At 35.8% G+C, this 144179-nt stretch overlaps 6 protein-coding genes and 1 pseudogene across 6 annotated transcripts; 3 read left to right on the plus strand and 4 right to left on the minus strand.

The window, feature by feature from the left end:
* Nucleotides 1-4265: 4265 nt before the first annotated feature.
* Nucleotides 4266-11284, minus strand: LOC128224380 (transmembrane protease serine 9-like). The gene is made up of 5 exons (XM_052934203.1): nt 11167-11284; nt 10257-10433; nt 8762-8874; nt 5963-6084; nt 4266-4880 (listed from the first exon to the last, which is right to left on the minus strand). Exons 1-5 carry the CDS (start codon nt 11282-11284, stop codon nt 4556-4558), a joined length of 855 nt encoding a protein of 284 aa, XP_052790163.1. The 3' UTR covers nt 4266-4555.
* A 792-nt stretch (nt 11285-12076) lies between these two features.
* On the minus strand, nt 12077-14955 carry LOC128224382 (uncharacterized). The gene is made up of 4 exons (XM_052934205.1): nt 14947-14955; nt 14041-14215; nt 13319-13403; nt 12077-12575 (listed from the first exon to the last, which is right to left on the minus strand). Exons 1-4 carry the CDS (start codon nt 14953-14955, stop codon nt 12077-12079), a joined length of 768 nt encoding a protein of 255 aa, XP_052790165.1.
* A 1217-nt stretch (nt 14956-16172) lies between these two features.
* Nucleotides 16173-50641, minus strand: LOC128224384 (uncharacterized). Its single transcript, XM_052934208.1, has 4 exons — nt 50579-50641; nt 17977-18197; nt 17266-17342; nt 16173-16675 (listed from the first exon to the last, which is right to left on the minus strand). Exons 1-4 carry the CDS (start codon nt 50639-50641, stop codon nt 16173-16175), a joined length of 864 nt encoding a protein of 287 aa, XP_052790168.1.
* A 7192-nt stretch (nt 50642-57833) lies between these two features.
* On the plus strand, nt 57834-89953 carry LOC128224385 (mucin-2-like; annotated as a pseudogene).
* Nucleotides 89954-97572: 7619 nt separating this feature from the next.
* Nucleotides 97573-100661, minus strand: LOC128224452 (complement C1q-like protein 4). The gene is made up of 3 exons (XM_052934291.1): nt 100306-100661; nt 99213-99406; nt 97573-98324 (listed from the first exon to the last, which is right to left on the minus strand). The coding sequence occupies exons 1-3, from the start codon at nt 100481-100483 to the stop codon at nt 98109-98111; spliced, it is 588 nt and encodes a 195-aa protein (XP_052790251.1). The 5' UTR covers nt 100484-100661; the 3' UTR covers nt 97573-98108.
* A 3784-nt stretch (nt 100662-104445) lies between these two features.
* On the plus strand, nt 104446-108067 carry LOC128224861 (uncharacterized). The gene is made up of 5 exons (XM_052934943.1): nt 104446-104519; nt 104756-104810; nt 105814-105971; nt 106953-107120; nt 107865-108067. Exons 2-5 carry the CDS (start codon nt 104758-104760, stop codon nt 107921-107923), a joined length of 438 nt encoding a protein of 145 aa, XP_052790903.1. The 5' UTR covers nt 104446-104519; nt 104756-104757; the 3' UTR covers nt 107924-108067.
* Nucleotides 108068-139829: 31762 nt separating this feature from the next.
* LOC128224390 (uncharacterized) lies at nt 139830-143816 on the plus strand. The gene is made up of 2 exons (XM_052934215.1): nt 139830-139835; nt 141492-143816. Exons 1-2 carry the CDS (start codon nt 139830-139832, stop codon nt 143814-143816), a joined length of 2331 nt encoding a protein of 776 aa, XP_052790175.1.
* The last annotated feature ends 363 nt before the right edge of the window (nt 143817-144179 follow it).

Here is a 144179-nt window from a genome sequence, read left to right on the forward strand (position 1 = left end):
TGACGGCGTGTTGTTTAACGATATATCTATTAGTTCTTCATTTTTTCCATTTGCGTTCGAATAGTTGAGACTAAGCTGCATCCGTCTGCCTTAGTGCAGCCATGGTCGAACTCAAAGCCTCATTTGTCATGGGTCTGTCGTCGTCTCAGAATGAAATCCACAGCATCTGCACCATCCTGGCTCTGCTCGACCTGCATATAGTCAAGCAGTAGCCCTGCTTCATGTTGCCCGTCAGTCATGGTAAAATGAATGTTTATATACGTGTATCATTCCTTCAAATTATTTTGATGGGTTAGTTCATTGTCACGAACACGTCGATTGATGCGGTAGAAGCGCATCTGGAGTATCATTCCTTCAAATTATTTTGATGGGTTAGTTCATTGTCACGAACACGTCGATTGATGCGGTAGAAGCGCATCTGGAGCGCAATGATCGCCGTGGCGGCACCATAGAATCGTTGTTTGCTTCATGTTGCCCGTCAGTCATGGTAAAATGAATGTTTATATACGTGTATCATTCCTTCAAATTATTTTGATGGGTTAGTTCATTGTCACGAACACGTCGATTGATGCGGTAGAAGCGCATCTGGAGCGCAATGATCGCCGTGGCGGCACCATAGAATCGTTGTTATAACGCAGAAGGAAATATAGAACTCATTGTTAGCGCCGAAGACGCGCCGTATAAGCGCGATAGAGACGCAGTGTCATCTAAGAGAACGCCGTACGATCGACGTGCAAGCGCCACCGATAACCATTGCGTTAACACTACGACCTCTGTGTGCGTCCGCGGCGATCCTGTGGGGACCTAACTGCGCGGCTACAGCGACCTCACCACGATCCCATTGCGCTCTTATAAGAACGCCGAGCGACGGCGTTTGTTGTGGGCATGCTCTAAGTGCGCGCCGTTGCTTGGCGTTCTATGCGATCCCACTGAATTCACTGGTGATGCCACTGCGTTGCCTCGGCGATGCTTGAGATTCCACTGCGTGTAGATCGGCGTACTTGATTTTCTTGGACGCCGTGGGAACCCTTGCCTTGTGTGACAGGCTCTTAACATGACTTTCACATGCTAAATATAAACTCAATCAACTCCAAAACCAGTATGCGCTAATTTTAAACGGGGCAGCGACAAAGTATTATTTTAATAATTTAAATTGATATATTATCGGCCACCCACTAGCTCGATGTGACAATTCTAGGCTGGTCTTGTAAAAAATTATATATCTGCCGGATTTGGACCATCTGGTGTCTAGCCAATTAAAAATAGTGTTAAAGCAATATGCATTAATATTTCGTTATGACAGCGTTTCATCGTTCAACAAAATTTCGTCAAGTTTAAATTTTAGCCATTATAAATGTGATACATTAGTTCAATGATTCAACGCGCTGTACATATGGTTATATGTTATTATCGTATTATTTCTAAACTTTATTAGAGCCTTTGCATAACAATCATTTATTCTATAAAATTGCCTTTATAATAAACAACCATATTTTTAAGGTATGAACCGAACAGAAGCCGTGCGTGTGCAATACAACTGGCTAATCCGTCTATCATGTCCTTAACGAGGGACATGTGCTAATCTCTGACACGCGTTGTATAATGCATTTACACCTTTCATGGTATGACAATATTGTGTATTGTCATAAACCTGTTATGAAGAGTTCCTTGACAAAATATAATAAGTATAATAATAATTAATAAACTACTGAAATATTCCGAAGACTATTTTACAAATGAAATATAACTTACAAGATACACGAATCTTTATTTAAAGTCGTCATGATCGTTAAAATAGAATGTCATTAAATAGCCAGCAATATGTATTATTTCAAAGTCGTCATAACTTTGCCCTTTCGTTTTTTTCTAAAATGGTATACATATTGTATTTCATATCAAAACAACTGATAAAATCCATTTCCATTTCCACACCTATCTGGTTTTGTAAAGCAAGTTCGTAATAAATGTCTACGTGTCATATTATCTTATATCACGCCACCCTTACTTAATTCAGTTCTCAGGTCACCAGGCAAAAGTAATTCGGTCATTTGGGTCAATGTCACGAGAGGTCTTGAATTGATGTCTTCTCGGTTTTTGAAGTGCGTAAACATCTTGATTACTGAGCCACTGTTTTATGTAAGATATCGTAAATATCCCGGGATATGGTTTATCAATCGCGTGAAATAGTTTTTGTGGATCGGCGTAGGCGGCTGGATTCTTTTCCTTGAAATAATAGTTCCATAAAATGTCATCCTTTTCAACAGTACCCATCATGAACGATCTTAGAAACACTGACACAGTGTTACAACGAATGCTCTTCTTTTATAGGACGGCTCTTCTATAAAAAACGTTGATGAGTGTTGACTAAAATGCTAAGATAGCTCACCCCGCATTAACATAGATTTCTAATTATACGCGAGTTGTTTCTCTTGGATATGTTTATGCGAGGAGGGGTAACAAACTATACAACGGTTGCAACTCTTTTCGCTTTAAATCAAATTTTCACACGCAGTTACTTCCCCTATCCCAAAAGGTAAGCTCACCTCCTAAAAGGTATGCACTCCTCTCAAAAGGTATGATTCCCCCCCCCCCTGAATTCTACTACTCACCCGTAACGGCTCTCGACAAAAGTATAGTCCCCATCTTCATATGACACACTAAGCCGAGAACCCATAGTTCACAGGTACGTCACTCTTGTATACACCTATGTACTCCATTGTACGAGTTATTTTCCATAGACCATGTATTGTGTTTTACGGTAGCAAAAAGCAAAGATTGCTCATCCTACTAGGAAAAGCAAAGATCGCTCCCCCGTCCGAGCCAAATCTTAGTTTTTATAAAGATCGCTCCACCTATATTTATACTACTACTATTCTGATGCGATAAATAATACACTACTACTAAATATTGTACCATAGACACATGCAGCCGCATATTTGTTTTTATTTTAGGCTATGCTTGTGGGAATAATTATCACATTAAAGGCGCTGCAGATTACGTTTGCTTGACGTCCGAACCAATATGGGGCGTCTACGACGACGCTGCACAACCTCTTTCGGCTAAAATGTATGGCACTGAATATCAGTTCGCTCACCAATCATACGTTGACGGCGGAGCACATTTCTTTGGCAAACATCTTCACGACCATGGCGCTTCTTGCGTAGTTTGTCAAACTTAGCGACGATCATCCGTCATGATCCCCGGCAGAAACCGGTGCTACCCAGGGTGAACACAGGAATACGCTGCGATTGAATATGATATAACAATTTTCGCCATTTACTTAATAAATATGTGTAAGGCTGAATGTCTAAACAAAACAAATATGGATTAACATTGGCCTAAACACCTTTTTTCCAAGTTTCAGAGTTTGTTACACGAATATGATTGATTCAGAACCGACTTTAGAGGTCAGTCTTATTCGCTTTTTGACGGCTTGTTTCTATGATAGAATGAAGACCACGCTTCGTTGATATGATTTGATCAGTGGTGGAGTATTTAGAGTACATATGTTAATTGCTGTGTGAAGTTCCAAGGAAACTCGTTAAACTTAGTCAGAGACTTCGTAAAGATATTGAGTTGAGCATAGAACAACGAATTTATATTCGATCATTTGTTTTCGCCTAATGTTTTGTACGAAAAGCATTTATCTTCAACAAAACGTTTAATGAATTGGATCGCCATTACCCTTATCAATGGCAAGATGTCTTCATTTCCAAACAAATCTTCATTCAAACAAATGAAATATTTTGTTAAATTCAAGATATCATTTTGAAATACCATACTGTTTTTACAGTGAGTTGGTCAATATTGATCTAAGAGAAGTAACTACAATTTAAAGTAAGTTATTTAAGTTGATGTTTACTCCTAGCTTGTACTATGCGATACGCATTGCTGGCAACATTAAGATGCGTTAATAATAAAAACAATTCCCATGCTATCACACAAGTTAATTGATTAATGTAAAATTAAAGTTAATTATATATGTTGACAGTATGTCAGCAAATTACAAATATCAACAATATTTCATTTTAAGTGGGAATATCCTGTTTTGATGATAAAGGATTTAAAATGAATCAACAACAACATACGACTCGAGACTATAATATTACTAATAACGTTTTTTTAATGCACGTATACGTACATTTTATGATAGTGGCTTGAAGAGAGATCTGAATATTGGATTTCCTCCTACTTAACTTCTAAACCAATGATAGTTTATGCATTTAAAAAAAACAGCAACACCATCTTGAAAATAGCAAAATTGACAGAGAAAGCAGCCATATCTATTTATTATAGAGCAATGAATAAAATGGTTTGACGAATCAACTTTTTCATGCATGAGCCATGAGCCATATGTTTCTAGTAAATGTAACACTACATTTTTAATCGCACAGGTTGGTCTAATTTCTCTCCCTTTTCTTTTTCTTTTGACCATTCTTGTTCTTGTTTTTTTTCTTGCCTTTACCCTTACCCTTCTTTTTGAGATTCTTTTTTCCATTCCCGTTCTTGCCGCCAACATTCACATCCTTTTTCTCATCATCATCCACGACATTTTCTACCCCGCTGGTTCATTATCTTCAACATGGTCCGCCCCATCTACATCGTTTTCAACAAGATCCGCCTCTTCAGTTTTGTTTCGATCATTCTCTCTTTCTAACTCAGCCTCCTTTTCTTCGTCCTCAGCGCTGCCCAATCGATTACAGCGATCAAGGATTGGAAGAGCCCATTCGGTGATTGATGGGTGATGCAGATCAAGGAAGATGCTAAATTGGAGATGGTCTTGACAGTCGTACGTCATCTGGGCGAGTCCAAATGCGCTGTAGCGAAAGTTGCTCAGTTCGGCCATGTACGCACCACCAATATCACCTCTACAGGAATCGCTGTTATGATATAAATAATATTTACGTATGATGATGAACTGGCGCCAGTGATTAATCATTTCATTATCTGCTTTAAAACTCGAACATCATCAATGCAGGAACGATTTAATGAATGTATTTTATTGTTAAATAAATTCAAGGAAATCATAGATTAATTAAACGACAGCTAAAACTCATGAAACAGTGGAGAATATATTTGACAAATTCATTGTCTTAAAAACACATTTTAGAGGAGGTATTTATGTAAGTAAATGTAAGATGAAAGTTCATTTTAAAAGATAGATTATCAACATAATGAAATTTATTGATTGGTTGAATTAGTTGATTGAGACTTCGACTGTACATTATTACTAACAATAAGAGCTCTATTAACAAAGTCCCAACGGCTGAGCAAAGGCCTAAGCAGCATTTTATTGAAGCTTAAACACTATTTTATTAAAGCTTACTGATTGGCTACTGGTAATTATCAACGGCCTAAGCAGCATTCTATTAAAGCTTACTGATTGGTAACTTGTTTCTTAGCAACGGCCTGAGCAGTATCCAGCTTTCAAGATATTAAGCTTGAAATTAGGTGACGGGTAACCTAGCAACGGCACAATACTCTGTTGTTTAAAATCCCGCGGCCAACGCAGCATTTTGTGTATTACGGATTAGTTTCTGGTTAATGAAGTCATAAACGTAAAGCAATTACAAATCCTTTTAAGTAACACCCTTATTCAAAATCAATGCATAAACATGAATAACCAACATAGATTTTGAGTGATTGACGTTAAACTACTTTCTAGATAATGCATTATTTTTTTTTTCTTCTGATAACACGATTGTAACGGTGTATTCAATGGCTGGACACGCAAAACTATTAAATGATTGGTGAGTGCTAAAACACTTATTGCGATTTACTATCGCCACACAATGTTGAAATACTTATATATATATTTCAAATTAAACTCGGTATCCTTCATCAGAACCATTGACTTCGGCATTTAATTATCTTTTCTAGATATTAAAACATTTGTTTTAATTCTGGTAAATCTTATTTGGGACTAAGAGTGCATCTTAGTGTTATCCCTAAAAATATTTACCCTTCCTTCCTTATATTTCCGACGCAGAAGTATCTGTCAGTATCCAGGTGTGGGTAGCGACGTCCACATTTGACGTCTGATTGGATTTCACGTCGGTTCTGCTTCTGTTTTCGCCAGGGTATCTGTATGATATAACAACTCATCTCAATGCAACTCAACTTAAATTGAGTTGACTTGTAAGGTTTTACAATTAAATAATGGAAGATAAAACAGTGGACCGGTGTGATGTTACAACTTAATTTAAGATGAGTTGCGTTGAGTGGTATTACAATTATATAATGTAAACTAAAGAGAAGAGTCCAAGAGTAACTATATACGTATTTATAGAAACGAGAATCGAAGCCCTAACAGACTATTTAACGAGACACGACGTCATAAGATTATAAACACATAGTTGTTCTTTTCAGTGTAAGATCGTGATATCTATTTACCGAGTGAGGACCCAAAAGTTATATTTTACGAACGGCGTAGACCTGAGTTTAATAATCACTCTTGGTATTAACAAGGTGAAAGGTATGAGGATTTTTCTCTTAATCAAAGCATTTTAATTTTCTAGTATAGGTCTCAAATTGATACTAAAAGATATTACTTGCATTGTATTAAGACTTAAAGCTGCACTCTCACAGATATGCCAATTTTACAACTGTTTTTATTTTTTGTCTTGGAAAGAGCAAATTTTTGCGTAAATATCTGTAAACCAATGATATGAGATTGCTGACAAAAAAAATCACATCTCAGATTTTCATATTTACATTCGAAAATTAATGTTTTATGGCTTAAACCGTTACTAACGGGTTAAGAAAAATGCATAAAATATCAATTTTTGAACTTAAGTATTAAAATCTGCGATCTATTTTTTGTCAGCAGTCTTATATAACTGGTTTCCATGGATTTTCGCAAAAATTGGCTAGTTCCAAGACAAAAAATAAAAACTAGTTGTCAAAACGTTCAATCTGTGAGAGTGCAGGTTTAAACGCGCACATTTGTATGCGCAAGTAACAGCATTTCGTAAATGACGTCTTTGATAGTATGTCATATCCTTAGGCCTAAAAAAATGTTTGGTTAGAAAAGCATCCTTTTCAAAAATAGGTAGGGTAGGTAGTTTTTTATGTAAGGTTTATATAAGAATGTCATTTTCATCATAGCAGAGTGATTTAAAAGTTATCTTCTGTATAAACATTTAAGGTTTTAAACTACATATTAAAACAAATTGAAAAATATATATATATGTTTTTTTTTTTCAAACTGACTATAAAAACGGTAGGGTCGGCGCCTATTCCGTAGGTAGGGTTGGGTTATCCGAACCAAATGTATTTTTTAGGCCTTATTGCGGAAATGATTGTTTTGAGATGCAGAACGGGTTAAAATTTCAAAACGTTGAAAAATATCAAATTGATATTTTCACTGTTTGAAACAATTCTCTATAATCAATTCATGTTACGGTTACTGACTTGGAACGGTTAGAGTTGAAATAGATCACTGCGGACTTAGATCGGTTTTCTATGTCTTAAAATGATTAAGTTATAGTCAGTTATAGCAAACAAAATTAATATATATCATTGGTACCTACACATTTATTCCTTGCCATATTTAATACACTATGGAGATCTTTTGAAAATTAGAATAAAAACAAGAGCTGTCAGTAGACAGCGTGCTCGACTATTCTCAGTGATTGACAATATAAAATAATTTGTTAAAGTGTAGTTGATAACAGGAATTTGTAAATAGAAGAGAGTGTAAATAAAAAAGGCTTGTTAAATGGTCAATCGTAAAAACATTATAATAAGATAATAGAAAGTAAGGCATATTGTATCATTAGAAAAACATGAACAAGCATACATAAAACAATAACGGAACAGGGCTCCGTAGGACAAATATCTGTGATAAAAAAGTGAAAATAAAAACAAGAATTAGTATTCATAGGTAAATGGGGTTATGTTGAGAATTTTTTGGGTGTAAATTATCCAACACCTGGAAAATGCATAAGAAGTTTGAAACTGTGAGTCTTTATCAATCAATCTGAACATGCTAACAATGAGTTAAAAAATGCTTGATACAGTTACGCAAATTTTAACTTAAATTTTGAGTCGATGATTTGAGTAATGTTGTCAAAATGCTTGATAGAGTTACATCCTCCTTTGTACATGTTGCGGCGTGATGTTGAACAAGCGTGCGAAGTTTCAAAGCCAGATGTCAATGGACTTTGAAAATATTTGAGGTGGTACGCAAACTGTAACGTAAATTTAAAGTCGAAAAAGGGGCATAATTATATAAAAATGCTTGATAGAGTTACCTCCTCCTGTGTACAGGAGGGAGGGGCATGATGGTGAACAAGCGTGAACGGTTTCAAAGCAAGATGTCAATGGACTTTGAAAATATTTGAGGTGGTACGCAAACTTTAACATAAATTCTAAGTAGAAAAAGGGGCATAGTTTTGTCTAAATGCTTGATGGAGTTACCTCCTCCTGTGTACAGGTCGGGGGCATGATGGTGAGCAAGTGTGCAAAGTTTCAAAGCCATATGTCAATAAACTTTGAAAATATTTGAGGTGGTATGCTAACTTTAATATAAGTGGTTATGCCGACGCCGACACCGACGCCGACGTCGACGCTTGGGCGACTAGGATAGCTCTCCTTATTCTTCGAATAGACGAGCTAAAACATGAATAAAGAAATGAACTTAAGCATTTACAATATTTGTTCTCGAAATTAGTCACATTTATTTATCATTTTGATCATTGTGTATTCATATCTGTATTTAGATTGAACATTTAAGCCTTTTAAATAGAATTAAATTGACCTGTCGGGTATGCGAATCTGGGGAGAGACCCCAGCCTACTGTGAATCCATATGCCTCACCAGCCATTACTTTCAAAGACTCCAATCTTCCTTCTGATAAGTTGTACACTTTCCCTGAAATGGAATTGAACATGGTAATGTGAATGTTATGACCCGTATGCCGAAATGGACATTAGGTTCAATGACGATAGTCTCTATTAATATATACATAGACCTTTACTAAAATGAGTTTAAGATTCAAAGCAAGATTTAACCCCAATGAACCTGAATGTAAGCACGCGTTTTAATTAAGTAATAACCGCCGATGTTTTGTTTTATCAGACAGAGTAGTAAACACAAACTTGCTTCCCTTTTGTATAAAACTGGTCAAGTCCTCGGATTAGTTAAAATAAGTAAATGAGTTATGCATTATGCATTATTTACCCGAAAATTTATATTAACCAATGAAATAATTTGACTGTGCACTAACTAGCCTAAAGAAAACCATTGAAACTTTATTCAAGTTTCTTACTTTTGGCTGCAGTTGTACAATTTTCCTCAGAATAATTGCAAATATTAAGATAAACAAGGTTTTCCTAAGATGGCCCTTCCCAAGAACCTGGCCCCTTCAGCAATAGATTGCACTTCTTCGAGTGGGCGATTTAAAGATTGTAGGATAAAGGTTCTAGGTTGTTCAAAATTTCGTAAGATGTTAGGGACAAGCCCATAAGTCTAAAACATAACATCATGTTTAATGGCACAATGATTTAATTCCATTGGCTTGATGTTCTACATGTCTTTCCATGTAGCGTTGTGTCTCATGTTTGGTGTAGGGTAAGCTCTTATCCTAATTTCATTAAACATGATGTTGTGTTCAAGACTTATGGGCTTGTCACTGTAAATCCATTGGCTTAATGTACAACAGGTCTTACCAGTTAACGTTGTATCTCATGCTTGGTGTAGGGTAATACATCATTCTCATATCATTAAACATGATGTTATGTTCAAGACTTAGGGGCTTGTCCCTGTAATTTCATTGGCTTGTTGTACTGCAGGTCTTATCAGGTAGCGTTTTGTATTATGCTTGGTGTAATGTAAGCTATCCTACTAATATCATTAAACATGATGTTATGTTCAAGACTTATGGGCTTGTCCCTGTAATTCTATTGGCTTGTTGTACTACAGGTCTTACCAAGTAGCGTTGTGTCTCATGCTTGATGTAGGGTACGCTCTTATCCTTATATCATTAAACATGATGTTATGTTCAAGACTTATATGCTTGTCCCTGTAATTCTATTGGCTTGTTTTACTACAGGTCTTACCAGGTAACGTTGTGGCTAATGCTTGGTGTATGGTAAGCTATCATCCTCATACCATTAAACATGATGTTATGTTCAAGACTTATATGCTTGTCCCTGTAATTCTATTGGCTTGTTGTACTACAGGTCTTACCAAGTAGCGTTGTATATTATGCTTGGTGTCTATATATAGAAGGTTAGTAACTAAAGCAAACTTACTATAGGGAAAGCATATCGGTTTGATGAACTTGTTCAGAGGTGGTTGTGTGCTATTGTCCTCGCCAAAATCGAGGATGGCCACATCATAATCTCGAATGTCATGCTCGTTAGGGACACCAGTGTAGTTAGGGTGAATGATGACGTCCTTGACAACCGGCATCACCTGCTCGTCATCACCTTGATACAAGGTAACTTAACTAGCCAACCCATGGCCACGCCCCCTGACACAGAAACAGTTTGACTGTTTAACATACCTATATTGTTCTATGCAATCGTGACCCATATAGTGTTCATATCCTTGAATTTGTGATCAGAAATAGTTTGACTGTTTTACCCACCTATATTGGTTATAGGTGGGTAAAACAGTCAAATCACATGGCCATGGGTTGGCTGGTTAAGTGCCCAGAGCAAGACGTGTGGGGGCGTTCTTCTGTGTGCACGATATTTCATGACGTCAGCAAGATGCGTGTCTGATGTCAACGAAACAGGACACGTGATTCCCTACACAGAAAACATGGTAAGGATAATAATATTGTGATAACATAGACGAATTGGGTTGTTTTTATCTTTTACTACAAAGTAAAAAACGGAAGACATCTATAACGATATAAATAATATTAGATGGCGATGTCACGATGTTCTCATGGGTAGCTTTGCGCTTCTACGAAGCTCCATGGCGTTAAACCGCGTTCATAGTATTTGACGATTGTTTGCGCTTTCAATGCGCATCTAATGCGTACATCAAATTGTCAAGGTGCGCGCAATGCATGTGCACTGCCCTGACGGCATGTTGTTTAACGATATATCTCCTTATAAGTACTTCATTTTTCCATTTGCGTTCGAATTGTTGAGACTAAGCTGCATCTGTCTGCCTTCGTCAAGCCATGGTCGAACCCAAAGCCTCATTTGCCATAGGGGTGTCCTCCGTCGTCGTCTCGGAATGAAATCCAAGCTTCTTCACCATCCTGGATCTGCTGGACCTGCATATAGTCAAGCAGTAGCCCTGCTTGCTGTTGCCCGTCAGTCATGGTATAATGAATGTTTTTTATATATATTATTTCTTTAAACTATTTTGATGGGTTAGTTCATTGTCATGCAAACGTCGATTGACGCGGTAGGAGCGCGTAAGGAGCGCAATGATCGCCTATGCGTCTCCATAGAATCGTTGTTAGAACGCAGTAGGAAAAATAAAATTCATTGTTAGCGCCTAAGACGCGCCGTAATATAAGCGCGATAGAGAACGTCGAACGATCGACGTGCAAGCACCACCGATAACCATTGCATTCGCACTGCGACCTCTGTATGTTCCTGCGGCGATCCTGTGGCGTTAACCCACCCAAATATAAACACTGTACTGAGTGTATGTTATAAAATGTTTTAATATATGATATGTATTGAAAATATACATTCATAATAGATATATTTGTGAATTTTATGAGTTTTTTCATCTACTTAGACATGGTTAAGAGAGGTATTTATCAATGTTGGCATATTTTTTTATGTTGTATAAACGTCAATAAAGAATCTAGACCCTGAACAGTCTTTACTCCTTTCCCGAAGATGAGAATAGTTTTGCATTTTTACGTAACAAAGCGAGTTTCAACGAATTAGCTAACGACAGTGTACTTTCGTTATCAAACACTCTTAATATCTTAATATAAACACAGTATAAGTTAAAGTTTACAAATCAAGCTAAAATGTACACGCTACATATGACCTGATTTCAGTACTAGCTTCCCTATAAAACCTAAATAGGAAAATGATAACATAACAATTGGCAGTTTATTGTACATTCAAAGTGAAGTAGTGTTTTAATACTTTTATTTGCTGCAAACAACACATTTTAATTCACGATAATCAACATACGGCGGACAAGGAAGAGACCCACAGATGGCCTCAACGAGATACATCAACTTTCCGTTGTTGTCAACTTGGTCTCCAATTTCGTATTCTGCGTCAGCATCTAGGCAGGCGTAATTGGTCGATGACTTGTGGTCACTATATCCTGACAAGTCAGAGACTAGATAGCCAGCGTATTCCTTTGTCCACCCAGGGTAGCACTGGTTTCTCCCGGGGATCATAACAGATGATCGTCGGTAAGTTTGACAAACTGCGCAAGGAGCGTCATGATCGTGAAGATGTTTGCCAAAGAAATGTGCTCCGCCGTCAACGAATGATTGATGAGCGAACTGATATTCAGTGCCATACATTTTAGCCGAAATTGGTTGTGCAGTGTCATCATAAGCGCCCCATATTGGTTCGGACGTCAGGCAAACGTAATCGGCAGCACCTTCTTGATTGTAATAATTCCCAGCAGCGTAACGTGAATTGAAATAATAGAAACACAGCTGTATTTAACGACCTGTTCCATAGTTTAGAGCTATTATCGTGAACTAAGAAGCGTGTGGATAATTACTAAATGCAGGGTCGTGACATTATGTTTCAAAACATTTATTCTTCACCCATGATTCTAATTACTATAATTATCCAACACCTTCGCTTTGCGCTTGTTATTTTTATTGCTATCTTCTCGATAGTCGTTGAAGAAAAGGGGAAGTAACAAGGTGAACGCAGACGTCATCGGATAGATTCTAGAGTAATAGACTGGTTACGGTAGTATAGTCTGGTATCGTAAAAAGAACTATGCGCCGCGATAACGCTGGTTACATTAAGCTGTAAACAGAATTATGTACTTTGCCAGTAACTCGCGTATTCTTCTCAGTAAAAAGTGGCTCTATCAGGGGGGACAATAAAGGTTGATGCAATTTTAAGCCACTATTAACTTATTATGTTTAACTCTTGTGCACAAATATAAAAATATAAGCGATATGTTTGTGCCTTTTATCTAGTGAATTTGTGGCCATCTAACTTTTTTGTTTTTATCTGCACACATATCTAATGCATTTTTGTTTTGACCATTTAAGTCAAATAGTTTAAACGAAGGATTCCGTGTTTTTTTGACATTGACCTTTAATGTGCCCCTTTATGTTAGATGTAGTACAAATCTTGCTACTTGACTTATCCCTATGGTTTCTGGTTCTTAAGTAAGGGAGTTTATTCGTAAACCTGTGTACACTAGATCAGTTCCATTTGTCGGGCATGTAGTTCGCCCCCATCTAACGTAGACGGCACCTGAAAAGACAACAGGAATATGAAAATGATTGCATTAATGTATATAAAATACGAATATTTCCTTACTTTTCGTTATGGCTAACCTTGAAATGTTGCAACAATAAACACATCTTACCGTTCTAAAAAATACTTTTTAAAAACCATTACAGCGAAGCAAATGCTTTAGAAAACAAAGTCATTACCACATTAACAACTACTATTTTTGATAATTTTCGGACGAGTATTTAAACATGTCGTTAGATGGTATTCATGGTTTCTTAGCAGGAAGTAACCATGCCTGTTACCAACAAAAACAAGGTGTTACACGCAAGAAATGATAAATTGAACGCGAAAGATGAAAGAAGAACTACAGATTTACAGATTAAAGTACAGCGGAGCTTCGCCGTCGATTTAAGTATCTAACTCTTCACTGGCACAAACGCCACTAGTTAAATTTAACTTGACGTCTACGTACTTTTTGTTAATGTTTTGTTATTTTTTTAAATCAAACCTCCATGTTGTGGAGAAGACAGCGACGTTATATCCATTGTATGTTGGTCAATTTTGGTTTCTAACTGAGCGTTCTTTGTTTCAAGCTGGCTTATCTTTGATTCCATCTCAACATTTTTCGTTGCTACGTTCGTTATGTTTGTTTTTTGTTGGTTAATTTCTGTGGCTAGTCCGTTGACCTCAGTGGTGAGCTGATTATTCTGAGTGGTCAGTCGGTTGATCTCAGTGGCGAGTTGATTATTCTGAGTGGTCAGTCTGTTTACTTCAGTTGTAAGTAGCTGGACAGCCTCTGCAATGTCACCATCTCCGTGCAGTAGAACGCGTTTCTGTTGACCGTCCTGCGCATATGTTGCATTTACATAAATGACACATTGAAGAGTTAAAAATGTAAGCAAATGCATTTTCACTTAGATCCTCTTAGCAATTGACGGTATATGTGACATGCGTGGTTAATATAGGTTATCTCTTCTGCATATGGTTGAAAAGGGGAATTGTCATGAATGTTTTGATAAGGCAATATTCAACGCTTTGGGTCAAATTAAGTCGTACAGTATTGGTATAAAAATAGTATGTTGGCGAAATATTAAATCCTCGTGTTTGAGATTTTTTTACATAGATTTCTGTTAGATTTTATATTGTTTTAAAATGCTTCAGTCGGCGATTCGTACATCGCAATTTCAAAAAAAGAAATCTCAGCAAAATAACCTACAGCAGAAATCGATAATGAGAAAAAATGTTCGTGTATCTGTAAAAGGGAGGCAAATCTAAGGACTTTATCTTGTAAGTGTAACAATGACTGCCGCTAATGTTTTGATACCAACATATTTCGAGTATACTTTTTCGGGAAAAGATAAGTGAATATTGGCAGTATTACTTGGCTTACCCCCAACCCCCTTACTACGCCCCCCCCCCCAAAAAAAAAAACAACAACAACAAACAAACAAAAAAACAAACTACTTGGCTTGCTATGTCCCCCCTTACTACTTGGCTTACTACGCCTCCCCCACTTACTACTTGGTTTACTACATGCCCCCTTCCTGCAAGTGATGTCCTACTAACCCGACCTTACTCTAACCATATTCAGGGTGAGGAATCACGTGACTTCAGATGGGTTCTTACAAAAAGAATACTTAAGATTTGCTTGTAATTTAATGTTGCCATCCTCGGTCAAAATTTCAGCGTTGCATTGTTCTACAAAAATCCGTCAAGTTAAAATTTTGGTTAAAACTTGCATCATTAAGATACAAGCAAATCTAAAACATATCACACGTGTAGAAAATGATAATAGCATAAACTAAATAGGTTAGGAAATATTTTCATCTCTTTTCTTATAGAAATTTACATCAATTACTTGTTTGTTTACATCGGTTGTGACCCGTGGTGACCCATGAGAACCCATTTTAAGTCAAGTGATTCCGCAACCTGTATGAGTACACAACACCATCATCTATTCGTGTACTTTACGAGTTATTCTTGCCATCTATTTAGATATGCTTAAGAAAGGTATTTTTGAATGTGTCATCCATTGTATGTTCGTTTGCGTAAACTTCAATAAAGAACCCGGAGTTGGAACAGTCTTAACTCCTTTTCCCTCACATGATAATATTTTGCGTGATAACGAATAATTGTGACTTCCAACGATTAAGTTAACGACCGGTTTACTCTTTTTTATCAAACCTGATATGAACACTATAATATAAATTAGCATAAGGTTTACCGTTCAAGCAAAAATGCACCCGTTACATATGACCTGATGTCAGTACTAGCCACATTATATCAACTAAAGAGAACAATGATAGCATTAACTTTTGGCAAAATGAAAATACTGTGCCAAGTGTATATTATAAAATGTTTTAATAATGACATGTTTTGAAACTATACATATATTCATAAAATATATGTGTGTATTAAACGAGTTAGTCTTGTCATGTTGCCACGTAGACATGGTCTAGAAAGGTATTTCTGAATGTTGTCATATATTTGTTTGTTTGTATAAACACCAATAAAGAACCCGAATCTGGAACAGTCTTCCCTTCCCTCAGATGATAACATTTCAAGTGTTTAGGTCACATTGAGAGTTCCAACGATTCAGTTAACGACCGGGTATCTCTCGTTATCACACTCTCTCGATATGAACATTGTATCAATTAGTAACAGTACATAGCAAGCTTAAATGTACACGTTACATATGACCTGATTTCAGTACTAGCTACCCAATAAAAACTGAAGAGAAAAATGATTACATTAACGACAGGCAGTTTATTGTTTATTCCATGAAAAGTAGTGTTTTTACTTTTATTTGCTGCAAACAACACACGTTAACTCACGATAATTTACATACGGCGGACAGGGAAGAGACCCGCAGATGGCCTCAACGAGATTCATCACCTTCCCGTCGTTGTTGACGTGGTCCCCAGTTTGGTATTCTGCGTCAGCATCTAGGCAAACGTAATTTGTCGGTGACTTTTGGATACTATATCCTGACAAACCAGCGACTAGATAGCCAGAGTATTCCTTTGTCCACCCAGGGTAGCACCGGTTTCTGCCGGGGATCATGACGGATGATCTTCTTGAAGTTTGACAGACTGCGCAAGGAGCATCATGGTCGTGAAGATTTTTGCCGAAAAATTGGGATCCGCCGTCAACGTATGATTGGTGAGCGAACTGATATTCAGTGCCATACATTTTAGCCGAAATTCTTTGTGCAGCGTCGTCATAGACGCCCCATATTGGTTCGGAAGTCAGGCAAACGTAATCTGCCGCACCTTCTTGATTGTAATAATTCCCAGCAGCGTAACCTAAATTAAAAAATAGAAACACAGCTGTATTTATGGAATTGTTCCATAGTTGAAAGCTATCATTGTGAACTAAGAATCGTGTGTATAACTACTAAATGCAGGGTCGTGACATTATGTTTCAAACATTTATTTCTCCATCCATGATTCTAGTCACTGAAATTATCCAAAACATTCGATTTGCGCTTTTCATGTACATTGCCAGAAACTCGCGTATTCTACTCAGTAAAAAGTGGCTCTATCAGAGGGCACAATAAAGGTTGATGCAATTTTAAGCCACTATAGGTATTAACTTATTATGTTTAACTCTTGTGCACAAATATAAAAATATAAGCGATATGTTTGTGCCTCTTATCTAGTGAATTTGTGGCCATCTAACATTTTTTTAATCCACACACAAATCTTATGCTTTTTTGTTTTGACCATTTAAGTCAAATAGTTTAAACGAAGGAATCCGTTTTTTTACAGTGATCTTTATTGTGCCCCTTTACGTTGGATGTAGTTCATGCAGATCTTGCTACTTAACTTAACCCTATGGTTTCTGTTGTATTAGCAAAACGATATTTTGATGGTAAGGGAGTTTATTCGTAAACCTGTGTACACCAGATCAGTTCCATTTTTCGGGCATGTAGTTCGCCCCCATCTTACGTACACAGCACCTGAAAAGATACCAGGAATAAGAAAACGATTGCACGGAATGCATATTAAATACGAATATTTCCTTACTTTTCGTTATGGCTAACCTTGAAATGTTGCAACAATGAACACATCTTTCTGTTCTAAAATAACTTTTAAAATAACATTACAGCGAAGCAAATACTTTCGAAAACAAAGTCATCACCACATTAACAATTACTGTTTTTGATAATTTTCGGACTGGTTTCTAAACATGTCATATGGATGGTATTCATGGTTACTTAACAGTAAGTTATCATGCCTGTTACCAACATTAACAAGGTGTTACAAGCAAGAAATGCACTTGACAAAATAGACGCGGAATATGAAAAAAATAACTATTTTTAATAGAATAAAGTATAACGGATCTTCGCCGTCGATATAAGTATCAAACACATCACTTGCACAAACGCCACTAGTTGAATTTAACTTGACGTTTACATACGTTTTGTTAATGTTTTAAAATCAAACCTCCATGTTGTTGGGATGACAGCGACGTCATATCCACTGTATGTTGGTCAATTTTGGTTTCTAACTGAGCGTTCTTTGTTTCAAGCTGGCTTATCTTTGATCCCATCTCAACATTTTTCGTTGCTACGTTCGTTATGTTTGTTTGTTGTTGGTTAATTTCTGTTGCTAGTTCGTTGACCTCATTGGTGAGCTGATTATTCTGAGTGGTCAGTCGGTTGACATCAGTGGTGAGCTGGTTATTCTGAGTGGTCAGTCGGTTGACCTCAGTGGCGAGTTGATTATTCTGAGTGGTCAGTCGGTTTACTTCAGTTGAAAGTAACTGGACAGCCGCTGCAATGTCACCATCTCCATGCAGTAGGACGCGTTTCTGTTGATTGTCCTGTGCATATGTTTTATTTACATAAATGACACATTGAAGAGTTAAAAATGTAAGCAAACGCATCTTCACTCAGATCCTCTATGCAATTGACGGAATATGTCTGAATATGTGATGCAGTTATCAAACTTATCTCTAAGTACTGAATTTACCTAAAGGGGCATCGTCGTAATTATTTTGATAAGGCGACTTTTAAAAATTTGGGTCAAATTTAGTTGTAAAGTATTGGTATAAAAATGGTATTGTTATTGTTTTTATTCATATATAGTTATGTTGACAAAACAGTATATCTTTATGTCTGAGGTTTTTAATATTTACATAGATTGCTGTTAGCATTTTTATTGCTTTGAAACGCTTTCGGTCGGCAATACGTACATCATAAAAAGGAAATCTCCGCAAAATTCCTAATGCAGACGACAAAGTGGAGGGAAAAGTTCTTGTATCTATAAAAGGGAGGCAAACCTAGTAACTTTATTTTTTGAAAGTGTGATAATGACTGCTGCTGATTTTTTGGTCCCAACATAGTACCGAGCATGTAGTTTTTGGAAATTATATGTTATATATTGTTATTGTCGTTATCGTAACTACTTGGCTTTTACCCTCCCCCCTCCAAGCAAGGTATCTTAGAAGTTCTTCTGGTTTACCTATTAGTTTATTATTATTTTTATTATCATTATTATTAGTAGTAGTTGTAGTAGTAGTAGTAGTAGTAGTAGTAGTAGTAGTAGTAGTAGTAGTAGTAGTAGTAGTAGTAGTAGTAGTAGTAGTAGTAGTAGTAGTAGTTTTATTATTTATTATTAAGTTTCGTCAAGTTAATGCATACTTTGATTTACCATGAATTAACGTTTTTACTTTATTCGGGATTGTTGGGATAATAGTGAGGTTGTTCACACAAAGTGGTTTGAAACCCCAGTAAATTAACATATTAATGACCGTTCCTAGGCGGTACCTAAGAATCCTTGATAAACACCCATATTTTTATACAGAATATATGTACTGTGTTGTTTGCGGAATTTTGTGCTGTTGTTCTATGTTTCTTGTTGGTGATTGTTTGTTTTTGTGTTCTATGTCTTTGGCGTTGTCCCTGTGGTTTATCTTTAAACTTTCGACAACTGTGCTTGTTTCTGTAGTTTTTCATATACATATTTCTTACTACGCTCTGCCTAACCCTTAACCTAGCCTCAAAAAGTACAAATGCTCATATTTCCATAGCTGTGCAATGTGTGCGCTTAAAGTGACACTCTTATTCAATACATACACATGTATAACAAACATATTTTTGAGTGATAAAACTTCAAAGTGATCAAATGATTGGTGAATGCTAAAAGATTTACTGTGATCTACTTTCGTCTCATAAGGCAGAAATGCTGGGTTTTATGCTCATTTCGTTCAATCTAAACTCGAAAGAAACATTGTTTTGACATTTATTCATTCCTTTTTGAATATTAAAGTAATACTTATTTGGAAGTAAGAGTGCATCTTCAAGAACACATTTTAATACAAGTCTTTTTTATGATTGCATATCAAACATTTGTATCTGTCAATGTAAAATCAATGGCGTCTGTTGATATAAAAGTACTTTTCTTTTGGTATAAATGGTTTCCGTTTGATAATGCGGAAGCGAACGACGGATGCGGACACCGGACGCGGACAGCGTGCTCGTAGAAACCCAGCCTTTAATGAAAAAATAATCTCAGCAGCTGATCAGCGAACGCTTTAAGCTGCACTCTCACAGATTGTAAGTTTTGTTACTTTTAAAATTATTTGTCTCAGAATCGGATGATTCGGGGATCAATGCCTTCAATTCAGTCATATTAGATAATTCACAATAGATCAAATCTCAATATTGTAAACTTCCGAAAAAATTCATTTTTTTTCTTCAAGCGCTAGTTACGCTTTTAACTATAAAACATCCATTTTCGAACGTTAGTATGACAAACTGCGACCCGATCTTTTTTCACCAGTTTTATATCACTAGTCATCAGACATTTACGCAAAACAATCGCTTATTAAAAGACAAATAAAAATAAAATGTGTAAAAACGATCAATCTGTGAGAGTGCAACTTTTAACTCGCATGTAGAACAGCGCGCATTCTCCCTGCATTTTTCGCATCCAAGTATTATTCACCGCGGTCATAAAGGGATTAAATTAAATTCAATTGACGGGCTTTACGATACATTGAAGTCATAAAGAATTTATGTGGGTAGTAACACCCCCATCAACCAATATAAAACATTTTTAAGCCATGTCTTAAATCACTCCTGGCAACCGAAACACCTTGTATGAATGATTGATGAAAGAATATTTATAGTTTGTATGCAATACAATATTTTGCAAGTATGCAAAATTTTCGTATAGTACTGTTTGATGCTGTTTTTTTATACAATTCTTTGGAATGGTAAACCATATTTATGCAATTATTCGAAACATCCGCATAGAACTGTAATAATGATGTTGTGTTTTGTATACAATTCTTTGATACTGTTAACCAGATTTAAGCAATGCATAAAAGTTAAATCACTTAAGGTACCCGCATGAAATATTTCATCTTTCATAGCGTTTAGATGATAGCTTAGACGGTTTATTGACAAATCATTTATACACCGTCTCCGTAGCCTAGTGGTTAAGGCGTCCGCCTACGTAGCGGGATGTCGAATGTTCGAGTCCCACAAGGGGTTTGTTCTCACATGGCCGGTTGCCAATCCAGCAGTTAGTTAAATCGAGGTGTACCGATTGCCTTCATTGCCAGGCGCCTGGCATATGGGATATAAATTGGGGTAAAAATGTTCACGAGTATAGGTGTCTCATAAGCCCAACGGGCTGGCCCTTAACTAAAAGTGTAGTAACTATAATAGACAAACACTTTACTTTTGTTTTACATACATTATGTCCATGAGTATATATATTTATCAAAATTCATACATTCACAAGTGAAAAAAATCTAAACAAAAATTACAATATACAAATAAGAGAAAAATGATTGAACAAATTACAAAATCAAAATATTTTACATAAATATATTGCCATAATAATAAAGTATGCGTTAGCGAGAGGACAGTGTGTTTAAAAAATTAGTTTGTGGGTGTACTTATTTTAGTTTATTCATAATAGTAATATAACACATTTCTTAGAGCTACACATGATAACACACACATGCTCACTTTTACACATATATGCACACACATATATATACACACATAGACACACATATCTTAATACAATGAAAATGCTACTTTGTGTTGCATTTAACCAAATCCAGAGACAGCGGCAGCAGCAAGTACATCGTTTCGTTTGGACATGGCAATAAAAATATGTTTCACTAGGCTCCTGATAGTCCAAATATTATTACAAGATTAGGTAGATACAAATTTGTCAATAGTGTATATAATATCTATTCCTCACGTTCATTACAAAGCATATGATTATACATCAGCTGGGGCCGTTTTCATAAAGCATCTGAAGTCAACTTTAGCTTTAACTTAATTTCATAGTTAAATAAAACGGAATGTTTAAATGTTTTTGACATAAAGGCAATGGAAATAAGTAATTTCGGAAATTCTTTTTTTTTTCAGATCGTATGATTTAAGAGATGCTAAAGAACGGAAAGTGACTTAAGTTAGGAACTGACTTAAGAAGATTTCTGAATACCGCCCCTGATACCTTAAGATTGATCTATATAGTCACCTACATTTCCGATGTAATGTTATTTTCTACATAATGAATGTGATGCGCATGCCATATATTAAATGAACCGTTAACGAAAGTAAAATTCATAGGATCTTTTCTTCCATTTAAAATGAACATAAAGTAATGTATAATAAGTCTTAAATTAATATGGCTGAACTGACGGATGAGCATCCGTCTCAATGGTAATTACTTCCGACATGCTTGATTTATTGCGCTCCCCTCAGGAGGCCTCAAGTTGCAAAGTGCGGCGACGACAGCAGGCGTTACATGGCGGTTACACACCACTAATTTTGAAGATTGCCGTTTTTGATTCGAAAATGCGCCACCAGAAATCGGCCTTTAAGTGTTTCACAAAAAGGTTTCTTTTTGTGGTGAACATTATATTTTGTTCAATGAAAAAGGCCGTAGTTTAATAAAGTTTTTTTTGCCAATTATTGTACATTCATTTTAGAAAATCAGAAGTCAGCCGTTACTAAGTTGATTTTAATCAGGTGAAGCGGTAGTATAAACAGCGGCTGGCCATCTTAATGGGTACTTTACACAATGTAGACCACTGAAGAAAAAAGATGGCTTCTATCTTCAATTTAAGTTATAACTTTAATTCCTTTGGACCATCAGTATACTAGGGCGAGCTAATTAGATAGCTGTTTCTGAATGACTGTGTCGTACCTTTAAAGAAACACTAGTATTTAGTATCAGTACATACACATGTATAACAAACATTAATTTTGAGTGATAAACGTTGAACTACTTACTAAATAATGCATTTATGGAAAATATAAATTACTGATAGCTGAAAACGCACAAATATTAAATGACTGGTGAGTCCTAAAAAAATTACAGTGATCAACTATTGTCTCATAAGATAGAAACATCGTATTTTCTGCACCTTTCTTTCAAATTAAACACGGTAACCTTTATAAGAACTATTGTTTTCGGAACGTATTCATCCTTTTCGGTATATTAAAACCATTGTATTAATTGTGGTACATCTTATTTAGGAGTAAGAGTACATCTTAAAAGAGTTGGAACCGTTGCTCCGACTGGATACATTCGATTGTAGTAAAAGTGCATTTATAGGTGTTGAAGATTTGTTGTACCATAATCTTCATTGTCTTGAAGATGATCCTGGTTCCGATTATGCATCTATGTAAAAGTTCACTAGTTGATAAATTTTTGAACAAGACGTTTTAATAATCTGCTTATGTTGTTTTGTGCTTGATGTTTGTTCGACATTCAACTTTGTGTCACTAGACATGATCATCGTTCCATTGTGATATTAGTTAAGTGTTTGTTTATTATAGTGTCACCCCTCTAAGTTAAGGGCCAGCCCGTTGGGCTTATCAGACACCTACATTTGTGAATATCTTAACCCCGATTCCTTTCCTATATGCCAGTCGCCTGGTAGGGAGGCAATAGGTACCCCTCGATTTAACTAGCAGCTTGGTCAGAACAAGCCCTGTGTGACACTCGAACATTCGATTCCCGCTCCGAATGCAGACGCCTTATCCACTAGACCACGGAGATAGAATTATATGTGAAATTGATATTTTCATTTACTTTCAATCGCCACAGGCAAGCATTACTGTTTATACCTTTTATGTTAATTTTACGCATAATTTATTATTGTCGATGTTTTATATTTATTTGACATAATAAGAGAATAATGTTTAATATTTAACAGTACCATCTGTTGCAAGCGTAATTAATTATTTACCAAATGTTTTACATGTACATTTATAAACAGAAAAAAACACATGTCGCCAAATGCCTCTGAGTTAATATAGTATTAATTGTATATTACAAATTCGCTATAATAATGATAAATTAACACGAAATATATCTCATTTGCTGTCATCATCGTCTTTATCATCGTCGTCGTTGATGCCATTATCATCATCATCATCATCATCATCATTACCACCACCACCACCACAATCATCATCACCATCGTCGTCGTCGTCGTCGTTGCATCCCCCTCCTCCTCCTCCTCCTCCTCATCATCATCATCATCAACATCATTATCATCATCATCATCATCATCGTCATAAACAACATCATCATAATCATCATCATCATCATCATCATCATCATCATCATCATCATCATCATCATCATCACCACCACCACCACCACCACCACCACCATCATCTTCATCATCATCATCATCATCATCATTTTCGTCGCCGCCGCCGCCGCTTTCGTCGTCGTCGTCGTCATCATCATCATCATCATCACCACCACCAGCACCACCACCACCAAACAACATCATCAGCAGCAGCAGCATTATCATCTTCCCCACTACTTCCTTCACCATACCCACCACAGCCATAACCATCATCATCATCATCATCATCATCATCATCATCATCATCATCATCATCATCGTCATCATCTCCACCACTACCACTACCACCACCATTACCACCGACACCACCACCATCATCATCATCATCATCATCACATCATCACCATCACCTCCGCCACCACTATTATCATCAGCATCCTTTTATTCGTACCTTTTCATACGTCGTGTCTCCCTCGCTTGATGAAGATGTCAAATCCAATCTGTGGACTGACAAAGCGATGTGTGTCTACTTGCTTGGTAGTCCATACCATTAAACTAAACGTTAAACTCACAAAGTACCTAATAAAAAAGTACAACCACAATCTAAATTAACATTTTGTTGCTTTAAGCGATAGCTACTTAACTGTGACTTTCAACTATAGCCAGGTAGTAAACTAACTTAAGTGACTCAGTCGCTACTATGAGTTAAAATGGATGACCTGACGTGACCTCGAAGTTGACTTTCAACCGTAGCTTCGGGTCATGGCTCTCATACCGATGAAAATGAAAGTTTATTTTTTGTCATTGTGGCGCAAACGCCAAATGATTGATAGCAACGCCTAACACGGTGAAAGAATTCAACTTAATCCATTTTAACATTTACATCTATGCGTTTGCAAGTTAGTTAATGTAAGCGTTAAACGTGTATTAACGTGTTTAAACATTTTATGTGTGGGATTGTGTTATGAGTATGCTGTATATAAGCTAAGCAGATACATATCAAAATGTCTTTTGATCGTGCAAGTGATCTGTTTAAAAATACATCGAAATGAATGCGCTGAAGACGAAGTTTGATTAAATATAATTTTCCCGCCACTTTGATGTTTATAATTCTCGCGAGATCGTCGCGTGAGGATGTGTTAATACACATAATTTATTGCTGTGTGGGCATAAACCGCAATTATGGACGGGGTATGGGATGTCTCCAATTTCAAAGGTAACGGTTCATTTTAATTTTATTTCGTTTTTCTCTTACTTAAAGCTTCCACGTAACTAAAATGAATATATTTATCTGTGAGCCGTTATTTGTATTTTCCGAATCGCAGACAAGTTCATGTATATTGAACCGTCTTTTCTTCATTTTATTTCAGATATTCTGAATTTCTTAAGTTAATATATATGTATATATATATATGTTTATGATACGTCGTAATTATTTGTTTTCTATTTCGTGTGAAATACTCATCACACATTCAAAGTTTACTGCGTAGGTAGTGTTTATTATTTTCAGGAAATATATCGCGTAATGGCCGTTAAATGAATTAATTATTCACATGACTTCCGGCGCCTTAACATGTGTATATTGTTTTAAACTAGACTTGTTGCCAGCGTTGAGTCAGGTTTATGTTTATATGGTGTGTTTTATTCATTTCGTTACGCTGTTTGAATACTTTTATCATTTAATTCGATATAATGCGGTATTTTGAAAACCGCAAACGCGTAGATTTTACGCGATTTTACATAAAATCAACAACACAGTCAATCGAAATACGAATTGGTCTGAAATGATTTTCATCGTGAAAAACAAAACAAAACCTTATTTATGCTCAAATATTTTTTACTTTACATTAACATCAACTTCAAAGTTTACTGACATAGTTGCATATAACAATACATTAGGCCATTAAACATATAAACTATCAGGTTATAAATAACCTAAGTTTCAACCAGATGTCTGTTTTTTCTTTCAATGTAAGGGCATGTACTTTTGAAATAAAAAAAAAAACAGTTTTTTTTTCAATTTTGTCAAGACCTTTAGACCAATATTTTGCATTTTTCATGTACTTGAGCTTGCGTTTTCACATGTGCTAGTTCGATTATGCTTAATGTTTGTATTTTTTAACATTGTTTTGTTTATCTAAATAAATTCATTTTCAACCAAAGCATTTGCATAAAAGGAAATATTATTACTGAAAAAGCTATTTTTTTCCTCAGATATTTAATGATTCATTTTATATCCTTATATGTTCACAAGCAGTGAAAGTGTCATCTTTAAAAATCTTACAAATGTTAAGGTCCGAAAAATCAACTGCATAAAATACTCTCATTTTAACCTGTTGTTATGATGTTCTGATTCTATTATTACAGCACCGAAGGTATCTTTTAATGTCTTGAACAGTCAAATCTTGAGCATTTTTTTCCAAATAATTAAAAGATTTATCGAAATATATTTTATAAAATATTCTGATCAGACCAGAAGTGAAGGTACCGTCAAAATATTTTAAACAGTAAAGTCTCATGATTGTTTTTCCAATTCTAATGGAATATTTCTCGTATGCTGCTCTGTTTATATATTTCAATATACAGGTAACAATCATACAACAGTTATATTCAAAACAGTTTCTTGTTGTTGTTTTTTCTAAATAATAAAATATTTTTCTTATGCTGTTCTGTTTATATATTTCAATATGCAGGCAACAATAACACAGCTTTTATCTTCCAAAATAGAAGAGTATCATGTTGTTGTTGTTGTTTCTAAATAATAGAATATTTATCTTGTTCTGTTTGTTTATTTCAAGATGCAGGCCACCTCAACATAACTGTTATCCTCAAAATATTTTGAACAGTTGAGTCTCATGATTTTTTTTCACATAATATTATATTTTTCTAATGATGTTCTGATTATATATTTTGTTAAACAGGCAAAAACAACACAACTGTTGTCTTCAAAATAGTAGGGTCTCATATCTTTCCAAATAATGTAGTTTTCTTATTATTTTCTGTTTGTATATATTCAATATGCAGATTACAACACAGCTGTTACCTTCAACAAGAGGAGTCTCATATCTTTTCAAATATTTGTTTTCTTCTTAATATGCTGGTCTGTTGATGTTTTTCAACATGCAGACAAAGTATTATCTTCAAATACATCACAACTTAAATAGATCTTCAAACTAATTTGAATAGAAGAAACTCATTTGCTTTTAAAATAAATAAATATTTTTCTTTTGCTTTTCTGCTCTGAATTTTCAACATACTGTCAATGCATTTTCTTGAAATACATCACAAACTGTATATTTAAAATGATAAAAATAGTAATAATAATAGTCATAATAAGTAATAACAAAATGCTTTTTTTCTCAAATCAATAATCATGGAAAACTTCACATATTTTGTCTTCAAAATGATATAAAAAGAGGACTGTTTTTTTTTTTTCAAATAGAGTTTTCTTATGCTATTCAGCTCTATCTTTATTTATTTTACAACACGATGTTTAGTCGCCAACAAAAATTGACAATTATGTTGAGTTAATCCATCCAAGGACATTGAAATCTACCTAAAATTCTTTAGATGTGACTTTTTAATTATAAGTATAAATACTGTTTTTATCTATTCTTACAACATTATGTTTTGTCGCCAACAAAAGTGGACATTGTGTCAACAAGAAGAGTTGTTCTTTCCAAAGACATTGAAATAGTCTTACAACACTGTTAGATGTGACATTTTAATTTAAAGTAAAACTACTATTTTTATTTATTAAACAACATGGTATTTTGTCGCCAACAAAAGTGGCCTATTATGTTGAGTAAGTCAATCCAAAGACATTGAAGTCTACTTAAAATTCTTAAAATGTGACATTTTGATTTAAAGTATACATACTGTTTTCATTTATTTTACAACATGATGTTATGTTGCAAACAAAAATGGACAAAAAATTACGATACAATTAATTGTTGCTTTGTTTGTTGTTAACAAGAATTTGATAGCAATACATATATGACATTTATATCATAATTCAATGTTTTTAAAACACTGTTACATATATGCATAACTATTAAGGATACAAATGAAAAGCACATGGAATGATATGTTATACATTTTTAAAGCGACAAACTGTATTTCATGATCCCAAATTACTTTTATCCTTAAAGTGTCACTCTTATTCGAAATCAAAACATTCACATGCATAACAAAGATACATTTTGACTGATAAAACTTTACCTACTTACTTAATAATGCATTTATAGAAAACATTAATTACTCATAACAAGAGAAAATTGCTGAAAACGCAAAAATACTAAATGATTTGTGAATGCTAAAAGATTTACTGTGATCTACTATAGTCTCACAAGGTAGAAATACTATGTTATCTTTCAAATTAAATTCGGTATCCTTCATAAGAAACATTATTTTTATCATTTATCCATCATTTTTGGAATTGTTTTGAAACAAAAGTATTAATTGTAGTAGGTCTTATTTGGGAGTAAAAGTGCATCTTTAAAAGGAACTGATCAGAACAGATAAACATATTTTTGACTTAAGCATGAACAGATTTTCGTCACATATTTGGAAATACTTATGAGCTCATAAACAAACTGTAAGTCATACTTACTTTCTACAAAAATCTTTATATATATATAGTACAACTCAGTTGAATGCATAACAATGTTATTATGTATGCATTGATTGATTGTGTGTGTGTGTGTGTGTCTGTTTTGTATTTGTGTAATGTGATCGAACAAAAAATAAAAGATTGGAAGAGAATATACTTAATCTGAATAGAACAGAATATAACAGAATAGAACAGAACTGTTGATTACACTTGAAAAAGATCACTCAAATACCGACTTGAGTGACTGTCTTTAAAACGTTTGTTTTATCATGTATCTTACATATTGAATATAAGTTATTTGGTCCGTTACTGACCTACTACGGAAAAATGGGGGGTCTGTGAAAATTATAGGGGGAGAGGCGTTTGCGACCACCTCTCATGAGCAAAAAATGTTCAATCTATCAAATAAGAATGGATGAATGGCGGCCATTTTTGTCGACTATTGATTTTCTGACCCACTATTGAAAACTATTGGGTCACCACGTGACTTCCCTTATCCAATGAAAAGGTCAGAAACTAGTGGGATGTGAAATAAATTTAATTAGCAATACCTTTTTAAATGATGGCAAATTTATATAGGAGCAAATGAATTAAATCTTTATTTCCTTCTTATATGAGATATGCAAAATATATGTTCAAGCTTAATATGCGATATTCAGATCAAAGGATTACACGTCATATGAAATATATCTAGATTTATTCTAAAGTCAGTATATGTTTAATCAAATAAATACTCGAAATAATATGCTTCAGTCGTATAAGATAACTCACAATAGAACAGATTTCAATGATTTGAAAAACGGTCGAAAACTTTATTTTTCTTAATGGGTTAGTAACACTTTTAGCCAAAGAAGACCAAATTTGACCATAATATGATAAAAACTGCCATCTGATCTTTAGTCAGTCATCTTATATCACTAGTTTTCCTAACATTCGCTCATTCCAAGACTAAAAAAGGTCAAAACGGTCGATCTGTGAGAGTGCAACTTCAAGCTTTTTATATTGTTAGTTGTACGATAACAAGGCCTAAAAAAATACATTTGGTTCGGGTTACCCGACCCTACCTACGGAAAAGGCGCCGACCCTACCGTTTTAATAGTCAGTTTGAAAAAAAAAATGAAAAACTAAAAAAAAAAAATATATTTTTTTTTTTGGCTTTTTTTTTGGCTTTTCAATATGAAGTTTAAAATCTTGAATGCTTATATAGAAGATAACCATTCTCCAATGATGAAAATGACATTCTTATATTAAGCCTATAAAAAATAATAATAAAAAAAGCCTACCTACCCTACCTATTTTTGAAAAGGATGTAACCCTAACCAAACAATTTTTGTTTTTAGGCCTAAGTATTGTTTTTATTTATAAATCGTAAACCTTAAGTTTAGTCGTTAGATCAACAAACACAGCATGCTTTTAATTACTACTTGTAAATATAAAATGTCAAAGTAATTAATTTCAATAGACATAGAAGATAACATAACATTTTTTTATTTACAATGACAGCCATGCATTTTAAACCCATTTTAATTTCTTGGTATAGCAGTTAAATTGTTATCATATAAATAAAGACAATTGAAACATAATTTTAAACTTTTTTGATAAGAATGACAGCCATTCATTTTAAACCTTTTTTAATTTCTGGGCAAAACATAGTCAATTTAATACTTGTTAAATTGTTATCGTATAAACATAGGCAATATTTACTTAACATAAATTCATACTTTTTTGTTCAGAATGACAGTCATGCATTTTCAACTCGCTTTAATTTCTTGCAAATAGCTGTTAATTGTTATCGTATAAACATAGGCAATGTTAACATAGAAGAAGAAGGTTTATTCAAGGAAATATAACACACAATATATATTTGAAAGAGGCCAACATGACCCGTGATCAAATGGCTTACGTATACAAATACACATAACGAACATGAAAAATATAAACAAGTTTGTTTGTATCAAATAAATAGCAATTGTATCCATAGAGTTTTGATATGCATATCTAAAATAATAAATAAATGAACTAAACTATAACCTAGTATATTTGTATCATATAATTAACAAAGTAAAACTTCATACTTTTTTATTCAGAATGGCAACCATGGGTTTCAGCCAATTTTAGTATCTTGCAATAACACTACATGTGTTGTAATATGAATATAAACAATATTAATTAACATAGCATAATTTCATGCATTTACATGTATTCATGACAGCCTTGCATTTGAGCCAAAATTAGTTGCTTACTATAACAATATAATTGATGTCATATCAACATAGACGATACTAACATAGCATAATTTTATACATTACATTTTGTATTTATGGCAGCCTTGCATTTGAGCCAATCAGTTTCTTACAAAAACAATACAATTGATGTCATATCAATATAAACAATACTAACATAGAATCAGCTCATACATTAACATGTATTTATGACAGCCTTGCATTTGAGCCAATTTTAGTTTGTCATAAAAAGCAATACAATTGATGTCATATCAATATAAACAATACTAACATAGAATCAGCTCATACATTACCATGTATTTATGACAGCTTTGCATTTGAGCCAAATTTAGATCTTGCAATAACAATACAATACAATTGTCATGTCACTAATAACAATATAAACACAACATAATTTCAAACATAACTTTTTGTATTCATGACAGCCTTGCATTTAAACGCAATTAAGTTATTGCAATGGTGCTAAAATTGTTATCATTTCTATATACATAAAATGCAATTCGTCACTCTAGTGCAATAACCAAATAACTGCGAATAGAGATAGAAGCAGATACTAAGTTCCTGCCTTCAAGGGGCGGAACGTAGGTTGATTCATTGTTTTTAATTCTAATGCATGATTGTGTTTAACTCAATTGAATTTTATGTTATGTGTACTAATGCAAAAACATATAACCGGTATTTTGGCTTTTTCTTCAACTTAAGAATGTTTTGCCAACTAGCTATTAATTGAAAAAAACAACATACAAATTATAAGTTACGGGGTTAGTAGGTGACCCGATTTGGGATATATGGGGCGCAGGAAACCATATCTGGTGAGAGTGAAACTCGATTCCGAATATGGTTTCCTGCGTCCCATATATCCCATATCGGGTCACCTCCTTATCCACAACCACTAACCTACAACATGTTTAAATGTTTCATTTATTCATCGGAATATTCACCGGAATCGGAAAATAGACGCCATTTCGATACGATAAAAATTGGTGACCCAATATGGAAATATATTGACGCATTGCCATTGGTCCAGGACTGGTCACATGGTGCCTCCATAAATTTCCATATTGGGTCACCAAACTTATGCCGTACCAAAATGGTGTCTATTTTCCAATTCCGAAGAGTGAATAAAACATTTGAACATGTAAACAGGTTATCGACGTGATATATACGTAACGGGGTTAGTAAGTGATCCGTTATGGGATATACAAAGGAAACCCCCTCCGGTGAAAGCGAAGTCCAATATGGTTTCCTTTGCCCCGTATATCCCATATCGGGTCACTTACTAACCCCGTAACTTATGATATTGTGACATTTTAACCTATACTGTGCCCCTTTAACCTATATGATGCCCCTTCGATCTATACATTTGCCCCTTTCACCTATATTGTGCACCTTTAAGGTGACAAAAAGCAGTGACACACGAAGGAAAGGAAAAACTATATAACTACACAAAAAAAGTACCAAGAAAAAATATCAAAATTTGAACATGTTCATTCTGACATTAAACCTAAAACAAGGCAAACAAGTATCAAGAACAGATATGAAATTAAACATGTTTACATTTGCATTAAACCTTGAACAAGGCAAAACCACACAGTGTAATTAACTAAAGTATATGCCTGAATTTATTGTGACAGAGTGGGAAACTGTTCGTGAAAATGCTGTTGCTTTTTATTCAGATGGATGATAGAAAATCAATGTGATAAAAGGCCAGACAAGTATGGAAGCGTTTGTTATATATACTTATACTGTGATCATGTAGTTAAGTCTACTAGGCGAGATATTACGTGGTTGTGTGTAAGCTTATTTATATTCGCACTCCGGCCTTGCCTATTCGGCGAGTGCTCCGATAAGATTGTTTGTCATTTCATTTCTTGGAGCATAATGCACACTCAGACATAATGTAACCTTGGTTAGAGCTACCCTGGTTCTTTAACGTGCGCCAGTGTATAACAGTGTCACACAGGGCCCCCATTGAACGTTCCTCCCATGGACATTTAAAAAATCCACATATATAGTAAATAAAACATAGTAAATACATGATAATATAAATAGCCATGACAGGCACACCGAACCAATGATTACACAAAAAAGAGAAATCTCTTATTGTCATTGCTGTCCTTGTATGGAAATATTTATGAATTCAAAGGGCTATGAGTGAAAATGATTGTCAGAAGCTAATAAATGTATGCAAATTTATCTCGGTGGTATTTAAAACTTTATGAAACACACCTGGCAATGTAGCCTAACCTGATCTAGTTTCCTCCAAAAATAGTTTACCTTAACTAGTTTTGTATTTATGAGGTCCAATATATTTCTTTTCATATTGAAATATAACTTGTTATACAATCGAAAGCCTGTTATATTAGGTCCCTAGTTTCTTTATACAGACAAAACTCGCTATGTCGAAGACATTGGGACCTCGGGAAATACTTCGAGAGTGTGAACATTCGATATTACCGAAAAACAAAAAGTGTATATCAAAATCGAAAAAATCGACATAACCAGAACATCGACATAACAGAGTTCGACATAGCGGGACTGAATAAGTATATATAATGTCTACCTCCATTCACATGTAAATGTGTTGAGAGTTATACAATTTTGAAACTTGTATGCAAATAATGCGTTTTGGGGTTTCGCACTGGAATGTCCAGCCGACCTTTGATCATTTAATTTGACTCATAAGACACTATTTAATGATAAAGCAAACCAAGAGAACATATCATTTTAACTTATCCATTATCAGAAGCATAAAAGTAAGAAATAAAGCTATACAATCATATCAGAGAATGTGATCGTTTCAAGTCATCCATTGTCGGGTCTAAACATCATAAAGAATTTCAAAGCTGAATTTTTTTCAAGAATTTTATACAATATTGTGTTTCACATTTTTAAGTGATGTTAAAAGGTTTGCATACAGAACCTTTTATAAGTTAATTGGAAGTGAGTTTTGTCATGTTTCAAGGCCAAACGGTCAAGGCCAACATTTAAACAATATACATACATCTTCACTGTTGACAAAACAAACACATTACTGAACATATTAGACGTCTGTTAAGACGGATACATAATTACTTCGTCTACGATACAATACGATATAATTATTGCATTAAACATAATACAATGTTCATGGCATGTAAAGAAATAAATCAATGAATGGAGAAAAATGTACACAAACAAATTTTCTTGAGCTAACTACTGAAATGTTATAAATACCTATAATATTAAGTATGCGTGTGTTAGTACATGCATAAAAAACTGCATGATCAACTAACACATATTGACTCATTATGCCAAGCGTATGTACTCAACTCAACTCAACTCATCTCAATTCAATTCAATTCAATTCAACTCAACTCAACTCAAACCCACTCAACTAAACCCAACTCCACTCCACTCCACTCAATTTAACTCAACTCAACTCAACTCATCTCAATTCAATTCAACTCAACTCAAACCCACTCAACTAAACCCAACTCCACTCCACTCCACTCAATTTAACTCAACTCAACTCAACTCAATTTAACTGAACTCAACTCAACTCAATTTAACTCAACTCAATTTAACTCAACTCAACTCATTTATTTATGCTTTCAGTTTGCATTTAATTAAATATATGTGCTAACTCAATATAAATGTAAGTGGACACAAGTATAAAGAGGAGGTTTTATGGCGGCTGTGCATGGTAAGTGCAAAATTGAAACAAAACATGTATAACATCAACAAGGTATAAGTGAAGTACTGAGTTGAGTTGAGTTGGGTTTTATCATACGGTTTAAATATATGTATGTTTATTACATAAATGTGTTGCATAGCATTACGAATAACATAATTGAACAGCTTAATTATTTCACATCTATCATCATAGTTTAAAAGTTGGTGGTATTTGAATATAGAGGACCGAGCATGTATGTAATAAATCTGTCTCATAACTTTATTACATGGACTTTTTATAAAAATCTAAATATCGCTAAACCTCAATACTTGCAGTAACATTTGGGTAACCGCCCTGGCACTCTCAAATACAACTTACATAGAATTCACGGGGGAGGGGGGGGGGGTAACCGTTTAAAGAGCACTTAACCTCAAACTTATCCCAGCATTTATCAATACGTGCAGTGAATGTTTGGGTAAACGCCTTGTAACTCTCAAAATCATCCTAAGAATAATACACTATAATGGGGTAACCATATTAAGAGCGCCTAATCTCAAATATGTCCAAACAGTGATCAATACGTGCAGTCAATATTTTGTTTTCCGTCTTGGTCCGATCAAATTCAACTAAAGCAGAATTCATTGGGGGGGGGGGGGTAACCGTATCAAGAGCGCCTAACCTCAAACTTGTCCCAGCAGTGATCAATACGTGCAGAACCGCGTTTACATAATCAGGTAAAACTTTAAAGAATTCACTGAGGGTTAGAACTGCACTATCACAGATTTACCGTTTCGATAACATTTTTTTTTTGTCTTGGAATGAGCAAATATCTGCAAACAAGTGGTATAAGACTGCTGACAAAAGACCAGACCGCATATAGTTATATTTCCGTTCAAAAATTAATGTTTTATGGCCAACAGTTTAAGAAAAATGCAAAAAACATCATTTCTTGAACTTAAATATGAAAATCTGCCATTCTATTTTTTGTCAGCAGTCTTCTATAACTGGTTTCCATGCATTTTCCCATAAATTAGCTCGTTTCAAGACAAATAATAATAATAATAATAATAATAATAATAATAATAATAATAATAATAATAATAATAATAGAAATGTTGTCAAAACGTTTAATCTGTGAGAGTGCAGCTTTAAAACTCGTTACGCGCATTCGACTTTAAACTCGTCACAAAATTTATCAATACGTGCACAATCAAACATATGTGCCTTATCGTATACATCATCAGCTTGAAGGCAATCAAGCAAATATAAAAAAAATCAAATCAGCTAATTATTTAACTTCAAGGTTTAAGATACCTGTAAATGCTGTTTTAAAAAATGACATTTTAAAATGGTAAAACAAACTTTCGATCACACTTAAAGTGACACTCTTATTCAAAACCAATATATACACATGAATAACAAACATACATTTTGACTGATACACCTTTATTTTTTTTGTATGTATATGTGTTATTATGACGATAAGCTTGTTATGCTTGTCTAATAAATATTCTGTTCTGTTCTGTTCTTTATCTACTTACTAAATAATGCATCTATGGGCAATACTTATAACAGATAACAAGATTGTGTATTTAATAGCAGAAAGCGCAAACATATTAAATGACAAGGTTAAATGGTGAGTGCTAAAAGATTTACTGTGATCTACTATAGTCTCATAAGGTAGAAATACCGTGTGTTATGCTCATTTCTTTTAAATTACACTCGGTAAACTTCATAAGAACCATTGTTTTCGCCATTTATTCATTTAGGAATATTAAAACAAAAGTTTTAATGTCAGTTAATCCCATTTGGGAGTAGGAGTGCATCTTAAAAGCAAGTATAGAAATATTAATATAAATTGCCAGTGAATGAAATTATCAAGAATTATTCTTAAAAATAGTCAATGTACATAACTTACCTGTCTGGCTGTGAATAATGTTATAGCAAACTTTTCATCGATCAAAACGCTAGATGAATTAGAGTGTAAAACATAATTATAAACGATGCATTTACAGATAGTTAATGTAGAGTGTACGATCATTTACCACTTAGAAAATAACATTAATAAAAAATCAGCAAATATTTATTTTTGCTGAAATGACTCCATTTAAGTGGTCAAGTGTTTATGACGCTGGACAGGTAATCCAGCGACCCGGATTCGGCGAATTAAAAACATATGTTTACCATATACTTTCCGTTGATATGTAGAGTTTTTTTTTACTGAAATGTAAATAATAGGTTACTGTATCAAACAGTGAAAATATCAATTTGATATTTTTCACTTTTTTGAATTTTTGCTCGTTCTCAAATTTTCAAATAAAATATTAGCGCGCACAGGACTGGGACACAAAATTTAATGATGTCATTTCTGAAAAATCTCGTGAAATATCACTTTTGGGGCTCACTTAGTGAAATAAATTGCTATCTTACACTGAAAAAAAAACAATTATCCTCTAAATATAATAAGGGTATTTAAAAAACATAAGCATATGTTCAGTCTATAATAACTATTTTTTATGCACGCGAATCATTTTTTTAAGGAACAGTGCGCAAGTCATGTTTTAATTTAGGTGTACATGATTTATCGCGTTTAACACGGTATAAATTTAGCGAACCGATGAAAAAATTATGAAAATGCAAAAAATGATCCGAACTATTTCGTTTGACAGGTGGAAGCTTTCATACAAATATGATGTATGTCGAAATGTAATTAGACGGAATTTAAATGTAAACATATCTTATAAAACAAAAAGCAATTTTGTAAAGTAATTAAGATTTGTTGCCTTGAATCCTGAGGCGTTTTATAAATAGCATACATATTTTCAAAGATTAATAAGTTAATTAGATACAACTTTCTTTATGTATCAATATTGCATACTACAGTCAAACTCCGTTGGCTCGAACTCGCTTGGCTCGATTTTCTCGTTGGCTCGAACTGGATGTTTAGGACCGATTTGTATCTACTGAATGTAACAAGTCCCGCTTTGCTCGAATTTTCCGAGGCCCAAGGTATTTTCGCTGGTCCCTTTGAGTTCGGGCTAACGGGGTTCGACTATATTTAATTATCTGAAATCCTGTTCATCTTTCTGTTACTGATATAGGATATATATTAAAGGGATTGGCTCATGTTTTCGTTCAATGCACTTTTTTGTATGACGAAATAAAGTGTGGCTTATCATACGGAGTGATAACAAAAGCTGGGATCCTTCAGGAAATGTTGAAATTTGCTCAAATATCGTGTTTGGAGACTACAATTTTCATTAATAACAATTTATTTACGTTAATAACGGCTTTTAGCGATTCGTTGTTACGTAATTGGTTGATTAACATTATCACGTGATGTTATCAATTATTGATACAAGGTTAAACTATTCATTGGCATTTTATTTATATAAGTCCTGGTTCCTAGTGGTTACGGCGTCTGTTTTCATTTTTTCTTGATTTAACCGGCATGAGTTCGCACCAAAATAAAAACCAAATTATTTTTGGTACCATAACTGTAAACGAGATAAAATATATTGCGATTTGACTAGAATTTTCCTTGATTATATGCCTAAAATGTATTAAGTACTTGAGATGTATTTGTAAAGAAATGGCAAAATTCAAGAAATGACTTTGTTGAAATTGTATTCCAGCCTTGTGCTCGCTGTCGTTCGTTTTTCGAGGAGACAGCGGGCTCAAACATCAAACCAGTCAAGCGTATCGAATCAAAAGAATGTGTATTCCAGTGTAAGATTGCACACTGTTAAAACGAAGATTTTTGTGCTCACTCGGTGAAGTATAAAGACGAAAATTGTTTATTTCGGTCTAAGATCGTAATATATTTCACCGAGTAAGCACCCAAATGTATATTTCGCGAGTTGCGACTTTTGGTGTTCACAAGGTGGAATATATTGCTATTTTACACAGAATAAACCATCTTTTTTGTTTATCATATTATAATGGGAATTAAGTCATTTAATTACTCTTTTTTTTAGAAAAAAAAACGCACCAAATTGTATTCACACGAAACGTCAATTTGGAAATGACGTCGTTGAAATTGGGTCCCCACATTGTGTGCGCTGACGTTTGATTTAAGACCTAGAGCAGGCTTCAATTTAAAAACAGAAAAAAATATTAACTTGCAATTTTCACTGTTTCAGTGAAATATCATTTTTATTTTACTGATAAAACTCTATAAACCACCGACACGCATATACTAAATTGCGACACTGAAACAAACCATATTATCCTCTATGTAATAATTAAAGAAAACATTTCTAACATATATTTTTAATAGCGTACATGTTTTACATTCTTGTCTATAGACGGACCTAGTTTAAAAGCCGGACACAACATTTGAAACCTACAAGGACAATAGCCTGTCACATCAGGCAACTTCGTGCATGTTTACCGTCTACAATGCGTGTTTAACTCCTCACTTCAAAACTATTTCTCTTGTTCGCAGCCATGTACGGACAAGGTTGTAACCATGTTCCTTGTCAAATGTCCGCAATCCGCTAAAAGGCTTAGAGGAAGTAGTAGACATAATTTATATCTGAAACAAAGCTTGGCTCGGGATTATATTCTGCAGGGTCGTATCGTACAATAAGGTAGATTAGGGAGGGGGGAGGTACAGGGGAGGACACGGTTTTTACCATATCCCTTATCAAATGTCTGCGATCCGCTAAAAGGCTTAAAGGAAGTATAAGACATTTTTTAAATCTGAAAACAAAGCTATCATTGGGATTATTTTATGCAGGGGCGTATCGTACATTAAGGTAGGTAAGGGGATGGGTTTAGGGGCGGAGAACACGTTCGTTACTATGTTCCTTGTCGAATGTCCGCAATCCGCTAAAAGGCTTAGATGAAGTAGTAGACATTGTTTAAATCTAAAAACAAAGCTGGCGTGGAGATTATTTTCTGCCAGGGCGTATCGTGCATTACGGTAGATTAGGGGGTGGGTTTTGGGGCGGAGGACACGGTTGTTACCATGTTCCTTATCGAATGTCCGCGTCCCGCTAGCAGGCTGAAAGGAAGTAGTAGCCATAATTAAAATCTGAAACAAATCTGGTGTTGGGATTATATTCTGCTGGGGCGTATTGTACGTTAAGGTAGATTATGGGATGGGCTTAGGGGCGGAGGACACGGTTGTTACCATGTCCCTTGTCAAATGTCCGCGATCCGCGATAGCCCCTGTGCTAACTGGACACTGGGTATTTTTGTTCATACCAACTTAGTTTCAGTTTTGGTGTCAAGGGTTTCGGCGGTTTGAAAACCCGTTCTGAAAGCTTTGAATGAAGTAACAAATAAATGGGCTTGTGTACAGCTTCACCAACATAATAAAGCTTCTGCATGTAGCCAGTATTTCTGAATTTCTTTAATAAAACAATGATACCGCTGATGGTCGTGTTCCTGTTTTAACAAAATGGTGTTTTAACAAGCGTGTTGAATCCCAGTCCGCCATGTTGTCTTTTCAAAGTAAGCTACTAATAAAGTGCTTCCCGAGGGGGTTTCAATAGCTTCAAAAACCGGATTCGGTCTTCGTAAAATAAATGAAATATGGAATTTTATTTGAAACAGTCACAATAAATACACAGTTCGTGAAACAAGTATAAAAACAAAAACTAGTTTATTACCAACATAAACGCCCGTTAAGATGCACGTTTCTCCTTGTTAAGATAAAATGGCCTCTCAGTCATTTTCTTGGGCAATTTACTCACTTTAACATTGCATGAAAAAATCAAATGCAGTGAATAATCTATGAATTATAAACACTACATTTAATTATATCTTAAAACTTTAACAACTATTTTATGGGGATGAATGAATTAAGATTGACTTTACAACTCAACGATTGCGACACATACTGTTGAAAATTAAATTGATTGCTAAGCCAACATAAAAGTTATATATCTTAAAGCTGCACTCTCACTGATTGAGCGTTTTGACAACATTTTTATTTTTTGTCCCGGAACGAGCCAATTTTTGCCAATCTATGAAAGCCAGTGATATAAGACTGCTGGCAAAAAAACAGAACCGAGAATTTCATATTTAAGTTCAAAAATTGATGTTTTATGCATTTTTCGTAAACCGTTAGTAACGGTTTAAGCCATAAAACATTAATTTTCGACAGGAAATATAAAAATCTGCGATCTGATTTTTTGTCAGCAGTCTTATATCATTGGTTTGCAGATATTTACGCAAAAAGTTTCTCTTTCCAAGACAAAAAATAAAAAAAGTTGTCAAAACGGTAAATCTGTGAGAGTGCAGCTTTAATTAGGTATATTTGGTTTTTATTAAGTGTCTTCGTTTGAACAGGATCTTGCATTATAATTGGTAAAACTTTGGACGGCCGGGATTTCCACTATACATGTAGTTTTAATTTTTGGCTATAAATTAAAAAAAAAGGTTTAAAAGGAGTTTTAGACTTTTCGTTTTAAACGGGAATATAAAATGTTCAGAACTTATACAAATTGGTTCGAAATACAATTCCCAATTTACAACGAGATTGACCAGCCGCTAGTTGTGGATTGAATAGATATTCAATTCCTCGGTAATATGATTTTGTAAATAATAAATGCCCTTTCCAAATGTATTGACTGAAACACTTCAAACATACAGACTTTTTTATTGTTCGTCTGCTAGCTACGGACTTGTATCAAAACAAGAAACATAAATGATTCGCCTGTCTGCTAGCTACAGCCTTGTTTCTAAACTAGAGACATAGTTTAATCGTTTGTCTGCTAGGTACGGTCTTGTTTCTAAACTAGAGACATAGTTTAATCGTTCGTCTGATAGCTACGGCCTTATATCTACACTAGAGAAATAGTTTAATACATCGTTTGCTAGCTACGGCATTGTATGTTAAATAGAGACATAGTTAAATCGTCCGTCTGCTGGCTACGGCCTTGTTTCTAAACTAGAGACATAGTTAAATCGTGCGTCTGCTACCTACGGCCTAGTATCTGAACTATATACATAGTTTAATCGCCCGTCTGCTAGCTACGGGCTTGTATCTAAACTTGAGACATAGTTTAATCGTTCGTCTGCTAGCTAAGGCCTTGTATCTAAACTAAAAACATAGTTTAATCGTTCGTCTGCTTGCTACGGCCTTGTATCAAAACTAGAGACATAGATTTATCGTTCGTCTGCTGGCTACGACCTTGTATCTAAACAAGAGATATTGTTTAATCGCCCGTCTGCTAGCTACGGCCTTGTATCTAAACTAGAGACATAGATTTATCGTTCGTCTGCTGGTTACGACCTTGTATCTAAACAAGAGACATAGTTTAATCGCCCGTCTGCTAGCTACGGCCTTGTATCTAAACTAGAGGCATAGTTTAGTAATTCGTCTGCTAGCTAAAACCTTGTATCTAAACTATTAATCGTTCGTCTGCTGGCTACGACTTTGTATCTAAACTAGAGACATAGTTCAATCGTTCGTCTGCTGGCTACGGCCCTGTATCTAAACTAGAGACATAGTTTAATCGTTCGTGTGCTAGCTACGGCCTTGTATCTTAACTAGAGACATAGTTTAATCGTACGTCTGCTGGCTACAGCATTGTTTCTAAACTAGAGACATAGTTTAATCGTCCGTCTGCTGGCTACGGCCTTGTATCTAAACTAGAGACATAGTTTAATCGTTCGTCTGCTGGCTATGGTCCTGTTTCTAAACTAGAGACATAGTTTAATCGTTCGTGTGCTAGCTACGGCCTTGTATCTTAACTAGAGACATAGTTCTATCGTCCGTCTGCTAGCTACGGCCTTGTATCTAAACTAGAGACATAGTTCTATCGTCCGTCTGCTAGCTACGGCCTTGTATCTAAACTAGAGACATAGTTATATCGTCCGTCTGCTAGCTACGGCCTTGTATCTAAACTAGAGACATAGTTATATCGTCCGTCTGCTAACTACGGCCTTGTATCTAAACTAGAGACATAGTTCTATCGTCCGTCTGCTAGCTTCGGCCTTGCATCTAAACTAGAGACATAGTTTAATCCTCCGTCTGCTGGCTACAGACTTGAATTTTAAACACAGACGCAGTTTACTTTACTAGCTGTTGACGAAACATAAGATGAATACATCACTCGTACATGCTTTCTATATTTAGTCACCACTAATTAACGTCGTCCGTGTAAATGTCAGTCAGATGAATTAAAACTTAGCAAAATTCATTTTAACATTCCAGAATGATGTTTTAAGGTGTATTTTTGTATGTGACAATGCCGAAAAGGATTTTGTGGGAAAACACTTGATTAAAATATTTATTTCTGAAGAGAACGCGCTTAATTAGTTAAACATTATTTTAATTAAAATGGAGTTTAATAAAATATTGTTTTTATCTTGTTTGTGAAATATTAGGACAATGCATGTTCGCGTTAATTGGAAGTTTCATGTGACATTTAGATGGGAAGATACGACAATGAAAAAAAAACTGAATGAAATATGTAAGTATTTGTTCTTTTTAATCAAAGTTAAATGGCAAATCGGATATTGCATTAGGTAATAAACATCGCTTAAATATAAACATGATGGCTGAAACATGGCTTCATAATATACATATTACGCATACACAAACATTATATCATATGTTAATCAAATTATATAGATACTATTGCTAATACTATCAAACAAATATACTATTTTATAGTTTAATTCATATATTATTAATGATATGCATACCAAACTCTATAGATACACCTATTTCTTCATTATTGCTTTTTCTTTATAGTTTACATGTTCGCGTTTTGTATACGTTAGCCATTTTATTCTATGAATTTGATGACGGATAATGTTGACCTATTTTGAATATATACTGGGTGTTATATTTCTTTGAAAAAAATACTTTCTTCTTCTTCTTCTTCTTTATCTCCTCCTTCTCCTCCTTCTTCTCCTCCTTTTCCGCATTCTTTTACTCTTTTTCTCCTCCTCCTCCTCCTCCTCCTCCTCCTCCTCCTACTTCTTCTTCTTCTTCTTCTTCTTCTTCTTCTTCTTCTTCTTCTTCTTCTTCTTCTTCTTCTTCTTCTTCTTCTTCTTCTCCTCCTCCTCCACCTCCTCCTTCTCCTCCTCCTTCTCCTCCTCCTTCTCCTCCTCCTTCTTTTTCTACTCCTCCTTTTTCTTCTTCTTCTTCTTTTTGTCTTCTCCTCCCCACCTCCCCCTCCTCCTCCTCCTTCTTCTTCTTCTTCTTCTTCTTCTTCTTCTTCTTCTTCTTCTGCTTCTTCTTTTTAAAACAAAACAATACAAATCAGAGCCTATGTTTGTGTTTAACCTCTGGGCCTATCCCTGAGGTTCCAACTGTAATTGCCATAGTTCTGCTTCTTCTTCTTCTCCTCCTCCTCCTCCTCACCTCCTCCTGCTCCTTCTCCTCCTTCTTGTTCTTTTTCCTTTTATTCTTCTACTTCTTCTCCTCCTACTCCTTCACCTCCTTCTCCTCCTCCTCCTCCTCCTCCTAAGGAGTCTGTTTTTATCAAGTACAACATTCGTTAAGTAAATGAAGTATGTCGTTCTTGTTTTATGACGTTATGCGTCTCCTGTTTAGCGTTTGTTCGTGATAGGCGTCAGCATTGTTCCTTAAAACAATACAATACACAACAGAGCCTACGTTTGTCCTTAAAGTTACCGCTGTAATTGCCATACATACCGACACATAAACCATATTGTTTGAAATCATATATTCATCATTTTAAAAGTTATTATAATTACCATTCAAAAAATGAAATAAACCGAGTATATTGCACTTAGATAAGTTTCATTTGAAGTAACATTATGTGTGCATTAAGATTATCATCTCAAAACGAAGCCATGAAATATGTGCCTATAGGTACGACACACTGATAGATAGAACGTGGGATTCACCGTACCGTGTCGAATTCATTACTACAAGCGAAAATAATTTCAATTTTGATGTTTGCGGTATGAATGAATACTTGTTAATGGTTGAAGATTGCTAGTTTGTACTTTAAAAAAAAAAGTAAATGGTTTGATGTGACATATTCGCTTAACAATTTATTTTGTGTAATTAAATATTAACAATCTTTAACGTTTTAGTGGTCTACATAATATTGTATAAACTACCCACTTACTGGGCAAGCCACCGTCTCCCTTTCTCTCTCTATATATATATCACTTTACCTATATATTTCAAATAAAATAAAAAAAACGGGTGGCTATTGATTTACTGATATCATTGTATGAATACTGCCTTCTCATTAGACAAAATATAATGTTGAGAATAATTGATTTTTTTTCCCTTTATAACTGTATTACTTTTAAAAAATCCTAACAGGAGGGGACATCCCTTTTGCCCTAACCCACATAACATATTGAAACAAAACAAGAACACGGCGGAGGGTTCAATATGCTTCAGGGACGCCCCTTTTTAAGAAGTATAAGAATCATACGTGGACTACTAATTCTCTTCCGCATGTTGTTATCTTAAAGTAAAATGTCGCATACATATTAAATGACTGGTGGGTTAAAATATTTACTGGTATTCGTACAATCAAAAAATTAAAAAAGTCAAAACATTACCCTTTTTAAGAATTTGAAGCTGCACTCTCACAGATTTGCCGGTTTTTTTATTGACAACCTTTCTATTTTTTGTCTTGGAATTAACCACTTTTTGCGTAAATATCAGCTAACCAGTGATATAAGACTGCTGACAGAATATCAGATCGCAGATTTTCATATTTACATTCGAAAATTTATGATTTATGGCTAAAAGCGTTACTAACTGTTTAAGAAAAATGCATTAAACATCAATTTTTGAACTTAAATATGAAAATATTTGATCTAGATTTTTGTCAGCAGTCACTGGTTTCCATGCATTTTCGCATAACTTGGCTCGTTCCAAGATAAAAATAAATAAATAAAAAGTTGTTAAAACGGCCAATCTGTAAGAGTGCAGCTTTAACATTAATGAATAGTTCTACATCTTCATTTATTTTCATCAAAAACCTGAGCAAAGTGACAAAAATAAAAAAATTGGTAAAATATGCATAAATTAACTTCTTAGATTAGAGAAAACTATTTCCACTTACCACCAAATTGCAAACTCCGACAAAGTTGCGCCTGATCAAAAGGACATCTCATTTCCATTTTAATGAAATTTGACAAAATGTAGCACTCGTAATTAAGCAGGAGACAGGTTTAGATAAAAAGGTGTAGAAAAAACACAACACATGTATGTTATATTTATAGCTTAATTTCGTGAAGTTAAGTTGTAATGGATAGTTTCGCCATTTAAAATATTGTGAGTACATGTATTTAGTTCGTTTAAATGTGTATTTAAGCTTCATGACTGTATACATCTATATTATATAGACTGTGAAACAATTCAAGGTTAAATTTTGTGGAATTTGGTTAAAAATATATTTTAAACGTGTCTTATATTAAGAACAAATGTTAGTAAAATAAAGTGGAAATGAATAAGTTCGAATTTAAAATATTGTGAGTATATACTAATTTCAAGATATATATAAATTATACATGTTTACTTATTTATATAGAGAGATAGATATACTGTGTTATAATTTAAGGTTTCTGAAGTGTAGATTTTTTGTATACTCATTTTACATTAAAAGCTCATGTTTGCAAAATCTGGTAAAAATAGCCCATAATCTCGTGTGAGTATACAATTCTTTAAGATGTGTGCTATATTTGGAGTTAAACTTTAGAAAATATCAATAAATAAAGATAGTTTCGCCTTTCAAAAGATTGAAGATGCATGATATATTTTGAGTTTAAGTTTTGAAAATATGGTGAAAATCGAGTTTCGTCTTCTGAATTTTGTGAAAATGTCATTATTTTAAATGTCTATACATGCTTCATATATGCTGACTCAATAGTCTCTAATATATCATAATATCCTGCTGCAAAGTAATTCAACCATATTCTTTCAGCTAAATTGTGGTGGAAATGGATATTACCTTTTTTCAAATTGTGAGTATATAATCATTTTGAAATTTGTACACAAAACACATATATGCGTAAACATGCATAGACTGTGCAATTTATCATTGAATTTTTCTTAAAGCTGCACTCTCACAGATAAAACGTTTTGACAACTGTTTTATCTTTTGTCTTCGAACAAGCCAAATTATGCGAAAGTGCAAAAAACAACGATATATAACTACTGACAAAACATCGGACCCGAGATTTTCATATTGAAGTTAAAAAAAAGATGTTTTATGCATTTTGACTAAACCGTTAGTAAATATAAGTCATAAAGAATTTGTTATCGATTTTTATTATCTAATTTACATCCCCGCTTAATCGAGCTGTCTTAAAGAGACTCGCTCATGTTTTGGTACCAAGAATAGTTTTACCGGTAATACATCTAAAAGCACTTATTTTATATAAGTTTACTCTTTGAAATTATACGGAAAATATCAATTCAAGGATAAAAAATCTGATATTAGAAAAGAAAAATCAACCCATATCGTAGCCACTCGGCCACAGGTCCAAATATAGTTGCGCTGGATATTCTAACCTTAATTAAATACACTGAAAACATCACGTGATAATGTCAATCAACCAATCACACTACAGCATTTACTGAATTGCGTTAGCAACAGTTTTTGAGCATATATTAACAATTTATGAAGGGTTTCAGCTGTCAGTACCTAGTTTTTACACTCCTTATGATTTGACACACTTTCTTTCGTATTCAAAAACACACAAATCTTAAAAATGGCAATTAACAAACGAGGGATGAATCTCTTTAAAACGTATAAAGTTATTTATGAGCTTAATAGTTGCAGCTATCTTATGATAATTTTACTATCAATAATGCTCGGAATTACACCTTTGAAGTCTGATGTTTATTTCAATACTAGATCTACAAGATTTCAATGTAATACACACTTATATTAAGTTGGATTTATTAAAAGTGCACTCTTAAAATAAGATGTACCACAATCAATACGGTTGTTTTGATTTACCAAAAAGGATGAATAAAAAAACACGGTTCTTATGAAGGAGACCTAGTTTTTAATTTGAAACAAAAGTGTAGAAAACTCGGTATTTCTACCTTATGAGACGATAGTTGATCACTGACGATCTTTAAGGACTCACCAGTCGTTTAATATTTGTGCGTTTTCAGCTATTAAATACACGGTTACAATCTTATTATCAGTAACAAATGTTTTTCCACAAATGCATTTTTAAAAAGAAGTTAAAAGTTTATAACTCACAATTTATGTTTGTAATGTCTTTTTTTAAATACGAGTATCACTTTAAATGTTGTAAAGAAAGTTTTAGGTGAATGAGCAAATATTTTGTCTTCTAGAAATTAACGTAAGTTAGGATTTGACTTAAAATAGTTTATGAATACTTGCCCTGGTACAAGTTTCTAGAAAAAACAACAGTTCTTACTCAACTTAAGAGAAATGAACAGAACAGAACAGAACAGGACATATCTAAACAGATCATGTAATGTAGTTTATAATGCTTATTTATGATTATAATACGTTGAAATGTCTTATTGACTTTACAGCCAATAATAACCAACATGTGTTGCTTTCCATTCTTATGTTATCATTTCCTAGTGAAAAATGAAGACTTTTTTTATCAAGGACAACTTTATCTATATAGCCTTACATTGCCCTGCCTTCGGTCTTTTACTAGAGTTTGATTAAGAGTCTAGTTTCTTAAAACACTTCGCCGCCTGATGGAACACTGTCATACCATAATTTTGGAAACAGGCTTGTCAAAGTGTTTGAGGAAACGAAGGTGGGGCTCTTTAAGCGGCATTGACTGCCCTTTGTTTCATTTAAAATGGTGAAGAAAAAGCAAAGTTATATTTGTTTAAAGTCATCATTCGAAGCAAAATTCTACCTTCCGAAGTAGCAGTTGTGACGTAATTTATCACGTGGTATACACACTCTGTATTGAGTGAACACTGAAACATATTTCAAAAACTTGGCCTTGTTGTGGGAACATATGACCGGACCACAAAGCGTCTCGACACATCTAAACCCGGAGAAAATCTTTCCACATCAGGACGTTATTTGAAAAGAGGCTGTATTGATCGAATGATCACTATAAGCCGTCTGATTATACCTTTTTATGAGAAACTTCTTTTATAATGCAGACATGCCAAATCAATGGTTTTGAATTGCATATTGATTTTGATCAATAAATATTGATTTGATTTGCGGATGGAAACCTTTATTTGGACCAATATTTGATTTATTAATATGATATTCAACCGAAAGATATATGAATGCTTGCTTGTGTCATAAAAAACTAGTATCATTTGAAAGTTATTAATGAGTTGTCAGTTGAATATGAGGGCGAAGGAAGTTCCTCTTTCAGGACATTTTTTTTTAATTTCTACAAATCTGCAAGAGGACGTTGCGATTAAATATAAAAGTTTTAGCCTTTTATGGAGTTGTATAGGGCTTTTTGTATTAAAAGATACCTTTCCACAAATTCCAAAAGTTAAAAAAGCGCCAAAATATCGTGTTTTTATCTGTAAATATGCCTGTTTATGATATGATCATTAAAATCATATGAGATTTACACAATTAACATTCATGTTTTTTTGGTACATCTATCCAGTAAACATATAGTATGACCTTTAAATGAAACAGGCAATAAGCGACTTAGATACGGTTTTGTTTGACGTAAAAAAACTTCATACAAACAGATGAAAGGTTTATGATGGTGAGTGCTAAAAGATTTACTGTAATCTACTATCGTCTCATATGGTAAAAATACCGTGGTTTATGCACCTCTCCTGAATTTAAACTCAGTATCCTTGTCACGAGAACCATTGTTTTCGACATTTATTCATCCTTTATGGTATATTAAAACAATTGTATTAATTGTGGTAAATCTTTTTTGGGAGTAAGAGTGCATCTTTAAAGTTTGGTTCCTGGTTAGCTCATACAGTTTCGGTATCAGTTAAAAGCATATTGTATACTGATTGCATATAATTATGTAAAGTAAATGTCCAGACACAGATTATTAAGTTATCGCAGTTTAAATTTGAGCTCTATATTTTAACTGAAATCTGTCGTGAAATGTATGTTTGTTTTTAATTTTCCAAGACCACAAAAGCTTGTTTGCAATTAAAAAATCGACAATATTCTTGCTTTTCTTTACTTTTCTTTCTATTTTAAAAATCAATTCACCTTATACGATACAATTTTGAGTCAGTTAGCACCCTTGCTTGATGATCAAATACAGCATTTATATAACCAAGTGCATACATATTTGCTACTCACTCTAAAAATACCCTGTCTTAAGACATGTGATATGTTCTGTTCCCGATAAAATAAGATATGCATGTATATGCTCTATTTCGCACCTACAAAGTGCATGTACTTAAACTATTAAAACTGAAATAATATGTGTTTAGACATGTTTTATGTTCCGCAATTAAAAAAAACCTATATGTTACGATATGCACCTACCATCTGCATTCACTTCATTAAATCAAAGCTCGATATGTCGAACCCTGTTATCTCAATGTTCTGGTTATGTCGAATTTTTTCGATTCTTTTGGTTAGGTATTACGATTTTTGTTTTTCGGTTATGTCGAATGTTCGTTATCGCGAAGTTTTTCCCGCGGTCGCAACAATTTCGACATAGCGAGTTTTGACTGTAAATTCAAACTGAAAACGTGTGTGTTCTGTTCTGTTTGGTAGCAAATTACGTATAAACTACAATTAGAAATACACGCTGCTTACAACTGAACAATTCAATCTAAAAGGATATGTGTTTTAAATGTGTTTTAGTTCCGTATTAAACATTACGATATTTTGTTTCACGAATTAGATTTTGGGATAACCGACTTGACTAACTAATGTCACACAATGATTTCCCTGTAAATAAATGACATTTCTGGAATGACAATATAGTGTCGAATTGTGGTTATACTGACTAATTTCATAGTGAAAATACAAAATTCAAATTCTATTTTCGTACAACGTAGAATAACATTCACACATCGCTATAAATTACTGACAAGGGTTTCCAGTTGAAATGCTACAAATAACTATGAAAAACCGCATCTAAACAATGAAACGTTTGTTGCTTTAAATGTAGTATTTATCACGACTGGTCTGCGCCGAAATATTTTTTCATTTATAACTCAGCGTGTTTTATATGATTTTTTTAATATGTAAACCTTCCTCTTTTCTGTTGTACGCCAGGGGTTCAATCCCCGGCCGACTCGGAGCTCCTCGGCCATTTTTATCGAAAACAACCTCGATAGTGGTCGGGGAGCTCCATATGTTCCCTACCTGGTCCTATCCCCTACCTGGTCCTATCCCCTACCTGGTCCTATCCCCTACCTGGTCCTTTCCCCTACCTGGTCCTATCCCCTACCTGTCCTATCCCCTACCTGGTCCTATCCCCTACCTGTCCTATCCCCTACCTGGTCCTATCCCCTACCTGGTCCTATCCCCTACCTGGTCCTATCCCCTACCTGTCCTATCCCCTACCTGGTCCTATCCCCTACCTGGTCCTATCCCCTACCTGTCCTATCCCCTACCTGGTCCTATCCCCTACCTGGTCCTATCCCCTACCTGTCCTATCCCCTACCTGTCCTATCCCCTACCTGGTCCTATCCCCTACCTGGTCCTATCCCCTACCTGGTCCTATCCCCTACCTGTCCTATCCCCTACCTGGTCCTATCCCCTACCTGGTCCTATCCCCTACCTGGTCCTATCCCCTACCTGGTCCTATAAAAGGCGATTTTAATAGTATCGTATAGCTCCCTCATCTGAAAACATTTTTCTAACTGAAGTCGATTTTGAAATGTAAATATATATATATTTCTACAATCGATGTTAGCACTAAAATTTTCATACATGGTAAAATAAACAATGAGGGAATGGAAGAAATGAAAGAGGGGAAAGGGCTAAAGTAACAGGGGAAGGGGGAGAGTTGAGAGAAAAGGGTAAGGAGAGGGAAGGGGGGTTGAGAGGGGATCGAAGAGAGGAAGTAGAGGGAAGGGAAGAGTTGAGAGGGGATTGAAAAGGGGAAGGAGAGGGAAGGGGAGAGTTGAGAGGGGATTGAAAAGAGGACGGGGAATGATTGGGGAAGTTGAGAGGGGATTGAAAAGGAGAAGGTGAGGGAAGGGGAGAGTTGAGATGGTAAAGAAAAGGGGACGGAGAGGGAATGGGGAGTTGGGAGGGGATTGAAAAGGGGAAGGAGGAGAGTTGAGAAGGGGGGGGGTGATAAGGGGTATATAATGAGGGAAGGGAGGTAGGGGAAAGAGTTGAGAATAGATAGAAATGAGGAAGGAAGAGCTGAGAGGGGAATTAGAATGAAGGGGAAGAGTTGAGACGGGATAGGATGAGGGAAGGGAGGGAATGGAAAGAGTGGAGGGGAATATAATAGGAGAAGGGAGGTAGAGCTTAGAGGGTATAGAGGGGGTCAAAGAGGGCAAGGGTTGAGGGGTGGAAGAGAGTAAGACTGGTGGAATAACAAGGGAGTGCAAAGGGGAAGGGAAGAGGGTTAGAATTGAACAATATAGGATAGTTAAAAGGGGGATAGGGATGAAAGAGACAATTGAGTGTATTAAGGGGGGTTGAGGAGAGAGAGAGAGGGTCACACAGGGTATAGATAAGGGGGAAGGGAAAGAAAGTTAAGGTTTGCTATTATAGAAGAGAGTCGATTAAACACTTATCGTAAGATGCGCAACCACATACGCATGCACGATATTGGCTCTAAGAGCCAATTTGGAACGACAGGGGAGGGGAGATAGATCTCGAACCATGCACGACCACACGTACGAGTGGTGGCTTTCAGTCTAAGAGCCGTTTCGAAAACCAGAACCGCTAGTTCCCGTACAAATTCGTCCAAGAGTTTAAACTCTTGGATAAGAGTTTAAACTCTTTGATATTGTTTGTTATAATATTCAATTCTGAGGATTAAATGACAGATTTTGATATCATTTTCCGTGTTAACGTTGTTCGTCTAAATGTAAGCAGTGGTATAAAAATAACATACACGTTATATAATCCTATTTTAAGAGCTTTGTTCTGGACAGAACATTCTTCAAAGTTAAGTTAGTTGTCATATTTTAGCGTTTAGCATTATTTTTTCTACTTCCGGTATTTTCTTCAGTCTATCTATAATTAATATCAATAAATATTCTATAAATAGATTAATTATTATAATAACAATGCTTACCTGAAGCGCGTTTGGCCATTACAATGAAAGGTGCGAAAATGACCATGAATGAAAAATGGTATGATTATAAAGCTGAATTCCAGCAGTGCATGTAGAAACCAAGAACATTATAAATGTTAAGATACGGAAATGCATATTATTATTATTATTATTATTATTATGGACTTTTTTATAAAATAGCATAGTCATTTTTTTCAACAAGAAATACAATCTTTACCATCGGTACAAAATTATGTTTGATAAATAGGTTAATAATAATAAATTTAGTGGTCAACATAAATTTTGTCTAATGAGAAGGCATTATACCTAAAATTTGCTAATACATATAGTTTAGTAAATCACCAGTCAGTCGTTATTGAATGAAATAAGGTGCAGCGGTCGATATAAACATCATTAGTTTACACAATAATATGTAGACCACTAAAAATTAAAGATCGTAAGAATGTATTGAAATAAAGCAAATTGTTATGCGACTGTGTCACGTCAAACCATTTACGTTTTTAGATACGTACAAACAACCTTCAACCATTACTTAAAGTGGTAACCTAAATTATAACAAATCGTTTCAATTATAATTCATTCTTTTTTTTAAATTCAACATTTAAGCCCCAAACTGTTGCATTTCAACGTCATGATTATATCTCTATTGCTACCAAGAGGGATTCACACGACACAATCCATTAATTTAATGTTTATTTACGGCCATATCTTGTCACCCTCAGGTATAAAACCGGGGTACACCCCTTTCAAAGTGAATATTGAGAAAATCAGTAGTTATCGCTAACGCAAACGTCAGCAAGCTAATTTAAAATGGCCACTTAAGCGAACGGGATGTATTCACCTCTGAATTAAATGATCAAAAACAGCCCGTTGCTGAAATCAATCCAATATGAATTAAAATAAATGAGACGCATCAATCACTTAATGGGAAGGGGGGATTGAGGCCCCATAAGGGGAATGTGAGTTTGCGGTGAATGGTAAATTGTGATGATAAATGTCCGTAATGTAGTTAAATTGTGATTCTGTTTTCTGAAAACCAATCTTTTTTCTTTCTTTCGTTTTTTTAGGAATCAGTTTTAAGAATATGCAAATATTGTAAGTTTTTTTAGCAATAACATGCTTATTTAAGCCAATTTATTTCAATGCATAACAATAAATTCAGAATTTTGAATACATTTGAGAATAAACAATAGCAATACATAATAATTACAGTTGCCAGAAAACAGTATAATTTCAAATACAATTGAGAACGATATCTTAAAAAACAAGTTATTATTCATTTAAGCTTGAATTGTTATACGGTAAAAAGGAAATATATACATTAACATATTTTAAGTATGTGATGTATATGAAAACTGATGCTCCATTTTAGAAAATGTGAAATATGCCATAAGCTTCAATATTCATCGAAACGCATCGTCTTTCTCCTCCTCCTCCATCTCTTCTTCTTCCTCCTCTCCTCCGCCTCTACTCCTCCTACGCCTCCTCCTCCTCTTCCTCCTCCTCCTCCATCCTCCTCCTCCCTCTCCCCTCCTCCTCCTGCTCCTCCCTCCTCCTCCTCCCTCTCCTCTCCTCCTCCTCCTTATCCTCCTCCTCCTCTTTCCCCTCCTCCTCCCCCCTTCCCCCTCCCCCCTCCTCCTCTTCTTCATCATCATCATCATCATCATCATCATCATCATCATCATCATCATCATCACCACCACTACCATCACCATCATCATCATCATCATCATCATCATACAGCATAAGTATGGAAGCGTTTATTGTAAATACAGGTTTTGTTATCAAGTTGTAGTGTCTTGACTTGTTTAATGTCGACTTGCGAGTTATAACATGAACTATCGCAAAACTTGATTTGTTCACTTATTGACTAGATATATCAACTAGAAATATCGCGACATAACGCATATAATAAATCACAAATCGACATAAAGCAACTCGCATGACTACTTGAAACCACTATCATGTACACTTTACTTTTCCATACATAAGTAATCATCCATAAACTATTTAGAAATGTATGCTAATCGTATAAAATTATGAGTCAAGTGCAGTGTAACAATTTTATGCATGATTTGACACGCAGTAATGGCTTATTCACTCCTATATACGTGATATTATCTTTTTCAGTCTCTTAATGCACTTTACAGTAAACAAGTTACTTATTAAAACAACCCCAGACGAATATGGTTTTTCAAAGAGATTTAATTAAGATTTACACATTTAGTTATGCTTAATGCAGAGAGGTACCAAGCGTCAGTAAATAAAAAAAAGGTTGTGGTTAACTCTGGCATAAAAAAACATGAATTATATGTTTTTTGAGAATACTGAGGGTAATCTTACACACTGATCATGCAATTGTAAAATACGGAAGTGTATACCGTATTTACAGATAATGTGGCCATGTTATCATTTAGTACGGAAGCGTATACCGTATATACTGATGATATGACAATGTAGTATACGGAAGCGTATATCGTATATCATGATGAGGTGACCATATAGTACGGAAGCGTATACCGTATATACTGATGTGTGATTATGAATAACGGAAGCGTATATCGTTCATACTGATGATGTGACCATATAGTACGGAAGCGTATACCGTAGACACTGATGATATGATCATGTAGTATGGAAGCGTATACTGTATATACTGATGATGTGATTGTGAATTACGGAAGCGTATATCGTATACCTTTATTATTTGATAATGTAGTGAGGAAGTGTTCATTGTATACACTAATGATATGACCATGTAGTATGGAAAAGTATATCGTTTACACTGATGAATTGTGCATGTTAAATGAATGCGTATACGGTATAAACTGATCTTTTGATGATGATGATGATGATGATGATGATGATGATGATGATGATGATGATGATGATGATGGTGATGATGATGGTGATGATGATGATGATGATGATGATGATGATGATGATGATGATGATGTACTGTTGTTTAGAAAGTTATGATAATTTATACATAAGTCACTCTCGTTGGCACTTTGTTGTACGAGAGTGGGTTCTTGTTTTGTTTTGTTTTGAAGAAGCCTACTTGTCTGGCTTGGTGACCACTTACCAAACTCACAATCGCCCAGGCCGGGAATTGAACCCGACCAGGTGCCTTGGTGAGAATCGAGTGTGTTAACCGGACAACACTTTGTTTGGTGTGTGTTCGACCTTGACACTCGTAACGTTAAACATGACCATGCTCAACTTTTAGTATAAAACTTTTGTCGTTGATTTTTATATAAACGTTTGATACATTGTGTCAAATATGCTATGTAATTAGCAGTGTTATATAATAATTATATTCTTTTCAGATTACTAGCGGACGTCCGAGAAACTGTGCTGCTAATTTTATGAAGACGCCCTTGATGAATTCAAGAATGCTGCCTTAATGTAAGTTATTTTTATGTTCGTCTATTTTAATCAAAGAGATGGGTAATAGTTGTTTGATCAGCCTTGGTGACGCCATAGCCGTCAAATGCTTTAAAATTGGTCATAACTGCAAACCGTTGAAAATATGTTAATGAAACTTGGTATAATTGTTACCGGTGACGAAACGCATATACATGTATAAAGCAATTTTTTTTTATCAAATTCTAAACCTAACTAAACTCTATAGAAAGAAAAGTTCTAAGCGGGAAATACAACAAACAAAGCGCTAAAAGACGTTTGTTTTTTCGGGTTGTTTGGTTTTGTTAAATTACGGGGGTTATCCATATATGCTTGGGTGTAGATAAAACCACAAATCCCTTTCAATACATTAAGCCAATATAAGAAAAGGCGGGAAGCGACATTTTATTTAATTTTATATTTTTTTTCATATTAATTAGGTGAGTGGTTCATCACATGTTCATTTTTTTCTTATAGCAAAAGTGTCGATATACATTTGTTTCCATAGGAACCACAAACAGCATCGTAAAAATTGTCCTTTTTTACATGTCAATGTTTTAAACGACACCGAATGTAAACCGGTACGCAAATACAGACCCTAACTCAACATGTTTATTTCGGTCAATAAAATTTAAGGCGCGGCGGAAAAAAGAGGGGGGGGGGGGGGCTGGGATTGAAATTTAGCAATTAATAAATGTCGCCTTGCCATGTTTTTTTATAACATAATAACTATTCTCAGCAGTTTTCATTCAGAAATTATATTCGTGAAATGAACATATTCAGAGCAGTAATTTCGTATACCCTCTGATTATGACTTAGGTAAATTATCGATTAACATTTCTCGTTTTGAACTTTGCGGGGCCACACTAACCCACGTCTGGTCTGGTCCGACTTACAGATTCCTCCAGCGGCCACTGAGTAATTCATTCATTCTATTCACATCGCTTCTTTACGCTTGAATTAATATGCAAATTTGTACATAAAGGCATCTCTTTGATGAAATCACAAGCCATTTTTGAGTCAAGTGCGCTCTATGCCGTGGTATTTGATAGAAAATTATTATTAGGAGGGTGAACGAAAAAACGTTATAAAGGTTTAAATTTGTAAATGCCGATTAGTCATAATAAATACTATTTCACCTCCCGATCAATTACATTTTAATTTAAAAATCAAAATTAGTTTATTCTCCGTATTTCACATTTATTACTTTCTGTACGATGTTAACAAATACAAAAAAACACACACACCGTCGAACTAAAAGTTAAAGAGGCATTCCTGTTCAAAATCAGTACTATTAACTACCGATAACAATATTGTAAGCCTGTATTTAATAGCTGAAAACGCTTTTTTAAATGATTGGTGAGTGCTAAAAGATTAACTGTGATCTTCTATCGTCTCATAAGGTTAAAATATCATGTTTTCTGCACCTTTATTTCAAATTTAACTCGGTAACCTTCATAAGAACAAATACTTTCGACAATTATTCATCCTTTTTGGTATATTAAAACAATTGCATTAATTGTGGTAAATCTGTTTGGGATTAAGAATGCATCTTTAAAATTAAGCAGTTCAGCTGTTTAACTAAACAAATCTTGAATTTGAAAAAGTTTCACATTTAAATCATATTCATATTCATAACATATTCCTATTATGTTACAGTCAATACCCAAGCAGTCTCTCTGTATTCAAATTAATAAAGGAATTTAACTCCCACTCAAAGTTATTGAAATTCATAATATTAAAATAATTATGTAAATTATTTATATTTAAGTTGCAGCTATGCACTGATTGATCGTGATTGATGACTCATAAGTTCGTCCGTGTCACTGCCCTTTGTAATGAAAAACACAACCACCACCACCACTACCTCTACTACTACTACAACCACCGACACCACCACCACCACCACCACCACCCTCTACTACCACCACCACCACCACCACCACCACCACCACTACCTCTACTACTACCACCACCACCACCACCACCACCACCACAACCACCACCACCACCACCACAACCACCACCACCACTACCTCTACTACTACTACAACCACCGACACCACCACCACCACCACCACACCACCACCACCACCACCACCACCACCACCACCACCTCTACCTCTACTACCACCACCACCACCACCACCACCACCACCTCTACTACTACCACCACCACCACCACCACCACCACCACCACTACCTCTACTACTACTACCACCACCACCACCACCACCACACCACCACCACTACCTCTACCTCTACTGCTACTACCACCACCACCTCTACCTCTACTACCACCACCACCACCACCACCACCACCACCACAACCACTACCTCTACTACTACTACTACCACCACCACCACCACCACCAACATCAACACCACCACCACCACCACAACCACCACCACCTGTACCACTACTACCACCACCACCACCACCACCACCACCACCTCCACCACACCACCACCACCACTTCTACATCTACTACTACTGCTACAACTATCACCACCACAACCACCACCACCACCACCACCACCTCTACTACTACCACCACCACCATCACCACCACCAACACCTCTACCTCAACTACCACCACCACCACCACCACCACCACCACAACCTCTACTACTACTACTACCACCACCACCACCACCACCACCACACCACCACCACTACCTCTACCTCTACTACTACTACCATCACCACCACTACCTCTACTACTACCACCACCACCACCACCACCACCTCCACCACCACCACCACACCACCACCACTACCTCTACCTCTACTACTACTACCATCACCACCACTACCTCTACTACTACCACCATCACCACCACCACCACCACCATCACCACCACCACCACCACCACCACCACCACCACTACCTCTACTACTACTACTACCACCACCACCACCACCACCTCTACTACTACTACCACCACCACCACCACCACACCACCACCACCACTACCTCTACTACTACTACTACAACTATCACCACCACCACCACCGCCACTTCTACTACTACTACCAACACTATCACCACCACCAACACCTCTACTACTACTACTACTACCACCACCACCACCACCACCACCACCTCTACTACTAATACCGCCACCACCACCACCTCTACTACTACTACTACTACTACCACCACCACCACCACCTCTACTACTTCTACTTCTACCACCACCACCACCACCACCACCTCTACTACCACCACCACCACCACCACCACCACCACCACCACCACTACCACTACTACTACTACTAGTACTTCTACCACCACCACCACCACCACCTCCACCACCACCACCACAACCACTACCAATACTACTACTACTACCACAACCACCACCACCACCACACCTACCACCACCACTACCACCACCACCACCACCTCTACTACTACTACCACCACCACCACCACCACCACCACCACCACCTCTACTACTACTACCACCACCACCACCACCTCTACTTCTACTACCACCGACACCACCACCACCACCACCACCACCACCCCACTACCACTAATACTACTACTACTACTACCACCACCACCACCACCACCACCACCACCACCACTACATTTTCTACAACTTCTACTACTACTACTACTACTACCACTACCACTACCACCACCACCACCACCACCACCACCACCACCACCAACACTACTACTACTACTACTACTACTACTACTACTACTACCACTACTACAACCACCACCTCCACCAAGAAGTAATAATAATTATGATAAATATAATAATGATATGTTATTTCTGGCCAAATTTAATTGTAATACCTCAGCAGCAGATGTACTCCTTTACAAAATGCATAAAATAAACAATGACCACATTGTAGATTTCACCGCCTTCTTGATTGCCTAAGGGTGTTTGTTTGTTTAAATTAATTAGATAGTCTACGTTTGGAAAACGTTCCTTCAAATCTTCTGACTTTTATTGTTAAAAAAGTGAGTGATGAAAATTGGCTGCTTGTTAAGTTTCCATTATTTAAAATCTCATTCAGTCATGTTGTATTTGTATTTTTTTCTTCATAACTTTGAGCTATGTATACGCCTAAGTTATATAAACATTTTGTACTCACTAGCGGTTTCAGGGGGAGGGGGAGGGGGTGGCACACGGCAAACCCCTCCGCGCCCAAAAATCGTCCAAGTTTACTTTTTATTTCAATATAGGAGAAAAAAGTAATAGAATACACCCAAAATATGGTTCTGCTGAGTTAGGAGTAAGCGTGCATCTTTAATATTAGATAGGCCCGTTTCATAAATATTAAGTTTGTCGCCTGTAACATAACACAGTGCGTATTCAACTCTTTCATTGAAATGGTATGATCCATCATTATCAGCTTATTGTAGACATTTAAATAAAAAACACGAACTGTCACTTTATGCAAACGAGGCAGAAATAATTTGAATAAATAAAGCTAGTTTGGACACTGGCAATTTAGCTGCAGTCCTATCAATAACCAGGTTTCTTTGCGAGCTATATTAGCAATTTACGACGCCCATAAACATTTGACAAGTTTTAATCCGAGGTAGCATAGATCCGAACATGCGTCTCCATGGCGACCGGTTCCTCAATCTAAGACGAAGGCTTATAACAACAGGTTTCGGCAATAAATCAAAAATAAAAGTTTATTTTATTACACGCATTGAGCATTCTTAACAGTGTGTCAAAGGATGAAAATAATGTAATTCTAAAGGAATTCTCACGCCTTTCTTTTGTCCAGACAGGTTTGGGGAACAATGACTTGAGGACATGTTTTCTTGCTAGGAGACGAAGTCTTAATGTTTCGGAGGCCATAGGTAATTTTCTGTATGTCTTTAGTGGTGAACATTTGAGTAGAGCAAAAAAGAAACACGGTGAGTTTGAATATTAACTGTATAATATTGTGTGAAATACTGGACTGTTTGAAGGTAAGCCATCCATCATAAGTTATTGTTAGTGTTGAGTTTAAAAAGGTCTGTCCACATCCTATAGTGGCTGCATTAGGGTTGACCCCGTCACATCTCCAAGTATGACTGTAACATCTTTTTGATGCCAAAGGGGGAATTATCATAAGGATAGTAAGATGTGTTGATGTATTTTAGATATTGACATAGAGAATGTTTAATTATATGGACTAACCATTATTTTTTTCGTTTTGTTTGGAATAATTTTTTGAGTACCACCATAAGGACGCTACTCTTATTAAATGATTCATCAAAGGGAGGCAATAAGACAAGTGTTATGACTAAATATCCGAATTCTTATAATTTGTGTCTTAAATAAAATAATATGTGTATATGTAAAAATAATAACTATTCAATTTTAACATTTTGTAACTTTGGAATGAAACTTAAGCAGTGGCAATGTTTTGTTTTAATGCTAGATGGACTACCTTAACAGGCAAATTTGACTTTTATATATAGCAATTCATATCAGAAAAAAGTACAAGGAAAAAAGGTGAGTAAGAATAAAAGCTGTATAATTGTGAAAAGAATTGAACTTCTTTCGAGGAAAAATAATTGGGTCTTTATAATACATTTCACTTCAGAAAATAAAGAAACCAGGTTGGCTGGAATAGTTACTGCATATTTGTATTAAGTACTGAACTATTTAAGAGGTAAACTATCGTATATATTCATATCGCAATCCACTTCGGAAAATAAAGTACAAAGACAAGGGACAGGGTGCTTTCGAAGATAGGGGTAAATTGAATCGGGCTTTTGAGAATTGGAAATTTGACAGAAATTCGTACTTAATAGAAGTAACACTATATTGCATCTGTTAATTTATAAAGTTTATATGTATTTATAACGGTTTGAATCAAAAACAATAACTTTATATAACTATTTATTGACTTCTAGACCGTACAAAGGAAGGGGGTCGGTAAGATGGTCATTTTTCCCCGAGCAGTATGTGTTAAAAAACAAACAAACAAAAACAGCGCTAAATCAAAATTAACCTGAATTACTTATTTCCCAAACAAAATAAAGCATTGTTGAAAATTCAAGATTGAGTCCCACTTTTTCTGATAAGATAATACGAGTATTATTCTTAATTTTTACACTATCACTCATTTTGTTTTTTATTTGAATGCATGTTTTGCTTGATTACCAGTGACATGTTTTATGGTCTTATATTTGTAATTGTATGCAGACTGAGCTTAAGAATGAACATTTGTTTAAAGTGATGGCTCGTGGACCCTAAAATATTTACATTGATCATCTATCATCTCATTAGGTTTAAAAAAAACACGTGTTTTCTGCACATTTCTTGCAAAATAATTACAGTATCATGTATAAGAACCATTGTTTTCGATATGTATTCATCCTTTTTCGGTAAATTAAACCAATTGTATTTATTGTGGTACATCTTATTTGAAAGTAAGAGAGCATCTTTTAGGTGCGTTGAGGACAATTTATTTTATTAAGGTTCCAGGCCCCAATTTCCTGAAACTTCTTAAGCTTAACAGATTCAAGTAGCTTATTTTGTATAACAAAATTTCTTACTTTGATCTGATTTTTGATCACTTCAATAAACAGCCAAAATTCTTCCAAGAAAATAAGTATTTTACAAATAATATAAGATAGTGAGCTTAGCTTTAATATGTTATCAGAGACTAAAAGCTGCACTATCACAGATTTACTGTTTTTACAACTTTTTTATTTTTTGCCTTCGTATGAGCAAATTTTTGCGTAGATATTTGCAAACCAGTGATATAAAACTGCTGACAAAATATTACATCGCAGATGTTCATATTTCAGTTCGAAAACTATTGTTTATGGCTTAAAGCGTTACTTACGGTTTAAGAAAAATGCATAAAACAGCAATTTTTGAACTTAATAGAAAAATGTGTGACTATTTTTTTGTAAGCAGTCTTATATGAATGATTTACATGCATTTTCGCATAAATTGGCTGGTTTAAAGAAAAAAAGAAAAACAAAGTTGTCAAGCGTTTAATCTGTAAGGGTGCAGCTTTAAGAAGTTTCGAGAAATGTCCAAAATCCATTTTTTGTTTTATCATACCGTAATGTTAATTTGAATATGCCTGGTAGCCTCATAAATTATAGGTATTACTTGAAACAGTGTCGCTTGTGCACCAGTCAATTGTAATTGCGTCCCTTACCTAGGTCCGGGGTTATACCGGGGATATCCGGGGAAATGGGCCGTGTTTTTACCTTCCCGAGGGGGGGGGGGGGGGCGCAGTGGTTTTGTCTTTGCGCCAAAACTAGCGGGGGATGGGCCTTACCTAGGGTACCTAGGGTGCGGGAGCATTTGGCGGGGATTTTACCAGCAGTTCCTCCCCGCAAGGCGGTGATTTTACCCGGGTTTGCTTGGACCGAAAGTTAAAGTCCCCACTATTCGCCGGACCTGGGGGAAGGGGGGGGGGGCGTGATTATAGTTGACTGGTGCTTCGCAAAATTCGTATATATAAAATTAATGATCAAATGTTCCTCGTATAAAAAGTTATCGCACTGTAAGTTTTTTCTTTATTTAAATCGGCTTTGGATATTAAATGGCCGATTTCGCTATCTTCCATAGACAAACAATATTGTTTCTAATATGTGTTTCGGTTATATTTTTACATAAAATTTTAATTCTCGTAAAACCTTTTCAAATCAGTCGAACACCGTTGGTTCGAACTCCCAAGGACCGTCAAAAATACCTCAAGCCTCGGAAAATTCGAGTCAAGCGGGAACGCTTACCTTCAGTGTAAAGAAATCGATCCTTAAATCCAGTTCGAGCCAACGAGGAATTCGAGCCAAGCGAGTTCGAACAAACGGGGTTCGACTTTTATAGCAAATTATATGGGGTCAAGAAGCAATTAAAATCACATTATCGGACATGCACAACATTGTTTGTATTGCATAATGCATAACTTTTATTTTTTTCTTTTATTTCAGGTTTTGAGAACCTCAAAGTATTAATCAGTTCATACTGCACATAGGATTTTCACACAAATACATATACAGTCGGAACTCCTCCACCATTTTCCATCGAAAACAACCGCGGGTTTATATGGACGGTTTACAATGTCAGAAATCTTTACATTTTAACTACGCTGCAAGAAGATCGCGTAGTAAATTTAATTTAGCATTTTAAACTAATGACCATACTCTTTGGAATCTTAATTATTTGCGCAATGATTCACTCCATTGGAAATCAATTTAAATAAGCTATAAAACATACATGTTAAAACAATAAAAAATATTTATACTTTTATGCAAGAAATCTACGAACTACTTCTACTGATGTACCGGCATACATCCGCGGTTGATTCAGATAAAAAATGGCCGAGAAGTTCCGAATGATACATAGAATGGTTTAAATAATTAGTGTATGAAGGGAGATTACAAAAACCAATATGGTTCTGATATTTCGGACTGTCTTAATTCCCTTTGAAATTAGAATGGACACACACAACGGGGTAGAGCGTTGAAATCGTCGGTGTGATTTTCTTCATAGAAGTATTTTTTTTAATTTAAAGCTGCACTCTAACAGTAAAATAAGTTCGAAAATTGATGGGTTTTTTTGGCTAAAAGCGTTACTAACACAATATTTATATCAAACTTATGATTGATTTATTAATAGAACTTATGTTATAATTGTCACATGCCATGCATTATTTCTATACACATTGTTGTGACGATGAGCTTTTTATGCTTAAGTAGAAAAAAAAATATGTTCTGTTCTTTAAGAAAAATGAAATTTTCGGCAGTTTTCCAAACAATTGAGATCTGTTCTATTGTAAGTTATCTTATGTGACTGAGTTGATACCAACATAAGCTGATTCTGAGACAAAAACTAAAAAAAGATCCAAACTGTCAATCTATGAGAGGGCAGCTTTAATACTTTATTTCCATAGACAGTTATCAGAATTCATAATTTTATGTTAAAGACCCAACTTATATCATTTAATATATCCGTATGACAAGTTTTGGAAATCGACATTAATTATGACTTAAGATAATTCATTTACTTAGTCCGGTCCATAATGTAAGAAATGTTTGAACGCTTCACAAAGTACTTGTAATTCAATTGACAAAAAAATTGAACTGACAAGAAAGGTACTTAAAACACTGATTGTTGTAACGCCGTATTTTTATGAACAGCTTAACAATGACGTCGAAGTATCCTAATATTATATATGTGCCCTTAAGTGAAGACACGAGATCCTGTTTAGAACATTGACACCAACATTGCTGAATAATATCTTAAAATACATCAATTCATCATATTGCAACGCGAGTTTTCGTTAAACTGTTCACAGCTGCTAAATGTCTTCATCTTCAATTATCATTCACTTTAGTGGTCAGCATAATATTTTGTCTTATGAGAATTAAATATTTATCAAGTTTTCCAATACATTAATTTTAAGTAAACATGAAGTGAGCTGTTTATTTTTTAATCAGGTGAAGCGGTATACATATATACATATACACAATGGCTTGCCCAATAAAGTTGAAGTTAACAGAATAATATGTAGACCACTAAAATACTTAAATATTGCACCAATCCATTCATTTTTGTAAGTACACACTAACAAGCTTTATTCATTACATGAAGTTATTACTTCCTAACAATTAGCACAATAAAGCCATTGAAACTTTGAAATAATCATGATCGAACAAATTGAATGAAAATTTGAGTGTTCCTTGAACATACTGATGCGGATCTTAAAATAAACGGTCAATTGAACATATGACAGTTAGTCAAATTGAAGAAGATATGCAATTATCAAAAAAAATACCAACACAAAAATCACGATAATACACTTGAGAATAAAAAAGACTTTTCTTAAAGCTGCACTCTCACACATTTTCATATTTCCGTTCGAAAGTTAATGTTTCATGGCTTAAACCGTTACTTACGGTTTAAAAAATATGCATAAAACATCAATTTTGGAACTTAGATATAAAAATCTGCGATCTAATTTTTTGTCAGCAGTCTTATATCACTGGTTCCCATGGATTTTCGCAAAAATAAGCTCGTTCCAAGACAAAAATATAAAGAAGTTGTCAAAACGTAAAATCTGTTAGAGTGCAGCTTTAAAAAATCTGACACGGATCTAAACGGTCAATTTATTTTTGATGAAATACAATATGTGACAATTTGTCAGAGTGCGGTAGATACTTATTTCATTCACAGAAACTGGATTATAGCAGGATTTAGTTTTAATTTAATTGTTTTCAAACTATTGTGAAGAAGGTAAATATATCAAAACAATTCTCGTTAGCGAGATGTTCCGCGAGAGCATGGTATATTGTGTGTTTCGGGGGAAAACCGAAGTGCTCGGAGAAAACCAACTTGTTTGGCTTGATGACCATCAACCAAATTCACGTACGCCAAGATCGGAACTCGAACCCTGGACGCATTTGTGAAAGCCAGTGCCTTAGACACTTCGCTGATCGGACAACATTGACAAGATTTTGGCGTGCGCTCGTCAATTAGACGGCTTTTTCATTTTTTTCCTGGACAAAATGCACCAAATGGATTCAAACAGCGACGTCTTTGTGAAAAGCTAGTGCGCTAACCACTGCGCTAACTGGACGGCCGGCTACAATAGGCTTTGATTGTCCAAACGCAATTCTTGCTGTGTTATAGTCCAGAACTGTGTATGGACATCAGTGCCTGACCATATATCGACTCATCGGATGTGGACAAGATATTGGATGTACTAGCAGATACAAAGGCAAACTATTGGTAAGGAAACATCAGAACTGGAAGAAACAAATGCTAGATATGAACAAGGACCTATGGGTACTTGAAGAAACAAATGCTAGATATGAACAAGGACCTATGGGTACTAGAAGAAACAAATGCTAGATATGAACAAGGACCTATGGGTACTAGAAGAAACAAATGCTAGATATGAACAAGGACCTATGGGTACTGGAAGAAACAAATGCTAGATATGAACAAGGACCTATGGGTACTTGAAGAAACAAATGCTAGATATGAACAAGGACCTATGGGTACTGGAAGAAACAAATGCTAGATATTAACAAGGACCTATGAGTACCAAGAGAAAGAAATGCTAGATATTACAAAAGTTGATTTGGATAAGGAATTAAGAAAAAAAACTAGGAGAAATAAGGACTAGATAGGTTAAAGAATTACCAGAGCTAGGAGAATCAAATGGAGAAGAAAATTTGAGTAGTGGGCGACACAAAGGCAATATATGCACAATGAATTAGGATCATTAGGAGATACAAGCAACCTACTGATACGACAAGAGACACTCAGGCAATGTATGGATATGGAAGAGGACAAAAAGCAAGATATGGATACGGAATTAGGAGTACTAAATATACAAATACACGATATGGATACATAATAAGGAGAATCCAAAATATATTAATACACGATATAGATACGGAATTAGGAGTCCTATAATACAAAAACACGATATGGATACGGAATAAGGAGTACTAAATATACAAATACACGATATGGATACGGAATTAGGAATACTAAATACACAAATACACGATATGTACACGGAATAAGGAGTATCCAAAATATATAAATACACGATATAGATACGGATTAAGGACTACTCAAAGACACGCATACACAAAATGGAAACGGAATTAGGAGTACCAAAAAAATATACATGGTTTGGATGCGGAATAAGGATAACTAATAGACACAAATACCCGATACGGAAAAGGGATAAATTATAGACACAAAAACACGATATGGATACGGAAGTAGGAGTACAAAATAAACAAATACACGATATGGATACGGAATTAGGAGTACTAAATATACAAACGCACGATATGGATACGGAATTAGGAGTACTCAATATACAAATGCACGATATGGATACGGAATAGGAGCATTAAATATACAAATACACGATATGGATACGGAATATGAGTACTTAATACACAAATACACGATATTGATACGGAATTAGGAGTACTAAATGCACAAATACACGATATGGATACGGAATTAGGAGTACTAAATATACAAATACACGATATGGATACGGAATAAGGAGTACTAAATATGCAAATACACGATATGGATAAGGAATTAGGAGTACTAACATGCATAAATACACGTTATGGATACAAAATTGGAGTACTATCAGGCAAAAATACACGATATTGATATGGAATTAGGAGGACTAAAATACACAAATGCACGATATGGATACGGAATAAGGAGTACTTGAAAAGACACAATGGCATGATGTGGATACGAAAATGAGAGTACTTGAAGACACTAAGGCAAGATATCGATACTGAAAAAGGATACAAAGGGAACAAGGACAAGAACTGAAGGAAGTGTTAGGACACATGAATGCAAGTAAGATAATGGAGTTAGAAATACCAGAAGATACAACAGCAAAGAACAGGTACGGAATTGGGAGAACAAGAAGGCACTCAAATAAAACGTTCAATTATTCTTACTCATATGTTGCCTTTATGTCTCAAAGTTAACCTGGTCATAATCATCATATTATCAGGGTTACTTGGAGTCATGGCAAGATATGGTAGGGAATTTGAAAAAAAGAAGAAGACAAAACCAAGGTTTTGATACGGAAGATGAAGGAGTACGACTACGCCACACGTAAACACTTTTGGTGCTCACGCGGTAAAAATAAAACCTTTCACTGAAACATACAATTGTATTCTTAATATGTTTTGTCAAATAAAGTGGTAATTTCTGTCATCTTTATGTTATTTTGAAAGCGTAAGCGTGCTTACAAACTGTGACGATTTCGATTGATTGATATAAGAGCGTTTCGCCCTTGTGGTAAAACTTAAATTGTATTGATTGATGATAACATCCAATTATTTCAAAATAGTTTAATACCTTGTCAATTTGGTAAACATAGCTTATTTCGAAATTAGCTACGCAAAAGGATTACTACAAGCAACATTCGACTACAACAATGGATTTTAGAGCATCATGGCTAATATCATCAGCATTATCATCATCATCATCATCATCATCATCATCATCATCATCATCATCATCATCATCATCATCATCATCATCATCGATATCATCATCGTCGTCGTCTTCATCATCATCATCATCATCATCATCATCATCATCATCATAACATCATCATCATCATCATCATCATCAGCATCATCATCATCATCAGCATCATCATCATCATCATCATCATCATAACATCATCATCATAACATCATCATCATCATCATCATCATCATCATCATCATCATCATCATCATCATCATCATCATCATCATCATCATCCATCGTCATCTTATTCACCAACAACATCATCGTCGTCGTCGTCATCATTATCATCGTCATCATCATCATCATGATCATGATCATCATCATGATCATCATCATCATCATCATCATCATCATCATCATCATCATCATCATCATCATCATCATCATCATCATCATCATCATCATCATTATCATAATCATCATCATCATCATCATCATCATCATCATCATCATCATCATCATCATCATCATCATCATCATCATCATCATCATCATCATTATCATCGTCATCATCGTCATCATCGTTAGTGTCTGCGTCGTAAGCGTCGTCATCATCATCATCATCATCATCATCATCATCATCAATCATCATCATCATTATCATCAATCATCATCATCATCATCATCATCATCATCATCATCATCATCATCATCATCATCATCATCATCATCATCATCATCATCAGCCGTGGGCAAAATATGGCTTTCCAGCATTGCCAAATTGGATCTTTGTATCTGGGGGTGGGAACATTGGGCGAAAATTGGCATCAATTTGATCACAATTAAGCCAGTTAAACTTGCAAATGAGTGCTAGAGTGATGCATTACAGAACCTTATTTTAGTCACACAATACGGGTACATGATTTTTCCTGCCTAACAGAAAACAAAAAACGCGTAACACAATGCTGTGTTGCGAAGCAATCCACCTCCTTTAACGCACGAATAATATTATAAGTTACGGGGTTTGTAGGTGACCCGATATGGGGTATACGGGAGAAAAGAAACCATACCGAATATGGTTTCCTGCGCCCGTATATCACTTATCCGGGTCACCTACTAACCCCGTAACGTATAAATCACGTCGACAACCTATTGAGAAGTTTAAATGTTTCATTTATTCATCGGAATCGGAATAAAGACGCCAGTATGGTACGATATATATAAATTTGGTGACCTAATATAGACAAATATGGAGTAACGTGACCAGTCCAGGACCAATGGCGTTGCTTCATTTATGTTGGAGGCGTGATATACATAATTAATGTTTCATTTACCTATAAATAGGAAATACCTCATGAAGGCCAATAGGACGCGTTTTATATTATTTCTGGTAAGGTTATAACGATCTTGCAAGTTTCCTACGACCAATCTTAAATCTCTTTAACAGTCATAAAATGAATTCTGTCTTTGGTTTAATAACAAATGCATAATATGTTTAACCCCTGTTCAAAATCGCTCGATCAATATCGCCATAGCGTAATACCCCCTCACCTAATCGCAAGCGCAATCACTTGATAAATGTCGTTACACAATTTCCATCGTGTGTGGATATTCTCCTGCTATTTCCAAGCTTAATCGCTGGATCAGTATCGCCATATAATTGCAATCGTGTATGGATACTCTCTTTGAAATACTTAGATTAATCGTTTGATGAGTATCGACATACAATGGCCATCGAGTTTGGATGTTCTCCTCCAAATCCCAAGCTAAATCGCTGGATCAGAATCGCCATACAATGGCCATCGTGTGTGGATATTCTCCTCTAAATCCCAAGCTGAATGGCTTCATCAGTATCGCAAAACAAAAGTCATCGTGTGTGGATATTCTCCTCCAGATCCCAAGCTGAATGGCTTCATCAGTATCGCAAAACAAAACTCATCGTGTGTGGATATTCTCCTCCATATCCCAAGCTGAATGGCTTCATCAGTATCGCAAAACAAAAGTCATCGTGTGTGGATATTCTCCTCCAAATCCCAAGCTGAATGGCTTCATCAGTATCGCAAAACAAAAGTCATCGTGTGTGGATATTTTCCTCTAAATCCCAAGCTGAATGGCTTCATCAGTATCGCAAAACAAAAGTCATCGTGTGTGGATATTCTCCTCCATATCCCAAGCTGAATGGCTTCATCAGTATCGCAAAACAAAAGTCATCGTGTGTGGATATTCTCCTCCAAATCCCAAGCTGAATGGCTTCATCAGTATCGCAAAACAAAAGTCATCGTGTGTGGATATTCTCCTCTAAATCCCAAGCTGAATGGCTTCATCAGTATCGCAAAACAAAAGTCATCGTGTGTGGATATTCTCCTCTAAATCCCAAGCTGAATGGCTTCATCAGTATCGCAAAACAAAAGTCATCGTGTGTGGATATTCTCCTCCAAATCCCAAGCTGAATGGCTTCATCAATATCGCAAAACAAAACTCATCGTGTGTGGATATTCTCCTCCAAATCCCAAGCTGAATGGCTTCATCAGTATCGCAAAACAAAAGTCATCGTGTGTGGATATTCTCCTCCAAATCCCAAGCTGAATGGCTTCATCAGTATCGCAAAACAAAAGTCATCGTGTGTGGATATTCTCCTCCAAATCCCAAGCTGAATGGCTTCATCAGTATCGCAAAACAAAAGTCATCGTGTGTGGATATTCTCCTCTAAATCCCAAGCTGAATGGCTTCATCAGTATCGCAAAACAAAAGTCATCGTGTGTGGATATTCTCCTCCAAATCCCAAGCTGAATGGCTTCATCAGTATCGCAAAACAAAAGCCATCGTGTTTGGATATTCTCCTCCAAATCCCAAGCTGAATGGCTTCATCAGTATCGCAAAACAAAAGTCATCGTGTGTGGATATTCTCCTCTAAATCCCAAGCTGAATGGCTTCATCAGTATCGCAAAACAAAAGTCATCGTGTGTGGATATTCTCCTCCAAATCCCAAGCTGAATGGCTTCATCAGTATCGCAAAACAAAAGTCATCGTGTGTGGATATTCTCCTCCAAATCCCAAGCTGAATGGCTTCATCAGTATCGCAAAACAAAAGTCATCGTGTGTGGATATTCTCCTCCAAATCCCAAGCTGAATGGCTTCATCAGTATCGCAAAACAAAACTCATCGTGTGTGGATATTCTCCTCCATATCCCAAGCTGAATGGCTTCATCAGTATCGCAAAACAAAAGTCATCGTGTGTGGATATTCTCCTCCAAATCCCAAGCTGAATGGCTTCATCAGTATCGCAAAACAAAAGTCATCGTGTGTGGATATTTTCCTCTAAATCCCAAGCTGAATGGCTTCATCAGTATCGCAAAACAAAAGTCATCGTGTGTGGATATTCTCCTCCATATCCCAAGCTGAATGGCTTCATCAGTATCGCAAAACAAAAGTCATCGTGTGTGGATATTCTCCTCCAAATCCCAAGCTGAATGGCTTCATCAGTATCGCAAAACAAAAGTCATCGTGTGTGGATATTCTCCTCTAAATCCCAAGCTGAATGGCTTCATCAGTATCGCAAAACAAAAGTCATCGTGTGTGGATATTCTCCTCTAAATCCCAAGCTGAATGGCTTCATCAGTATCGCAAAACAAAAGTCATCGTGTGTGGATATTCTCCTCCAAATCCCAAGCTGAATGGCTTCATCAATATCGCAAAACAAAACTCATCGTGTGTGGATATTCTCCTCCAAATCCCAAGCTGAATGGCTTCATCAGTATCGCAAAACAAAAGTCATCGTGTGTGGATATTCTCCTCCAAATCCCAAGCTGAATGGCTTCATCAGTATCGCAAAACAAAAGTCATCGTGTGTGGATATTCTCCTCCAAATCCCAAGCTGAATGGCTTCATCAGTATCGCAAAACAAAAGTCATCGTGTGTGGATATTCTCCTCTAAATCCCAAGCTGAATGGCTTCATCAGTATCGCAAAACAAAAGTCATCGTGTGTGGATATTCTCCTCAAAATCCCAAGCTGACTGGCTTCATCAGTATCGCAAAACAAAAGCCATCGTGTTTGTATATTCTCCTCCAAATCCCAAGCTGAATGGCTTCATCAGTATCGCAAAACAAAAGTCATCGTGTGTGGATATTCTCCTCTAAATCCCAAGCTGAATGGCTTCATCAGTATCGCAAAACAAAAGTCATCGTGTGTGGATATTCTCCTCCAAATCCCAAGCTGAATGGCTTCATCAGTATCGCAAAACAAAAGTCATCGTGTGTGGATATTCTCCTCCAAATCCCAAGCTGAATGGCTTCATCAGTATCGCAAAACAAAAGTCATCGTGTTTGGATATTCTCCTCTAAATCCCAAGCTGAATGGCTTCATCAGTATCGCAAAACAAAAGTCATCGTGTGTGGATATTCTCCTCTAAATCCCAAGCTTAATGACTTCCTCAGTATCGCAAAACAAAAGTCATCGTGTGTGGATATTCTCCTCTAAATCCCAAGCTGAATGGCTTCATCAGTATCGCAAAACAAAAGTCATCGTGTGTGGATATTCTCCTCTAAATCCCAAGCTGAATGGCTTCATCAGTATCGCAAAACAAAAGTCATCGTGTTTGGATATTCTCCTCCAAATCCCAAGCTGAATGGCTTCATCAGTATCGCAAAACAAAGTCATCGTGTGTGGATATTCTCCTCCAAATCCCAAGCTGAATGGCTTCATCAGTATCGCAAAACAAAAGTCATCGTGTGTGGATATTCTCCTCCAAATCCCAAGCTTAATGACTTCCTCAATATCGCAATACAATGACCATCGTGTGTGGATATTCCCATCCAAATTCCAAGCTAAATCCCTTGATCAATATCGCCATACAATGGCCATCGTTGGTGTATATTCTCCCCTAAATTTCAAGCTTAATCATTTGATCAATATCGCCATACACATGCAATCGTGTGTGAATATTTTCACCCAATCCCAAGCTTAATCGCTTGATCAATGGCCATCGTGTGTGGACCCTCTCTTCCAAAACCCAAGCTTGGGCATACGGTGAACTAATTCCATGTCCAAAAATTGTTTTCAACTCGTATATTGTTGTTATTATAATGAAGTGCAACGTTCTTTTACATCAACATGCGTCATGCCCATCCATTGCTATCATACTAAATATTTCTCTTTTGATGAGAAATATTAAATGTTTAAGAAATAACTACTAAGCAAGTATGCTTACTATAAATTTAAGAATCATTTTCGGTAGTTTAGCTTTGAATTCAAGTATGACGGTACTCTACCAATACGACCTATTTCACTGCATTTTGATTGGTTAAAACATTTCAGTGCCTTACCAGCGTACTTGTTTTCCTTTTTTTATTTCGTTCGATTATATTTAAACAATCTTTATGTACTACATTTGTATCCTGGATTTATTCTTGTATATCATGGCAATATTTTAGATACATGAATACCCAATAACAAATGCAGAGGAGTGTATAACCAATTTAAATGAAATGCAGCTGATTCTGTTATGTATTTCGACTTTTATTCGATTGCTTTTAACCGGATTTTCTCATTTTTGATTGGCATAAGTAAGTATGTAACTTCAAATCTCTGTATGTGGTATTCGGGTGTATTTTAAAGGAGAATTCTGTACTCAAATGGCTTGTAGGCAAACGGTTAGAACACTTCGGTCATTTTCAATATAAAATAACTTTTGATGTATGCCGGTACATCAGAAAAAGAAGCTCGTATTTTAATAGCAGTATTATTTGAACTATTTTAACGTGTATTTGTAGGTTTAAGTTTATTGCAAGTAAGATGAATTATAGCATAAATAGTTAAAATTCCCTAAAGTCAAGTCCTGAAGTTAAACCGCTATATTGAAACCTAAATGAAATTTAAATATGCTTCTACGACATTGTGTGATATTTTGATTAATTGTTTTGTTTTGTAATTTAGAGGTAAAAGCATGGCGAAGCCGGGTTGTTAGTAGACCGAGTGTCTTATAACGGTCTGAATCGTACTCGAGGGACGTAATCGAGGGCAAATACTCATGCAAAGACCCGACTTGGTCATATTTTAACCTCCTCAATACTCATGTTGTTTATTCATTTGTAAGTTTACTTATGTCATTATTTGACCTCCACTCCAATTGTTTTATTATTACCTTTTAGCTTGAAAACAATGAGTAAACATACTCTAAATTTGGCTCAAATAAAGATAGTTTTTAAGGGGAGGCAAGTCAGAAAAAAATGCAACATTAAGCTGCCGATTCGTTTTTTCATCAATTCCATTCTTACGAATCACTGACACTAAATTACTTTGTTTTAACGTCTTGGATTTCAAAATTCAGTTTAATATAAATGAACTCGACAGGGTAAATTTTCTGTTCTAAATCAAAATACTTTTTATTTTGATGTCGAAATATGCACATAAATTAGTGTGTACAGTGTATAAAATGTAAGGAAATACAAATGAGTCGCGATCGCCTCGTTTTTGTTTCATTATCAATGCTATCTAAAATAACGTCGCCCTATTAGTCTACACTGGCTATTAATAATTAGTACATTTTTCTTAAATGCGTTCGCGTTTACCTCCCTTAAATTGTTTAGAAAAATACTCTGTTTCCACTGATTAACACCTTGTGATGGATGCGCATCGTTAAAACTGCACGCTGAATTTGTAATACAACTCTTTTCGGCGAGAAATCGAGACAAATTAAGGATGAACACAACATGCCAACGGTTTCCTGTCACTATACAGCTGACTTTTGTAGAGAGCGACTTTGCAACTTAGTCATGGGGCCGTGTTCAATAACCTAAAATTGAAGAGTAAATTATAGCTAGATAGAACTGTATATTAATTGGCCAATATACTTAAAGATGCACTCTTACTCCCAAATAAGATTAACCAAAATTGATAAAATTGTATTAATATACCAAAAAGGATGAATGGATATCGAAAACAATGGTTCTTATAAAGGATTCCGATTTTAATTTGAAAGAAATGTGCAGAAAACATGGTAGTTCTACCTTATGAGACTATAGTAGATCACAGTTAATCTTTAAACACTCAACAATCATTTTATATTTTTGTGTTTTCAGCTATTTGAAATGCGGTTAAAATATTGGTATAAGTCATTAATATTTTCAATAAAAACATAATTTAGTAAGTAGTTAAAGATTTATCTCTCACAATGTATGATTGTTATATATGTGTGTGTATTGATTTTGAATAAGAGTGTTACTTAAATGGAATCGGTGAGTAACATGCTGTTAAAGCGGTAGGGTTCTTAAAGCTGCACTCGCACAGTTTCGTTTTTACAACTTTTTTTTGCCTTGGAAATGAGCAATTTTTTTTGCGTTATTATCTGCAAACCAGTGATCAAAGACTGCTGATAAAAGACCAAATCACAAATGTTTATATTTCCGTTCGAAAATTAATGTTTTATGGCTAAAAGCGTAATTAAGGGTTTAAGAAAAATGCATAAAACATCATTTTTTGAACTTAAATATAAAAATCTGCGATCTAATTTTTTGTCAGCAGTCTTATATGGATGGTTTTCATGCATGTTCGCATTAATTGGCTCGTTCCAAGACAAAAACAATAAAAAGCAAAACCGTTCAATCTGTGAGAGTGTAGCTTTAAATAAAGATGCAAATAAATTGGTTTCGCTTACCAACCTCGCAACGAGATATTATTTACTAGTTGTCTTGGCTTTGGGTAACTTTGCCGGTAAGTGTTAGGGTTAGGGTTAGCAGTGTTTAAAAGTAAGCATAAGGTTGAAGCCGGGTTGCACCGGTTTGAGTTTGGTATCTTAAGCTTGTTTGAAACGGTTTATTATGTCGTAAAAAAGTTTCATTTTTTCCTTAATGGCCTAGTTTAAGAAATGTTTGGCATGACAATCCCCTGCTGTGCATCTCAATTGCATGCTAATTGCACTGATGTCACAGTAGGGGCCAATTTCCTGTTTATTTGTTTATTGCCTCAGGGCCATGTAGGATCCATTTCTTTAATAAAACCTCCAACTCTGCACAGCAGGATATTCAGATCGGAGATCTAATAAGACATTTAGGCAATTACATTAAAATCAATACACAGAGGTTGTGTACAATACACGTTTTTTTTTAGGGGGGGGGGGGGTCACTTATAGAAGGATTAAACTAGGCATTTGAATTCTGTGGTACAGTTTTATTCAAGTCAGTAAATCAATACTTAAAAATCATCGCTATATAGTGTAAGCCGAGGTCCATTCACCTTCGGGGGCTGACTTCTGTAGTATTAACCAAAGCAAATAATGTTTACTTGCGACATTTGTTCGCCGTTGTGAAAATCCCAAGTCGAACCATATTATTGCGATCCATATTATTTTTTGGCGAGATCCGGACCGGACGGAAAAATGATATAGACCGCTGACGTCAAAAATCTGTTGTTTGATTTAAATACACTGATATATGGACCAATCGACTCTTTTTGTAGATATAAGGGACACCCTTATGTAAGGTATAATATTATACGAAAATAGAAGCGTTTCGATTATTCCTTGAGGACAAGCAATGTAAACTAAGACCAGGCTAGCATTTACATAGCACAGATATTTAGTGCTGAAAATGGAACGAACCGGATGTACCGGATGCATTGTAAATAAATAATATAGACTTAACAAATACTAGCAAGTTACTATATACTTTGCTCTGATTCCCATGTTTAAACTTTGTATGTTTTGATGCATTTGCAAGTTTAAGGCAAATAAAACACCACTTCATGTGCCACTCTTTTACCACAAATGACGTATGCAGACATTATATCAACATCCATTTGAATGAAAAATTGAAAAAGTTTTCAAATGCGGCTGAATGATTCAAGATTGCAAAGAATCCGGATAAATATACACCTAATTCCGTTTTACTCTGATATTGGCTAGTTGTTGAACAAAAGAATGTTAAGATCTTTTCATTGCAACATACTAGTAGTTTAAAAAGGAAATACCCAAAGGTATAAACATAAGTTGCCTACGATTAGGCACAACTGGAGGGAATTCATAAACGCGACTTAAACGTAAAAAATGATGTTTATATTCCGCCAATGTCTTTTGGTTATTGTATTTGCTGCAAAACATATTGTAAGTGGTTTGATTTTGGACACCACGTCTAAGGTCATCAAAGGACGAGAGGTATCATCACATACATCGATAATTCCCGCGGTGTCGCTGATCAAATGCGAGTCAACATGCTTCTTAAGTAAGCGGAATGGCGTGTGCAACATTTGCGGGTATGATAAAGTCTCGAGGACGTGTTTCCTCAGTGGTGACAATGAAGACGACATCATTCTTACTACAGATGACAAAAAAGTTGTACTTAAACCATCTGAAGGTAAGAAATTTAGCGTTACGAATTGGTATTAATTCGAAAGCTTAATCTGAGTAAAAAATAAACGTCAGTTGTTTTGTATTGATTTGAACGCATAGTCTATGTTAATAAAATATTTGGATGGTATTGTTCAGAGTCTAGATCGTCATTTTCATATCAGTTATTAGTTATATAATGCTTAGCTTAATTTTCAGTATAATAAATGAATCAAATTATCATGTTAAATGTTTAATTCCATTTAAAAACGTAAGTATTTCTTCTTAACGTTAAACAATTATTTTAGCAGCATATAAGTCTAATCGGCTGTTGAAAACGATCAAATCCTGCAGCAAATTTCTATTGTTTTTCATATTTGAACAGCTGTCTGTGAAAGTCCAGTGTACCTAGTGAAGGGACCAGATAATGTGCCTGACGCCCAGTTTAGCGCCTCGTCTGTTTATGGTAATCTCCCGAATCATGATACCAGGGGAGCCAGACTCCATTCAGTGCCGTCTGAAACGACTATTGGCGCATGGATTCCATGGCCACAAGACGAATATCAGTACATACAGGTAAACACATAATGCATTCGGCCTTCTATATGTAAATGGGGTGGAATTTGTGCCAGAACGAGGGTTTCTCCATGTTAGTGATCAGACGCGGCCTGAAGGGATACATGTTTGAAATTTCATCTGGATGCATATCTGTTGATAATCTTTTAGATTGTAACAAAGTGAATACTAATCAATAACCCAATTATTTCAACTTTCTTTAGAGGTTGTGAAGAAACCGTTTAGATGACCGTGACAAAGTAGTTCGCTTCCATTTTAGTGTGTCTGGTCGCCGGTCAGACGCATTGGTTAATAACTTTTTCTTCTTTCGAATTATAATTAAGATATATTTTGACACTTCAACCAGTTCAGCCGCGTCTTTGATGTCTTGCATCAAAATTTGTCTTTTATATAATTTTAAACATACGTTTAGATGTCGGTTTGCAATTGGAACAGCTCGGCCATTTCCGCCATGCGACGAGCCTCGGGTGAATGCCGGTGCAAGTAACCAAGACGGGAAAAGTAGTTCGCAAAATATATGATACTAATACTGATCAAATGTAGTGTTTTGAATTGATTCCAGTTGACTGTAATATTGCATAAATCATTAAGATTCCTTAGAGTAAAGCACCCGAGGTTGTTTCGATGGAAAATGGCCGAGGTGATCAGATTGACAAGTAATATTAGTAACACGTACATTAGTAGGTGATGTTGTATGTGATATACACCCTGAATGAATGTATGTGGTGTAAAACTTAATGATCTACACACTGTTTAAACGATTCATCTCACTGCGTTCCATTCACATTAATAGGATAGCCTCGATTTCACAATCAATCATAGTTTTCATTTGTTTATGATATAACATTCTTCTGGGTATATAAGAAGATTCTCAGGTTTAGGGAATGTACATCTTGATATTGTGACCGATATAGATTAAGCGAATAGCGTAATGTATGTATGGTGTGAGGTATTGCTTATTATATATATTTCAGCACTTTTTAGTTGTACTTCTTTAACTTAAATCACATCAATATTTTACCAGGTGCAGTTTAATGGCCTTAGTCACGTGGTAGGCGTTGCTCTACAAGGTCGACCAATCAACATGGATTCGAACTTACCCGATTTCGAATGCTGCGCCCAACGAGTAACCTCCTACAAGTTCCTCTACAGCTGGGATTGTCAACATTTTACGACGGTCAAGGACAATGGGTCTGATAAGGTAATCTTTGCTCCTAATAAAAAACGTTTATCTTTTTACTTCAATAAGAAATATATGATTTCGCCCACTTTTATGTGGTTGTTCTTAAAAAAAATAAAAAAAATTGAAGTTTCTTAACCTGCTTGCTCCAACATCTATCGGACAATATTTGTTTAAACACAAACTTGTATTGCTAAGACGTAAATGTTAGTATTATCGTTAACTTTCCAAAATGATTAAACGAATGTCATGTTTGCTCTTTGAAAAAAACTCCATGTAGACATGTACAGCGTAAATTTCGAGATGTCTTAGTTGAAATATAATGATTGTGAATGCTGTGTTTTTAAATTTGATAAGTAATCAAGTCTTTCGAAGTTGCTTCCATTTTATTTTCACACACTGAATGCTCCTTTTAAGGGATCCATTGTACAATAAATCGAAATTTAGTATCACGTGAAAGGGTTTCATATGTAGACGAACTCTAAGTTAATATTGTACTGTGACGATTGACGCTTATGGTATTCTAAGTGTAATGTAACCGCCTAATGATTGCATCACTTAGTTATAAGTGTCCACTTGTTAAAATAAGTGTTAACATATACGGTAAAAACGGACCATGTTAGACTCGACCTTTGGAAGCGAACACTTACTTTTAAAAATTGACATTATAACGACGGCCTAAGTTTTCATAATTGATAATTAAGATCACAATAAATAATTCAGAGATGTTGTTTAGCTTGACATGATGAAATTGCGTTAAAATAGCTACATAATTTAATTACCCATGATTCATTACACATGCATATATAATCCATTCAGCTCAAGATAATTATGTCTTGCTACGGCCACTGGATGGACTCTTGGGTCAGTTAGCGGTAGTCTGAAATTGGACGTCAGACAGTTCACATTGATGGGACTAAAGTGGCACTTACTTAATAAATGATAATTCTTAGTTATCACATTGTGGCTTTCTGGTGTTTCCCACTTTCCTGTTTTTTTGTTGCATTGGACGTCAATCGATGAACATGAAAGTGTTTATACTAAACATTTTGGACAATGGGGTTTTATGTCACATAAAACACGTTTTTTCGTTGGGTTTAAAACGCTCCGGTTTGTAAAAATAGGGATCGCTGTAGAAACATGCCTATTGTGTAAACATGTATGTAAACTTTATCAAGAGTTGTGCAAATAGACGCTCATCATTTGCTCACATTCATGTTAACTTCTTTGTCAATAATGATGTATAAAATGTTTTAATCCACAGATATTTGCCGGAAACACGGACCAGCAAAATGTTGTAACATCGATTTTGCCAAAGCAGGTGCCCGCCCTCTGCGTCAGGATCAATCCGATTACTTGGGTGTGGTCCATCGCCCTCCAATTTGACATTCTTGGGTGCCAATTAAACTAAAAAGACAATCTTAGTGGTCTTAAGACGATACTTTGGTTCTTAAATAAATGGGTTTGCCCTATTGTTGTAAGATAATATTCATACTGTAGGGAAGTTCCTTGGTAGCTTAATGAACATCACTATATTGGGCTGATATATTTGTTTTTTGCTATTATTGGTAAGTGTCTTGTCTTGACCAGTATGAGGATGCGAGTCTTAACTAGTTTAAATCCCCGTTTCACTAATTGTTACAAAGCGCTAACTCGAATATTTATTAGTAAAAGTAGTTTTATGTTGTATTGCTTGTTAAGGTTGTCTTGAAACGTTCTGTGTCTCTCGATTAGTTCATGTTAGCCCCTTTACCTAACGCTCGCCCTACTGGACGCATGGCTGCGGAGTCTCCGATCATGTAACGATAGTATGGTATTTTTTTGCAGTTTTCAATTCAAACAATTAATGGCGCACAATAAAGGTGGCCACAAATTCCCCAGCTTAAAAACCGTCCAAATATCGATACTAGTTTTTATCAGTATATAAATCTTGTTTTTTGTTTGTTTTGTTTTGATCATTGAAGTCGAGTAAGAAAAACATGATAGATTGATAATTCAGTCAATTAAAAGATGCTTATCAACCTATATTGTGCGTTTGATGTTTTTTGTCGGTTTGTTAGAGTATATTTGTTCCCCCCCCCCCTTAAAGTGTTATTGTGGCCCTTTACTCGTGTCCCCAAACAGGGTTGTCCGGTTAGCGCATTGATTATTGCACTCGCTTCTCACTTAGGTGATCCGGGTTCGATTCCCGACCAAGTCGGACAAGTGGGTTTCCTCCAGGTACTGCGGTTGCCCCCACAACACAAGACAAACTCTCGCGCAACATCGTGCCAAAAAGAGTGATTTATAGAAGTTGCAATATATTGTTTCACAATCGTTGTAAATTAAATAAGTTAAACATAAACTATACGGCTTATATTTGAATATTTGACTGCTGGGACTCTCCCTGTCGTTTTCATGAACAGTCGAAACCCTCTATGTCGAAGTAGTTTTGACTTTGGAAAATACTTCGAGACAACTTACATTCGATATAACCGAACAAAGTGTTAATCTTAACCGAACACATTCGAAATAAACTCGATACATTAACCAGAACATCGAGATAAAAGATTTCGACATAGCAAGTTTTAACTCTTCTATTAAATGATAAACTGTTTTTGTACATATACTATAATAGTTATATTGTGTGTTTCTTTTTCGCTTGTCTGTTTGTATGTTAGAATATTTCAATAACTCTTTACACAGTCTTTGTTAATGGTACAGTATATTTCTTATTGCCTATTAACTAAGCACTACTGTCTCTTATTGTCCGTTGGTTTGAATAATAAACTGTTATTGTTGTATACTGTGTATGTTCTCTCGTTTGGTGTTTGTTCATTTGCTGATATGTGTGTGTATTTTGGATTTTATAGACTTAATAGAATGGTTCATAGTGAAATTAAACTAAGATGAAAATTTTGCTTTCCATCGTCGTAATAAGATAGATTTCGCTTTGAGTATCTTTGCAGAGGGTTCGAGTTACGGTTAGGGTTAATTTCAAACATATTTTATTTATCAGCGTTTACATACATAACATAAGGACAAACAGAATTACATGTGCAATCTAGAGAAAAAGGATCAGAACGAACGTTTGGGTTAGAAGGTATTATTAAGCTGAAGCCAGGTTGCTCCGGTTTGAATTTGGTTTAATATAAGCTAAAGTTCCTGATCGAAACGGCTTTATTATGTTGTTAGAATGAAATCATTCCGTCCTTAAATGTCTTCCAACATAGTCAGTAAATTTATACTTTACAAACCATCGCCGGAAACTGATAATACTATTTACTTTAAAGGGGCTGTCTCACGTATGATAAAATAGCGAATAAAAAAGAAAATTGTCGAAAACTGACATAAACTTGGCATCGATATGTACAATGCATTGAAACTTACTAACTAAAGTACCACATAGTTTACAATTTATTTAAGTGTAGCAGTTATTTCGTATTTTTCAATAAAAAAATATTACTGGGTATGTCTACCAGGTAGAAATAATTCCTTATGCGTGATTGGCTAGTCGGTGTTATTAAGTGATATTACTGAGGTAGATGTATAGCTTAATTATGTCAATCGAATAAAATAAGCCTTTGTAGCGCAGTGAGTAAGACGCTGGACTACAATTTTGGCGACGCGGGTTCGAACCCGGTCTCCGACACATTTTTTTTACATTTTGGTACTTTTTTTACAATTATGATATCAAAGCGTAACGCATTCTATTAGATAATTTTCCTGAGATTCGTTACAGAAAAAATCTTTTTTTGGTGCCAATCTTTGACACAGTCCCTTTAAAAATGTAACTTTTTTACAGAATAAACGCCTACGAACGATTAAATGGAATCCTTTCATAACTTTTAGTTACGGGTGAGTTTACGATGTCATATTATTTAATCACGATATTCAAAGAACAAAACGATCGATAAACGAAAAAAGTAGCACTTCCTATTTTTGTAGAGTATAAGTAAGAGTTCGACCAGGACTACATTCAAATTGTACAGATATTTACTGCTGAAGCTCCAACGAATCGGGTTGAACGGGTGCATTGTAATTAAAGAACATGAGCTAAACAAATACTAGCATGCTGCTTAATAGTTTGCTTTCATTTCCATGTTTTAACTTTTTATGTTTTAATGCATTTGGAAGTTGAAGGCAAACAAATCCACAATTTGATGTGTTACGCTTTAATCACAAATGGCGCATGCTGACACTATATCAAAATCGAATTGAATAAAAAAAATGTTAATGTTTTCAAGTTGAACAGAACGATTCTTCAAAGTATCCGTTCACAGATAATTGGTAGAAGTGAAACAGAAAACATAATGAGTTATATTTATTGAAAGTTATTTCAAATAAAAACAGACGCAATCACATCAGCAGATCTTTCTACGATTTAAGCACTACGCCAGGGAAATTTATATCGCAACGCAAACGTGAAACATTTTATTATGATCTTCCAATGTTCTTTGGTTATTGTTATTTCTGCAAAACATATTGTTTGTGGTTTGATTTTGGACACCACATCTAAAGTCATTAAAGGACGAGAGGTTAAATCATATACATCAAGTATTCCCAAGGTTTCGCTGATCAAATGCGAGTCAACATGCTTCTTAAGTAAGCGGAATGGCGTGTGCAACATTTGCGGGTATGATAAAGTATCAAGGACGTGTTTCCTCAGTGGTGACAATGAAGACGACATCATTCTTACTGCAGATGACAAAAAAGTTCTTAAGTACTTAAACCATCTGAAGGTAAGAAGTTCAGCGTTTTGTATGTTTTGTATTTATCCCAAAGTTTCATCTGAGTAATTATACGCCTCAAGTATTATGCATTGATTTTAACGCATAATTTATGTCAATAGTATATTAGGGTTGGTATTGGTCAGCGTCTAAATCGTCAGTTTCACATCTGTTATAAGTCATATCATGCTCACCTTAAATTTAAGTATTATATATGAATCAAATTATCATGTTAAATGTTTAATTTCATTTGCAATATTTAATATTTTTCACAACGTTTTACAATTATTTTAGCAGCGTATTAGTCTAATCGGCTGTTGAAAACGTTCAAATCCTGCAGCAAATTTCTATTGTTTTTCATATTTGAATAGCTGTCTGTGAAAGTCCAGTGTACCTAGTGAAGGGACAAGATAAGGTGTCAGACGCCCAGCTTAGTGCCTCGTCTGTTTATGGTAATTTCCCAAATCATGATACCAGGGGAGCCAGACTCAATTCAGTGCCATCCCTAACGAGTATTGGTGCATTGGCTGCATGGACACTAGACGATTATCAATAAATACTGGTAAAGAAATGGTGCTTTTGGTCTTTTATACGTAAATGAAAAGTAATTTGAGCTACAATTAGGGTCCCTCTCTGTAAGCGATCCGACGCGGCCTGAAGGCATAAATGTTTACAGTTTCCAATAGACAAATATCTATTGAAAACTTTTTAGATTTTGACTAAAGTGAATACTTATCTATAATACAATTATTTCAATTTTCTTTAAAGGTTGTAAAAATCGTTTAGATGACCTCCAATCGATAGAACACCAATATAAAGTATTTTCCACAGGAAAAGTTAGCCACATCGAAAAAAGAACAACATTATTCCATTCATTTAGACTGTGACTTGTCGCCTGACAGACGCAGTGGTCATTTCTATTTATCAAAGGAAAGCACTGTGTCACCAAAAAAACTACATACTCACGCATATCTGTCGGAAGTTGTAACAATCAGAAACCCAGGGTTCACGTCTTTCACTTGTTAGAACTTTTAAATTGACGTTGACCTTTATTCGAATTATTACACCGTCCGTGCCATCAACATGGTCAGTGTTGTGATAATGTTGGGACAACTCAAATATTGATCAAACATGTCTGCTTCAATTCACTTCCAAACCTGTTGATATATCACATAACTAGTCAACTGAAAAATCAGTCATGATCCCACAGGTGATTGTACATTGCCGTAACATACAACTAATACTTACATTCAACACTCACAAAACTACATGTATCATTGCATTAACTATTAAGACTCCTAAGAGTCAAATCCACGGGCATAACAGCTATATTGAAATTACTACGCGATTTACTTGCAACATAAAATTAAAAAAATATCTTACATTGTAGACCGTCCATTCACCGAGATATTTTTGGAAGGAGAACGGCCGAGGTGCCGAGGTGTTAGTAGCTGATAATGTTATGGGATATACACACTCAATGGCTTTATGTGGTGTGGTGTTACATCGCTAAAGGTTTATATATCACACACCTTCAACTACTAACAGTATAAAGATTACATCTCACCGCTTCCCATTTATATTTACAGGCAGCCTCGCTCTTGCCAAAGTTATGAAAGTCAATCTTAGCTTTTTTTTTGTTTTATAACATTAGCTATGACGCTTCCTGTCCACTCTTCAAATGATTTGTAGTTTAAAGCTGCAATGAGATCTTTTTATATTTAGATATTACCGTTCAATAAAAAAAAATATCTGAAAGTCTATTATACGACTTTAAGAATGTAATTTGGATTTTGTGTTTCCGATTTTTATAATCTATATATCTAATTTGCAGGTTTTCATCGCTAAATGTTTTCTTAAGTTAAACAGAAGTCTCTTTATGATGGCTAGAAATTTTATTTTTGTTTCAATATTCTGGTGATATTAGAACATTTTCAGGTGTATGGAATATACATCTTGATATTGTGACATATATAAACCAATCGAATAGTGCAGTGTATGTTTGTTGTGAGGTACTGATGATTTAATATACTTCATAGCATTTATAGTTTTACTTCTTCAACTTATTACAGCAATATTTTACCAGGTGCAGTTTAATGGCTTGAGTTACGTGGTAGGCGTTGCTCTACAAGGTCGACCGTTCAACACGGATCCGAACATACCCGATTACGGATGCTGCTACCAGCGCGTTACCTCATACAAGTTCCTCTACAGCTGGGACTGTCAACATTTTACGACGGTCAAGGGCACGAATGGGTCTGATATGGTAATGTATGCTCACAGTAAAAAATATTCATCTCTTTACTCCAATAAGAAACATGATTTTATCCAAACCTTGTGTTGTTGGTCTTTAAATCAACGACGGTTTTTCACTTGCTTGGTCCAAAATGTATCGGCCAACGTTTGACAACCACAGACTTGTTATTGCTACGGCGTAGATGTTAAAAGCATCGTTTAGTTATTCAGCAGATTATACAAATGCAATGTTAACTGTTTGAAAATACTCCATGTACACCGTAATTTTCGAGATGTTTTCGTTTGAATTAATCTTGGTTCAGTAAGCGTTAGTGTAAAATGGGACGTCAGACAGTTCACATTGTTGGGACAAAAGTGACACTCTAGTTTTAGATGATAATTCTTAATTCTCAAATTGTGGCTTCTACTTTTTTGCTCTAAATAGGCATTGGAAGGCTGAAATCTGATTGAAACGTAAGTGAATTCACAGCGATTGGACACAATTGACACTCATTTATCATGTAATCAATTTTAGTTCTTACCTTCTGAGTTTCTGTTAGCATTGGACGTCAGTCCATGAACACATTTTATGTTTATTCTTCAGTTTGTTTTCAAAGATATTGGGGTTTTGTGCCATAGTAAACACGTTTGCGTTCGGTTTAAAACGCTTCGGTGTTAGATAAGTAAAGATCGCTGTATATTGATTGTGTTCTATAAATAGGATATCGCTTGTGTACTATGCTAAGGGAACTTTGTTAATCGCTGGAATTCTGTTATTGTGATCGCTGCAGATCGTTAGTGTTTTGTTATAAAGGATCACTGTAGATCGATTGTGTGCTGTTATAATGTAACGCTGTAGGTCGCGGGTATTCCGTTATGATGAAACGCTGTAGGCCGCTGGTGTTCTGTATATAGCTAATGCTGTTGATCGCTTGTGTTTTGTTATTACGTTACGCTGTAGTTCCCTTGTGTTTTGTTATTATGTAACGCTGTAGATCGCTAGTGTTCTGTATATAATGAACGCTGCGGCGTTATCTAATGAGGGATTTGAAAAAAATTTAAAGGTAACTCAGTTTGTGTAAATGTAAAATGGCTTTGGAGCTTGGCGGAGTCCTGAGAGACAAAGCAGGCGTTCAGCTGTGGGAAGTTCCTACCACTATAGAGGCTAGGGTGCCGTCCTGTAACTATTGAAGTGGTATACCGAATGTCTTCTGTTTTATAACTCATGTCTATATAATGCTGTTTATATATGGTACTAGAGATGGGTGTTGAAATAAAAAATGCTTCAACGTAGTAAAACATAAACATAAAAACATGGCTTTAATTCAATGGCTGAATTGTTTTCCTCCGTCTGCAGATAGAGTTGCGATCTCTTATCATAGAAGTACTTGGGGTTTACCTTTTCGTTTATTATTATTTGTTTTATTGACAAGTTTCGTGAAGTTTATGCATACTTTGATAAGATTTACCTCTTGTGTTTTATCTTTATTAAGGATTGTTGGGATAAGAGTGAGGTTTATGCACATAAACTGGTTTAAACCCCCGGTAAATTTACATTTTACCCACCGTTCCAAGGCGTTACCCAACAATTCTTGATAAACATACCGATTATTTATATATTTATATATATATATATATATATATATATATATATATATATATATATTATGTATGCACTGTGCTGTTTGTAGAGTTTTGTACTGTTCTATGTTTCTTGTTTGTGATTTTGTGTTCTATGTCTTTGGCGTTTGCCCATTACCACTAAACCGGGTTTATGTTTAAACTTTTTGCTACTGAGCATGTTTCTGTATCTTTTTGCATAAATATTAACGACATGTAATAGTAAATTCCCTTTTCATGGTTGTCCCTTTAGTTTATTTCTCATTTGCATTTTTATTTCAGTATTTTTGACAATCGCTCGATATTTTGTATGCCGATTTGGGTCGTTTAGTGTGATCTGTGTTTATAATTTATTAAGAACGCTTCATGAATTTACTTTGCTAATTTTCCATCTACCAAAACTTCGAAAAATACTTTTGTTTTTACAATTACCCCTAATGCAACTTCACAGACTAAGACTCATAGCGCAAAACTAGAGTTTCTGACCTAAAGCTTTTCATTATTCAATGATTTCAATCATTTTACTTGTCAAGTCAGAACATAAAGACTGTAACTTTCACAAGAATGTCTAATTAAATGTCTTTTGCATCAAAATGTTTTGTTAACTGACATTCTTGTAAATGTTTCAGTCTTTACTGTAACAGCAATTGTAAACACTAATTCAAGTGCGTAGAATAATTATTGCTTTAAACAAATTCACTAATTATCTGTGTAAGTGTTAATTAATAATAATGAATAAGGGAGGGAACCACGAAGCGGTAACAATATACTGATTAGTTTAGTCACTCGAATCGCCTTACATAAATGAGTATGGACTATCTTGTCAAGTTCTGCTCTGTTCTGTTCTGTCAGCATTCTGTTACAAAATGCCGTTAAATCACGTTAACACCGTGTAATACTTATGCTAGGAATCATTGATTTTGTGATTACACAATTTTTAAAGCCAATAAAATAGCTTTATCATGAATTTGTTTTAACAATAACAGATATTTGATTTTCGATCTGCTATAACCCTTTTCTTGGGAGTTTTCCAAATTATCTTGAAAACAATATTTATGAGCAATGTAAAGTTATATTTGTTTTGGATTAAAGGAGTCAATTTTCAAATCATTATGTTAAAAACGTATTTGAAACATGCTTATTGTGTTTACATGTATGCAAACTTATCATGAGTTGTGCAAATAAAAGCTTATAATTTGCTCGCAATCAAGTAAACTTCTTTTTCAATGATGACGTATAAAATTTTAATCCACAGATATTTGCCGGAAACACGGACCAGGACACTGTTGTAACAGCCATGTTGCCATACAGGTGGCCGCCCTCTGCGTCAGGATCAACCCAGTAACTTGGGAGGGTACATCGCCCTCCAATTCGACATTCTTGGGTGCCTCTTGCGATTCTTTGGCTCTATAATTAATGGGTTTGCCCTTATGCTATTTAGTATGTTTATACCGTAGGGAAGTTCCTTGTAAGCTTTATGGCCATCCCTTTATTGGGTTTATATATTTTTTGCTTTAATTGTTTAGTGTCTCGATCAGTGGGGTTGTGAGTCTTAATTAGTTTAAATCCCCGTTTCACGTATTGTTCCAAGGCGCTAACACTAATATATATTAGTAAACGTAGTTGGATGTTGTATTGCCTGTTGAGGTTGGTGTGAAACGTTCTGTGTCTCTCGATAAGTTTCTGTTAACTATTTTACCTAAGCCTCTAGGTCATGCGTTCAGTAAACAAGTTTGCGGCAAATGTTGGCACTTTGGTTCCCCGTTTGCAGTGAACACGCTCAGTTGCAACAGGGATACAAAACAAAACAGTTTGATAACGTTTTGTTTACGCTCGCCCTACTGTACGCATGACTGCGAATCTCCGTTCATGTTACGATAAGTATGTTATTTTTTGGATTTGTCAATTAACAATTAAAGGCACACTATATAGCTGGATGCACAAACTTCTTTTTTGAATATTAACTCATTTGACTTTTATAATTAGATTGAACTAAAACAGATATGATTGGTGTATAGATGATTTTTTTAGCTTTTATAAATAGATATCTAAATTAATATCTACGGGGCAACAACCTCCTCTGTTAGAAAAACGCCAATATATCACTAATAATATTTGATCTGTACAAAAACCATGTGTATTTTTGTTTTGTTTTTAACACTTAGGTAGATCAGTTAAATATAATAATCAAATAAAAAACGTGCATCAACCTATGTTGTGCGACTTAACGCTCGGCTTTTTCTTACACTCCGTTGATTTAAATGCGTATCAGTGACCGTTCAAAGGCGGTTAGCCCATCATTTGTCGAAAAAGCTACGTTTGATGTTTTTGTCGGTTTGTTAGATTATATTTGTTTCCCTCTTAAAGTGGTGTTATGGCCCTTTACAAGTGTCCCCAAACATGGCTTTTACATTTAAATGTTTGACTGCTTGGGCAATCCCTGCAGTGTCCTTGTTCAATCGAAACTCGCTATATCGAAGTCGTTTGGGTCTCAGGGACATATCGAATATTAACCAAACTACAAAAAAAACAAACAATGTAAGTCTGTTATAAAACTTCTTAAAAAAGTGTTTCAGCCTCTTAAATGGGTTTGGTATAATAAAGAGGTACTTATGCATCAATATTTTTCTATACTAGCACCAATAAATAATCTTTTCTGCTACTGGTCGCGTTTATTTTTTACATTATACATAACATAAGATGATTTTGTATGAAATGTGAACAAAATGCTTCTTTGATTATCAAACATGATTGAAAGTTCAAATAAGAGATGTATTATAAATGCATATTTAAAAAAATAGTCCAGAAAGTGCTCTAATTTGCGGTTAGCAACGTTATTTATGTTTTAAGGCTTAACAGAACAACACTCTACTTTAAAGAATAACTGTAGCTATTTGCTGTTTGTTCATAAAAGTAAGATTCGATAAAGTTTAAAGACAAACCGTTGCAAAAATAAATACGTGGTTGGGTACCTTTAAGAGTGACCTTATATTACTAAGAGCAAAAAAACGTTCTGGCCTATTCGAATCACTTTTAAAAAATAGGAAAACAAAACACAATATTTTAATTTTAGTTGGTTCATTTTAATATGCTAAATTCTTCATGGAATGGATCATAGACATAAAATAAAACAAAAAAAAACACAAAACAGAAACACAACACAAATACAAACACAAACAAAGCACATTTATCACTCATTTTCAAAATAACACAAATAATCTTCTAAGTAACCGTTGTATTTTACTTTAAAAGTAAAACAAAAATAATAAAAATTGTAAATTAAATTAAAATTATTTTTATCCCATCCCGCTTACCTACGTTGTCCTTCCAATTCCTTTATGTAATACTACATTGTTCCAAAGTAATTCATTATTATGAAAACATTGACTAGTTAATTCCACATTAAATAAAAATAAACAATTTGGTGTCCGTCTTGTCCTGTACCTCATCAAAATGAAGGCAGCGGGCTGTTCTTACATTGACTTAAATTGGGTGAACATTTTATATAGCAACGCATAAAAAACTTATTGTAAATGAACAGTTTTTTTTGCTCAGAAATGTTCTTAATATTTAGACTTTAGTTGGTTGATAATTTAATATAACAAAACGTAAAAATAACTTACTACATACGAATAGTATGTTTTAGCTCAGATATGAAGCTTTATAGTGGTTTTGTAAATTGTCGATAACAATTGTTGTTTTAACCCACTTGAATAAAAGCCTTTATTTTTCTGCTAAAATCCAGTCTTGAACCGATCTTCGTGGATCAGTATAACTATCTTCAAAACACATTTGTGAACATAATAACCGCTAAAATCCCACTTAAGTAAAGCCTTGTATTGAAAATATAGGCTAGTTTTTGACTGCAACGTGAATAAGGGTTAATGAGTGTTTACGTTATCCTGTATATGAAAGGTCGTTAGACATACTGACTATTGACACATTGCGTGCTTATCGATTGAGTCTATTCTCGTATTACGGTTTAAAGCACTTCAATTGTAAACAATCAAATATTTGCTTTGATTAAATGCACCTCCGAAGCAATAGTTGTCTTTGTCTAAGTGTCATAATATTGCCATTTTGCCATAAAACCAGACATTTTCTTTGCTACTGGGCGTATTTACTTTTTTATCTTGTTTATGCCAGTAAAGGTCTGTAACATGTTGGTAAAAATGAAAAAAATCACCATTGAACAATGGTTTATTTGTCATAGATTAAAAGAATGGGGTAAACAGTATACAATTGTAAACGGTATCAAAAAACACAATGTTAAGAAATAATAGGTTGAAATGTATCCAAATTGCATCAATAACCTTTCCAAGTTTTGAAACATTATAATTCATGTGATTTTTTTTTAATATTTTTTAAGCAATTCAATCTGAACAAGATTGTTAAAGATCGTCCTTTCATAGTCGTTCTTAACTTGCAAATATTTCCAATCTTGATGTTTGAAAAATATTTTTGTGATTTTGAATTTCCAATAAAAAAGAGACAACTATTTCAGCCGATCTTGTTTTATTTAAGATATGTGAACCCACCAGCAGCACGTTATTTGGGTTTAAATCGAACAACACTGAATTTAATAACGTTTTGAGTTTAAGAAAGGTTATGTACACTCGGCCCAATGTTAACAAAACTCGATGATGTTGGAAGCTTGAACCCCTTATGTTACAAAGCAACTACGAGCTAACGCAGTGCAGTTATATACTCAAAATATATGGTTGTGTGAATGACACAATTCTTTCAATAAGGGTTTTCCACAGTGTAAAAATAGATTGGGAGGGCTTTAACTTAATAATTTGTAAATATTTTGGTCATTCAAAAGACATTTGCACTGCAGAAGGCCCTTCAGTACAAATAAAACACACTGTAGACAGTGTTGAACACTGTTAATAGATTGTACAATTTGCAATTGAACATACATGTAATAACGAAAATTGAGAGTTTAGAAAACAATACTTATAGGGGTACGTGTAGCTGTAAACTAAATTGTGTCCACTACCTAACCATGGTATGAATACTCTGCAAAGATGGATATGTTTGTGTACGATAGTTAGAAGAAAGTGATTTATGCAATTTCAGCGAGCCTACAAGTACAAATTGTACAAAAGACAAATTTCGCAAGGTAATTTCAACTCTGCAGCTTTTGCCTTTACGTTTTAGCTACAATAACTAGTACAATATTTTGTTTTGTCAGCTCTCTGATAACACAACAAAACATAAACAGTATACACAAATTCTAATAGCTTAGTATAAGCCTTTTCTACTGCTACCTTTGCTTCAAATACCACACATAATTATTTAATCATCACATTAAACAACACCGGTCATTGATAAAACCTTAACGTAAGCTTTTTCTTCTTTTACTTTTAAAACAAGTAACTCGTTATTATAAAATCAGCACACGAATAGCTTCTATTTTTACAACACTGGTCTATGATAAAAAATCAGTGAACGCTTTTCGTCATTTTACTTTAAAGTAAGTAACTCACATTAGAATTATATCACCACATGAATAGCGCCTACTTTAACAACACTGGTCTTTGGATAACCTTGATTGGCGGCAAATATATTCTCCCTTCCTCTAATCCATGTCTGTCTCCTTTGTTCATGTCGCCATGTTTCACAAGTTTCTTCCTAGTGTTTGATATACTGTTTAAGAGTTCATTCTTTCTCTCTTCGTACATATCCCAATCTTTCAAAGCCTGTATATGAGCTTCTTTGTCACGCTTATGTTCATCCGATTCAGCTGTCCCATTTCTTCTCACTCGTTCCGCTTGCAGGCGTTTTGCTCGTTTCTCCTTTTTCAGTTTTATTTCTTTCTCACGAGTATTTCGTGCACGATGAAGTCTTCCGATGAGCTGGGTAATGCAATCATCGTTGACATTCTGGTGGCCTCGAGGTTTGTCTGCTTTGTCTGTTCCAAGCTTGATCGGTGGAAGAGTTATTGGTCTTCGATCTCTATTAGTCGTAGATGCATATAGGTTTATCTTCGGTGCTTCGCTCTGTACTGAGATGTCATCAGGAATATCTTCTGACATAAACTTGTTAGCTTTTCGACTGACAAACAGTCTTTCTGCCTTAGTGCTCAGTTCAGTTTCTTCCTGTTCGGGAATTTCTGTAATCGTTTCATACCTTTCGGATGATTGTGTCTTAGGCGTACTCCGTCGGTTTCCGGTGTAGAAATGCTTTGACAAATGCGGAAACGAGGATGACACTTCCGTTTCTGCTTGATTCCTTTCGTCATCTTCGGAGTGGAAAACATGGATAAGCGGTTGGCTAAAGTATTTTTTAACTTTGTCTTGAATAGTTTCATCATCTATTAACGCACCGTGTTCATATCCAGCATGGAACAGTTCTTCAATGTGCTGTCTTCTTCTGATTCGTGGGTGGTTCTTTTCTAAGAAAGGTTCCACCTGAGCCGCAATTGTGTCCATGGCTGTTCCCTGATATCTACCAAACAACTTATTTGCTTGTTTTCTCTCTAGTTCTTCACATTTGTCTCGCATGCATTTCTTTAACACTCTCTGTCGAACAATGTTCTTTCTTGTCAGCACGATACCTTTGTCACAGTTCTGGACCGATTCATGCTTCTCTTTGTCAATGAATCGCTCGTACCTGCTTTGTTGCGTCTTTGACATATCGTTCATAACACAAACAAACTTTCGGTTTTTCTGTTCTTGTCGGTGTAATATTTTAAGTCTCTCCGTTGAATTCATCTTTTTTTTTGCAAAATATTGACTACTTTGCACAAAATAAAGTCCTTTCTCTCCTTTGAATTCGGATGTTTTAGAAAAAAATGACTATATCAATTAATACACATATATCATTTGAATAATATGAACAACTCCATATAATAAAAAATTATCTCCCTGTAGACTATTGCGTTTTATCCACAAACTTCATTTAATGTTTGAAATTATATTTTATCCAATTGGATAGCAGTATGTTTCAAACCTCCCGTGCATGTATTTCGAAACTTTTATTTAAAACATTAAGCCTGTGATCACTAATAAACCTCTCCATTAAATTGATATGTTCAACAATATACAGAACTTAATGTATTTTCCTCAAACTTAAGATGAAATAAATCCGTAATATTTTTATGAGCGTGGGTCGAAACCAAAATGTACTATGACTTATTAAACACAACTGTTTACTTAGTGTATAAATTTACAAAGACAAAGGACTTGTTTAATGAGCATCTAATAGATACATGTTTTGAATTAAAATGTCGCCGGATCAACGATTTAAACTATGGCTCAATTTGAAACAAACAAATAAATATGTTATTGTTTGCGAACCATTGTAAATGCCGTCATTGTTTGATATCAATTAATAATCATTCATTAAAGGCGCATCGATTACAATCACTGATTCAATTAATGATACACCACTCCTTCTAAAACAATAACAAATACATCTACGGGGATTATAGATGAAACGTAAAACTGAAGGATAAATGGAATGCTAAAATCTTAAATTCTTTAGTAATGATTATCTTGTCAATATCAATAATATTATTTGAACGCTGCAAGGCGAGCATTTTTCTCTATATCTTTTTCTATTGCAACTTGTTTATATTCTTTTAATTGGCTTTTGTCAAATTATGGTAAAGGTTACATTAAACTGATATACTTTAACTTGTTCATATTCTTTTAATTAGCGTATGTTGAATAATGGCAAAGGTTACGTTAGACTGCTATATTTTTACGTTTTCATATTCTTTTGATATGCGTTAGTCAAACTTAGATAAAGGTTACATTAAACTGATATACTTTAACTTGTTCATATTCTTTAAATTAGCATATGTTGAATAATGTTAAAGGTTACGCTAAACTGATATATTTTCACGACCTCATATTCTTTTAATTTGCGTTAATCAAATAAAGATAAAGGTAACGTTAAACTTATATATTTCAAAGTGTTCATGTTCTAATAAAGAGCGTTTGTCAAATTAAGGTAAAGGTTACATTAAACTGATATATGTTAACTTTTTCATATTATTACAGTTGACGTACATGTATGTCAAATTCTGGTAAAGGTTACGCTAAACTGATATATTTTTCACGTCCTCTTATTCTTTTAATTTGCGTTTATCAAATTAAGATAAAGGTTACGTTAAACTGATATATTTCAAAGTGTTCATGTTCTAATAAAGAGCGTTTGTCAAATTATGGTAAAGGTTAGTACATTAAACTGATATATGTTAACGTCTTCATATTATTACAGTTGACGTACATGTATGTCAAATTCTGGTAAAGGTTACGTTAAACTGATATACTTTAACTTGTTTATAATATTTAAATTGGCGTGTGTCAAGTTCTGGTAAAGATTACGTTACACTGATATACATTAACTTGTTTATACTATTTAAATTGACGTATGTCAAATTCTGATAAAGGTTACGTTAAACTGATATATTTCAATATTCTTATGATAAGCATTTGTCAAATAAAGATAAAGGTTACGTTTAACTGATACATTTTAACGTCCTTATATTATTTCAATTGCAGTGCATGGATATAAATCAATGGTTAAGGTTACGTTACACTGATATATTATAACGTACTCATATAACTTTGATTGAAGTGCATGGATGTAGATCTATGGTAAAGGTTACGTTACACTGATATATTTTATCGTACTTATTCTTTTAATATACATATGCCAAACAGTGGTTGAGGTTACATCAAGCTGATTACATTTAACAATAATACATTTTGCTGAAAGTGAGCGTATATCACTATGTAGTAAAATAAAAATATTATAAAAGTCTGGTTTTGTTTATGATTTTGATGAAGCACCACTTTGACGTGCCTTCCCTAAAAAGTGTTTGTACAAGTAAAGAATGATGTGTGCATATCCTCGTTTACTATGTTATCAAAGTACATGAACAAATATAGAATGAAACATGCAATTCCTTGGTTACCACGTCACCCTTATATGTGTACAAGTTAAGAATGGCATTTTCAATTCCTTTTTATTACATCATCCAAGTATGTGTCCAAGATAAGAATGGCATGTTCAATATGTTAATTACTACATCAACCATGTATCTGAACAAGTTTAAAATGACATGTGCAATTTCTTGGTTACTACGTCATCCGTATTTGTGTACAATTTATAACATGGGCAATTCCTTTATACTACATCATCCTTATACGTGTACAGGTTAAGAATGGCCTGTGCAACTCCTTTTTTACTTCCTCATCCAAGTATATGTACCATTTTAGAATGGCATGTGCAATTCATTGTTTACTGTATCAGCATAGTATGTGTACAAGTTTAAAATGACAGATGCATTTCCTTGTTTAATACGTCATCCAAGTATGTACAAGTTAAGAATGTCATATGCAATAGCACAAGGAAAGTAATTTATGCGCGTACAAGTTTTAAGTAGATGAATAAAACCGGCTTTTAAACCGAACTGCCACCTGTTTTTTTAAATATACGTACGTATACATTTACGCGATGTGTTTCGCACAGTCTCTAACATTCTATTGCTTGGAAATAAAAACTCCGCTGAAATGTGTATGAAAGCAGCATCCACCCAGAGTTGATGACTTGATGACATTCCCAAAAATGACCTTGACCTGGTCCCCGGTCTCGAGGTCAATGACAGTCGGAACAGAACGGTGCAGCCAGAAGTCCTTGTTGTTGTCTAAGAAGAGGTAGTTGACCTTAACATCGTTTTTCATAACGTACAGCCCTAGCTGTAAAAAACAAAAACATTTTTGCATCTCATGAATACAAAGGGAAGCATACATGCCATATCCCCCGCGGGGGGATACCCGGGAGTGTCGACCGCCGGGGGATCCATTCCCCTAAAAAAGAATGCATACATGCCATATCCCCCGGCAGGGGGAGTCCCCCGAAATATTCGACCCATTCCCTGGTCCCCCACCGGGGGATCCATACCCCTGTTATTTAAAAAAAGATAATATTTGTCAAAACTAGCTCAAGGTTGACAGTGGAAAGCATTGACAACATTATGAGGGTGAAATTCCAAAAAGGACCAGGATAACTCCAAAAGCAAATGCTCTGAATGTGTGTAGAAGGCGCTCTCAATTCGTTAATTCTTAACGCTGGACCGATGTTTATATAGCATATTAAGTCCTTGCATAACTTAAGCCATTTTCAAAATTGAAGCATTTCATTGGTCATATGATAATTTAAATTGTTCTAGCTCGGAGGAACAATAGTGACAAGAGCTTCCTAAAATAAAACAAACACATCGCGGTGACCTTCATGAGTTATACCATATTTCTGCGTGAATTGGTCTTCCAGCACGTTGTAAGCTGCTTTATATATGACACTTCATATCTGTCATATGTGAAAGTAAAATTGACATTTAACATTTAAGGAGTGCATAGCCTTAATACACGAACAACTTCGAATCTTACTTAGCAAATATTTGATGAAATATGCAAAATCTTGTATAAATGATGATGACGACGACGACTGCAACTTAAATAAAACAAGAGCCCTCTCATATTGACGACGATGACGACAATGATGATGATGATGATGATGATGATGATGATGATGATGATGATGATGATGATGATCATGATCATGATCATGATTACATAAAATCATACATGGTTTCCTGTTGCTGGTTTTGAAGAAGCTGTGAGATGGAACATATAAACGCCTGGAACCTTGGCAACAAACACTCCGTTGTTACCATTGTAACTGTTGCCATGGTTTTGAAGAACGTCGTCGAAGACAATGGATCTGCCGATAGCAGGGTTTTCGACCTCCGCGCTTAGTTGAGCCATGAACGATACCTTTGCTTAAAAGTAAAACATAACAATTTATAGATTACACTATTGATGGACAACGAGTTGTAAAATCAATTGAATTAATTTTATGATCAAAATTCATGCTTTCGGTCAATTAAATATGAATAAACAGCATTTATTAAATACCCATCATAAATCCAATAGCAATCGATTTCGCAATATACGGTAGTCTTTATTCCATTCCATTGAAATACGGCCGTATTCTATTCTGCTGACGTCACATCATAAACGTTCCATTGTGCAATGTTGAAATGACGTCATTAAACAAATTAGCGCGTCATTGAATGGCATTTAATATGAAAACATTTGCCCTTTAAGTGAATTAACCAGTCATGCATATAATAAAAGGGTTATTATTACACTCGCATTCCGTTGGCTCGAACTCCTAGGGACCGGCGAAAATACTTCGAGCGTCGGAAAATTCGAGCCAAGCGGGATTGTTAACCTTCAATATAGAGAAATAGGTCCTCTAAATCAAGTTCGAGCCAAAGAGGAGTTCGAGCCAAGCGAGTTTTGAATGTACTGCGTTTTGTTTCGGAATGTTGTATTTGACCCTTACAGAGTTTTGCGCATTTAATTTCACTGGGCTTGCGCCACCTGAAATCTGAATCTGCGAACAAAACCTCCAGGACTAGAACGTAGAACTAATAACCCTATTATATTCGACACTAACAGTCATATTGGTGAAAATCCATTCTTTTGGGTTGTGACTGTTTACAAATTGGTAATAGGTTTGTTTCATCAATTTTACCAGTCTCATTTAAAATCAACAAAAACACAAAAACAGGCAATATAAACTACAGGGACAAGTTCAGTTATGGAATAAGTTTTCAATATTTATTTTAAATGCATAAGGCAAAATGCCAAAAACAGTTAATGTTTTTCTTACCTGGATTATTTACGCTTTCTTTTAATTGTTTGATTTCCGATTCCAGCTCCTGTACTTTCTGTAACATTTTATACTCATAATCAAACCTTGACAAACATGCCCCTGGTTCTTGTCCAAGTGATGGCGATGCAAATATAAAGGCCACCACGAAGATAAGCCACGATACCCTCAAATCCATTGTAGCTCTCGAATTTAAATGGGTGTATTCAAATATTACTTGTTATGTATGTGCTATATATATTCTGTTCAATTCTTTTAAAAAAATACATTTATATATATAATTGATACAATATTAAGTTACTGTCCTGGTCTTCAACACAGATTTCACGCACTTATAACAACACAATCAGATATTGCAAGAAGGCTTGAGATTGCGAATCTACGCGAAAATGTAAAGTACGGATATAAACCCTTAGTTTGGCTAAGTAGATAGTTGAACAGTTGTTTTGTATTTGTATTAATACCTACGTCAGCAATTGTAAGTGCCTGTTTTCTATATAGAAATTGGATCATCATGTAAATCCATTATAAATTTTAAATCTCCATAACCTCAGGAAACATTAATAAAAATGAACAGATATGTTCCGAATATACAAAAAATCACAAGTCGGTTTAGACAAAAATTGGGCACTTTTGATGATGTATCTGTTTTTCACGATGTTTTTTTACAATCAGTGAGTTAACAAGAAATTATAAATATCATTTATTGATTTCACAAAAGCTTGTAATCATGTTAAATTTTATTGATTTCACAAAAGCCTTTAATCATGTTATATATTATTGATTTCACAAAAGCATGCACTCATGTTGTGAGAGACGTTTAGTGGTAACATGTTAGATTGTTTTAGTGGTTTCAATATTTATGCGAAAAAGTACAGAAACAAACTCAGCATCAAAAAGTTTAAACAAAATCCCGGTTTAACGGCACTGGGTAAACGCCAAAGACATATAACATAAAAACAAAAATGCACTAACAAGAAACATGGAAAAATTAGGTATGTTTATCACGGTCTGTGAGGAATCGCCTTGGAACGGTCAGTAAAATGTAAATTTACTGGGGGTTTAAACCAGTTTAAGTGCACAAACCTCACTCTTATCCCATCAATGCTAAATAAGGAAAAACGGAAAAAGGTAAATCTTATCAAAGTATGCATTCATATGAGGAAACTTAACAATAAAACAAAAAAATATAAACTTATAGGTAATTCCCAAGTACTTCTATGATAAGAGATCCCAACTCTATTTGCTGACAGAGGAATGCAATTCAGAGCACCTAATGCAAAAACATTTCAAAGATACAATGCAGTCATTATTTGAAACTATGAGCATCACATAATTTTGCATGACTGGCGTCCAACGGGTAGCGACATAACAAACAGTATTTTCAAAAGAGGTGGCATTCAGAATTTACTTTAAAAAAATAACTAATAAAACTCCGAAAATAAGCATAAAAAAGAAAAAAAAATGTTAATTTCACTAGTCATCAAGGAAAAAAAAACTATAATTTCATCCGTGGCTTCGATCAGGGTATTAACACAAGCAAAGTCCTTTTTGACCACTCTTGATAATACTCTAGAGAAGCTGTTAAAGCGAGGCTTAACTGACGAGTTGCTTAACAAAATGCCGTACTTTGTCAATACGGCACATACTAGACAAGCATGATCAATTCCATTTTCCCATTTAAGCTATGGCTCTGAAACATGTTGATTATTGAGTAGTATAAGGTGTGCAATTATAAACAATAAGAGGGAATGAATTTGATTTTAGCAAGAAATTGACTATGCGTTCTAACACTAATGGGCTATTACTGCTTTTAGACATTAGATGACATTTGTGTACATGAAGACTATTAGATATGTGAAAAATGTTCATAGTAAAATTTGTTGCGATTTAGATGATAAACCAATTTTCAAATCATAAGTTTATTTAACGAAACATTCCCTGTAATCGGGTTTGGGTGTATTAAGGTGCCAGAGCAGTCGATGTTTTGTACTACAGTGGTGGTATATCAGTTATTAACACTGGCACCGGATTTTCAAACTCAATCATTTGTTTTTAAAAATATAAAACAAATCTTATGATTTTAAACTAAAATACAATACCAAAAATGTGTTGTTTTTTTTAAAATATCCACTTTATACTTTATATTATTAGTATAATATACAGTACAAATAAAAAAGATCAATATTTTTTTCTCATTTTCGGTATTATCATTTTAAGTTTAGAATTATAAGATTTTTTTTTGATTTTTGATTTTTTTTTAGTTTGAAAATCCGGTGCCAATGGTTATATGACTATTAAAACAAATATAAGTCTAATTTGTTTATCATTTACTTTCCATCGGTTAATTTAATAAAATCTTTGGTTAATGCATTTTTTGTACATGTATTAGCCAGAGCTTGAGATTATCCACTCAACTCAACTCAACTCAACTTTATTCAGTACATAAAGGCCTCCGACCCAAAATAATACTATTATATATATATCATTAACTTCAATACAGTGGTGTCATTGCTTAATACAAATTGCATACAAATTTCATGCCGCCATTTCTAACAAGTAAAATATAAATATTCCCACTTGTCTAATAATCTGACTGTAGAAGTCTGTAAAACTCTAAAAGTGGCACCTTTAAATGACCCTGATAAGAAACACGCATACACAAGACATTTGATCCCTGTTGGGACACCAAAGCAATAAACAAGGAATGCTCATCAGGGAACTATCATACACAACATTCCTTAAATAGGACCTACAGGTCTAGTTTAAGCCTTCTACAAGTGATCCCCCCACAACCCCCACTTCAAACGCCCCCCACAACCCCCCCCCCCCCCCCAAAAAAAAAAAACCTGTGTATAGTACACAACCTCTGTGTATTGATTTTAATCTAATTGCCTTATTGTCTTATCAGGTCTCCAATATGAGTATCCTGCTGTGCAGTTGTGGTTGTTTTATTATATAAATGGACCCTTAATGGCCCTGAGGCAATAAACACATACAAAGGAAATTGGCCCCTACTGTGGTATCAGTGCAATTAGCAGGAGATGCACAGCAGGGGATTGTCATGCCAAACATGGCCTGTAAAAGTGCATTTTCAGTACGAAAACGACAACGGAGTGCACACACTCTTCAACCTTGTGATATTTCATATTCATCCTGAAAGCTATCTACACTCACCAATATTTATTAAGGGCCTACTATTAGAATACCTTGTTCACATTTCTTCTGCATTTACTCTCTGACATATACCTCAAGGAGCCCTATTGTAGCTTAAAGCGTTATATTGTTAGCATCATTTTAAATAGTTTTAGTTGGAAGTGAGCTGTTCTTTATCAAGAACAGACATATTATTAGAAGACCTATTTTACATTTCTTCTGCATTAGCTCTTTGACATATATCTCAAGGTACACTATTGTACCTGCGTAGTATTGTTAGCAATCCTTTAAATAGGTTTAGTTGGAAGTGAACTGTTCTTTATCAAGGACAGACAGTTTATTAGAAGACCTATTTTACATTTCTTCTGCATTAGCTCTTTGACATATATCTCAAGGTACACTATTGTACCTGCGTAGTATTGTTAGCAATCCTTTAAATAGGTTTAGTTGGAAGTGAGCTGTTCTTTATCAAGGACAGACAGTTTATTAGAAGACCTATTTTACATTTCTTCTGCATTAGCTCTTTGACATATATCTCAAGGTACACTATTGTACCTGCGTAGTATTGTTAGCAATCCTTTAAATAGGTTTAGTTGGAAGTGAACTGTTCTTTATCAAGGACAGACAGTTTATTAGAAGACCTATTTTACATTTCTTCTGCATTAGCTCTTTGACATATATCCCAATGTACCCTAATGTACCTTAAAGCGTTATATTGTTAGCAATCTTTTTAATAGTCTTTATTTGGAAGCGAGTTGTTCTATATCAAGAACAGACCTATTATAAGAAGACCTATTTTCACATTGTTTTTGACATATACCTCAAGGTACCCTATTGTACATTATAGCGTATTATAGTTAGCAATCTTTAAAATAGTTTTACTTGGAAGTGAGTTGTTCTGTATCAAGAACAAAAATAGTTTTATTGGAGACCCTTTACTATTTTGTTCAGTATATATAAGTGGACCAAAAGATAACGAATGGACAGGTTTAAAGATATGCATTAGACGACAACATTTTACACATTTGGAAGTACGTTAGACATTTGATAAGGACAAGGTACTGTTTCGCTTATGTCTTGTATATGTGCAACAGAAATTGATAAGTAAAGCAGCCTTTTGCGAATATTTTATTGCGTATAATGCAATATATTTTAAAATATAAAATTTTGGTAAAAAATGTATTACTTTTGTTGTTGTTGCCTAATTAAGTTTATTTTACCTTTGACATAGATGATAGAAAGTGGATTGAAAGTGGTGCTTGTTGTTTAAAGATGTATATTTTACCTTTTACAGAGATGATAGGAACTAGCTTGAAAGTGCTGCTTTTGGTCGCTGTTATGATTTCAGTGTAAGTGATGTATTCTTTTTTTTGCCAAAGCAAATCGTCTTATGGTTACCGTGCTTTTTTCTTGTAGAAAATTTGTTTTCTTTTGTTTTTTGACTTCCACTACAATTTAAGTCCTACAGTCAACCATACAATTGGCGTAACAGTTAAATAACCGTGGATAAACTACAACTCCATATGCTTACATCGAACACTATGTTTTGCAAGGTATCATTAACAACATGATATAAACCTTCACTCGTGACCCTCGTGACGGAAATAATACGTTTGTACTTAAGCGCTCGTGTATAGTCCTAAAAGCTTGGGTTTTTGGTGTCATTAATAATATTAGTGAACTGGTTTCGCATCGCACTGACCATTCCACGGTGATAATTCCATCATTTATTAACCAAGATATATATTTTTGCGTTTAGTTCCTGTAGTTTTTATTGTCCCATTTTTTTTTCACAAATGATTTTGTTGTTTAACCGATCTGTTAGGTTTCAAGCGTATGTTGTTAACATCACTGTATACACATGTACCTGGCCTAAATTTCTTGAAGATTCTTAAGCGTAAGTTACTTAAGTATCTTATTTCATCTTACATAAGTATAATTTTATGGATCAGAAAGTATTTAAGCGTATCGATCTCAATGAGTATTTGCTTTAAAAACCACAGAACACCTTAAGAAGGGAATATAACACAATTTATACCAAATCAAAAATACTGCGCTGAGCTTGATCATGTTATAAGGCACTTAAGCTGTTTTGAGAGAGTGGGGCCAGCTTTAAAATGTAAAATACCTGATTATATCGTACCCGTTGTGTTCAGAGCTCGTGTTATTATCAATCCCACTGTAGACTCTTGTCCAATTGAACTCGTGTTTAAGTGAAAGTTTCAAGGTGGTGGTAGTCCCATCAATTATTGAAGCGTTTGTAGCCTGTTTATGGGGCCTATGAACATGGTTTATTTTTCAATTTTCTACTATTTGACTTTACCCTGTATGTTTCATTGAATTACTATACAGGACAGGTGGTCTATCATCGCGAGGGTCTTCAGGCGGAGGTCACGTGTACGATGACAGTCCACAGGCCCGAGGTTTGTTCCAAGATGCAGATACAGATAATAATGAATATCTCACATACGGAGAGTTCTTCAACCTATTTCGCAGATTTGACAACAACAGTAAGTAGTACTTTAGCTTTTTAATTTCCAAGTTCTTGATAATTGTTGGGAGAAATGAGAGGTTAACGGCCTAGTTTAGGCCTTCTATAAGTGAAAAACGTGTATAGTACACAATTTCTTACTTCAATATGAGTGACTGTACTGTCAAGGGCGATGAATCAGTGGACGAGTGGTTTAATGTCGTAGTGTCACATTCATATATGTGGCTGTACGGTCACGAGTGGGGAATCGTTGGACGAGTGGTTTAATGTCGTAGTGTCACATCCATACAGGTGACTGTACGGTCACGAGTGGGGAATCGGTGGACGAGTGGTTTAATGTAGTAGTTTCGCATTCTATACAGGTGATGATAAGGTCAACAGCGGGGAATCGCTTGACGAGTGGTGTTATGTCGTAGTATCATATTCTATACAGGTGATGATAACGTCGCGAGCGGGGAATCGCTTGACGAGTGGTTTAATGACGTAGTATCACATTCTATATAAGCGATGTTGAGGTCAAGAGTGGGGAATCGCACGGTGAATGGTTTAATGGCGTAGTTTCACATTCTATAGAAGTGACGGTAAGTTCAAGAGCGTGGAATCGGTCGACGAGTAGTTTAATGTCGTTGTGTTACATTCTTTACCGCTGACGGTGAGGTCACTAGTGAGGAATGGGTGAACGAGTGGTTTAATGCCGTATTGTCACATTCTAAACAGGTTATGGTGAGGTCACGAGCGGGGATTCGCTGGACCAGTGATTTAATGTCGTAGTATCATATTCTATACATGTGATCGTTAAGTCACGAGTGGATAATCGGAATACAAGTTGTTTAATGTCTAAGTGACACATTCTATACAAGTGACTGTACGGTCAAGAAGGGGAAACGTTGGACGAGTGGTTTAATGTTGTAGTGTCACATTCTATACTGGTGATTGTGAGGTCACGATTGGGGAATCGTTATACGAGTGGTTTACTGTTGTTGTGTCACATTCTATTTAGGTGATGGTGAGGTCACGAGTGTGGAATTTTTGAACGAGTGGTTGAATGAACATATTGGAACACCCGAACAGGCGATGTATTTGTTCACCATCATTGACTTGAACAAAAATCTGGTGTTGCACATATCCGAAGAGGTTCCAAGCTTATTTGTATGGTTTGATTTTAACTGTAAGTAGTTGCTTTTCTAGTAATATTCTCTTATTGTATTTGAGTATATTTTGAACAACAAGTAATACTTTGTCGAGTTAAAACAAGTTTTAAAAAGTAGTGTTTCTGTATTTGTAAAACTACGCATGACAGATTCGAAAGGATCAGCCATGGATGTGAAAAAGGAATAAAATTGTGTACATTTTAACACGCCCGATCTATTTGTATTCGAAAGCGAAAAATACTGGACGATGATTGTAAATGCTATTTATGGCAAATGTGAATTTCATGGCTGAACAAGTTTTATGTTGAATACTTTATTTTCGAATATAATTTGCAACGTTTTGTTTCATATGGACAATTCATTTTGAGGTTGAACAGATTCAAAACACAAACTTTAAAGCTGCCCTCCAACAGATTGACAGTTTTGACTTTATTTCTTTCAGCATCAGCTTATTTGGTATCAATGCATTCTTTCAGTCATATAAGATAACTCACAATGGAAAAAAATCTCAACTGTTTGGAAGACTGCCGATAAGCTCATTTTCTTTAAGCGTTAGTTACGCTTTTGGCCATAAAACATCAAATTTCGAATGTAAATATGAAACTACCATCTGATCGTTTGTATGTAGTCTTACATGTAGATCACGTAAATTGGCTCATTCCAAGACAAAAAACATTAGTAAATAAAAAAGTGGTCAAAACGGTCAATTTGTGTGAGTGCAGCTTTAAAGTCGAATATTTATTTGGCATTTTGTCTTGCAGCGGACATGATGATCACTGATGGAGAATTTGTCGTGCAGTGGGTGAAAATATCTACATAAAAAACATCGTATTTACTCCCAAATCGTATATTTGTAAACGCCTACAACCGATGTCTCTCGAAATAGTTTTGAAGATAATTAAAAAAAATACATAATCAAAAGATGATGTTCAATAGCCGAATTTAAATAAACAAGAAAAATGTTTTCATTTTTAATTGATACACATTCTTTTATGTGTCCTACGAAGCATGGCAAGGTATACTTTGAATAACTTAAAGTTTATCCCCATGTGTTTCAACATCTCCATTGGATTAACGGAAAAAATAAATAAAAGTTTGTGTATAAAATATGTTCTTTTTGTTCTCTCCTGCAAATGGAGAATATCGACTTAATCTCAATTGTGGTGGGTTCGAGCATTATCCGATCAGTACAACCATTATGTGAAAGAGGTTCGAGGATTTTGCAATCTGTACAACCATTATGTGAGAGGGGTTCGAGCATTATTCGATCAGTCCAATCATTATGTGAGAGAGGTTCGACAATTATTAGAACAGTTTAACCATTTTGTGAGAGGGGTTCCAGAATTAATTGAACAGTTCAACCATTATGTGAGAGGAGTTCCAGAATTATGCCATCAGTTCAATCATAATTTGAGAGGGGTTCAAGTTTTAGGCGATCAGTTTAATCACAATGTAAAGAGTGGTTCGAACATCATTCGATCAGTTTAATCATTGTGTGAGAGGGTTCGAATAGTATTCGATCAGTTTAATCATTGTGTGATAGGAGTTCGAGCATTATTTGATCAGTTTAATCATTATGTGAGAGGGGTTCGAGCATTATTCGATCAGTTTAATCATTATGTGAGAGAGTTCGAACATTATTCGATCAGTTTAATCATTGTGTGAGAGGGTTCGAGTATTATTCGATCAGTTTAATCATTATGTGAGAGGGGTTCGAACATTATTCGATCAGTTTAATCATTGTGTGAGAGGGTTCGAGCATTATTCGATCAGTTTAATCACTGTGTAAGAGGGTTCGAGCATTATTCGATCAGTTTAATCATTGTGTGAGAGGTTTCGAGCATTATTCGATCAGTTTAATCATTGTGTGAGAGGGTTCGAACATTATTCGATCAGTTTAATCGTTGTGTTAGAGGGTTCGAATATTATTCGATCAGTTTAATCATTGTGTGAGAGGGTTCGAACATTATTCGATCAGTTTAATCATTGTGTGAGAGGGTTCGAGCATTATTCGATCAGTTTAATCATTATGTGAGAGGGGTTCGAACATTATTCGATCAGTTTAATCATTGTGTGAGAGGGTTCGAGCATTATTCGATCAGTTTAATCATTGTGTGAGAGAGTTCGAACTTTATTCGATCAGTTTAATCATTGTGTGAGAGGGTTCGAGCATTATTCGATCAGTTTAATCATTATGTGAGAGGGGTTCGAAGATTATTCGATCAGTTTAATCATTGTGTGAGAGGGTTCGAGCATTATTCGATCAGTTTAATTATTGTGTGAGAGGGTTCGAGCATTATTCGATCAGTTTAATCATTGTGTGAGAGGGTTCGAACTTTATTCGATCAGTTTAATCATTGTGTGAGAGGGTTCGAGCATTATTCGATCAGTTTAATCATTATGTGATAGGGGTTCGAGCATTATTCGATGAGCTCAATCATTGTGTGATAGGGGTTCGAAGATAATTCGATCAGTTAAATCATTGTGTGATAGGGGTGCTAGCATTATTCGATCAGTTTAATCATTGTGTGAGAGGGGTTCGAGCATTATTCGATCAGTTTAATCATTGTGTGAGAGGGGTTCGAGGATAATTCGATAAGTTTAATCATTGTGTGAGAGGGGTTTGAGCATTGTTCGATCAGTTTAATCATTGTGTGAGAGGATTCGAGCATTATTATTCGATCGGTTTAATCAATGTGTGAGAGGGGTTCGAACATTATTCGATCAGTTTAATCATTGTGTGAGAGGGTTCGAACATTATTCGATCAGTTTAATCATTATGTGAGAGGGTTCCAACATTATTCGATCAGTTTAATCATTGTGTGAGAGGGATCGAGCTTTATTCGATCAGTTTAATCATTGTGTGAGAGGGTTCGAACATTATTCGATCAGTTTAATCATTGTGTGAGAGGGGTTCGAACATTATTCGATCAGTTAAATTATTGTGTGAGAGGGGTTCGAACATTATTCGATCAGTTAAATTATTGTGTGAGAGGGGTTCGAGCATTATTCGATCAGTTTAATCATTATATGAGATGGGTTCGAACATTATTCGATCAGTTTAAACATTGTGTGAGAAGGTTCGAACATTATTCGATCAGTTTAATCATTGTTTGAGAGGGTTCGAGCATTATTCGATCAGTTTAATCATTGTGTGAGAGGAGTTCGAGCATTATTCGTATAGTTTAATCATTATGTGAGAGGGTTTGAGCATTATTCGATCAGTTTAATCATTATGTGATAGGGGTTCGAGCATTATTCGATCAGTTTAATCATTTTTTGAGAGGGGTTCGAGCATTATTCGATCAGTTCAATCATTATATGATAGGGGTTCGAGGATTAAGCGATAAGTCCAATCATTATGTGAGTGTGGTTCTAGGATTTTGCGATCAATCCAATCATTATGTGAAAGTGGTTCGAGCATTATTCGATCAGTCCAATCATTGTGTGAGAGGTAATCCAGCATAATGCGATCAGTCCAATCATTGTGTGAGAGTGGTTCGAGGATAATGCTATCAGTCCAATCATTATGTGAGAGGGGTTCGAGGATAATGCGATCAGTCCAATCATTATGTGAGAGGGGTTCGAGCATAATGCGATCAGTCCAATCATTGTGTGAGAAGGGGTTCCAGCATAATGCGATCAGTCCAATCATTATGTGAGAGGGGTTCGAGGATAATGCGGTAAGTCCAATCATTATGTAGGAGGGGTTCGAGGATTATTCGATCAGTCCAATCATTATGTGAGAGGGGTTCGAGGATGACACAATCAATCCAATCATTATGTGAGAGGGGTTCGAGCATTATTCGATTAGTTAATTCATTATGTGAGAGGGGTTCCAGCATAATGCGATCAGTCCAATCATTATGTGAAAGCGGTTCGAGCATTATGCGATAAGTTCAATGATTATGTGAAAGGGGTTCGAGCATTATGCGATCAGTTCATTCATTATGTGAGAGGGGTTCGAGGATTATGTGATCAGTTCAATCATTATGTGAGAGGGGTTCAAGCATTATGCGATCAGTTCAATCAGTATGTGAGCGGGATTCGAGCATGTTGCGATCAGTTCAATCATTGTGTGAGAGGAGTTTGAGTTTTAGGCGATCAGTTTAATCACGTTGTAAAGAGGGGTTCCAGCATTATGTGATCAGTCCAAACATTGTGTGAGAGGGGCTCAAGCATAATGCGTTAAGTCCTATGATTATGTGAGAGGGGTTCGAGGATTATGCAATAAGTCCAATCATTATGTGAGAGGAATTCGAGGATAATGCGATAAGTCCAATCATGATGTGAGAGGGATTCGATGATAATGCAATCAGTCCAATCATTGTGTGAGAGGGGTTCGAGGATTATGCGATCAGTCCAATCATTATGTGAGAGGGGTTCGAGCATTATGCGGTCAGTTCAATCATTATATGAGAGATGTTTGAGCATAATGCGATCAGTCCAATCTTTATGTGAGAGAGGTTCGAGGATTATGCGATCAGTCCAATCATTATGTGAGAGGGGTTCTAGGATTATGCGATCAGTCCAATCATTATGTGAGAGGGGTTCGAGGATTATGCGATAAGTCCAATCATTATGTGAGAGGGGTTCTAGGATTATGCGATAAGTCCAATCATTATGTGAGAGGGGTTCGAGGATTATGCGATAAGTCCAATCATTGTGTGAGAGGGGTTCGAGGATTATGCGATCAGTCCAATCATTATGTGAGAGGGGTTCGAGGATTATGCGATAAGTCCAATCATTATGTGAGAGGGGTTCTAGGATTTTGCGATCAATCCAATCATTATGTAAAAGTGGTTCGAACATTATTCGATCAGTCCAATCATTGTGTGAGAGGGGTTCAAGCATTACGCGACCAGTCCAATCATTATGTGAGAGGGGTTCAAGCATTATGCGACCAGTTCAATTATCATGTTAGAGGGGTTCAAGCAGTACGCGATCAGTTCAATTATTATGTTAGAGGGGTTCAAGCAGTACGCGATCAGTTCAATTATTTTGTTAGAGGGGTTCAAGCAGTACGCGATCAGTTCAATTATGGTGCAAGAGGGGTTTAAGGATAATGCGATCAGTCCAATTATTATGTGAGAGGTGTTCAAGCAGTACGCAATCAGTTCAATTATGATGTAAGAGGGGTTAAAGCAGTATGCGATCAGTTCAATCAATATATGAGAAGGATTCCAGCACTATGCGATCTGTTCAATAATTATGTGAGAGGGGTTCAAGCAGTTCGCGATCAGTTCAATTATTGTGTACGAAGGGTTCGAGCATTATGCGATCAGTTCAATCATTATGTAAGAGTGGTTCGAACAGCATGCGATCAGTACAGTTATTATTTGAGAAGGGTTCCAGCCTTATGTGAAAAGGTCAATCTTAATTTGAGTGTTTCGATTTTTGTGCGATCAGTTTAATCATTATGTTAGACTTGTTTTATCCCATTATTTGTACACAACAGGGAACAGAGAAGACTCAACTCTGATATTCAATCCTGAACCTATTGTTTTATTTAAACAGAAATAAATCTTTACAAATACATGCATGTGACCATGATGATACATATATCCTCTAATGATTTATTTTCATAGCAAGGGTTATAGTTATCAACACAGTAAAATAAAAAGTAAAAAAAAAGAAGTGTTAACAAAATAGAGTAAACCTTTACAAAACAAATATTATCATGAACAACTGCATACCTTTAATGTATTGTCCAGTAACTAATTTGAATTATATTTCTTTATAATTAATCAATCTTTTCAGTTTTAATAAAAATTAAATCAATTCTTGTTTCGTCTTAAATGCCATTTTGAATTAAGTTATTTTAGTATCAAATTTGAAAAAAAGGATTATTGTGAACTTTACTTAAATATCTTTCATATTTTTTATGAATCTCCTTACATTTTATATGATAGTATTAATTGAAGTTTAGTTTATCTTATTCAAACAAAGTTTTTGTAGTCTGTATTAAGAAACAAAAATAATTATGTATACATATTGTTAACGTTTAAACATCCAATTGCTTACGTATCGTCTTTTCCGTTGACTGTGTTAAATTTAAGTCCTTTTTTTAGTTTAACATATGTTTGTTTGATGACTAATTCAAAGCTAAACTATCACAGATTGACAGTTTGGACATAGATTTTTTGTCTTATAAACAGCTCGTTTTAGCATCAACGCCTTCATTTCAGTCATAAATGATAACACACAATAGAACAGATCCCGATTTTTCGAAAGAACAGCCGAAAAATTCATTTTCAGCCATAAAACATCAATAAATATGAAAAACTGTGATCTTACCTTCAATAAGCCTTTTGATTTTATTACATTCACGCCAAAAATTTCTCAGCCAAAGAAAGTAAGGTGGAAACGGTCAATCTGCGGACGTGCAGCAGCAATATAGTAAACCGCCAGAAAACTAAAGAAACATACTCAGAAGCCGAAAGTTTAAACATAAACTCCGTTTAATGGCACAGGGTAAACGTCAAAGACATAGAAAACAAAAAACAATCAATCACTAACAAGTAACATGTAACAAAAGCACAAAACTCCAAAAACATCACAGTTCATACATACTATATAAAACTATACTATATAAAACACTAGGTATCTTTATAAAGGATTGTTAAGTACCCTTGACTTGAAACGGTAAGTAAAATGCAAATTTATTTGGGGTTCAATGCCAACCATAATATTCATAATAATTACTATACATAAAAGTGAAGTACTATTTTAAAAGTCCGGCATTCATTTGTGTGATGACATCTTAGAAACAAAATAAAAAAGGAACTCAGCACACACTTCTATTTATAATTATATATACTATACATCTAGGATTAGCAATCACTACAAAAAATTATTACAATTTTCATTTTTCACTGATCGAAATATATAAACCAAAGGAAAACATAATACAAGCGTGTATTTGAAGCTGCTTTCTCACAGATTTACAGTTTTTACAACTTTTTTTTTAATTTTTGTCTTGGAAAGGGCATGTTTTGCATACCAATGATGTAAGGTTGCTGGCAAAAACTCAGATCGTAAAGTTTCATATTTCCGTTCGAATTTTTTTTATGGCTTAAACCGTTACTAACGGTTTAAGAAAATGCATAAAACATCAATTTTTAAACTTAAATTTAAAAAAAAAATTAAATCCATTTTTTGTTCGGAGTCTTATACAATTTGTTTCCATGGATTTTGGCTCGTTTCAAAGCAAAAAATAAAAAAAAAAGTTGTCAAAACGTTCAATCTATGAGAGTGCAGCTTTAAGCTTTTGAGTTAATTACATCGGCCATGAAGTTACTTTAAGACTCAAAGGACACATTGTAAAATCTCTTTTTGAATTGTTTGACAAATGACGTCAATTATATCGGTATATATTTGACTGTCTCAATTCTCTGAAGTAAAATCACGCGTTTCTGATCAATTACCAAATTGCTGAATGCAAGAAAAGCTGGACAGGTCCGAAATATATGTCTCCAATTATTCCATGATCACGCCTAAAAGCACATATATTATGGCATAAAACACATCATCTACATAATAATTATACAACATTAGCAAACATTAAACACAAACTAAATTAACATTGACTGATGGTTGCGAAATGTTATTTAACCGTCTTTAAACAAATTAGTCACAACCAAGAGAATAAGAGGTACAAATTCATAAAATACAATTTTTAAATATTTAATTGCTTCTCATAATAAACTAGCGGAAGTATGTTAGTATGCAGGCTGAAAAATAACTGGTTCCTTAAAGTGATATTCTTATTCAAAATCGATACATACACATGTATAACAAACATCAATTTTGACTGATAAATCTTTAACTACTTACTAAAAATTTATTTATGGAAAATATTACTTACTGATTACAAGATTTAACCCTGCATATTAAATAATTGGTGAATGCTAAAATAATTACAGTGGATTACTATAGTCTCGTAAGGTAGAAATATCGTGTTTTATGCTCATTTCTTTCAAATTAAACTCGGTATCCTTCATAAGAACCATTGTTTTCGACATTTATTCATCCTTTTGAAATATTAAAACACTATTATTAACTGTGGTAAATCTTATTTAGGAGTATGAGTGCATCTTTAAAGGATTGATTCTTATTTTCTGAACGTTCATGCTAGCGCTTTTAGAAAATTTTCAAATTGGCGACTAAGCGTAAACAATGCATGGACGCTAGAACAACAAGAATGGTCATCAAAGGAGGTGATCAACATTGATTATTATTAACACATCAACTTCCATCCCTTAAATGAACCGCCGTTCGGCAATTGTGGTTATCATCCGATGAACGCAACATCTTCGGATATGTTCGGATTGCAATTCATCGCATAACAATATACATGAACATTGTTGTATTGTTTGTTTTGTGATGGCAGGTCCCGTAAAACATAAATCAACATTTAAGAAAGTGTTGATTTAGGGTATCTTAAATGTGTTGTTCCCATATGTCTTTCAATTTTATGTTTAAAAGTGATTCCAAGTGGTTGATCTTTTTCCGCGATATTATGATGTCATTTGATAAAATGTTTCCGGTTACAGTCTGGTCTCTCTATTTACATAATGGGTAAGGGAGAATTACTGAAATGTTTTCTTAAATGAAATGAAGTATTTTTTTAACAATTCTTGAATGAAATAATGAACTATTGGTGTAAATTCAGTAATGAATTGCGGGATTGATGTCATCACCGGGGTATGAACGCAATTGGGCTGGTCAAAGTACGCGTTCTGACTCCAAAACACTTTGACAAACCCAATTGCGTTCTTACCCCGATAACGACATCAATCCCGCAATTCATTCCTTAATAAAATATATGCCGTCAATTTAAGACACTCATTGGTTTTATGTTCAGTTTCTTTTCCCGGTATATATCTAATAGCATCCGATTATGTCGAATCGTAGGCTGATCCAGTCGTTCCAAGTTTGTGGGTTAATTCGCACACACTGTGCGGTCACTGGGTATGGTAGCATAGCTACCACAACTGTACTATTGTCAGTACTTCCGGGAAACACCTGGAAAAAACACAAATGTTTCCATGTATGAAATTGAACCACGTGAATTGAGTTCATTATTTAGACTAATACATTACGATCGCAATTAATTAAACAGTATCAGGTTAGCTTATACTGAGTTTTTCTAGCTCGATTGTGACAAAGCTGTCAGCATATATTTTCAAGATCTACTTTGCTTCTTTGGTAGAGACCGCTGCTAGTATCATGTATATGAAAAGGTACCCACGTGAGAAAATAATAACGAGGCTGAATGCAGACACATAACGAATAGATATGAAAACAAAAATATACATTAAGTTTAAAGTTGTCTGAAAGGAATGGTGTTTTACGGCTGAATATGGCTAATGGATTTTAGCCACACAAGCGATTTCATCTTTGCCTCCAAAAAAATAAAAAAATATACTACTAACTTATTTCGACGTAGAAAATACTTATATGCCTATTTTAAGCCTCCTTCAAGTGACCCCTAATCCGTGTACAGTTCACAACCTCTGTGTATTAAACTTAATCTAATTGCCTTGTGTTCTCTTATAAGATCTCTGATCTGAGTATGCTGCTGTGCAGTTTTGGAAGTTTTATTATAGAAATGGACACTAAATGGCCCTGACCCAGTAAAAAAATACACAGGAAATTGGATTCTCGAGCCAAACATTCCTTAAAGGCCTAGTTGAATCATTCTATAAGTGACTCCCCTCCCAAACCGTGTATTGTACAAAACCTCTGTGTATTGATCTTAATCTAATTGCGTATTGTCTTATCAGATATCTGATCTGAATATCCTTCTGTGCAGTTTTGGAGATTTAATATAGAAATGGACCCTAAATGGCCAAGAGCCAATAAACAAATAAACAGGAGATTGTCATGCCAAACATTACTTAAACAAGGCCTTTAAACTATGCCTTTAAGATTGATAATTGTGCTCGTACTCAACTCAACTCGATTCAATATTCTGACATTATATATATATAGTTTTATATTAAAACAAACAAATTCAATTTTTCGAATTAAAATACAATATAATCGAGATGCTTAATGTGCTTTACGTAGTATCCTGAAAACTTACCATGTCTGTTAATTACTAAATGTGATTTACGTAGTATCCTAAAAACTCACCATGTCCGTTCCGTACTTAATGTGCTTCACGTAGTATCTTACAAACTCATCATGTCTGTTCCGTACTTAATGTGCTTTATGTAGTATCCTAGCAACTCACCATGTCCGTTCCGTACTAAATGTACTTTACGTAGTATCCAAACAACTCACCTTGTCCGTTCCGTACTAAATGTGCTTTATGTAGTATCCTAAAAACTCATCATGTCTGTTCCGTACTTAATGTGCTTTACGTAGTATCCTAGCAACTCACAATGTCTGTTCCGTATTTAATGTGATTTACGTTGTATCCTAACACCTCACTATGTCTGTTCCGTACTAAATGTGCTTTACGTAGTATCCTAGCAACTCACCATGTTTGTTCGATACTTAATGTGCTTTACGTTGTATCCTTACAACTCACAATGTTTGTTCCGTACTAAATGTGCTTTACGTTGTATCCTAACAACTCACCCTGTCCGTTCCGTACTTAATGTGATTTATGTTGTATCCAAAAAACTCACAATGTCTGTTCCGTACTAAATGCGCTATACGTTGTATCCTAATAACTCACCATGTTTGTTCCGTACTTAATGTGCTTTACGTTGTATCCTAACAACTCACCATGTTTGTTCCGTACTTAATGTGCTTTACGTTGTATCCTAACAACTCACCATGTTTGTTCCGTACTTAATGTGCTTTACGTTGTATCCTCATAACTCACCATGTTTGTTACGTACTTAATGTGCTTTACGTTGTATCATAGGAACTCACCATGTTTGTTCCGTACTTAATGTACTTTACGCTGTATCCTAACAACTCACCATGTTTGTTCCGTACTTAATACGCTTTACGTTGTATCCTAACAACTCACCATGTTTGTTCCGTACTTAATACGCTTTACGTTGTATCCTAGCAACTCAACATGTTTGTTACGTACTTAATGTGCTTTACGTTGTATCCTAATAACTCACCATGTTTGTTCCGTACTTAATGTGCTTTACGCTATATCCTCATAACTCACCATGTTTGTTACGTACTTAATGTGCTTTACGTTGTATCCTAATAACTCAACATGTTTGTTCAGTACTTAATGTGCTTTACGCTATATCCTAACAACTCACCATGTTTGTTCCGTACTTAATGTGCTTTACGCTATATCCTAACAACTCACCATGTTTGTTCCGTACTTAATACGCTTTACGTTGTATCCTAACAACTCACCATGTTTGTTCCGTACTTAATGTACTTTACGCTATATCCTAACAACTCACCATGTTTGTTCCGTACGTAATGTGCTTTACGTTGTATCCTAATAACTCATTATGTTTGTTCCGTACTGAATGTGCTTTACGTAGTATCCAAAAAACTCACAATGTCTGTTCTGTATTTAATGTGATTTACGTTGTATCCTAACAACTCACCATGTTTGTTCCGTACTTAATGTGCTTTACTTAATCATAAAAACTTACCATGTCTGTTCCGTTTGTGTTCGGAAACGTAGTGAAGTTGACACAGTCTTGACCGTACAGGAACTTGTAAGATGTGACATACTGTATGTGGCTCGGTCGACCCTGCAGAGCAATGCCTTTCACTTGGACCAAGCTGTTAAAATCGACCTGCAAATGCAAGATTTAATGTAGAAAAATTAACTTATCGTGATAACGATGGCTTACTATTAAAGCAGGTGACAAATATCGTTACATTGTGCCATTCCTTATTCGCCAATGAAACACGGTATTGGGTTTGAAATTTGAAAACATAAGTATTTCTCATAAGAAAACCCAGACGGCTTGATGCGGTCATCAATATACATGCTCGGCTTTCATCGTCGCAGGTGACAACGATGCTTGTTTTGCTGCTTTGAAAAGCATTTGCTAAAACGAAACTGTCATTCGTCATTATATATTACTCAATTTATTCAACTCGTCAAACATGTCTGCATGCCCGCCAAATGCCCGCTCTTTAAAAAACTCCTTAATTCGTTCAAACAAATTGTGTTAATATATGTTGCCATTTACGATTTTTCTCTACGCTTTACATGACTAACAAGATGCTAAAATTTAAAATAATAAGTTGACAATTTTGACAAATTGAAAAAAAGTGGAATCACTACAAAGTAAACACACACCTGTATGAATTGGGTTGTGGCTTCATATCCAGCACACCAAGAACCAACGTTCGTTGCTGTGTTCGTTGTGTTTAGGCGGGCACCCTGTGCTCCATACAACGCGTGATCATTCACATACACGGAGGACACTGACAGCTGGGAATTTGACACCGGGTTGGCCCCGTTAACGAGATATTCACCAACAAGACATTGATCTGTGAAACCGAAATAACATGTTATATGTTTAAAGTTCATATGTTTATAAAAATGTTCAATGACGCAATTGCCAATATAATATATATCACATACATATGATCTTCAAAGGTATGTTGCTCATAAGTGGTGAAATTCAATATTCAACTAAAGTCAATTTTATGGTAATACATCTTTGACTTTATTCTCTTTTTTTTATCAGATATTTATATCAAGCAATCCGGTTAGCTACACCATCATGATCCGCTCATAGGTACATTCTGAACCGATTCAGAAATTGCCGAATGTCTGAGGTCCATTTTAAATCAATACGGAACGGCACAGAGAGTACCTTAATGACTATAGAGAATTCCAAAAAGTTTGCATTGTATTTCCATCGTTACTTTAATACATATGTTACTATTAGTAACACATTCGTACACGGGTTAGGCGATAGTATTGCAGTATTGCATGACTAAGTAGTAATCCAAGTATTTTTTTGCTGACTAATTAAGATGAGTGTACATGTGGCAAGAATTGAAAGTAGAATACGGCTAATTTTTGACTTTTATTTACAACACACTATTACAAAGATATTCAACATGAAATTACTAAGGAAATCCAAACATGAATAAAAAGCAAAATCGTGTATTTTTTATTTATTTGCGTCAAACTATTACACATATATGTATTATGTATGAATGTAAATGGCCTGGACATCAATTAAAAACAAAATCGGTTATTTAGTATTTATATTTATTTTTTCACAATATTACTAATGTATATAGTATGAGTGTAATAACACTGCACTGACACCAATAAATAAACAAAATATCGGTTATTTTGTGTTTATTTTTATTTGCAACATACTATTACAAATAAAAACATTTTAAATGAACTAAAAAGACGCAGACATCAATAAAACGCAAAATCGGTTATTTCGTATTTATTGTATTTTCATGAAACTATTACAAATATGTGCATTATGAATCTAAGCAGAATTATTTAAGAATAATTATAAAATAAGCTGGTTATGAATGTTAGATTGATTTTAACTATTTATACTTATATGTTTTCTCTTATGCAGTGAATCGTTCTGAATATTATATAACTTGAATAAAGATGCTCCAAAATATGTCAGAATGCTTGCTCATTTTCGATCTCATTATTGAGAAAATAGTATTTGAAAGGAACTCTGTTACACTCTTCTGCAGTAAAAGTGTTCGCGGAAAACTGTTTTATCTCCAACATGTGTGGATTTGATAGTGAATAGTACTGCGAGTGATTTATGTATTTATGCTTAGCAGATTTTTCATATTGTTTTTTTATTTTGTGTTTCGTAGAAACTGATCATTCTCTTAACTTACAATTTCTTCTTCATTGATATGTACATGGCGTAAATTGTCTCTGATATGTTATTGAATGAAAAAGTTTTAAGATTGGGTCAAATAAAATGTACCTATGTCTGTCCATAAAATAGGTTATACCGAAATAGTTTGTACTCTTTTTGTTGCTAAATATATTTACAAAATGCAACAAAAGCTTACAAATCATTAGGCTAGCTAGCTTTTTTATGCGTTCAAATAACTGACAGTCTGAAGTGTTTGTATAAATAGCGGTGTATCATTTCAAGTTCCTTATATGATTTTTATCAATATGTGATTTCCCGGGAAAATCGGACTAATGGCTTTTGAATTTTGTTGTCTGAGTAAATGATGACATTGCAATTCTTCAAACAGGATATGAATATCTTCAGAACAGTAAATCTGAAGTCGTACTTGAGATAATTTGAGAAAAATCATCCAGAAACATTGAAATAAAATGCTTACTTCTTGGTCTCTTAAGCAAACAAATAAACATTTTCCCACGATTTATAGAAATTCAAAGGACGTATACGTGAATTTCTTTTTCGCATAAATGAAAAGCTCATAACAAGTTTATTCAGATATGAATAGCCAAATTTTTTTTTTTAATGTTATAGTTTATTTTTTTTTAATTTTCTTTTAATTAATGCAGCACGTGATCTTAACTTCATAATAATTTCTTACATCCAAATAGATGCAAAATCTTATTTCCATAATGCTGTCTGGTTCTACTTAGTGCCACGTGGTTTTTCTTCCATAATGCCGCGTGGTCTTACTTCCATAATGCCGCGTGGTCTTACTTCCATAATGCCGCGTGGTCTTACTTCGATAATGCCGCGTACTTACTTCCATAATGCCGCGTGGTCTTACTTCTATGATGCCGCGTGGTCTTATTTGTATAGTGCCTCGTGGTCTTACTTCAATAATGCCGCGTTGTCTTACTTCTATAATGCCACGTGGTCTTACTTCCATAATGCAGCGTGGTCTTACTGCAATTATGCCGCGTGGTCTTGCTTCCATAATGCCGCATGGTCTTTCTTCCATAATGTTGCATGGTCTTACTTCCATAATGCCGCGTGGTCTTACTTCCATAATGCCACGTGGTATTACTTCCATAATGCCGCGTGGTCTTACAGCAATAATGTCGCATTGTCTTACTTCCATAATGCCGCGTGGTCTTACTTCCATAATGCCAGGTGGTCTTACTTTCATAATGCCGCGTGGTCTTACAGCAATAATTTCGCATTGTCTTACTACCATAATGCCGCGTGGTCTTACTTCTATGATGCCGCGTGGTCTTAATTGTATAGTGCCTCGTGGTCTTACTTCAATAATGCCGCGTGGTCTTACTGCAAGTATGCCACGTGGTCTTACTTCCATAATGCCGCGTGGTCTTACTGCAATTATGCCGCGTTGTCTTACTTCCATAATGCCGCGTGGTCTTTCTTCCATAATGCCGCATGGTCTTATTTCCATAATGCCGCGTGGTCTTACTTCCATAATGCCCCGTGATCTTACTTCCATAATGCCGCGTGGTCTTACAGCAATAATGTCGCGTGGTCTTTCTTCCATAATGCCGCGTGGTCTTACTTCCATAATGCCGCGTGGTCTTACTTCCATAATGCCGCGTGGTCTTACTTCTATAATGCCGCGTGGACTTACTTCCATGATGCGCGTGGTCTTACTTCCATAATGCCGCGTTGTCTTACTTCAATAATGCCGCGTTTTCTTACTGCAATAATGCCGCGTGGTCTTACTGCAATAATGCCGCGTGTTCTTACTGCAATAAGGCCGCGTGGTCTTAATGCAATAATGCCGCATGGTCTTACTTCTATGATGCCGCGTGGTCTTATTTGTATAGTGCCTCGTGGTCTTACTTCAATAATGCCGCGTGGTCCTACTGCAATTATGCCGCGTGGTCTTATTTCCATAATGCCGCGTGGTCTTACTGCAATTATGCCGCGTGGTCTTACTGCAATTATTCCGCGTGGTCTTACTTCCATAATGCCGCGTGGTCTTACTTCCAAAATGCCGCGTGGTCTTACTTCCATAATGCCACGTGGTCTTACTTCCATAATGCCGCGTGGTCTTACAGCAATAATGCCGCGTGGTCTTACTTCCATAATGCCGCGTGGTCTTACTTCTATGATGCCGCGTGGTCTTACTTCTATAATGCCGCGTGGTCTTACTGCAATAAAGCCGCATGGTCTTAATACAATAGAGTCGAGTGGTCTTACTTCCATAATGCCGCGTGGTCTTACTTCCATAAAGCCGCGTGGTTTTACTGAAATAAAGCCGCGTGGACTTACTTCCATAATACCACGTTGTCTTACTTCTATAATGCCGCTTGGTCTTACTTCTATAATGCTACGTGGTCTTACTTCCATAATGCCACTTTGTCTTACTTCTATAATGCCACGTTGTCTTACTTCCATAATGCCGCGTGGTTTTACTTCCATAATGCCGCGTTGTCTTACTTCTATAATGCCGCGTGGTCTTACTTCTATAATGCCGCGTGGTCTTACTTCCATAATGCCGCGTGGTCTTACTTCCATAATGCCGCGTGGTCTTACTTCCATAATGCCGCGTGGTCTTACTTCCATAATGCCAAGTGGTCTTACTTCCATAATGCCGCGTGGTCTAACTTCCATAATGCTGCGTGGTCTTACTTCCATGATGCGCGTTGTCTTACCTCGATAATGCCGCGTGGTCTTACTTCGATAATGCCGCGTGGTCATACTTCAATAATGGCGCGTGGTCTTACTGCAATAAGGCCGCATGGTTTTACCGCAATAATGCCGCGTGGTCTTGCTTCTATAATGCCGCGTGGTCTTACTTCCATAATGCCGCGTTGTCTTACTTCCATAATGACGCGTGGTCTTACTTTTTTAATGCCGCGTGGTCTTACTTCCATTATGCCGCGTTGTCTTACTTCCATAATGCCACGTGGTCTTACTTCCATAATGCCACGTGGTCTTACTTCCATAATGCCGCGTGGTCTTACAGCAATAATGTCGCATTGTCTTACTTCCATAATGCCGCGTGGTCTTACTTCCATAATGCCGCGTGGTCTTACTTCCATAATGCCACGTTGTCTTACTTCTATAATGCCACGTTGTCTTACTTCCATAATGCCGCGTTGTCTTACTGCCATAATGCCGCGTTGTCTTACTTCTATAATGCCGCGTGGTCTTACTTCCATAATGCCACGTTGTCTTACTTCCATAATGCCGCGTTGTCTTACTTCCATAATGCCGCGTTGTCTTACTTCTATAATGCCGCGTGGTCTTACTTCCATAATGCCGCGTGGTCTTACTTCCATAATGCCGCGTGGTCTTACTTCCATAATGCCGCGTGGTCTTACTTCCATAATGCCGCGTGGTCTTACTTCCATAATGTTAAGTGGTCTTACTTAATTAATGCCGCGTGGTCTAACTTCCATAATGCTGCGTGGTCTTACTTCTATAATGCCACGTGGTCTTGCTTTCATAATGCCGCTTGGTCTAAAGTCTATAAAGCCACGTGGTCTTACTTCCATAATGCCACGTGGTCTTACTTCTATAATGCCACGTGGTCTTACTTCTATAATGCCACGTGGCCTTACTTCTATAATGCCACGTGGTCTTACTTCTATAATGTCACGTGGTCTTACTTCTATAATGCCGTGTGTTCGTACTTCCATAATGCCGCGTGGTCTTACTTCTATAATGCCGCATGGTCTTACTTCCATAATGCCACGTGGTCTTACTTCCATAATGCCGCGTGGTCTTACTTTTATAATGCCACGTGGTCTTACTTCCATAATGCCGCGTGGTCTTACTTCTATAATGCCACTGGTCTTACTTCTATAATGCCACATGGTCTTACTTCTATAATGCCGTGTGGTCTTACTTCTGTAATGCCGCTTGGTCTTACTTCCATAATGCCGCGTTGTCTTACTTCCATAATGCCGCGTTGTCTTTCTTCTATAATGCCGCGTTGTCTTACTTCTATAATGCCGCGTGGTCTTACTTTTTAATGCCACGTGTTCTTACTTCTATGATGCCACTGGTCTTACTTCTATAATGCCACTGGTCTTACTTCTTTAATGCCGCGTGGTCTTACTTCTATAATGCCGCGTGGTCTTACTTTTTTAATGCCACGTGGTCTTACTTCTATAATGCCACGTGGTCTTACTTCCATAATGCCACTGGTCTTACTTCTATAATGCCACATGGTCTTATTTCTATAATGCCGTGTGGTGTTACTTCTGTAATGCCGCTTGGTCTTACTTCCATAATGCCGTGTTGTCTTACTTCCATAATGCCGCGTTGTCTTTCTTCTATAATGCCACGTTCTCTTACTTCAATTATTACCGCTGTCTTACTTCTATAATTCCGCGTTGTCTTACTTCTATAATGCCGCGTGGTCTTGCTTTCATAATGCCGCTTGGTCTTAAGTCTATAAAGCCACGTGGTCTTACTTCCATAATGCCACGTGGTCTTACTTCTATAATGCCACGTGGTCTTACTTCTATAATGCCACGTGGTCTTACTTCTATAATGCCGCGTGGTCTTACTTCTATAATGTCACGTGGTCTTACTTCTATAATGCCGCGTGTTCGTACTTCCATAATACCGCGTGGTCTTACTTCTATAATGCCGCATGGTCTTACTTCCATAATGCCACGTGGTCTTACTTCCATAATGCCGCGTGGTCTTACTTTTATAATGCCACGTGGTCTTACTTCCATAATGCCACGTGGTCTTACTTCCATAATGCCGCGTGGTCTTACTTCTATAATGCCACTGGTCTTACTTCTATAATGCCACATGGTCTTACTTCTATAATGCCGTGTGGTCTTACTTCTGTAATGCCGCTTGGTCTTACTTCCATAATGCCGCGTTGTCTTTCTTCTATAATGCCGCGTGGTCTTACTTCTATAATGCCGCGTGGTCTTACTTTTTTAATGCCACGTGGTCCTACTTCTATGATGCCACTGGTCTTACTTCTATAATGCCACTGGTCTTTCTTCTATAATGCCGCGTGGTCTTACTTCTATAATGCCGCGTGGTCTTACTTTCTTAATGCCACGTGGTCTTACTTCTATAATGCCACGTGGTCTTACTTCCATAATGCCGCGTGGTCTTACTTCTATAATGCCACTGGTCTTACTTCTATTATGCCACATGGTCTTATTTCTATAATTCCGTGTGGTGTTACTTCTGTAATGCCGCTTGGTCTTACTTCCATAATGCCGTGTTGTCTTACTTCCATAATGCCGCGTTGTCTTTCTTCTATAATGCCACGTTCTCTTACTTCAATTATTACCGCTGTCTTACTTCTATAATGCCGCGTTGTCTTACTTCTATAATGCCGCGTGGTCTTACTTTTTTAATGCCACGTGGTCTTACTTCTATAATGCCGCGTTGTCTTACTTCCATAATGCCGCGTGGTCTTACTTCTATAATGCCACCTGGTCTTACTTCTATTTTGCCACGTGGTCTTACTTCCATAATGCCGCGTGGTCTTACTTCTATAATGCCGTGTTGTCTTACTTCCATAATGCCGCGTGGTCTTACTTCTATAATGCCGCGTGGTCTTACTTCTATAATGCCGCGTGGTCTTACTTCCATAATGCCGCGTTGTCTTACTTCTATAATGCCGCGTGGTCTTACTTAATGTCGCGTTGTCTTACTTCTATAATGCCGCGTGGTCTTACTTCTATAATGCCACGTGGTCTTACTTCTATAATGCCGCGTGGTCTTACTTCTATAATGCCGCGTGGTCTTACTTCCATAATGCCACGTGGTCTTACTTCTATATTGCCGCGTTGTCTTACTTCTATAATGCCGCGTGGTCTTACTTCTATAATGCCGCTTGGTCTTACTTCTATAATGCCACGTGGTCTTACTTCTATATTGCCGCGTTGTCTTACTTCTATATTGCCGCGTTGTCTTACTTCTATAATGCCGCGTGGTCTTACTTCTATAATGCCACGTTGTCTTACTTCTATAATGCCGCGTGGTCTTACTTCTATAATACCGCGTTGTCTTACTTCCATAATGCCACGTTGTCTTACTTCGATAATGCCGCGTTGTCTTACTTCTATAATGCCGCGTGGTCTTTCTTCGAAAGTGTCACCAGGTCTTCTTCGTTTTCTTCTTCTTCTTCTTCTTCTTCTTCTTCTTCTTCTTCTTCTTCTTCTTCTTCTTCTTCTTCTTCTTCTTCTTCTTCTTCTTCTTCGTTTTCTTCTTCTTCTTCCTCCACTTGAACTTGGCTATGGTGTTTGTACATAATTTAGATATTCAGATCCAATAATGTCTCCTTCTGAACTGATAAAAAATGGTTTTAAAGGAATGAAACATAGTTTTAATTTCCTATGTATTCTACAATTTTTGATTTTGAAAATCGGTTTTCAGCTGTCTGTCTGCCATGTCTGTGTTGATACAAGTATTGCATTTGATCATGTAAATCTAAATAAATATCAACTGCGTTTGTTTTTGTTTAACCGAGGTATATATGTTTGGTTCTAGCCTACGTTTATACAAATGTAAAAGGTATACTGGAAGTTTCATCTTTTCATGTAAACTTTATTTCCGTGCTTCCACATTCATGTAATGGCCAGTATCTTAGAACAAATACCTCAATTAGATATGATTTTGATCTAATATGTTGTATGCGCAATGTGTTCAGAAGTTTTATTTTTTGTTTTTGTTAATTTTCTTCCGTGTTTTTTAGCAGTTTGCAAAAACATTCAGTGGTTTTCAAATATACCAAATCTTTAAAATGATATATATCTGAGCTAAATGATATTAATAATCTGAAATCAATACGTTTTATGGACTGTTCTACAAATTTCATCCATTTATGAGTTCTAGAAATGTAATGGAAACACCAGCAAAAGTCAAATATCATTTATGTACGATTTAACGTTTTAATTTACTGTATTGATTAATGAATTTATGTTTTAACGTAACGTATTTAAATGAATATTTTAAAGTTCATTTTCAGATTTTCATCAATATTTTTATGCTGCTTCTGTTGATTTCCTGTACAAACGTCGAACAAACTACCTAGTAACATCCTTGACCTCACGCCGCCGTGACCTCTTGCATATACATACAAACTTTGCCATCAAAATCCACGTTCATTCAATAATTGTATTGGTTATATCAAAAGACCTTCATTGACTAATCAAACATGTTTACTGACATCATTTGCAGACTTTGCTAAATAAATCTAATTTCTTATAATTTCTTATTATAATAACACAAAATAAGTACCCCACCCCCTACCCATCCCAATGCACATTGATGTTGTAAACCGAAGATCCTTTCGTACCGAAAATGTTGATTTCGGCCTTGACCTCCTGCTATGAAACACATTTAAATAAAAAAAAACGTTGTCATCCAAATCCACTCAGACCTCGTTCATCCGTTAATTTCATTATGAACATAATGCACCAGTCAATTGTAACCACGGCCCCCCAGGTCCGGGGGTATACCGGGGATAGCCGGGGAAATAGGCCGTGTTTTTACTTTTCAGGTGGCCCCGAAGTGCCGGGTGACTGCGGTGGTTTTGTCTTCACGGCAAATTTAGCGGGAAATTGGCCTTATCTAGGGTCCCTTGGGCGCGGGGGCATTTGGCGGGGGTTTTACCAGCAGATTGTCCCCACAGGACGGAGACTTTGCCCGGGCTTGACTTGACCGAAAGTCAAAGTCCCCGCTTTTCCCCGGACCTGGGGGCCGTGGTTACAAATGACTGGTGCATAACAACACATCCATGCATTATTTATAAAGGGTTATGAAAATATTTGAAGACAGTGTGAAACTAATCTGATTTCGATTTATCATGATTAAGATAGCTGTCCCCCAACCAACACACACACGCACACGCACACGCACGCACGCACGCACGCACGAACGCACACACACAAACACAAGGATGTTGTTAACCCCTGATATTTTTATACCAAGAATGTTTAGTGTGTCTATACCACGCGATAAATTGCGTCATAAATGCAACGTCGGTAGGCAAAATTTTGATTTGAAAAAAGACTTTAAACAAAGATAACTTCACTATTTCTCCACCATTTTAAATGATAGCGCAGTCTACGCCGCTTACAGAGCCCTGCCTTCTGTATTTTACCAGAGTTTGATTGAGATTTTAGTTTCTTTAAACACTTCGTCAAACCTTTTCACAATACGGCCGTCTGACGGAGCACTGTCAAAACATGATTTTGGAAACAGGTTTGTCGAAGTGTTTGATGAAACTAATGACATTATCAAATTTCGGTGATAAAACAAATGCGGGGCTCCTTAAGAGGCATAGACTGTCCTATGTTTGATTTAAAAAGGTGTTGTACAAGAAAAGTTATCTTTGATTTAAGTCTTCATTTTAAGTAAAATGTTGCCTTCCGACGTAGAATATATGACATAATTTATCACGTGGTATACACACACTGATGTTGCGGTTGAATGTGTTTTAAACTGTTTGATATCAAATATACTGTTAAAAGAAAATACAGAAAAAGTGCGTTTGGCGCGGGAATCAAACCGATCATCGAAGCAGCACTAGCTTTGTGTTCATATTAACTATTAAACAGGAGGTTCGCGTTTTGAATCGCACGCGCTATTATCGATTCAATTATTGTGTTATACCGGTTTGTTTCTTTTCGATTTTGAGACTAGATGTTTTAAATTATTTCAATGTGTTGTTAACTGCATTTTCCTTCAGAACACATTGGACATTTTGCTCCAATACGTAATAAAATAGCGTACGGATATTTATCTCTACTCTTAAACAGTTATGATTTAAACTGGGAAACCATTAAGCGCTTATCTTGAACGTGTACACCTCAGATGATACAGCAACATGATTGTTGCGTTTATTCTTTTAATCATGTAAAATGATGTATCATCGGCCTCCTACTAGCTCGCATCAACAATTATATGCTTGTTTTAAGGGAAATATTGCCTTTGCCGACTTTTTAGACCATCTGGTGTCTTGTCCTTTTTACTGTCCAGCGACAACCCGTTGAAATAATTTAGTCATTTATATCGCCAGTAGTAGTGACCTGGACTGATGTTCAATATTGGTCTTAATTTAATGTAAGAACGATGTAGCTAATCGGATTACTTGTTATAAAAAACTTACCAAAAGTACGAATGAAGTCAATGATGCATGTCCATAATATGAACTTAAGTTGTAAATTAAAACCCAGGGTCAGGGCATAATATATATCAGTAAATGTAATTTATATCAAGTCATCATTTGTATATGATTAAATGAGTGTGGGCCGATCACTCAGAACTTTGTTAAAGTTAACAACGTTTGTAATACATCGTTGGTAACTTTGAAATCTTTACTGCTCTAAAAGTTTAATGGATACATGCAGGCAACTGTTTTAGCTGTGCTTGTTTATAATAATACATGTAAACGATCATGAACTTTTTCACGTTTAAAAAAAAACAAAAACGATGTCACTAATCGCGTTGCTAACTTAAATAACGATATGGCCAAAAGGCGCACTTTTATGTTTATTAAAAACCCAAACACATAACTGTTTTTGTATATGACTTACCAGTATCAAGGTAAAACACCGAGTAATCCGCAGCAAAATGAATATATAATTGTGTTTTTAAAGATGGTGTTCATTACGTACCCGTACATAAAATATTTTTTTTATAAACGACTTACCCGTATCAAGGTAAAACACCGAGTAATCCGAATCAGCCTCATTTACACCATCAGCAATATCATCTAAACTCAGGAAACATGACCTTGACCCTTTGTGATAGCCCGCCAAATTGCACTTTCCATCCTTCCCGTTTCTCAGGCATGCCTCGGCACATTGTATCTTTGAAATACCATACAAGACGGATTCAAAGGTTTTAACAGTATGTCCCTTTTTAACCGCCAATGTTTGACCATCTATATTAATCGCATTAGCTTTTTGTATCGTTGCCAAAACAATGAGGATCAAGTAATAATTCGCCATTTCGTGTTTTGTTGAAAATAATTTATTTTGAAGAATGATTTCCAATGATGTCCTGTTCAGTCTGATTGAGTTCAGCGTTTTCAAAATAATGAAGCTTCACAAGATCAACCTTTCCTTTTTAACATATAAGATTGTTAAGAAATCAATTTTGAACAATATTCTTAGAAATATTGATAGATCGTTTATTTTTGTATTTCCAAGAATTTTCTTTGTATTACCTAGAATAGACACTCAAAGGTCAGAATATAGTTGTATGTATGCCAACAAACGCTTTTAAAAAGCTCTTACGCTATGACAAAAGACATTAATGTTGTTCGGTCAATCGACTATTTTCCAGTCATTATTTTTGAAAATGACATCCGTTATAAAGTGTAAAATCATCGCAAGCGTTCTATTGGTGATACAATTGAATGTTCAAATAGACCTTTTTAATCTAGGGAAAAGTGCAAAGTATTAAAGAAGTATAACGCTCCATTGGTAATGAATACGGACCGAGGTTTAGGTCATGCCATGAAATACTAGGACCAGATATCACGAACAATCTTCAATAGGTCAAATCAATGATGGACCGAGTGCTCAAGTGCTTTACTCATTTTTGGCTGTAGAATATTTTCCGCTTTGAATATTTTAATCTGCGGAAAATATTCCAAGAAAATATGCTCAAGAATTACTCAAGAATATATATTGCTCTAGAATTGGTTTTCGTTGAATTTTAGTCAACATATTTTTATCTACACATTCTTTGAGCAAACACATTTTTATAAAGAGTGAAAGAATGCAGGATTTTGAATCATACTATGCTTTTATGTTGTAAAATGAGTTAAGATTAAGATTTGACTTCAGTATGTTGCGATATTTGTGCCTGTATAACGTATAATGACCGTTACCCGAAGGACGCATTCGCTTTTCTGCATTATATTCAGGCGAGCACATATACTCTGTTTTATATAAATAACACAAATAAAAATTGAAAATGTATCTTATTTGACATTGCTAAAGACAAAGGCACAATATAGGTTGACGCAAAACATGTGTAATTGAAATATTATATTAGAGTTGTATGTACATATGTATGTATACATAGTTATAACACAGTCATTCGTGTGTACCGATTATATATGTATACAGTGTAGTAACACTGTCCAGGGTCAGTACCGATTATATATGTATACAGTGTTGTAACACTGTCCAGGGTTAGTACCGATTATATATGTGAACAGTGTTGTAACACTGTCCAGGGTCAGTACCGATTATATATGTGAACAGTGTTTAACACTGTCCAGGGTCAGTACCGACTATATATGTGTACAGTGTTGGTATACTGTCCAGGGTCAGTACCGATTATATATGTGAACAGTGTTGTAACACTGTCCAGGGTCAGTACCGACTATATATGTGTACAGTGTTGTTATGCTGTCCAGGGTCAGTACCGATTATATATGTGTACAGTGTTGTTATACTGTCCAGGGTCAGTACCGATTATATATGTGTACAGTGTTGTTACACTGTCCAGGGTCAGTACCGATTATATATGTGTACAGTGTTGTAACACTGTCCAGGGTCAGTACCGACTATATATGTGTACGGTGTTGTTATACTGGCCAGGGTCAGTACCGATTATATATGTGTACAGTGTTGTAACACTGTCTAGGGTCAGTACCGATTATATATGTGTACAGTGTTGTTATACTGTCCATGGTCAGTACCGATTATATATGTGTACAGTGTTGTTATACTGTCCAGGGTCAGTACCGATTATATATGTGACCAGTGTTGAAACACGGCCAAGGGTCAGTACCGATTATATATGTGAACAGTGTTGTTATACTGTCTAGGGTCAGTACCGATTATATATGTGTACAGTGTTGTTACACTGTCCAGGGCTCAGTACCGATTATATATGTGAACAGTGTTGTAACACTGTCCAGGGTCAGTACCTATTATATATGTGAACAGTGTTGTAACACTGTCCAGGGTCAGTACCGATTATATATGTGTACAGTGTTGTTATACTGTCCAGGGTCAGTACCGATTATATATGTGTACAGTGTTGTAACACTGTCCAGGGTCAGTACCGATTATATATGTGTACAGTGTTGTAACACTGTTCAGGGTCAGTACCGATTATATATGTTTACAGTGTTGTAACACTGTCCAGGGTCAGTACCGATTATATATGTGAACAGTGTTGTTACACTGTCCAGGGTCAGTACCGATTATATATGTGTGCAGTGTTGTTACACTGTCCAGGGTCAGTACCGATTATATATGTGTACAGTGTTGTTACACTGTCCAGGGTCAGTACCGATTATATATGTGTACAGTGTTGTTATACTGTCCAGGGTCAGTACCGATTATATATGTGTACAGTGTTGTTACACTGTCCAGGGTCAGTACCGATTATATATGTGTACAGTGTTGTTACACTGTCCAGGGTCAGTACCGATTATATATGTGTACAGTGTTGTAACACTGTCCAGGGTTAGTACCGATTATATATGTGTACAGTGTTTTAACACTGTCCAGGGTCAGTACCGATTATATATGTGTACAGTGTTGTTATACTGTCCTGGGTCAGCACCGATTATATATGTATACAGTGTAGTAACACTGTTCAGGGTCAGTACCGACTATATATGTGAACAGTGTTGTTACACTGTCCAGGGTCAGTACCGATCATATATGTGTACAGTGTTGTTATACTGTCCAGGGTCAGTACCGATTATATATTTATACAGTGTAGTAACACTGTCCAGGGTCAGTACCGATTATATATGTGAACAGTGTTGTTACACTGTCCAGGGTCAGTACCGATTATATATGTGAACAGTGTTGTTATACTGTCCAGGGTCAGTACCGATTATATATGTGTACAGTGTTGTAACACTGTCCAGGGTCAGTACCAATTATATATGTGAACAGTGTTGTTATACTCTCTAGGGTCATTACCGATTAAATATGTGTACAGTGTTGTTACACTGTCCAGGGTCAGTACCGATTATATATGTGTACAATGTAGTAACACTGACCAGGGTCAATATCGATTATATATGTGTACAGTGTGGTTACACTGTCAAGGGTCAGAACCGACTTTACATATATACAGTGGTGTCACAGAGTCGTGTGTCGTGACCGCTTTGTTACGAATCTTTATTTATCTTTGGTTGCTCCATTACTCAGGCAATAAGCCTACCAATGTATACTAGACCATGGTTTAGTCGATTGGTTGTTGCTTCATGTGTTTATGGTGTAGGAGAAAGTAATTTTGACCATTTCAGCTTTGAACAAAAAGTGTTCGTAGCCTGAGTAGTTTTTATCTTATTATTTGGGCATCAGTTGTGGAAATATCATATCTATATCCGATGCCAGTATCTGTTAATTCCTATATTCCATAGATTATGATAGACAGCTAGTGGTCATATCCGTCATTTGTCCATCAAAATGTTAAAACGTTTATTGCATATATTTGGGCATCAGTTGTGGATATATCATATCTATGTCCGATGCCAGTATCTGGTAATTCCTCTATTCCATAGATTGTGATGGACAGCTAATGGTCATATCCGTCATTTGTCCATCAAGTTAAAACGTCTATTGATAGTAGAACAAATAGAAACAGATCATCAGTATATGATTTTTAAGGGCATTACATAATTGTTATGGAACATTGCTATGCAAACAAGTGTTTCCGTTTGACACCATCGGAACTTAGTACGTTTCCCTATACAAACTTCACTAATACTTTCTCGACAACAAAAACAAATCAACCAATACTTTTAGATGGCCAGCAATCGTGAAATTAATATGCATGTTTTCATAAACCTAAGTTTACCTGTTAAGTCAATTTTAGTGATTAAAATGACTCGTTTACAGTTTGGTACTCTCGAAATTCAATATAAGTTGGACAGAGAGTCGGTATTTAAGCATAACAACCCAGAGATGAATAGTGACACCCTTGCGATGACCTGCGCTGACGAACTCTAGCACATCGAAAAGGCACAACGCTGAATTTAGCCCTGCTAGAAAAGTTTAGCTGGCACCCCCATGACGGATAAGTCACCCGTTATGACGTCATACCTTTAATTTTATTTTTATTTCATTATACGCATTATGTAATCATAATTATGAGATTTCCATTAACAATGACTTAACAAAAATATTACTTAAAAACAAATTAAAATTACCCTAAATGGACGTGATACCGAAGGAACTTATTGACGTATGCAGTGAATACAAATTACTGCGCGTCATAACGTCAGTAAACAGCATACGTATTTGATTAGTTTTGTTGGACTGTAAATCGTCGTGTCAACAGGTCGGAAAACTATGAATGAAATGAAATCATGTATTCTTTTAACAATTATATAAAGAAATAATGAACTTCTGGTGTAAAAAAGTTCTTCGGACTCCACCCAGCCCAACTGCATTCATACCCTAATAATGACATCATTTACTGTGTCATCAGTGTACAGTCCCAGTCAAATACAAAAAGAGGTTAAAATTTATTTAAAGCAATATTTAATTGTTTCTCATATTATACAAGCGGATTTAAGTTAGTAAGCAGGCTGAAAAGTACTGGTTCCTTTAAGGATCGATTCTTATTTGCTGTGCGTTCATGCCAGTGCCTCTTGGAAAATTTGGAAATTCGGGACCGAGCGTCCAGGCTACATGAACGCACAAACAATGTGAATCAATCCATATCTGTAGATTTCCCCTTTCTATTACTCTATTTCTTGTGGTAATATTGATATTGGTCGTAATAATTTTCGCCTTTACCAAGAATAGTCTCGAACATTTTCAATTCGTGTCGTACATATGCATGACCTAGACCCTACTTGCAAAACTCCGCCCACAGTGGTCACAAAAGGTCGACCACTTCATGCAAAAAAAAGAACACAAAATTGATCGTACATAAAATAATGAACTAAAACCTGTTGAGAAAGCAGGTTAAATGTTGTTGTTTTTTATTTCTAGAAACAGTTATATTCCGTATCAATACTATACAAGTATGTATTCGTCCATTAAAGACACTCATTGGTTAAGCTACATATTCAATAACATCCGAGTATGTCGAAACTTAGACTGATGTGGGTGTTCCAAGTTTGTGGGTTGATTCGCACACACTGTGCAGTCACTGTGTATGGTAACATCGTCACCAAAACTGTATTTTCGTCAGTATTTCCGGAAAACACCTGAAAACAACAACACATGTTTCCATGAAAAATATATAAAATTAAAGCAGTTGAAATGAGATCAGTATTTAAGGCTAAAACAAAATGATCGCTTCTTCTTAAACAATATTAGGTTAGCCTATACTAAGTTTGTTAAGGTTGATTTAGCTTGATTGCGACAAAACTGTCAGCAAATATCTTCAAGATCTACTTTGTTTCCCGGGTAAAAACCGCTGGTGGGATCGATTCCAAAACTTAATCTAAATGATATGCCTACCATTAACCTGCATTTCAGTGTTGTCACAAAACTACCTTGATAAAAAAAATCCAGAAAAACACCTGAAAATGTTATTATACATGGAAAGATTCAGGGTAAAGATTGCAAAATATGCTGGGTCAAAGTGTATTCATACACTCAATGGAAAGAAAGTTAACAAACATGAAGAAATTATAAATACGATGGCCTTATGCATGCACATAGTGAATACATATATGAAAACAAAGCAAACGTTGATTGTAAAGTGGTCTGACTTTAAATGGCAAAACATGGCCACACAAGCCAATTTCGTATTTGCCTCTCAAAAACGGCAAAATAGTACGTACTTGTTATGACCATGGAAAGACTTATTATAAGATAAGAGGTGGTGCTTGTACTAAATGTGCGTAACTTCCGACCCTAAAAAACTCACCATGTCTGTTAAGTACTTAATGTGCTTTACGTAGTATCCTAAAAACTTACCAAGTCTGTTAATAACTAAATGTGCTTTAAGTAGTATCCTACCTAATATGCGTTACTTCTGACCCTTTAAAACTTGCCATGTCTGTTAATAACTAAATGTGCTTTAAGTAGTATCCTACTTAATATGCGTTACATCCGACCCTTGAAAACTTGTCATGTCTGTTCCGTACTAAATGTGCTTTGCGTAGTATCCTACTTAATATGCGTTACATCCGACCCTTAAAAACTTGTCATGTCTGTTCCGTACTAAATGTGCTTTGCGTAATATCCTACTTAATGTGCGTTACCTCCGACCCTTAAAAACTTACCATGTCTGTTCCGTCCGTGTTCAGAAACGTAGTGAAGTCGACACAGTCTTGACCGTACAGGAACTTGTAAGATGTGACATACTGTATGAAGAGCGGTCGACCTTGCAGAGCGATGCCTTTAACTTGAACCAAACTGTTAAAATCGACCTGCAACTCCAGTTAATTGAGAACTAATAATTTCATCGTGAATGGCTTACAATTTAATCAGGTGACAAATATTGTTATAGTGTGTCTTACCTTATTCGAAATCGAAGTATTGCGTTTTAAATTGGAAATTATTTTTCATAAAATGCCCAGACGCATTGATATGGTAGAAATATTGGACTACACTGATCGGCTTATCAGTACCGCAGGTGAAAAGGCTTGTTTCGCTCAGTTATACCAAAAAAAACAACAAAAAAAACAAGTGCTTAAACGAAACTGTCACTCGTAACTAAATAGTATTTAATTTATTTCAACTCGTCTAGAACACATGATTTTATGCTCTTGTTATATTCTTGTTCTTGATAAATCTTGAAATCGTTCGTACAGATTGCTTATTATGTAACGACTCGTAACAGAGCCTTTATGTTTCAAACTATGCATCGCCTTTAATTCACTTGTCAATTATAACAACGCCATCCCCCCCCCCCCCCCGGGACCGGGGTTATACAGGGGATGCATGTTTTTACATTCAAGGTGCCCAACAGTGCCGGTTGAATGCGGTGGTTTTGTCATTGCGGTAAAGGGCCATAACTAGAGTCACTTGGGTTCGGGGGCATTTGGCGGGGATTTTACCAACGGTTCGTCACACAGGGTGGTGATTTTATCCGGGCTGGGCTGGACCGAAAATCAACGTCCTAGCTATTCCCAAAGCCTGGGGTGGGTGGCATGGTTACAATTGAGTGATGCATAACTATTTTATCTCCGCTTTTACTAACAAGATACTAAATTTTATATAAAAAATTGACGATTTTTAGAAAAACACACCTGTATGAATTGTGTTGTGTCATAAAGTCCAGCGCACCAAGTACCAGCTTGTGTTGATGTTCTTGTTGTGTTTAAGCGGGCACCTTGTGCTCCATACATCACGGGGTCATCTTTCCACACCGAGGACACTGACAGCTGGGAATCTGACACCGGGTTGGCCCCGTCAACGAGATATTCGCAAACAGGACATTGTTCTGTGAAACCGAAAAAACAAGTATCAATAATCAACTATTACGTATTTAACGCGACACGATGATAATCGCGGTACCAATACCAGAAAATTGACGACACCATATGCCAAAACTCGGCCTATATCGACCAAACTCGGCCAATATCAGCCATTATTAGTTTCCTCCTTTTTGATTGGCTAAAAAACCTAAATTACATAAATATTGCACCAGTCAATTGTAACCACGGCCCTGCGGTCCGGGGGTATACCTGGGATAGCCGAGGAAATGGGCCTTTTTACTTTCCAGGTGGTCTCGCTTTATCGGTTGAATGCGGTGGTTTTGTTTACTCGGCAAAATTAGCGGGGAATTGGCTTTACCTATGGTCCCTGGGGTGCGGGTGGCATTTGGCGATTGACTAGTGCATATGTTTATAAAAATGATTACTATACAAGCGATTGCCAATGTTACATCGCATACATATGATCTTTAAACGTATATTGTTGAAAAGGGGTGGAATTTAATATATAACTTAAGTCATTCTTATGACCATACATCAATGACTCCATTCACTCTGTTGGTCAAGTAATCCGATACCCTATGTACATCGTTCGTAGATCCAATTCAGAACAATATTGAATGCCAGCTCTGTACGTATCGGAAAACTAATACGGAGGGATTCATGTCAGCCTTTGCCATTTCAGCAAGTTTTCAATTAAACTACGCTTAGTAACAAAATAACAAACATGGTTGACTTATAAATACGATTATGTAATTGAAGCTAGCGAAGACAAAACGAAACAAATATCCAAATTTAAAGTACAGAAATATTTGAACTTTCGAGGTTAATTTCCAAACCGATTCGGAAATTGCCGAATGTCCGAGATACATGATTAAGGAAATAGAAGTTCAAAGAATCCTTACTCGAGCATTTCGTTAAACCTCTTGTCAGTATAAAAGCATATATCGATTTCAAACGCTGCGCTATCGTTCACAGCGTATACCCATCCGCCAGGGTTATTGCAAGTAACTTGCTGCAGTGTGTCCTCTACTGCCTTCAAACGCTGCGCTGTTGTTCATAGCGAATATCCATCTACCAGGGTTATTGCAAATAACCTGCTGCAGTGTGTCCTCTACTGCCTTCAAACGCTGCGCTGTCGTTCACTGTGTTCACCATCATGATATATTGCAAGATCATAGTCCAAGGCAGTGTGCTCTCAACGTCACGTAAGCGCTGAAACTGTCGGTGGTCATCGTTACTGTCTGCTTTACACCAACATGAAGTTAATGTATTCGTGGGAACAATGACAGATTACAATCGCCCACTCGTTTTAGTCATTCTGTCTGCAGTTGACTTAATTGTCAACACCATGTCATATGTTAATCAGATATACGTGTATAACACGAAATAGGAATGCCTGCGTTGACAAGGTTAATACAAGTAGAAGGCGTTATAATATGTCATATCCAACATGTAGCGAATTCATAATAAATCATTCCGAGCGTGATTAATTAATTTTTGCTTAGTATATATTTTGAAATTTGTGTTTCGTAGTAAGTCTTCCATTTCTTAATTAAAAAATGTTTCTACTTTTCCAACGTTAGAACATGGCGGTAATTGTCCCTGATATGTCCTTGTAAGATAACCTTTTTAGATTATTGCAAAAACCTATGTTTTTCCGTAAAATAGATTATACCAAAAAAAGGTTGGACTACCTATTTCTATACAGTTCTTGTTGCTAAATATATTTACAGAATCTAACAAAATCTTTCAATGTATTCGGCTGGTCATCTTTTACGGCGATCAATAACTGACGGAATGAAGTGTTTGTTTTAATGGCGGTGTTTATTTTAAGTCTTAATATGTCTATTCATTGATTTCTCGCGTAATTTCAAATAATGGATTTAGCATTCTGTTGTCTGAGTGGATGATCTCATTGCAATTCTATAGACAGGATATTCGTATTTGAAGAACGGTAAAACTGAAGTCGTACTTGAAATATAGTCCCAATGGCTGTGTCCTAAGATAACATATAAACATTTCCCTACGATTTATGGAAATTCCAAAGAAGTACATGTGAATTCGCATGAATAAAAATCTAGTGGCAACAATACATTTATAATTAAAAAAAAAACACTTTCTAAAATATTGATGTATATATTACGGGACCTGCTGACACAATACAAACAATAACTAGATCAATATTTTTCATGTATATTATTATGCGATGAATTGCGATCCGAACATGGCTGATGACGCAATTGCCGAAAGGCAGTTCATTTAAGGAATGGAAGTTGCGGTGTTAATATTTAATGTTAAAGTTTGTTTTTTTTAATTCATGCAGCAAGTGATCCTTATTCCAAAATAATACCTGGTCTTACTTTCAAACTGCTTTATGACCGTATCTCTTAAAGCCGTGTGGTCTTACTTCAAAACTGCCGCATTAACTTATTTCTATAATGCCGCGTGGTATAACCTCTGTATTGACGCATGGTCTTATTTTACATAGCGTCAATAGTGCGCGTGGACATACTTCCATAATGCCGCGTGCATTTCCAAATTAATTGGCCTATACTTCGGAACGAATACTTTATTTAGATTTGATTTTGTTTGCAAAAAAGGTTCTGAGAGTATTGTTGTTGTTTTTGTTAAATTATTTTGCTATTTTAAGAAGCTGGCGAAAAATGCAGTTCGTTTCAAACAAATCAAGTCAAATCAAGCCTGATAGAACAAAGTAGAACATTGCGAATGTACGATCTTACGCAATTAATCTACCTTATTGAAAGTTCACTATTGTTTTGATGTAACTTATTTTAATGAATATATTAAAGTTCATTTCGGATTTTCATCAGTTGTTCTATGCTGCCTTTGTTGATTTCCTGGGGGACCGTCGAACAAGCTACTTAGTTACAACCTTGATCTCTCGCCTCGGGGACCGTTGAACAAACCACTTAGTTACAACCTTGACCTCTCGCCTCGGTGACCGTCGAACAAGCTACTTAGTTACAACATTGATATCTCGCCTCGGGGACCGTCGAACAAACTACCTAGTTACAACTTGTTACCTCTCACCTCGGGGACCGTTGAACAAAATACTTACTTACAACCTTGATATCTCGCCTAGGGGACCGTCGAACAAACAACTTAGTTTCAACCTTGACATCTCGCCTCGGGGACCGTCGAACAAACTACTTAGTTACAACCTTGACCTCTCGCCTCGGTGACCGTTGAAAAAACTACTTAATTACAACCTTGACCTCTCGCCTCAGGGACCGTCGAACAAACTACTTAGTTACAAACTTGACCTCTCGCCTCGGGGATCGTCGAACAAACTACTAAATTACAACCTTGACCTCTCGCCTCGGGGACCATCGAACAAACTACTTAGTTACAACCTTGACCTCTCGCCTCGGGGACCGTCGAACAAACTACTTAGTTACAACCTTGACCTCTCGCCTCGGGGACCGTCGAACAAACTACTTAATTACAACCTTGACCTCTCGCCAAGGAGACCATCGAAAAAACTACTTAGTTACAACCTTGACCCCTCGCCTCGGGGACCGTCGAACAAACCACTTAGTTACAACCTTTACCTCTCGCCTCGGGGACCGTCGAACAAACTACTTAATTACAACCTTGACCTCTCGCCACGGGGACCGTCGAAAAAACTACTTAGTTACAACCTTGACCTCTCGCCTCGGGGACCGTCGAACAAACTACTTAGTTACAACCTTGACCTCTCGCCTCGGGGACCGTCGAACAAACCACTTAGTTACAAACTTGACCTCTCGCCTCGGGGACCATCGAACAAACTACTTAATTACAACCTTGACCTCTCGCCTCGGGGACCATCGAACAAACTACTTAGTTACAACCTTGACCTCTCGCCTCGGGGACCGTCGAACAAACTACTTAATAACAACCTTGACCTCTCGCCTCGGGGACCATCGAACAAACTACTTAGTTACAACCTTGACCTCTCGCCTCGGGGACCGTCGAACAAACTACTTAATAACAACCTTGACCTCTCGCCTCGGGGACCATCGAACAAACTACTTAGTTACAACCTTGACCTCTCGCCTCGGGGACCATCGAACAAACTACTTAATTACAACCTTGACCTCTCGCCTCGGGGACCATCGAACAAACTACTTAGTTACAACCTTGACCTCTCTCCTCGGGGACCGTCGAACAAACTACTTAGTTACAACCTTGACCTCTCGCCTCAGGGACCGTCGAACAAACTACTTAGTTACAAACTTGACCTCTCGCCTCGGGGACCATCGAACAAACTACTTAGTGACAAACTTGACCTCTCGCCTCGGGGACCGTCGAACAAACTACTTAGTTACAAACTTGACCTCTCGCCTCGGGGACCATCGAACAAATTACTTAGTTACAACCTTGACCTCTCGCCTCGGGGACCATCGAACAAACTACTTAGTGACAAACTTGACCTCTCGCCTCAGGGACCGTCGAACAAACTACTTAGTTACAAACTTGACCTCTCGCCTCGGGGACCATCGAACAAACTACTTAGTTACAACCTTGACCTCTCGCCTCGGGGACCGTCGAACAAACTACTTAATAACAACCTTGACCTCTCGCCTCAGGGACCGTCGAACAAACTACTTAGTTACAAACTTGACCTCTCACCTCGGGGACCGTCGAACAAACTACTTAATTACAACCTTGACCTCTCGCCTCGGGGACCATCGAACAAACTACTTAGTTACAACCTTGACCCCTCGCCTCAGGGACCGTCGAAGAAACTACTTAGTTACAACCTTGACCTCTCGCCTCGGGGACCATCGAACAAACTACTTAATAACAACCTTGACCTCTCGCCTCGGGGACCGTCGAACAAACTACTTAGTTACAACCTTGACCTTTCGCCTCGGGGACCGTCGAACAAACTACTTAATAACAACCTTGACCTCTCGCCTCGGGGACCATCGAACAAACTACTTAGTTACAACCTTGACCTCTCGCCTCGGGGACCGTCGAACAAACTACTTAATAACAACCTTGACCTCTCGCCTCGCGGACCATCGAACAAACTACTTAGTTACAATCTTGACCTCTCGCCTCGGGGACCATCGAACAAACTACTTAATTACAACCTTGACCTCTCGCCTCGGGGACCATCGAACAAACTACTTAGTTACAACCTTGACCTCTCGCCTCGGGGACCGTCGAACAAACTACTTAATAACAACCTTGACCTCTCGCCTCGGGGACCATCGAACAAACTACTTAATAACAACCTTGACCTCTCGCCTCGGGGACCGTCGAACAAACTACTTAGTTACATCCTTGACCTCTCGCCTCGGGGACCGTCGAACAAACTACTTAATTACAACCTTGACCTCTCGCCTCGGGGACCATCGAACAAACTACTTAGTTACAACCTTGACCTCTCGCCTCGGGGACCATCGAACAAACTACTTAATAACAACCTTGACCTCTCGCCTCGGGGACCGTCGAACAAACTACTTAGTTACAACCTTGACCTCTCACCCCGGGGACCATCGAACAAACTACTTAGTTACAACCTTGACCTCTCGCCTCGGGGACCTCTTGCATATACATAAACATGCCATCAAAATCCAGGCCTCCGTTCATCCCTTGATTTTTTTTTATATATGTTATATCGGAAAACCTTCATTGATTAATTCAACAATTAATTATACCTTCATTGATTAATTATGAAGGGTTTCGACAATATTTGAACACAGTGCTAATAAATCGTACTTCTATTTATCATGATAAAGATAGCTATCTCCCGACGGCAGGTTGAATTTGTTTTAAACTTGTTGATATCCAATATACTGTTAAATGATAAAAACAAAACAGAAGAAATGCTCTCGGCGCGGAAATAAAACCCATCATCGCCGCAGCACAAGCTTCGCTTTCTAATGAATTATTTAAAATGCGGTTCGCGTTTTGAATCGCAG

Source organism: Mya arenaria, chromosome 17 (genome assembly GCF_026914265.1).
Source record: "Mya arenaria isolate MELC-2E11 chromosome 17, ASM2691426v1".
NCBI classification, from domain to species: Eukaryota; Metazoa; Mollusca; class Bivalvia; order Myida; family Myidae; genus Mya; species Mya arenaria.

What these genes read in the sequence shown, in the direction of transcription:
- LOC128224380 (XM_052934203.1), bottom strand. Translation starts at nt 11,284, where the DNA reads ATGACTGACGGGCAACAGCAAGCAGGGCTACTGCTTGACTATATGCAG. An exon ending in ACCGATATGCTTTCCCTATA is followed by an intron (nt 8,875 to 10,256) that starts GTAAGTTTGCTT and finishes ATTCCATTTCAG; the next exon opens with GGAAAGTGTACAACTTATCA. An exon ending in CAGATTCGCATACCCGACAG is followed by an intron (nt 6,085 to 8,761) that starts GTCAATTTAATT and finishes TATATCATACAG; the next exon opens with ATACCCTGGCGAAAACAGAA.
- LOC128224382 (XM_052934205.1), bottom strand. An exon ending in TGAGGTCAACGGACTAGCCA is followed by an intron (nt 13,404 to 14,040) that starts CAGAAATTAACC and finishes ATTTTCATATTC; the next exon opens with CTGTTGTCTTTTCAGGTGCC. An exon ending in GATCTAGTGTACACAGGTTT is followed by an intron (nt 12,576 to 13,318) that starts ACGAATAAACTC and finishes CAATTCACGTTA; the next exon opens with CGCTGCTGGGAATTATTACA.
- LOC128224384 (XM_052934208.1), bottom strand. Translation starts at nt 50,641, where the DNA reads ATGGCCGAGGAGCTCCGAGTCGGCCGGGGATTGAACCCCTGGCGTACA. An exon ending in GTACAACAGAAAAGAGGAAG is followed by an intron (nt 18,198 to 50,578) that starts GTTTACATATTA and finishes ACATATGCACAG; the next exon opens with GACAATCAACAGAAACGCGT. An exon ending in GTCAACGAACTAGCAACAGA is followed by an intron (nt 17,343 to 17,976) that starts AATTAACCAACA and finishes TCTTATTCCTGG; the next exon opens with TATCTTTTCAGGTGCTGTGT.
- LOC128224452 (XM_052934291.1), bottom strand. Translation starts at nt 100,483, where the DNA reads ATGGATTTGAGGGTATCGTGGCTTATCTTCGTGGTGGCCTTTATATTT. An exon ending in AGAAAGCGTAAATAATCCAG is followed by an intron (nt 99,407 to 100,305) that starts GTAAGAAAAACA and finishes TTTACTTTTAAG; the next exon opens with CAAAGGTATCGTTCATGGCT. An exon ending in AACCAGCAACAGGAAACCAT is followed by an intron (nt 98,325 to 99,212) that starts GTATGATTTTAT and finishes TGTTTTTTACAG; the next exon opens with CTAGGGCTGTACGTTATGAA.
- LOC128224861 (XM_052934943.1), top strand. Translation starts at nt 104,758, where the DNA reads ATGATAGGAACTAGCTTGAAAGTGCTGCTTTTGGTCGCTGTTATGATT. An exon ending in TCGCAGATTTGACAACAACA is followed by an intron (nt 105,972 to 106,952) that starts GTAAGTAGTACT and finishes CATTCTATTTAG; the next exon opens with GTGATGGTGAGGTCACGAGT. An exon ending in TGTATGGTTTGATTTTAACT is followed by an intron (nt 107,121 to 107,864) that starts GTAAGTAGTTGC and finishes TTTGTCTTGCAG; the next exon opens with CGGACATGATGATCACTGAT.